The sequence below is a fragment of the Acipenser ruthenus genome, chromosome 2 (assembly GCF_902713425.1).
Source record: "Acipenser ruthenus chromosome 2, fAciRut3.2 maternal haplotype, whole genome shotgun sequence".
Classification (NCBI taxonomy): Eukaryota; Metazoa; Chordata; class Actinopteri; order Acipenseriformes; family Acipenseridae; genus Acipenser; species Acipenser ruthenus.
Genome location: NC_081190.1, coordinates 68925213 through 69069391, shown reverse-complemented (window position 1 = coordinate 69069391; position 144179 = coordinate 68925213). Strand labels below are relative to the sequence as shown.

Genomic DNA, 144179 nt, shown 5'->3' with positions numbered 1-144179 from the left:
GCTGGTGAGTTCTGAGCCTTTTCTATATATAAGTATGTCTTAAGGAGCACTTTAGAATGCTGAGTCATCCTGTATCGATAATGCCATGATGACGCACAGCACAGTTAATATTCTTCTAAAAAAAAGTAAAGCCATTATGAGTATCATTACTTGACTGAAGTATTAAAGCTCCAATTAGTTATGACAGTTCATAGCTGTGGTACATGTAAAGAATATAAATGCATTGCTTTGCTATCATTTAACTTCCTTCAGATTATTAACAAGAGATCCCATATAATCGCAATTTCCACTGTGATTTGTGTTGTCCTTTGTCTGGCACAAATCAGGCAAATGATTTTTGTTTTAAAGACACATGGTGTGCCATTCTAAGATAGCTCACTAAACAGATTCTTATCAGTTTTGGAAGTGACTGATTAATGATAAGACATCTAAAGGAGCAGATTTCACCTACTGGAACCATTTAAAATGTGATATAGCTCCGTTTCTCTGGAGAAACAGAAGGTAGAAATGTCTCTACTGTCACAAAGTGTCTCCCACTTCTACATACACTCAAACACAGTCCACCATACAAACACCCACACCCACCCACACATAGTTACACAAAAAGCCAAACAGGCACACACAAAACCAAATACCCACATTAAACAAAACAACTATGACACCTACTGAAACAAACAGAAAGAAACTGTGACATAAATAAAAATGCCATTCATATTAGCAGAGTTCATATTAGCTTAAAGTCTTATGGATATTTGCTAGCATGTCAACTACAGTGTCGAGCCATCTCCCCCACATCGAGTACTTGCTTTCTATTTAGGGAGTGAGTGTTCTTACTGGGCTCATGTATCTTGACCACAGTCACACAGTGATTGAGTAACTGAGCTGGGATGCAAACCAGCGATCTGCTGGCTCTAGAGCTTTGTTCTAACACCAGGACAAACCAGACAAATAATTTATAAGAAGGAACCTTCTAAGTTTAATATTTTTGTCCCGCACAAAAATAGTCATTTTGCAGATTACCACGCCTTCCCCATGCTTATACTGTGCATTTGCTGTATGACCTTGGCTTTCACCCTGCATTATCAAACATCTTTGCCTGTGCTTTGCCTGTGTTTTATCTGAGCTTTCTGTGTGTAAATACACCAGTGCTATGTTTTTACCATTGTTTACTGCAGTGAAAAGTATATTGTTATTCTTTGTTTAAAAAAAAAAAAAAAAAACATGCTGAAATTGCAAATGTCATTATCACGAGAGATGACTTTGAAAATGTACAGTTTCATGATTCATAGAATTAACATCATAACTACTAAAACTTGTATTCCGTTCTTGTCAAAAAACCATTGTTAGGAAAGAACACTATTCCATGGGGAATGTGAATTTAGTTTATTGTTGGTCTTCACAAGGAGCCTCCTTTCTGCTTGAATCTTCATTGTTTGGCCTATACAAGGGTTTCTACCTGTCCCTGTTTTGAGGTAGGTGTCTCGGCATTTCAGTGTGGCTTCCAGGGATGTAAAATAACCCTGTTTATAACTGTTATTGCTGCCTGATTAGATAAACCAAGATACAATATTTATGAAACAGATGGTCGCTAATAGCAATAATAACAGTGAACTCATTGGATGAACAGATTCTGTAAACATGATAATTAAGTTTGGATGTTCTGTTTTTTTGTGTGACTCAGAGATGCCAATACTACCTGGCATCTGGAATCAAGGGAGAGTTCCTCATATGAGATTTCCAAAAAATTGTATATTTTATTTCATTTCACAGATTTACTTCAAATGGAATAGGAATCAAGTCTGTTACTGTACGAAAGTTTATATGTGTTGGATCATTGGTTCTACTCTTATTGTGAGAACACAGGATTGGCCTGTTTTCTGTAACCTTGACATGGGGGTCAAAGATTTTGTTTGTTTAGTTTACCTGTGTGAAAAATGACCTACTTGACTCCCTCAGGGCTTTCTCAATCATAACTGTTCCTTCCCCAATTAAATATGTATGTGCGACTGAACCATCACAGATCATATATTCATATCATGACAGTTTAATCCTCTGCTGTCACTGAACCTCTAGTGGATTTTCAAACATTTACCAGCAACATGGGTGGTGAGAGGCCACTCCTTAAAAACCACATCAATTATAGTCCTTTAAATCACATTTATTACAAAAATAATACAAAAAACTTCTAATTACATTTTACAAATAGTCAGAGTAAGAAAATAAATGTGATGTGCACACAGATAACAAATGGTTGTCTATGTGATTAAATTCGCCTGTGCACACACATAATTCCCGGACAGCATACACTTGGTGCAATGTGCAGTGAGAAAGCTGATGTCCATCATTTCGTTGATATATTGCGTATTTCAAAGCGCCTGCCTCCCAGGATTCCTGATGAGAAGGTAGCCAGGGCACACAGAAACCTGATTATAAAGTTCATTAAACCAAATCACACCATTTGTCTGTCCTGAGTCTGTAAATAAGCAGGATGGAAGACTGTTCAAAAGTCTCAACGTTAGCATATATACAATTTGATCACTGATATGAAGACATGCCATCTTGTTTAGGGAAGCACATATACAACATCCTATCCTATATTCTATAACAAACTGATTCCAATAAATCTGTTTATGTTAATTAAATATGATATAGTGCCAGCGCTCCAGATATGGTTTTGGGTCTGGGAGTAACTCACCCTCTAATTTGAACATTGAGTGAGTAAAATGTATTTTCAGTCATGAGTAATCTCGATAAATACTGTCTTTAATGGTAACGGGGTAGGCATTAAAACAGAGCCTTCCATTTTAACTGCAATGTTACTCTGAACTACTGTACAACCATGCATGAGTTCTACAAGGTTCTTTATCAGCTCCGCGCATTTTTTTTGAGGTATCACACCGACTCAAATTAATTACGTTAACTATGTTTTTACATTAAATTCTTAAACTCAGTGAACATGTTAAAACTTCAATATAAGATGCACTGATACATAAAATAAGTAAATCCGTTACTAAGTTATAAAACATTTTGTTTAATAATAATATTATAGGTACCTTTTTTTTTTTTTTTTTTTAGCGGTTGCCTCTGACGATGGTTCCAGTGGGATTTGTAGCTGGACTGGGGTGTTTGCACTTCAGCCTGTGTAGCTTCTATTGATGTTTAGTTCGTGAACGATTCGTTCTTTTTAACTACAGTGAATCGGCTCAGAATGGCACTTGAATAGATTAATTTGATTCACATCAAACACAACATATGACATGAGTCGAGTTAAGAGCCCAACAAATTACCGGTACTCTCGAATCTACCAATCATTTTGAAATAAACAACACTTTCGTTATAATTATTATATACATGAGTACCAATAAACCTCTTATCAGACACATTTTAGTTTTTTCCCAGATTTAGCGCAAATGTGTAATATTGTACTTCGTATTATTTTTTGAACTGCATTAATTCATAAGTGTCATCTAGATAACTGAAAAAAACAAGTTGTATTTATTTAAATGTACAGGTCTACTATTTGTCAGATGTGTATGTATTATTTTGAAGTGTGCGTGGTGTGTGCTGAGCGCTGCTAATTTCATATCAGGGTTGTTTTACTTTTTGCCATTCTTGTCTCTTATTCGTCGTAACAGGTAACCGGGTGGGTTTAAATCGTATTGTTGAGAAAGTTATACTCCCAAATCTGTCATGTTGGCTCCAAGTGCTATAGTTTAATACATGTTGCAGACTCGGTGTTGTCGCCACAATGGTGTCGGTTTCATAATCTCGACTACAGAAAAAAAAGTTAGTCAAACACACATACAGTACGTTTACATGACAAAGCGTTTTCCGAAAATGTTTTGTTTTCTAATGTTTTCGGAAAACTGAATCAGAAAACTGATTTTCTTAAAACGTCACTTTTCTGTGTTTACATCGTTAACGATAGAAAGTCTAATTATAATTCAACTGTATACATGGATTGAAGTTTTCGGAAAACGCAGGATATTTTCGCATGCAAAGTACTGTACCCTAAGTACGATTTGAACAGACCAGACATTTTTTCTGCGATAGAAGGGAGACCGATCCAATAACAAGTGCTTTATCGAAGTGTCAGGTCTTAAATTCAAAGATTACTATCCTATACCTCTTTTCAGATTCCGCACAATGTGCAGTCAGTCTTTTCAACAGCTCATCCTGTTCTATATTACCAGTTTCTTTTGCAGACATTATTTTAAATTATCACGTAATTTTAAAGCTGGAAAACATGTGCTGCTTCAGTATGGGCTATTAAAAAAAATACATACGACAAATATTACTTGATCCCTAACTTTGAGGCGTTTAAATTGCGCCCACACTGCAATGCTGAAGCACAATAGTTGTTTTTCGTGAAAAGGTTATTCTGCGTGATTAACTGGAAGAAATAAAAGCTCATTAAATTTGTAAGCAGTACTTCAAACCGTGAAGACTCCCTCTCTTTTTTTTTTTTTTTTTTTTTTACCGGTACAATATCAGGATTAAAACGATTCAGAAACCCATTTGCAACTAGCCAGTAACCAATGGTAACCAACTGTCACAATTTCAAATTAAAGTTTAATAAGGGATCAAAATGAAAAAAAAAAGACTATGATTCATTCCTATAACTGCTGCCCAGAAGCCCCAGGTTCAGAACTCCCCTCCTACCTCTAAGACCTGTTTGTCCTGCTGATTAAATCAAGTTAGTTGGAAGCTCAATTTAAAGAGAAAGGAAAATGACTCAAACCGTGTGTCACCTTTTTAAAACTGCAAAGAGATTGCGGAATGCTACAGAACCTCCAAGGGTATGTTCACTTTTAGGAGTAGATGTAAGTATAGGCGCAGTGCAAATAATTGGGAATGCAAAATTCAAATTGCATTGCAGACAGGCAATTATTGTGCACTGCACCCTGTGTAAGCTTAAGAGCAATGCAAATTACTCAACACGCACAAATAATAATCTGCAGTTATGATAATGAGGGTCTCGATGAGCGCATGAGTCTATTTAGCTGCCGCACTTGCAGCCCAGAGGTGACGGAGTTAGAAGTACAGAGCAGTAGGCACTCTATGACATTTGTGGAGCACGAAAATAAAAACCAAAAAAAAAAAAAAAATTGTCAGAGGAAGGGCAGCAAAGTCCTCTTGGCGCACAGAAAAGAAAATACGTTTTCTGAGAAGGAGCTGAGAGTCCTTACGGGTCAGCATGAAACTGAGTTGTTTTGGAAAAGCCTCTATCAACATCAGTTATGCTAGTTTCATTAGGAAATGATATGTATTGGCCTGCCCTTTTCAGCATGACATCCAGATATGTGTCTAGCACTCTGCAAAAGGTGGATTGGGCTATTCCTCCAGACATTCCAACTGTGGTCTGAAAGGAACCAGAGGCTAAGTAGTGCAGAGAACACAACACTTTCACATGTGCAGGGATAGCGGTCCCTAGATTGACATGGGGGTCTAGCTCATCCCTCAATTCAGCTATTAGGTCTAAAATCAAAACAAAATCCTTACATCACATTATAATGTTTGCTCCCACTTAGTATCCAGATCCCACCCAAGTCCATGCTTTTTTCTTCATTTGAATGTATTTCAATATAATTTTAATGGATTCATGGTGGCAAAGTGCACATTTGATAGCGGCTGCAGAACGCCATGTGAACACCATTCTTCACAAACGCCGCATTTTTAGTGGCTGCTAAAATCAGACTTTACTGCTGCTAAACACGATTTATGGACGCATTATGGGGGTTTTGCATCCGTAAATCGTTGCGCGTATCCTTACATCTACCTCTGCTGTTTTTTTTTTTTTAATTTATTTGGGAGTGCTGTTTTTGTTACACCACAAATATGTCTTTCCAACCGCTTAAGTGACTGATGTGAGAGTGTCACAATGATGGCTCGGGTGGTATGTGCGGGTGACGTCAGACCAGGGAAATTAGCTACGGCGCTCAGTTTTTTTTATTTTTTATTAATTAAACAGAAAATAAAGATTTAAACAAAACACAAAATAAAAGGCACACAGGCCAAAGTAAAAACAAACACAACTAATAAGGACATTAGTCAAACAAGTACCTTTCAATCGGGTAGCATTCGCGCTCTCTATCTTAATACTGTTGTCTTTGTTAATACTGTTGTCTTTGTTAATACTGTTGTCTTTCTTAATACTGTTGTCTTTGTCCTACGCTCTCTAAGCTCTCCTAAAACAATGCGCCCGGAGTAGGTATTGTAGCGACCCGTGTATTGTGTTTGTGTACTGTATTCCCCCTTGTTTCTACTGTCTGTTAATGCCGCTGTACTGTGTTCCTCTCCCCCCTCCGTCTGTATTACCTGTAGCTGCGGGTTCGGGGTCTCTGTGGCTGTGCGAGCTGTCCCTGTCATTGGCTGTTTGTTGTGTGTGCCCATTGGTCCTGGTGTGCGGCTGGGGACCAATGGGATAGCTGTTCGCTCTGGCACTCGATTAGAATAAAGGGGCGGGGCTAATGTATAAAAGGGGGCGTTGCACGCTCATTGTGTCGGTCCAGGGCAAGTGGTTAGAGCAGTGGGATCGAACAGCGATCCCTAATAAATCGGTGAACTTGGAAACGGCGTGTTGTCTTCTTCTATCCTGCACACTACGTGAAACGCTACAGTATTTTATATTCTGTGGCTGGAGCCTTAATTACCCATTAAACAATTACATTATTAAGGCTCCAGCCACATTCCTACGGGCTTTATCGGGACAGGGATTTAACCCCATCCATGCCAGCTACCCAATAATACATAATGATGGACGCTTTCGTCCGCCCGCACACAACACTATCTAATATAATCATAATAATACACATGAAAACATAATCATAAATAAATATACAAGGGGTGCGTACCCCATCACAGAGAGTTATTTATGTTGTTATGTTTCTGTTAATGGAAGCATAATTTTCCTGGATTGCTGTCTGAGTGGGATAATATAATTTATTCTAATAAGAAAAAAGAAAAAATGCAAACATTAAGCTATCCTTCTCTAATAACATGAAGTCATTTAGCTTAAAAGCACATCAGAGAGTGGATGACAGAGTAATATTGAAGGGAGTTGCATGTTATATCCAATATGCCTTCCATTCCGTTATGTAACTGACAATTAGAATTTATAATCAACAACATCTTTATAGCCGTTTCTTTTAATACTTATACTTTCTCATTAAGGGCCCTATTCTAACTTGGTTTACGCGCTGTAAGCCCATCCATCGCATAAGTAGCATGTAAACCAAGTGAGAATAGGGTCCCAAAAGTATATAAAGCTAAATTCATTTAGTAAATTTTGCCTGATATAGTGCAAGCCTGTCTCAGGTTTTAATTTAGCAAAAAAACGCACTTATTGGAAAAGATGTGTTTTTCTTTAAGTCATTTTTTTTCAAAGATTGATCCACCTCTCCCATAATTACAACAAAACAGTAAAAAAAAATCTTCTAATTGTAAATACAAAATCAAATGCAATTTTCACACAAAGTACGGTAAAAAAAAAAAAAAAGTGGTAAGCACTGCAAACAGCTTTACCTTCAAGGGATGAATTGCTAAAGTGATTTTATTAGCTTTGTGTCCTTTAACCTTGAATTAACTTACATATCCATGGACCTGGAGGTAAATTCCATAGGCAATTAACTGAAATTGTTCCATGAATCTTTCCTTTTGTGAACTTCCAAGAAAAACAGGTATAGCACACATAATTATTATTATGTGTTTAATTATATATGCTTCATAGCGATTGGAAGAATGTGACAGGTGAGATATCTAGAATTATTTAATTAGCTGTAAGTAACGACTTTAAGCACTGAAAGCTGGAGTAGTCTAAATGGAAGCCCTAAATGTCCATTAGAGAATTGATGACTTTTTATGAGAAGTTATAAGAACATAAGAAAGTAACAGAAGACGATGCATTCCAATTTAAGGTAACGTTTTGTGTATTGTTTTGCAATACTAGAATGAGTGGTATATAAAAAAAAAAACTTAGTTTCTTAAAGAAAAGTACTGAAAAGTGTTTGTAGCTAACAAAATAATTCCTTAAATCATACCTGTAGGGTACTTCCATTCACTATTTAAGTCTCAAATGTGCAGTTCTGGAATAAACAAATGTTATTGCAAACATGTATTTCCATTTTAAGAAGTAATATCTGGTACTAGATTAAAGAGATTTCAGCTCACATACCTATCATTCAGAATGTCTCTGTTACTGTTTCACTTCCTAGATCAGTTCACCTGAGCAGTGTTTCGAGGTCAAAGCATTTTAGCGGCTGAAAGCACGTAATTCAGTTAGCGAAGCATCTAGTTTGTTAACAGGAAAGAATTTCATTCTTTCACTCTCCAGGTGAAATAACCAACAAAGTCCAAGACAGAAACTTCTTTAACCTTGTTTATTACCAGATATCATGTTTTACAATTAAAATATGTTTACACACAAAAAGCGCATTTGAGGTCTCCTGTACATAGCGTAGTGCACAAGGTAAGATTTAAGAAATAATTGTGTTGACTAGAACCACTTTAAGATCTGATTACAAGTGATTTTTCTAGGAGCTGTCCCACTTTCTTATTTATATTGTATACCGTGTACAGAAGGTGCTTCTATGAGGGCGTGGTGACAGCCCTCTCTGATAGGTGCTTGTGTTTGATTTTAACTCTGCACCACTGCATATTTCATCAGTTCCATCAGCTAATGCAGTGGGTGAAGTGATTGGTAGAGCTGCTCTTCTGATCCAGGGTCGTGCGGCTCGGCTGATGGAACGGTGTGCAGAGAGGAGGAGTCTGGCTCTAAGGCTTGACTGCATTCTGCTGCCTTTCAATTTTTAAGAAGATCTAGGCCTATGTGTGGGCGTGTAGCCTCCTTTCTCCATCTTCATCTACCGTGTCATTCCTCAGAGATCTGCACTTAATCAGAATTGGAATAAAAATCCCAGTTTCATTTTACTGGAGGATTATTGGGATTTAGTTCAGCTTTTTTTCTGCTTTTGATCTCTGACAAACCTAATAACGCTGCTAGCCTCTTGTTTTTAAAGTGCATTTTAAAATGGGAGGGCAACAGGGGAGCAGGTGTCATGAACCCTCAAAAAAAAAAGAAAAAACCTTCAGAAGAGAGAGAACCCTAATGAATATAAGACAACTCTGTAGTTTACTGATTACAAATGCATATACTATACACATTGTATGTCTTGTCCTCCTACATAAATCAATTAGGAAGGCCTGTGTGTTGCATGAAAATGTAATTTACAACAGTGTCCTGGGAGGACTTTAATTTGTCATATAAATGGCATTCCTGAGATGTATTGTATATTTCAATAACCAAGACTTAGTTGAAGGATGTAGATGCTATAACAATTGAGGAACAATTTAAACACCATGCATACATGTCATGATGAATTAATTTGTCCCATCCTGGATGCCCACAGTAGCCCCTACGCCCTATTGACATTGCTATGGCAGGTGTTTCTAACTCTTGGTCTCTTTCTCTTTATTTGGGTGTGTTTGTGGGTGCACTCAATATCAGTTGAATTGTTACAGGGGATAGTACAATATTTCTTTGTCTTTGGGGACCAGTAACCAACCAAATTTTGGTTTCAAGATAACAGTAAAAAAAAAAATCATGTTATGAATTATATGTCATGGCAGTAAAATACATTCAGGTGACATTTTCAAATTCATGGTCATACTAAACAAAAACATTAACATGCAGGTACATTCACTGCAACGCTGTATGAGAAGAGCATTAAGTTCCATAAGTAATTTGGCTTGAATTAGACAGCATTGATATCCCTAAAAAACATTACTTAAACAAAAAATCATTGTGCCAACTCCTTGAAGAGATAAACTACATAAGAAATAAACCGTTGCCTGTTACTTACAAAATGTTGCATAACAACACCATGATTTGGTTCTGGAACCTGCTATTAAATGTCTACCACCATATGGTGCCACACATGTCGCTCTTCAGACAGCACCATCTTGTGATTGTTAGATTAGCCTCTGCCAGTGGCTACCACATCATATTCTGTCCACATCAGGAGCAGTAGTGTGGAGTAGTGATTAGGGATCTGAACTCTTGACCGGAGGGTCGTGGGTTCAATCCCAGGTGGGGGGACACTGCTGCTGTACCCTTGAGCAAGGTACTTTACCTAGATTGCTCCAGTAAAAACCCAACTGTATTAATGGGTAATTGTATGTAAAAATAATGTGTAAAAAATAATGTAATTGTATGTAAAAATAATGTGATATCTTGTAACAAATGTAAGTCGCTCTGGATAAGGGCGTTTGCTAAGAAATGAATAATAATTATTATTATAATAATAATAACATCCTGACTTCGGCTGGGTTTAGAGACTTGAGTGAAGTCCAATCTCATGCACCTGATGTGCCTATGTTAACTCAAGGGCATAGCTTGGAGTCTTTGATCTACTGCAGGAACCTTGCATGTTAGTGATGGGGTCAGTCAGACAGAGGCTCAGAGTATGCCACTGTCCGGTGCTTGTGAACACCTCCAGTCTCCACAGGTATGTCTTGCTCAATACCCAGTGCTCTGCTCGGTACAACCTGGAGAGAACACAGTGCTCAAAGATGGACGGTGACATTAGTGGCACTGTCCACTTATGTCAGACGCATCACAGCATTATAATACATTCAGTAACATGTGCCAAAGGAGGTCCTCGGTACAGACAGTCAAGTCGAATACACATAGCCCGAGATTATGCTACATTAAATTACTTGTTCCAAAGAATGTCCTTAATTGGACTTGTGTTTCTCTAGATAAATGAAAACACCTGCCTCCAGGTGGGGATATGCATCCCTAGTCATGGATAAAAGGCAGCTTAAGATGTTGAATAAACTGTAGGGAGAACAAATTCAAAATTCAGGTTGACGATTGTTGCTGTAATGAGATCATGAAATTCTTGCTGATTTAATAAAGACAAATATGATGTAAAGGGGTGAGGGTTGGAATGCACAGAGTGCACTTTTAAGTCTAATGAAAACTTTTGTTCAGTCAGATGCTGTAATCCGTAGAGGTTTTAAATTGCTTTCTTGCAGAAGCTGTAAACACAGTACTGGCAGGTGTTTACCTGACATGATGTATTAACATGCTTGAGAAGCTTTCATCTTGAAAGGAACCAATGATTTTTGTTCAATGTTCTGTCTGTTGTCAGAACAACTCTCTTGAGTGTTTATACATGCCCATATTGGGCCATATTTTCAAAGCATTCCAATCTTTAATTGACCTGTTTTTTTAAAGAGGTAAAACACCTGTTAATTTTACAAAACTAGAACCAAACATTTATATTTTTTGAGCCCTTTTAAGCCCCCTCAGTGTGTTTTGTTTTTCATTTTGTAACATTAACATGATTTTTCTCTCCTTTCGAAAAATGTTAGTTAATTCAAGAATGGAAGAAACACTTTGAAAATATGGCCTGTTGAGTCTCAATGCTATTTTGATATTCTTTAAGGTTAATCTATCAATAAGCATTCAACATGCCTATCAGGCATACCCTGGTGTAGGAACTGTTGAGTATATTATTTGTTTATTTAGCAGACGCCTTTATCCAAGGCGACTTACAGAGTCTAGGGTGTGTGAACTATGCACCAGCTGCAGAGTCACTTACAATTACGTCTCACCCGAAAGACGGAGCACAAGGAGGTTAAGTGACTTGCTCGGGGTCACACAATGAGTCAGTGGCTGAGGTGGGATTTGAACCGGGGACCTCCTGGTTACAAGCCCTTTTCTTTAACCACTGGACCACACAGCCTCCTATATAGTTGGTCTTGATTAACCAGCCTGCAAAAAAAATAAAAAAACGTACACTAATTTGGCAACTAGTTTGGTCAACTATTTAAGCAGTGCACTGTTAATTTGTGTCTTAAAAATAGTCATCTTTACTCCCTTCTTTACTTCTGAAGTCACTGCACGAAACAGAACATTACAGTTAAAATGATGCTTCCCACCCTCCTCTGGGAGGACTGACAATATACAATATAACACTGCTGACAGGGACATATTTTCTTTATGACAGAAATCATGTAGCTTGATGGCACCACAGAAAACTGCATCTGTTTAGAATCTGAGGCTAGGACCATCTCAAACAGGAGGTAGAGCCAAAGAGCAACCACACAGAACAAACAAACAAACTCTAAAGCAACTAGTACATTCAATTGACTGCCTGACTGTAAATTCTAGTTAGGGCTTTTTATTTTAATTTTTTTAATTTTGAGAAGTGCACAAAATGTGATAATATTTCACTCACCTTTTAGAGTGAAGTGTTTGTTTTGACCAGACAGGGTTCTTTCTTTGAAAAATCATGAAATCTGTCAACAGGGGTTTTTAAACTTCACATAAGTGACAGTGAATTGGAAAGTGGACTAGATCAGAAATTCTCTGACTGTATCAGTTTGGGTCTTTATGATTCGCTTTAAGTAACAAAGCAAGATGCATGTTGAGTGTGCTTATTGACCATATCACATTAAGTAGCAAAGCTGCAACATATTGCACAATTAACAGCTCAAAATAAATGTGTTTCTTGAAGATATATATATATATAGTATAATTAATACATTAGCTAGGCAGAGCGTTGTTTTAATTGGATGCTAACTACCACCCCTTACACAACATTTAAATTAATCAATGAACAACAAAAAAACAGAGTAAAAGGAACAGCAGCACTAAACCACAAGATATAGAACAGAAAATGTAATGTCTTTGATGTTTAATCGTTTGAAAAATGAATGTTTTAAATACAAATTTAAGCTGGCATTCATTCTCACTCCAAAAGACCATTCCCAGGGAGAACATATCAGTTTCAGTCTCAATAGAGAAAAGCTTTACTTATAACAAAAATTATCTTTGGGAAAGTAGTCCACTGAATGATGCATTATGAAACACCCAGGCGAATCGCTTCATGTTCATAAAGAAAACAATGTTAAGAACTTTTTCAGGATTTAAGAATACGCAATAAAAATGTTATAACCCAATATATAACAACATCATATCCCATTATTCAAATATCTCAACATGCAGTACAGAATTGTTTTTACAGTTCCGACAAAACGTAACTAGATTTGCTAATATGTATACATTTAGATGTTTTAAATGTAAGTTTCTATTGGGGGTAGGCAAGCCAAATAAAGCTGTTGCCTAGAGAGGCATGATAAAGGATAGATATATAATAAAGCATGTTAATGTGATATTAATGCAGAGTGTAGAGAAAAATCAGAATGACTGTGAACATATACAGTCAATTTTTGTTAATATGAAATTCAAGGGACCAGCAAAAAAAATTGTATGATCAGTAATTCGTATTATCAGGAGTCTAAGCCAAATCAGAGGTGCACATCATTTAAAAAACTGGAGCTGAACTGTTTTGAAAGTGGATCACCAGAGAGCCTACTAGTGCTAAATTATCAAACCCTGCCCTTAGACATGACTGAATTTGGCCAGCACCATGTAGAACATTCGTAGTATCAGGAAATTTGTCAAATCCGACTTCGTTTTAACAGGAATTGTATTTTATAATGAACCAAAATGAGACTGGCTGGCATGTTGGGAAGGGCATTGATCTTCCTACATTATATATGAAAAGCCTAGACCCATAGCATAAGGAATAAGGCCTAAGGCATGATGTGAATACTGATATAATCTGTTCTGGCTAATTTACCAACTAAGAATATAAATTGTTTGCAGCTAACCTGACCTATCTCCTGCTCTTCACATGTTGAAAAGGCATATTTATTGTTTGTTTCATACAGGGAGGGTCCACTGATGTGCCACATTTTGTTTCCAGATGGATTTTGCTTGTACCCAGCTTTAGAACTGTGTGGGACTGAAGTGAAGGGTGATCACATGACTTGCCCAAGGTCAATCAGTGACTCCTTGCCTCAGCTGCCATAGGAATAGCATCTCCTGGCAGTGTTCAGCCCCCAAAAGCAGACAAGCGGGTGCTGGACTGCGATGCTTTTCTGAGTGAAATAAACATGGAATGTATAATGGAGTCGTATTCTGTACAGGTCTAAATTTAAAGTGAGGCTACAGTGTCCCACAACATGTCTAGATAACCAACAAAATGTAATGCCTGTTTACTGCACTTTACTTTCATAGTTTACAATATTTATACAGTCCTTTTGTTTAAAGTCATACTACAGTATGTTTTTCTGTTAGTTATATCAGGATTTTATAGCATCCTAACTCAAGCAGTTTTAGTTATGGGCAGGGGTGAAATTCTCAACAAGAAAGTGCAGGTACTCATATGTGCAGCCGGGTGTAACCATTAAAAATAATTGAGACAATGTAAGTGACAATGAATAAATAATTTTAAAATGTATACATATTGGTACAATTATGAATACAAAATATAACCAATTCACCATAAACAAAGAAGCTGAAAATACTGAAAGCTTTGTACCCTCTGCATGTATCACTCAGTCACATACTGTAATATAACACTTAAGTTAAACCTTAAATTATAACTATTAAGAAATACTACACAATGCAGTAAAAAAACAACAACTGTGCTAAGAAAAAATGATACAAAAAGATCTAAGTCAAACAATGCACAATAGGGGCTAAAATACCCCTGTCTTAAAAAGTGTTTGGAAAGCGTGACACACATCTGCATCTGTATCCCTGACTCGCCAAATCTGAAGAAGCTTTGTTAATCTTGTTTTTTAATGTTAGTCCCTACTGTCCCACACATCACTTGCCATTTTCGAAAGTTTCCATTCTGGCAAGGAAATCTGTGCAAGGAAAAATGCACTGTGACATTTATGACATGGATTTTTGCCTTCAAATTCATGTGCAGCAATGTTCGTTCCAATATTCAGATAATTTCTCTACCCTTAAGAAAATAATAATTACTATATACCGTAGTTTTCATGTTGCGCTGCTAAAGTCTTCTCTCATTGATTAACCAATGAGTGCTGACACAAAGCGAAATGGGCGGAGATTTGTAACGCATGACAAAATGAAATCTGTTCAGAATGAAAGCTTGTCTAATCAACATGCAGCTAACAGAAACAGAAGCAGTATGAGGAAACAGAATGCAAGCAGCATGAACTGTGCTGAATGAAAGCGCATTTGAGAAACATTACGCTAGTGGACTGTGTGAGTGGATGGAATGCATCTGCGTTGGATGAAAAGCAGATTAAATAAGTCCTGGTACCCAGTACTGGCATTAAAATAAGTCCCGGTACCGCTGAGTACCGGCAGAATTTCACCCCTGGTTAAGGGGGTATCATTTATGAAATATTCAGTTTAAACTCTGGATTTGTCACCTAAGGAAATACAGTGCCCTGAGATGACATGTCTGTGTGCCAGAAAGTGAGATCACTAGATATGGCATCAGATATTTAAATGGCTAAACAACGGATCCACCTGAGATTTATTTTTTAAGTTATTTCGACAGTGAAGTTTTCAGATTTTAAGACTTCAACTGCCAAGCTTATAGTTTAGCGGGCAGGTTTGCTTGTGAAGGATAAGAATATTTGCATTGAGCCTAATTCAATTACCGTACACTTCCTCCTGCCCCCAGGATTAAGCATTTTGGAAAATGAAAAGTTTCTGCAACAAATAATACCATCAATGACGCATTCATCAAAATATGTTCTTTGTTAATTGCACAAACTTATGATTTCCCCATACACTTTTTCCCAGGAATGAAAGTTAGTGAATTGACCCTCTTTGAGCCTGAGGCAGTGAGGTATAACATGAAACAGAGGGATCCACCCACCTTTTTCAGATTTAATTTAGTCTTTCGTTGGACTTGTTAGTAGAGGGATGGAACTAATGGTTATTGTCCGGATGCTGTAGGGACAGATTTAGGTGGCTAGGGCTGAAGGCTCACTGCTTGTCAAGGAACAGAAGAATAAAATAGTGGTGAAGAAGTGTGGAAGCTTGAAATTAGGTTGGAGAAACCTCATGAGCTGTGTGGGTTTTTTTTGTTTGTTTGTTTGACATTTAAAGCAAACATGTCTGTGTTTATGTTGCTGACTTTGTAACACAAAACATACCATTTTATAGCTACTTCAAAATGAGGCCCTTTCTTAAAAACTCCCTGAGCTGTCAGTCAGAGTCAAAAAACGATGTTCCCATAGTTACTGTGCGTGAAAATGCAGTTGGTGTCATACCTTCAGATTCAGAGACTATAAAATAATGAATTGCGTAACACTAAACTTCCCATAACTAAACATTAATCATTTTCTCTAAACTCCTCCAATACATTTTCTCAGCGATACACAAAGCTATCAAGCATATGTATTTCAACATGAATAGGGATCTTTTTTTCTGATTATTCAGATCTTTCAGCCCCCGGTTGGTGGTGCTTGCCTGAGCATACACTGCAGGTTTCTATAGTACTGGGTAAATTCCTGATTAATAAGAAGCCAAAAAGATCCTGATGTGGCATTTACATTCTAATGGCTGTGGGCAAGTAATGTATGTCTAAATCCTGTGTACAAATGGGTTCAGAACATAAGATTGCTGTGTTACACCTGGCATTTTTTTAACCATCCATCTCTGATGTCTCAGAGGCACATTGCTGTTTTTCTAAGGCTCCGACATTGTGAAAGGTGCATCAGTCAAATATTGTGTTTCTCAAATTAGCTTGTGATTACAGGGAATAAATAGCCAAAGTAAGCATGGTATATAAATCATCTGAAAACCAAGAGATCCCATGGCAATGTGAAGTGCCATGTAAATAATATAGAGCCAAACAGAGATACAACATCTAGTTTTTAAACAAGTCTTAGTGCTTGGGGGTGGAGAGGGGGGCTGAGGCACACAGACTTGAACGCTGGCTCTGACTCCTTCAACACAACTGGCCCCACTGCCCAAAAGGAAATACTTGAAACGAAAAACAAGATGTGCCTCCTGGCTGTTCTATGCCTTTACCATGCTTTAACATGGCATTTACTGAGCTTTATTATACTTTACTATGCTTGCTTGTGCTCAACCATTTTAGTTTCTCACTATACTGTGCTTTTAACATTAACTTTTATAGGGAGTGGCTTTCTTAAAAGCTTAAAAAAGCGAAAAACAACAACATTACACACCCGTTACTGTGTTACTGTTGAGTTGGTTTTCACAGTCAGCCCACTTATCCTACCACAATGCAACAAGATTACTTCCTCTATTGCTGGTACAGTAATAGGATCCCAATGAAGCATTACACTTCTGCTCCATGATGTGGGGTCAGGTGGGGTCTGGGAGACAAGTCTCATCCACTCAGCAGCGAGATACCATTGATTCCCATCTGCCGACCAGACGTTTCTGATAAGAGCTCTACATGTGATGGAGTTGCCCTCTAATATATGCCAAGTGTCGTGTGCACGCTGTCCTTTCTGAAGAGCAGAATAAAAGGAAAATTACAGAAAAAGCAATGCAATGGACCTTTCTGTCTATCCCAGCTGAGCGTCAAGGCGAGAAAGTCGGGTTTACCTTTGTTCAATACAAAGAAAAGAAGTCAGCTCCCCTACAGACTTCACATTAGCCAGAGCCTGCTCTTTGTAGTTAAGGAGCTAGTACTGTGCTGCCTGCTTTTAAAATTGCCATCATTACCCCAGCAGAGGGAATTCTTGTTGCATAAAAGTATTATTAACAAAGTTTACATGGACTACCAGCTCTCCCTAATTATCAAGTCTGCTCACACCTGTCTGCAAATTGCACTCTTTATTACAGGGTGTGCACCTAGGGGCTGTACTGTATCTGTACCTTAAATCTCCTTAAAATATTGAACAACTCTGTTACATGAGCTGCAACCCCAGGCTGTCAATGCAGCTTCTTTCCAAGCCCTCCATTTTTAAAACACACATGTTGAATGAGTGGTTTAGCTTTTTTAGGGTGCTGGATGTCGTTTTGTAACATATTTACTAACTAATGAGTGAGTGTGTGTGTTTCTTTTTAGTTACTAAAGTGTGTTGTTGAGAAGCCCTCTGTATGGCAAGTATGGGATGTATTCACAGGACAGTTCTTTAAGAGGTTAAGCAGTTCCTTAACTGAGAATAAAACTGTTATCTAACACAGTTGAAAAGGTTTTTTGTGAACCACTTCTTTACATATATACAGTCAAGATATAATTTGATTTGGACATTTGTCAACGGTGTCAGAATATGATGCCTACATCTCTGAATAGTTGAGATAATCAAAGCTTTATCTTTAAATACATTCACTTGTCACAGCCAGGGTTTATGGATGGGGGGAAGTTATTTGAGCATAAGGTTTGGATAACCTTAATTTTTTGTTCACCTCCCCTTTTCTATAAACATTAGTGTTAGCAATTGTCTGATAGTCAATGTATGGATATATGTTTTGAGGTTCCATGTTTTAAGGCACAATGGGTATCAGCAATGAGAGCTGTACTCGGTTACAACTTATAAAAGTTTACTACAGTATTTTTGCAGTTTTACTATGCTTTTCCCATGGTTATACTATGCATTTACCATAGATTACCCTGGTTTGCCACGTTTATTTAATATGCTTTACCATACTGTACCTCACTATGCTTTTAATACTGTATGCTGCATTATGGTTAGCTATGCACTATATTTATACATTTTATAAGGCACTGTAAAAAAAGGGGGAGGGGGGAGTCAATCAAGAATAAGGTGTGCACAGCTACAGCAGGGGCAACTCTACTGGGGCTAAGCCACCGACTACGCCAGCTCTACAAAAGAGCAACTCAAATTGAATGTTTCTCAATTTTGCCCTAGTTTATTATTATTTTATTTCTTAGCAGGCGCTCTTATCCAGGGCGACTTACAATTTTTTTTACACATTATTTTTTACATACAATTACCCATTTATACAGTTGGGTTTTTACTGGAGCAATCTAGGTAAAAGTACCTTGCTCAAGGGTACAGCAGCAGTGTCCCCTGCCTGGGATTGAACCCATGACCCTCCAGTCCAGAGTCCAGAGCCCTAACCCCTACTCCACACTACTTTAACAGAACAGTTTATTTTATTGTGAAAGAGCAATGCATGAACCACAAGTAAAGCAGACAACAAGCAAAACATTAAGTTGAATGCTTTTATTTATAAGATAAAATATGCTTTTTGCATTTACAACCAGAGATTACATCAAATTTACCCATTTCCAGGGCTTCGTAAAAACAGAGGCATATTAGTTACCATTATTATTATTTATTTCTTAGCTGACGCCCTTATCCAGGGCGAATTACAATTGTTACAAGATATCGCATTATTTTTACATACAATTACCTATTTATACAGTTGGGTTTTTACTGAAGCAATCTAGGTAAAGTACCTTGCTCAAGGGTACAGCAGCAGTGTCCCCATCGGGGATTGAACCCACGACCCTCCGGTCAAGAGTCCAGAACCCTAACCACTACTCCACACTGCTGCACAGATGCACAAATTACAGACACCATTGTTCACAAATCAGCATCACAGGTTGTAAAGCACTGAAGGGCACCCAAGCAGTTACATTGGCGAATTGGAGATGTGATTGAGGACTCGGTCAACGAAACGTATTCAAATCAAAATAAATCGAGCTTCAACTAAACAGGGAACAAAACTTAGCGAGTCCTCAATCTCATCTCCAATGGACTTCAGATATCATGCATTGGACACATATTCCACTGGCTAAATAATCCCATTTTCACAGCTATTAAAGAAAGGAACTGGATTTTCAATTTACAGGATAAACAATCACATTGGTGCCATTCTAGATCTCTAAATTTAGAAGCTACACACCAGTCCAGCTACAAATCCAACTGGAACCACAGTCAGAGGCAACTGCTAAAAAAGGTACCTATAATATTAAACAAACTGTTTTATAAAATATTAATGCATTCCTTATTTAATTTATCTGTATGGCTTTATATTGAAGTTTTAACAGGCTTTGTATTGAAGTTTTATTTTTAAAGTTCACTGAGTTTAAGAATTTAATGTTAAAATATAAGTAACACAATTAATTTGCAGTCAGTGCGATACCTTGAAAAAAAATGCGCTGAGCCGATAAAGAACCTTACAAACACACGTGTGGTTGTACAGTAGTTCAAAGTAACATTGCAGTTAAAATGGAAGGCTCTTTTATAATACCTACCCCATTACCATTAAAGAAAGCACACAGCTCACCCCATTTTACACACAAAGTAGCAGTTTCTCAAAAAAAACCCTACCGCCACTCTTACTTCCCAGCCCAGCATCAATGCTCCATGAGCTGCTTGTTATCCTCCCAGCTCTCTTTTCTCGTTCTTCTTAAATCAAGCTTTATAAAGTATCCAGCTACATACAATTTGACTAATTGCTTAATTACAATGTGATTTCCTTATACACATTCACACATGCTTTAAAAACACACCAATATAAAATAATCGAAGTGCACTAAAAAAAAAGACACATCTTAAATCATTATAAATACAAAATAAAGTGCCATGAAAACTTAACCCTGTTACATATAGACAAGAACCAGCGATGAACACCTTGATAGAAGCAGCATCTGATTACAGATTAGTACATTCTGACCTCCATCAGAGAAATGTCACCTTGTGTGTTTAGGACCTGATCCACTTATTGCCAATTACATTAATGCTCTCTAGTAGTGGATAATTAAGTACCAAGTCAGAAACCACTCACAGGCTATCCCTCGCCAGTTTCTCAGCACTCATAAGCCAATTAAAGCAAGGCAGACACTGCAATACTAATGCTAAATTTTGGTAGGAAACCAAACAAGGTTTATCTAAGATAGCATGGTGGAATATTTAAATATGTTACTGTTAGTATACATTCCGTCATTCCAAAACTCCCAAAGGTTTTTAATGTGGAAGCTGCTAGAGACTGGAAAATGCTGGCAGATGTTGGTCAACGGCTTATTTGTCCACCTCAGATTGCCACCACTAACCTTTGACCAGATATTGTCTTGTGGTCTGGATCAGCACGCCTTGTTCACCTGGTAGAGTTAACAGTGCCATGGGAGGATGCTGTAGATGAGGCGTATGAGAGGAAGAACCTGCGGTGTGCTCAACTAACCGCTGAAGTGGAACAGAGAGGATGGAGAGTCTGGGTTTACCCAGTGGAGGTGGGTTGTCGAGGATTTGTGGCACACTCTACAATCCGGTTTCCCTGGAGCCAGCATTACACTTCAACCATCAACACCAGGCAGATGGACACCTACATCATCATATGGAAGGAAACGCAAATGGATGGATGCTTGGCGAGAGCCGAGTTCAAATCAGCATGAAGTTTTAACATCTACTCTCATGTAATGGAAATCATAACCATGCTTCACTTTGGTGTTTTTACAAACCTTCTAACCTTCAAGGTTACCCGAGCGCAAGGTTTGGATAAAAATAATATAAAAATAATGAACATTTTGCACATTTTGAAAAGTGTTTAGATCAGCCACTGTTAAGATCATTAAAATACATGAAATAGTGATTCCAGCGCTTCCGCACGCCGTTTACATCTGTTTGCAGACCTGAGGGAACAGCAGAATGAAACTTATAGGGTCAGCAATTCCCCCAAGACCCGCCTCCCAGCCACTCAGAGAGAAGGAAAGCCCGCACACCCACTCTCCCCCCTCTCCGTGTCACTGCCATGACTGACAGGCGGATATTGACGGGCTGCTGCGCTCTCCCTGCAGCACTATGAACACATCAGAAGAGTCAGCACAGGTCTCCCCCTGTTACAGGGCATTACCAAATATACTCTCATATTTCTTAAAGTTCCCACAACATCTTTGCTAGCTAAAAAGTGAATTAAATTTGGTCTAAAATAAAACTGATGATGTTTCCAAGAGTGTAAAGGCTAACAGTCATAATTGGTTGATTTTTGTAGGTCTGTTCTTGATCTAAGCTTAAAAAAAAGTCATTATACCTTGACAGTATTATAGACCCTTGTGAAAATGTAAAGCATTTGCGTTTTTCGCATTTTATCATTTGCGTTTTTCACATTTTACCTTTTTAACATTAGCCACATTACATAACCCTCTGCCTCACCTGCGTGTGGGATTCCACACCATAACATGTGCTGGTAATGTTGCACACATAAAGCCTATCAAATATTTACATGAATGTCCATGAGAGTTTGAAGTGAGCACTCACTCACACTTTGCTATCATGAATTTCTCTTGTGGGAAATGTTCAAACTAACCTGTATGTATCTTCGGGAAATCTGCATCAAAACATCCAAAGCAGAGTTTGTTCTAAAAGTTTACTGCAATGTACATCTACTCCATGATATATTCACAATTCCTTCCTGTTTGCTGCACAACTATTTATTCAGGCAGTCAATAGCCTGCAGTAACACAAACTACTGGTTGCCTTTTTGTATTTTGGTGTCCTGGGTGACTGCCATTTCCTGGTCTGATGACCTGCGTGATATACTTGTCTCAGATCATTCTCAAGATTCAGAGGATGTGTATCCAGCCTCATTAACATCAGACAATGCTTCTCTTCAGGAGGTGCTCTTTTCTGATAGGGAACGAACCATCTTGGTTCTCCAAGGTGGCTTTCCATCAGATAGATTTGTTTTTCCTGTTGAACCACCTTTTTTTTTTTTTTTCTCACTGTTTTATGATATTTGTAATCATAATTCTGTTGCTCAAATATATATGACCTGGTAAAGAGTTTTAAAGTTTTTCGAAAAGCCCAGCTCATCTCTAAGTTGCTCAAAAAATCCAAAACAATCAAATTCTTTCAGTTATTCCTGTGTTAGATCCAATAAGTACAACACAGACTAGACAGTATCATATATTGTAGTTTCATCACAGCACTCTGAAGTGTTACTCAAATTACCATGCAGTAAAAACAGCAGAGACTCTATTTTCTTTGATGGGTCAAACTAAACGGTCACTAATGGTGGCTATGAGGATTAACAGAATAATAAGTGCAAGATAACTTAGAAGTTCCAGCAGCTTATGCCAATAGCTGGGCATTCCAAACCAGCTGAAAGCACTTTTCCATAAGAAAATCAATACAGTTCAATATTTGAGCAACAGCACTTGGAATTACTCTTGACTATAAATATCATAAAAAGGTAAGGGAAATGTTGAAACTACACTGCATAGCCAGATTTCAGCTGCAGTGCTAGAGAAACAAGCTATTGAAAATGATGTATCTGAAGGGAATAAAGACAATATCAAATAATTACTAGAAATTATTTTCCAGAAGTTACATTTTTAACACCAACTGTGGAAGCCCTTTTTGATAATACTAGTCATACCTTTTAGGTAGCCCTGTCCAGTGAGCACATTGTTTTTTAGACAGAGTAACCATTACAGCATAATTGCAGCTATATTTTTGGCAGCATTTTGTTAGGAATTAATTATGAATGACAACAGGGATGTGAAGCTGGCCAACCAACTGGCTAAATCATGGCGAAAGGTTTAAGCTTTAGGAGTAAAGGTTGTTCTAAGATAATTAAATATAACTAATAATATAATTATAACTACTAACTTCACATTTCTAAGCTATTAGTTGCCATGGTATTCCTTTCATTATCACAATTATTTATAGAAACGGTTTAATTAAAAATCATCATTTTGCTGTTGTATTATCAGCCTCCCTATGTATCTGAAATTATTTTGTAAAGTTAAACCCTTGGGAGACAGCATTTTGTTTTCAAGGGCCTCATGGAGATAGACACATGAGTCAGTCCAAATTCGCATTTCCAAGCGAGAAAATAAATCTCACTTATGACAGCAATAACAAATCATAAAATGACACTAACTGGCACCTTTTCGCTGATACATAAATACAGTACTAGGAAAAAGTCAATCTCAAACTGGTTTACCAATGTCTTCCTGTACATTTTTGTGAGATTTCTTCTATGTAACAGGATTGTTGTTGGATCTCCATCCCAGGTATATTGGTCTTTATTCACAAAACTGTTTCTGAAGAATGTTTGAGCATTCTCTTAGGTTACACAGTGCTTTGAAATTTTTGAATAAACCAATAAACCCTCTCTAAAACAGTTGAAGGATGTTTCATTAACGGCAAACTTGATTTTCTTAATCAAAATGGGCTTTTAACAAAGCATTCCTTAAAACAGTCCTTAACGTTGTGTGAATATGGTTCTTTATCACTTAACTGGTCCTATTGAAGAAAGTTGGTCTTTATAACACGTTGTTTGGTCACATAGAAAAGTGCAACTAAACAGTATAGAACTGAATAGAGAGATAAAGCACAACAGAATCAAATTACAGGGAGCAAAATAAATTAAAATACATATTAAAACAAGATCATGTATATTAATATGTAATGAATCAATACATAAGATCAAACTGACAGTGACGAGACCTGATTAAAAACACAAATCAGAATCAACCAAAAAAAAGAGAAAATCAACAAAATCGAAGATGGATAACCGATATTTCAGTTTTGTTGCCATGGAGGCAGCTTAGAACTGTTTTCTCTATCTTTCTATTTTTTGTTCCTGAATTTGCTTTGTGGATTTCCCACACCATGGCACTAGCATGCCTCTTAAAAGGAAGAAATAAACGAGTCAGCCGGCAGGATCTATACAGTTCTGTGGGGAACACATATGGTGTAAGAATGAAGAGGAGTATCATTTACATGTATCAACACTTGAGGCTGTGCTCCCTGTTTGAAGTAAATTAGACATATTAGAGGTTTCATTTTCTGATAGCACTGTCAGAAAACACACACACACACACACACACTGTTATCCATCAATGGTGATAGTAATGATTGGATTATATACACACTCTTTGTAGTATCTGATATGGCATCCTCAGAGCCACATTTCATAATCAATGAAATCATGGGAAGACTTGTCATAAAAATGTCATTGTACTGTATATTATAGATATCAGCCCCCCCAACTGACAGTGTGGGAGCTCTGGGAGTTATGTTGGCTATGTGGTGGAATAATCATTGTTCATTCCCATATACAGTACAGCAGTGTCAAAGATGAAAGCCCTGTCTTTTAACCTCTTGAAATTCAGGTAATCACAGTTTAATGCATTCTAACCAATTAAATAAATGTTACAAGTATCTATACTACATACCAGACCAGCACTAACTCCACTCACCCTATTGTATGACAAACTGTTAGTTTGACGATGAAGGCTATATTTGCATCCTGAGCCATTCGAAAAAAAGGCATAATACCACAGTAGTGACGTCAAAAAATGTTAATTCCTCTAGAGGAAAATATACCTTGACCCATTCGACTCCTTGAGACCATCACTTTCAACACAAAATGTCTCGTTTTCAATCACTCGACAACACCCACAGTACCGAAATGTTCACTGATGATCAAAAAATGAGAATACGTTAAAAAAAAAAAAAAAAAAAGATGTACAGCTGGTACATTTGTATCTCAAGGAAACTGGAGAGGAACAGGAAATTAAAACAAGGTAAAGGCAATCATCGAAATAAGCTGACGCACTAACGGATAACGACATAGAACGTCTGTACAGCACTGAAACACTATGTTTAAAAAAACACAACTCTACTATTAAGCCTCGTCTTCTTTAATATTAGCATTACAAGGGTATCCATGTATTCTAAAAAAATAATAGATGGGCCTCTTCGGTGAGTTACAGGAAAACAATTGCATCTCGGGTTTCTGTGACAGTTTATAAATTTATGACGTCACAATTATTTTCCTTTAACTCATTGAAGCCCATCTCTCTCTCTCTCTCTCTCTCTCTCTCTCTCTCTCTCTCTCTCTCTCTCTCTCTCTCTCTCTCTCTCTCTCTCTCTCTCTCTCTCTCTCTCTCTCCAGGATTGGCCAAACTCAGAAGTTTAATAAGAACATCGCTGCTACATTATGCTGTCTAAAATTGCCAGTAACATGAGTAGACCTAATTGGTGCAATGTATTTAAACACACCTCATCTGGTTATCAATTAAATGAGGTACAATTCCACCCATCTATGTAATGTTATAATTAGTTTCATGTTTGGTAAATTAGCCTCTTCTGAAATAGCACCTAGTCATTTTTTGAACGTGACATCTTCTCAGATCATTTATCATACCCTGAAAGTAGTTGTGGGGATTTCACTAGCAGCATCTGTAAATGTTTACTCTCTTTTAACAAGACATGTAAAGTATTCCATATCTATCTATCTATCTATCTATCTATCTATCTATCTATCTATATATCTATCTATCTATCTATCTATCTATCTATATATATTAACATAATGCCCCACTGAGACAGGAAAGAAGGTGTATAATTAGGACAAATAATATAAATTAAACACATCATAAGTACACTTAAAATGCATTTATACTGCAGTCACCATCACACTGGTGAGTTTCTGTTAAATTTGAATGTTCTGTATTGTGTTATTGTATCAGAGCAGAGTACTCTCAGTATGCTGGTATTCGTCACCACAGAAAAACTGGCAACATGTACTGAAAAGGCCCTAGATAGCAATAGCCCTTGTGGACTAGAGTACCCTCTTATGTCTTTTCACAAACTGACCCCCTCTAGGCCTGTTTTGAGGCCCACACTGGTGAAGTGCTGTGGGAAAGCCTGTGTCGCCCCCGCTATGCCTATCTGTGAAAGAATAAGGGACTTCAGGCTTCAAAGCTGTCAGTCCCTTAGCCTGTAGGATGGCTAAAAAGTGAAACTCAATTCATCAACAAACAAGCAAGCAGATTATTAAAACAACTGAATAGAGTGAAATTGAAGGTGTCCATTTATAGTGATTTGTTTCCATTCAGATAGCAGCTGTAAGGGGCTCTGCTATTTTTAACATGGGGAAAGAAGTTTCTGTCCTAAACTACACAGTCATATTGTTGCCAGCTCTTCCTTCTATTTCAAGTTGGACCAGGGTTCTAGTCTCCATGGCGATTTGTTCTCTAACGAAGCAGGATTTATTTACCCTTCAGGCAGGCAAACACACTTACCCCCCTGGCACTTGGTTTACATTTAGAAATACAGTAAGTCTGCTGCAGTACATCACAGCCAGCTGGGTTCAAGTACTCTGTCACTTTAATTTAAGCCAGGGTTCAAGTATAAGCCTTTTATATCTAGGTCGCCAGTTCAAATCTAGCTAAGGTTGGTGCTATTACCTATTACAGTATGTTAGCACCAACTGTTATGCTAAGTAACTAAAGTAAAACATAAAGTGGTTGAGGAAATTACCAGGGTGCAGTCAGCTAGTTTGCTGTTACTAACAAATGTCATTGGCAACTAAAGAACTACACAAAACACCTTCCCAATGAATCCCTTCTAAAGGTTTACCATGGTGCAGGGGACACTGAGTGTATGAGTGAATAAAATCTGAGACAAGGTTTTGATACTAGCACAGGAGACAGCTGTCTCCAAGTATGTGACAAGTTTTATTGGACCATCCTTTTTAAAGGTCCTACGGACAGTGCTGTAATGCAAGCCTTTGTGGAGTATATTTATTAAAACTGTACTTGGTGGGTTAACAGGATTAGCAATCCCAATGAAAGTAAGGAAAGAAAAAGAAAAATAATAATAAAATGTGCACAGTACAAAAAAATATTTCTTTAAAAAGTCTATATAATCTTTTAACAAAATTCTCAAAAAACCTATGTGCTTATATGTGGTAAGCGCTGCATCAGAGGATTGGGCTGGCATTCTGCCAGAGTCATGGGGCACACAGAGATACAGGATCTCAATCTTGTCTGGCAAGAGAAGATTTTGTGCGGTGACAGTGACTGATTAACCACTGGAGGAGGGGGATAAAAGGGAAATGATCACAAATCTTTTACTTCAAACTGGAACAGCTGGTTAATGATGTGGGAAAGGCATTGGGAGGCGATGCCTGCCAACAGAGGGGTGTCGCTGAAACGAAACGAGAAGCTATAATGAAACAGGGGACTGCAGAAGAAAGTGAGACAAATGAAAGTAAACAAACCATGAGAGTGTTATTTATGTGCTGGAAGATGTTTATGACAGGTACGCCGGGACATAACACTTTCAGGGATGTTCTCTCACAATTTGGGGGTTTTGAGATTGTAACACATGTTACTTACCACCAGCTAAACAGAAACATTTTAGTTTAATGGTAGACTATACTGCTCAAAGAACTCATTTTGGAACAGGTTCTTTAGTGGATTGACAGACCAAAGTATTGTGGGAAAGAATGCCAAAAAGACAAAAAACAGATTTCATTTAAATATGTCCTTATTAATTAAAAAAAAGACACATACTTAATATAAGAAAAAAAGATACATTAGATTGCCATAAAAGTTCAATGAATAACATCAAAACAATACAAAACACACTGTCAGGGAACACAGCCAGAGAGACTGAGGAAGACATCAGAAATGTCAAACTATAATCCTAATTTAAAAATACAGACAGATCCTGCTACCCATTTACTTGTCTGTCTTTCTTCTGACTCTCCTGCACCACACAAACAAAAATCCCCCCCCTAGCATGGCCATATCAACAAACTGTAAGCCTATGTATACCCAGGAGTGTGAAGATACTACACTATAATTCTCAGGATTTAGTGGAGGCGTACTTAACAATTTTGAAGATACAGTATCTAGAGAACCAAATGTCCACATGTCACGAAACTTCCTAAGGGCTTTCTTCAATACAAATTATATAATGTATCCTAATTACTGGGTATAAATATGCTGTTTGTCTGTTCATCCCGCTGTCTTTCTGTATCTCATTTTCCAGTTTTGAATATATCTAATAACCACTTGTCTATTAGCGAGGACATTCTTTAGCACAAATTATATAATCCAGTTGAATATGGAAGCTGTCTGACATTCCAGCTACCACCCTTACATTTTTAAATGCTGTGTATCAATAGAACCGCTTATCTAGTTGGGATGAAACCTGAAATGGGCATTCTTTAATTGTTAAGAGTATCAGGTTTTATGGGTAAATGGAGGTACCCAATTCGTCCATTGTTATGTAAATGTTACATTTTTACTTGTACATAATGCGGATATAGGTGCAAAAATAAAGATAACTCAACTGTAAGGGACAGTTTTCAGGTAACTGAATTTCTTACAGTAACAAAACAAAACACTCCTGCACAGCTGCAAACCACGTGATGTGCTGTTTCTCATTGTTGTTTGAGATCAATACATTTTGTTCAGCCACTGAATATATTGTATTAGGAAGGATGCAGACCAAGTGACTATGTTTTATTTTATAGCTTTAAATAAAATGACAGTAGCTCAAACTCATAATGTTTCTCCAAATTGCTGGGTTCCATTTGTCTTCAGGTATGATGGGCTCAATGACTTTGGTAATGGTTCATTATCTATCTTTTGTAAGAACAATTTGATGCACTATGTAATATTCTTGCTTGAGCACTGCAGATAACAGCAGACAGCATTATAAATAATATAAGTAATAGTATTTCCCATTTGTCAATCCCTATTGGTTGTAATACTTTTAAAGCATGCTACTGTAGTTGTTAATTTATCTTTTCCACATACAACCCGAGAGATATGGCTCCCCCTTGTGGCAGAACTTTAGTTTAACTGTGCGTAAGCATAAGCCCTTGTCATAGCAACAGTCTTACATAGCAACAGCATCCTTTAATACTGGAATGTTAATGCAGCCTGTTTCATTTGGAAAAGAGATATTCATTTAAGCTTTTTGGACTAAAAACTGAAACTATAACTGTATAAAAAAACTGTATAAAAAGTATTAATATAAAATTAAACAAGGATGATATATACTGTATACACTGCTGTGCAAAAGTCTTAGACATGTTGCATTTTTCTACTCTGATGCATTATGAGTATCAACAATTTACTCAAAGCCTCCACTAGTGTTTTCTACTATTATAACAACCTTGACTTGCATAATGAAGGAAAAACTTTGAGTGAAATAGCTTGCATCACTTGATTTTCAAGGTGTGGTATCCGAAGCATAATCAACAAGTACAGAGAAACATCATCTGTAATTGACAAACCCAGGACTGGAAGACCCAAAAAGCTGTCTAACAAGGATGAGCAATAGATAATATCCTTAAGGAATAGAAAGAAGACAAGTGTTGAATTGATAACAGAACTGGCAGAAGGCACAGGTGTCGTTGTCCATCAAATCAACAGCCACTCTTGAAATCAGGACTTAAAGGATGTGTTGCAGTAAGAATACCTCTGTTAAGAAAGGGGAACAAGACTAAAAGGCTAAAATATGCACAAGAACACATAAATTGGACTACGGAACAATGGTCAAGGTACTTTGGACTGTTGATGGATGGACAACGACACCTGTGCCTTCTGCCAGTTCTGTTGTCAATTCAACACTTGTCTTCTTTCTGTTCCTTATGGATATTATCTTCAAGTATTGCTCATCCTTGTTAGACAGCTTTTTGGGTCTTCCAGTCCTGGGTGTGTCAATTACAGATGATGTTTCTCTGTTTTAAAGGTATTACTGCAATGTATCAAAACAATTTAACTCAGGACCAGCGTCTTAACCAGAGCTGCCATTCTACCGAGGTCAAACTTAGGTTTCAAGCTCTAGGTGGCAGTATCTATATGACTGCTTGGTATTTACTATTCAACCTCCAAATCCATGTTACGTGGCAAACCAATAGAGAAAATGAAGGAGTCTTTTGTACTTTACCAGAATTTTTAAATTAGCATCAGTATTGAGATGCAAAAAAACAACCAAGGACATGACCTCGGTGTCCTCATAGCTAGTTACGGCCATGTTCAGGACGTTTCAGACAAAAGCCCATCTTCAGCTGTGTGTGCTATGAGCTATGTGTATATATATATATATATATATATATATATATATATATATATATATATATATATATATATATGTAAAAAAAACTTAATTTTCTTCATTTTTGTAGTTATACCTCTGTGAGTGGGTGGTGAAATTCACTGGACACAACACAGTGGATAAAGGTTTGAACACCCCGCAGAGGTGTACTTTATTATTTCTGCTGGCTCACTCGAATACCGTCTGGTCTTCTATCATGGCTGTCTTGCCTGTCTGTCTCTCCTCCTCGCTCCAGGCGCTGGTGTTTTAGTAGGGTCTGGACCGCAGTTTCCGACCAGGGTTCCCGCTGTTATGCTTCCTAAAGGGGCAGACCAGAGGAATAGCTGAGCATTATTTTTATTGGTCGAGCACCCTTCAAGGCCCGTCTCCCAACCACTCAGAGAGAGAGAGAGGGCGAGAGAGCCCTCACCCAACCTCTCCATGTCACTGTCATGATTGACAGGCGGACCCTTCATGGCTCCCAAGCTCCTCCTGCAGGATCATGCATGCATCAGAGAGCCAGCACAGATCTCGCCCTGTTACAACCTCCTTTCAAACCTATAAATGCCCTCTTAATCATGCCAGGTCTGTCAAGCATCTACCCCAGAGGCTAGCTGTAAGACACAATTAGGCTCTAATTGACAGGTGCCAGACGATGGAGAGCCTGCAGCTACTGTATTCAAGTCCTGCTTCCCAGTAAGAGTTGCCTTAGAGCCAAATGAGCATTCTTGAAAAATTGAGTTTGAACAAATAATAATAATAATAATAATAATAATAATAATAATAATAATAATAATAATAATAATAATAATAATAATAATAATAATAGTAAGATGTGCTCTACTTTATATAGTTCACGGAACATCACATACTTATTATTTTGAAGAAAACAAATTAAGACAAATTAAGACCAGAGGGATGAACCATCGAGAAGCATATTAAGTCTTTTACAAATAAAGTGCTTCCTCTTTATTTCACTGCCTGAAATATTGAAAAAAGTAATTTAGTGAAGGGCTGTTGTTTACTGTCAACATGGCCTCACAGTGAATCAACCAAATTAGTCAATAGTTGAAGAGTGAAATATTGAGGCAGCACTGTACATGGCTGTAACCATAGAAATAAAAAATCTTTGGAAACAAAAAATACAGCTTTATTTTTATTTTTTATTTTTTTACGAGAGACCCTGATTAATTGGGGTTGCTGGATGATAGGAAGTAATGCAATTCTGTTCTTATTATACAAAAATATTGTAGAGTTCTTTGATGTTGAATGCATTAACTGCATTTCAAACAAGCTGGATGAGTGATGGAACAAGCTGGGATATATTTGCTTTACCTTACATTGCATCAGATAATAGGGATAGAGTGCCAGAAATGTGACAAGTTTTAAGACCTTTGTAAACACACTGTACCTTAAAAAAGAGCCATATTGTTGTTTAAGATTAGGAGAATGCTTAAGAGCTAAAGTTAATGATGTTAGGTGGGAATTTGAAAACACGGTATGTTGATGACATTTTTCAGTTATTTATACAACTGAAGATGATTTCAGGACTCTGAAGGAGAAATGGAGAATACAAAAACCACAGCACAAATACCTCACCTCACCTCACCTCACCACACCTCACCTCACCACACCTCACCTCACCACACCTCACCTCACCACACCACACCACACCACACCTCACCACACCTCACCACACCACACCACACCTCACCACACCACACCACACCTCACCACACCTCACCTCACCTCACCACACCTCACCTCACCTCACCTCACCACACCACACCACACCTCACCACACCACACCACACCACACCTCACCTCACCACACCTCACCACACCTCACCTCACCTCACCTCACCACACCTCACCTCACCACACCTCACCACACCACACCTCACCACACCACACCTCACCTCACCACACCACACCACACCTCACCACACCTCACCACACCACACCACACCTCACCACACCTCACCTCACCACACCTCACCTCACCTCACCTCACCACACCACACCTCACCTCACCACACCACACCACACCTCACCACACCACACCACACCTCACCTCACCTCACCTCACCACACCATACCTCATAACACCTCACCTCACCTCACCTCACCACACCACACCACACCACACCTCACCTCACCTCATCTCATCTTACCTCACCACACCTCACCACACCTCACCTCACCTCACCTCACCTCACCACACCACACCACACCTCACCTCACCACACCACACCACACCTCACCTCACCTCACCTCACCACACCACACCTCACCTCACCTCACCACACCACACCTCACGTCACCACACCTCACCTCACCTCACCTCACCTCACCACACCACACCACACCTCACCTCACCACACCACACCTCACCACACCACACCACACCTCACCGCACCGCACCTCACCTCACCACACCACACCTCACCTCACCTCACCTCACCTCACCTCACCTCTCCCCTCCCCAAATTCCTCCAACAAAGAAGGATTTCTGGCTCCTTTCAGACATGTGGTCACTCCCCAATTAGCACCAATTATCTAATCGGGGAATGGCCACACCTGTGATTACTGGCAGGCACAGATTTAACACCATCCCTGCCAACCTTACATTGCCACACACCCACTACATTAAGGGCTTTCGCCCTGCCACAGTGCCCCATAAAGATTGATGTATGGAAAGCCCACTGTGTGGGTCCTGGGGAACCAATCATAAATTAATTACACAAAGCCCTTGTCTTAGATCATTCACTATATACTGATTATGTGTTTGTTACAGCTCAATGCTGCAAACACTATTACACTTGTGTAAATGTGGTCGCATGGCAGTGTTTTTCCGTTGCTATGCACTCTTTTGTTTGTTGTCATATAGTGTGGGGTTGTTTGTTTAAACTTTGTATCTCTGCAAAGAGAGTGGGCTGAGGTGACGATGGGTCTACGAAAGGAGGATGAACAAAAGAGAGTGGGCTGAGGAGATGGGTCTACGAAAGGAGGATGAACAAATCAGCAAGAGAAGCATGGTAGATGTTCAGTTCTTCTTATGCTTATAATTAAGGGTCATGTTTTCAAAACGTTTATACAAGACTGAATGAATTCCTATTTTTAAAAGGAGAAAAACATTTTATGAATTCAAGGTCTCTTAAAGAGCCACATGGTAGGGGTATTGATTATCACAGTTATATTAACAAATATGTCCTTCTTGTTCAGATTCACTTTGTATATCACTGTCTGTTTCAGTCAACACACCCTGGCCAGAGCTCTCATTCATGTTCGATCTCTAAGTACAGCTGGTACACAAAAGTGCAACGATTGACATGTCCATGTCCAAATACACGTGTAAGAAATACAACATAGAACACATGTGCTATTTCTTAAATCCACAGGGGCAGAGTGTGGCAGGGGGACAGATTAATGGATATACTCTTGAGTACCTGTTGTACTTACTATAAATAAGACATTGAGGTCACAGGGGTGCGTTAAACTTCAGAGTTCACCAGGATGTGATGACGGAAAGAGAACATGATATGTAAAGTGATTCTAAACAACAACAACAAATGAGTTGCTCTTCAAGTCAAACTTCCAGCTATAGTAGGACATCCCATAAACACAAAACATCCAGAACCTATTAGCCCTTAATTAAAAACACATATGTGCCACACTTCATGACATTGCCACAGAACAGGAGAATGATGCAGATTCTGTAATTTTTTTTTTAATATCCCTCCTTTGTGTGTACATTTCAAGTGACTGAAATGTCACCACAAGACCAATGGTTCAACCCACAAAGAGTTGTAAAAACAATACAAGGAGAATAAAACTGTAATGGTATATGACCCTGCAAGCCAGGCAGTGTTGTACCCATTTGCTTTTTCATAGTTCTCCAAAACACTAACAAACACCACTGTATACTCTCCATAAAGTGATCAACAGTAAATAGGACAGGAAGAGTGGAATGTTACCATTTATCTTAGTTATGTCTGTTGTTACACATCAAGATTCACTGAAGTGTGCTGCTTGCTGAACTAGTTCGACCCCACTTTTGTACATATTACTAGTACTCTGACAATACGAAAGAAAGAAAGCCAACTAATGAAAACTATATTTTTGAGATAGGAGCTTGAAAATGTGCAATAGTCTTTGGTATGTTTCTTCATTATTGTTCCTGCCTTCAGTCAGTGATATTATATTTATAATGCATGGTGACAAAGGGAACTATTGTCTTTTGGAAAACTTCAGTTTAACATTATCAAGCTAGCAATGTACAGGTAGTTTACTAACAAATAAAAGAATAACTTGGCAGTGCAGTGCCAGCTTCGATTTACATAATGAATTCAAATCCAAAGCAAAGAGTGTTTAGCCATCGTAGTTGCGGATGTGAATAAGGCTTGAATTCATTATGTAAATCTAAGCCGGCACTGCAGTGCCAATTCATTTTCCCATTAATTTTGTAAGAGAAATGATTATAATAGGTTATTAAACCATACCATACTAAATTGGTGGGGAACCTGACCTGAATGTAAATTTTAACTTCAAGGAGTTTATGGTATTCGCTAAAGGTTATTTAACTCCTCTGGATCTACCAAAAGATATGTTCCATAAGATTTTACACAGTAAGTTATTATTACCACTACTGTACAACTAAAGTAAGCAGCAATATTAAAAAAAGTTTAAGTAAATACTGACACATTAAGTACTTCTGCCCCGTATAAAAGTATAGTACAAAAACACTTATAGTATACTGCACTACATACTACTACAATGGTAATGGAAAGTACAATGTTATTTTATACAGATTATAACTTGAGATTGTCATACAGTCTGAATCCAGGTAGTACGGTTATTAGCAGTAGTTTCCTAGTACACCACTTGGTCATTCTGTTTTAGCAATATCTTAGTGGTTTATGTAGTTCTTAAGAGGTTAACACTTATTTTTCCAAAGGCCATTAGGAAGCAGTGTGGTCCAGTGGTTAAAGTCCAGGGCTTGTAACCAGAAGGTCATCAAGGAATCCCACCTCTGCCTTTGACTGATTCACTGTGTGACCCTGAGCAAGTCACTTAACCTCCTTGTGCTCCATCCTGCAGATGAGATGTTAAATCAATGTCCTATTGTAAGTGACTCTGCATATAATGCACAGTTCACAGCCTACCTCTGTAAAGCAATTTGTGATGGTGGTCCACTATGAAAGGTGCTATATAAATGTATTTGTTTACAACTGTAAGTCGCCCTGGATAAGGGCATCTGCTAAGAAATAAATAATAATAAAGAATATTATTATGTGCTGAGCAGTAAAAACACTAAAAAAAACTGTAATTTTGCAGTACTTCTGCTAAAAACTTCTGTACTAGTCATTATTTTATATCTATTTATTTTTGAGTCATTTAAAAACATTTCCCTTATAAAATGTTACCTTAGTGCATTTGCCCAGTAATTTTCCGGTTAATAATGCTTTTTCCCCATTCTGTTTCTATATTACTATGCTCCATGCATATCTGTGTATCATCCATAAACAATCAATAGTGTTGAATTTAGATATACAGTACTAAAAGAAACGTTAATTCAACAAGAAACATTTAGACAATCTTTTCAAAACATTGAAAAACACTTTTAGTCGAAACATTTCTCATTGAATTTAAATGTATTTTAGTAAATCTCTGATGTATCGTACTCCATGCTTTTATTGCTAGAGGTTATTTTCAAAGTTTTTTAAGGGATGAATGACATGTATTTATTTATTTATTTTTATTTAGTGTGCCCAATTATTTTACCCAATTTTGTCCCCCATTTGGAATATCCAGCTTCCTCTTTTAGACCTATTAGAAACTTGAGAGCAGATGTCAGCGAGCTACAGACCTCTGGAGGACAACGGCCAGCAGGTGTCTGCTTTTGAGCTCACTGGGTACCTGGCCAGCAGGGTTTGCTGTAGAGCGATGAGGAGAAACAGTCCCTGATGTTTTTGCCTCCCTAGCCCATGGAAGCGTCAGAGCCAATGCGACACTCCCTTCAGAATTCTCAGCGAAGACTACAAAATACGATGGCTCTCACTGATTTAGGCAGAGCTGTAATTTTGGATTTCAATAACTTAGTGAGACCCTCCCAATTGGAACATTCTTAGAAAATTGGCATTACCTGTGTACATGGGTATATTAACTACTACCCATCACCAAAGTACAGATTGAAACCCAAGAAAATCTTTATGAGATACAGGTTGGGGTTGTACCTGGACTCCAACACTCGGTAATACTGAGACAGGGCTTTCCAGGGTGTAACACCCTGGTTGAAATGAAAAGGAAATTGGCTGACCCTGATTGCATGGTAGAACCAGGGAGAAGTTAACTAGTAGAGAGTCTCTAAAAGTGATTCCGATTTACTGAAAGGCCTAAAATAAGAAAAACAAAGAGAGAGCATAGATTGGATAAAGCTAGGGGCCTGTGAATGAGAGAGAATGAATCTGCTTTGCAAATCCACCTCCCGACCTCCTGAGGGCGCTAAGTAAGGTTGGTGATACGTGTGTATGTGTTGGTGTGGGAAATAATAGGTTGGCAGGGCGGGGGTTACATTTCTCCCCGTCAAAACACGTGGGAATGTGGGAATTGAATGAATGATTAAATGATTAATTAAGGCTCCAGCCCCAGGTGTTAGTTAGTAATGATTAGAGTTGATGTTGGTGATAGAAGTGGAGGTATGTGTTCCGTTTTGTTTTGGCCCTTGTGCCGTTTGTTTTCTTAATGTGTTTTGTTTGTGTCCTTTCTGTGTTTATTATTTGCAAATTATAATTAAAGTGTGCATTAGCGTGTTTAAACCTACAGCTTCCTTGTGTCTCCTTCCTGGTAGAAACAGCTTGACAGTGACGCTACCCTGTCACAAGGTTTCATGTGGATAATGTAACATTTATCCTCAACAGTCCTAGGGTAACACTGACTCAATAGCCATCTGGTTGTAGAACTTAATCTGTTGAATTGTCCTATGAAGTATAGTCCACAATGATTCTTCAATCCCCAACTCGATCAACAGCACAGTCCTTGTGGGTCGTCCTCTTCTTTAATTTTTCAACCACAAATGTGGCCTAACAGTCTTTTGGATCCCTTGTGGTCCAGTAGACTTAGACGTGTTCTTCTGAACAGTCCCTTCTAATACCCTATCTCTCAACCTAGCACGCAGTCTCTCAGCTTCTCTCCCCCAAGGTCCTTAGTATCTCAAGGTGTGATCACTTCTTACTCGTATAGCATCTGCAGCAGAGGTTGGCTTTGTGGTTTCCTTCAGTCAAGGAGTGGCACCTTTGGGCAACATGCTCTTTTTGTCTGGGTTTATGTGGTGTTTTTCGAGTGGAATTCCATGTTGCACATTCCATATAAGGTAATAATAATATTGGCTTTTCCTAAATATAGTTTGTTCATGTTAAAGTCCTTAGCTGTATTTCCAAAAGGGAGAAGTAATAATCTTTGTCGTTAGTGAAGTTGCCATTACTGCTGCCAGATTCTTCCTGATTGTTACATGGCCTTTCCTGAGGGCCCCTTTTGCTTGCAGCACACAACTATTAACACCTGTGTTTCAGTAGTCAATGTTGCCCTTGTCTTATTTATATTTTATACAATTAATTAATCAGTTCACAGGGAATATCTCCGACAACATGGGACACCAGCAACCTTCCAGAGGCTCATAGATAAGATTTTACTCCCACACACTCGGTATGATTCGGCTTATTTAGATGATGTAGTCATTCATAGTGAGGACTGGGTGTCACATCTGCGCAAGGTAGAAGCTGTACTAGAGAATCTCAGAAAAGCAGGTCTCACCGCTAATCCAGAGATATGCTTTATTGGGTTGCCAGAGGCTAAATATCTGGGGTATACAGTTGGCGGGAGTGTGGTGAAGCCTCAAATTAACAAAGTCAAGTCCATAAGAAACTGGCCCTGGCCAATTAATAAAAAAAGGTTTGAGCATTTTAGTGTATAGTGTATAATGGGATACTACAGGCATTCTATCCCCGGTTTTCCTTCTCACACTTCTCCCCTGACAGAATTAACTAGAGCTTATAATGAGATGTTACTAGGTTTAAGATATAGCTGTGTCCCACCTCCCAAAGTCAATCTTATAGTTCCCTATTACTGATTAGTGGAGCCTGATACTTTGCATTTCCTTTATGCTATATCCAATCACAACAAACTGGGACAGAGGCACTTCCATTTTGAGTGCAGACACAAGAGGAGCCCCCCAGCTCGGCGTAAGGAAAACCACTGCCTACTCTACACGCCAGATTGTGACAATCTATGCCTGTCTGAGACTCTGGATTCACGGCTAATCAGTACCGGTACCACAACTCATACCATCACTACGGTAGAGAGAACCACTTTAAGTATAGATACAAGTAAAAGTTAGCTAGACCTGACTGCTCGCTACTAAACTAACCTGTTAATAAAAGAGAACTGGATTGGAAAATAAGTCTTTTGTTTATTTTTAGTAAGGACTATTAAGAACATTAACATACCGTACAAGACTTAATAATCTGTGTGGTTACACACTAAAGCCCTAAATATGGTAAAATGTTCTGAAAAATCCGAAAGAGCTTTTACAGATCTGTGCACAATTTTGGGCAGTGATCCTGTGTTAATTGTCCCAGATTTCACAAAAAAGTTTTATTTCACTGATGCATCTGAGGTTGGCTTGGGGGCTGCGATGTCACAATTTGTAGAAGGGAATATCTCAGCAGGAACTTATGTCAGTGTATAAACTATTAATTCCAGGTAAGTATACGTTTTATAATTATTTTTCTAACCCTTTGCATACAGGTTGTTTGGATTGGAACTGACCACCCAGACCCTCCCCAGTGAGTGCACAGGAACCACACAACAAGTAAGTAACATTTGGTTTATATTACAGGGAAATGATACAATTGTAATACTTTTTTTCTCCACAAGACGATTCAGCAACCCCCGCCCCCTCTCCCCCTTTACAACTACCTTGTTGTATAACAATAGGCTCCTTCTTTCCCAGTACAAAAACCACTAAAACTTTCCTATAAAATGTCATTGGAAGGCTACTTGTGATTTCAGGAGAATAATACAAATACAGATGAACACTTAATTTTACAACGCCACAGTCTCGAACAACCTTAATTAAATGAGATAATAGTTCAAGTATAGTCACCTGGGCCTCAAAAGGCCGCAGAATCTCAATAAGAGGGGAGTATCCAGTACTTAATCCAAGTTGCCACACTGTCCCGGTAGAACAGCAATAATAAACAATAAAGCTGGAGGTGACCAGCCCAAGAGCCTCCTAATCCACTTGTCCATCCAACTCTTATTTGGCTCTCTTCAGGCTCGATCCCCCCTCTCCAGCACTGCGACGCAGAATCCTATAATGGAAGAACGAACAGCGCTTAACATCCACACTTCCTCAGTGTCCCTGGTTATCCACTAGTTACACCCTGATCTCGGCCCTGCCTACTTCTATTTTTTCTTCCGACCCAGCCACTGGTACTTAGCTGAAGTATGGTAGGACCTCGCGTCTCAGGTGTGTACAGGGAGCTGGCAGTCCGTCCCTCGGTTGGTGCCTGTTCGCTCCTCCGGGTGGTCGGTCATGGAGGGGAGTGCCTTGAAGAGAAGCAGTAAAACTTCTTATCATTAAAATCAATCAGGTTGTTGGTGGATAGAAATCTTCCTGCCAAGTATATTCACTTCTAAAATGCAGATTTCCAATTTGAATTAAAATACCAACCAGGTTCGGCAAATGTTAACGCTGATATCCTGTCCCGCCTGCCTGAAGAGACTGGGGAATGCCAGGCGATCCAGAGAGAAGCCAACCTTAGGGTAGAAGAGGAAGGAAGTGAGAAAGTGGGAAATGCTGAGGAAGACATTTATTATTATTATTATTTATTTCTTAGCAGACGCCCTTATCCAGGGCGATTTACAATTGTTACAAGATATCACATTATTTTTACATACAATTACCCATTTTACAGTTGGGTTTTTACTGGAGCAATCTAGGTAAAGTACCTTGCTCAAGGGTACAGCAGCAGTGTCCCCACTGGGGATTGAACCCACAACCCTCCGGTCAAGAGTCCAGAGCCCTATCCACTACTCCACACTGCTGCCCAGACATGCCATGTGGACAGTGGCAACAAAAGGATCCGGTGCTAAGGGAGTGTGATGGGGTGCAGCCTATTTTGTGGTGGTTTTGTGTTTTTTGTATTGTTTAGAGTGAGTTTGGGGTGTGGTTCAGTGAGTTTGTGTGAGGAATGTGTGGAATGTGCCTGGGCTAATGAGGTGCGAATTGCCCAATTAGCCCAGGCACCTGTATAAAAGGGAGTGGTTGGGTATGTTAGTTGGTGAGAGTTTGTGAGAGTGAGAAGACCTGTATGATAGAGTGAGTGGTTATTTTTGGTATAGTTTGTTTAGAGCCTGTTTTTGTGTTTGTCTTTTTGGTTGGCCATTGTGCCTTTTGTTTTGTGTATTTTGTTTAATTAAAAGTCTTTTATTTTCCCTGCACATCCTGACTCTGAGTCTCCTTACCCCGGTCAGCCTGTCACAGGGAGGTAGGGGCCCTTCTTGATCAAGGGCCTTTGCTTGACGACAAGGTAAAGAGAGCTGCTTCCTTACCCCTGAAACAGGTGCTACATGAATGGAGCTGGTTGGCAAAGCAAGATGGGGTCCTGGTACGGGAAGGTGCTGCAGTCCAGGTGGAGGAGAGCCACCCCCAGATCTTGGTACCTCTAGGGAAGAGACTGATGGTGTGGCAGAAGTATCATCAGGAGCTACACCATGTTAGTGGAGAGAAGAAGTTGTTGGTTACACGGCGCGGATTATTCTGGCCCAAAATGGAAGCTGACATCAAGAAATGGTCCGCCGAGTGTTCCTGCTGTAGCCTGAGCAAACGTGGGCCTGAAGCTCAAGCACCAATGATGCCCATAGTTACAAGTGCCCCTATGGAGATTGTGACAATTGATTACTTGTCTTTAGGCTGCCCAGGGGATGCGCACCCATACCTATTGGTTCTGGTTGATCTGTTTTCCCGGTTTGCTTGGGCTGTCCTGACCAAAGATCAGACCATCCATACTACTGCAAGGGCCTTGTGGCATACTTTATTCCAGCTGTTTGGATACCCTGAGCGGATTCTTAGCGATAGAGGAGCAACCTTTGAATTGGGACTTGTTCAACAATTGTGCCAAATGTATTGGTGCGTGAAGAGTCAAACCACCCCCTACCATCCACAGGGGAATGGGGCCTGCAAGCGAATTAATCAGACCTTGATCTCCCTGTTGGGTACATTGCAAGCTGATGAGCAACGGCACTGGGAAGACAGGTTGCCAGAGGTAATGCATGCCTACAATAATACAGTACAGAGTGGTACTGGATTGACCCCCTTTTTCATTATGTTTGGCCGTCATGCTCGACTTCCAGTTGATTAGGCTTTAGGAGTGAAGTCACAAATTGAGAAGGGGAACCTGGATCAATGGGTGCAAGGACATCAAGAGACGCTGGCCCGTGCTTATGACCAAGTGGGGAGGCAAACAAAAGTTCATCAAGAAGCAGACAAGCGGCGATATGATCAGAATCGGAATGCTGTCCATCTCTTACCAGGAGAACGGGTCCTGGTCTGCAGTCTCCGGCGTTGTACACAAGGGAATTGGCTGATAGATGGGACAAGCTGCCCTAGGTAGTTGTTGCCCCTTACGTCCTGGACATCCTGTGTACCGCCTCCGCCCAGAAGGGAAGGCTGGACCGGAGCACACCCTTCATAGGAACTATCTTAAGATTTGTACATTTGCTCTGCAAATGCCTGAGTCCGTAAACTGCCCAGATTCCCAGAGTCAGAAGGAGGGGAATGGTTTGGTCAACTGTGGCAAGTACAAGTCTCCTTGCAACCAGGATTAGATGGGAATGGAAGGAGACGGGACCTGCCTTTGCAGGTGGCGGCAGAGGCTGTTTCGAAAAGCTCCAGTAGTCGGATACCTGGAAAGGAGAAATAAATCAACACAAGAAAGGACATTTGATAGCTTCGACAAGCAAAAGTTAAGTACTGTCGCCTGTATTGATGGGATAATAACGGCAGATATATTTATGCTATAGAGAAGTGCAATGTGTCTCTTTTCTGTTTGTTTACCTGTTCTCTAGTGGAAGCTTCTATTTTTTCCTGACTGCTATGGGATCGGTAGTGCCGAAACAAACATTAAATCGGCTGAGTTTTAGATTGTATTTTTGCACATGTAGCCGTGTGATTTAATGATTTAATAAAGTATAATAAAGTGGACTTTTTAAATAGGAATATAATGGTGACTGCTGCTTGGAATGTTTTTTTGTTTCTTTTGCAAAGTGTTTTTTTTTTTTTAGACTTACACCAAGTGACTGAGGGAATGCTTTACGTATTTTTTTTAAGGAGCACTGCTGATTCGCTGACAGAGTCTGTTGGAAGGTGTGGGCGTGGCTTGTGGACTGGCTAGCTAGCCTGGATTATAAATTGCTCTGCTTTCTGAGCTGGAGGATACCGGAGACATGAGGGCTTCTGTGGATTGGCCTGAAGGGGGCAGACTCTGGATATTTGCAAGAGACTTAAGTATCATATTCTAATAGAAAAATCTGAGCGGACTGTGCATGTATTATCTATATATATTTTTTGTCAATTTCTTTTCTATTGTATTATGTTGGGTTTTTGTATATCTGTGCTTTGTTTGTTGTTACCTGAATTATTTGTTTTCTTATTGGTGCCAGCTTAATTGTGATGTTTACTGTAGTAAGTAAAAGAGGGACATTGTGAATGGAATAGCATTTCTCAAATTATATGAGTATTCATACTTACCTCTGTGTTGATTTTGTGTGCTCCTTTGGGTGGTCCATGTGGCAAATCTGTGTGTTAAGAACCTGTAAAGCAAAGTATAGGCAAATGTTATTGGTGAATACTTACCTGTGACATATTCACTGAAGGATTCTTTCCTACACTGTTACTCTGGCAAAAATCTTACATGTAGCATGTAATGAGTTATTCCCCAGCACATATTAATGAGAAAACACTCAATAGCTTTGTTTCAGTTACTGGTTCTGTAAGTTTAAAATATGTTTAAATAGGTTTAACTGTATTAAAATAAGCATGTTTAACACTGGACAATCGCAACTGAAACACAATTGACCTGGATTTGTATATGTGAAATCTCTCTGGAACAAAAACTCCCAGAAATGATTAAGTCTGTTGCATTACCATATTCAGCTGTACAGATGAACTCATATGACAAGTACTGTGCATCACTTGCCTGTTTTTCCAGTTAGTAGATGCACTTATATTTTTACTATTCTTTCCAAAGTGCATCCTTCTAGTAATCAGTAACTGCAATAATCTAGCAATTAGGTTCCTTAAATAACTTATGTAGCAAAATAGCGACATAAGAGAGTAGCAAATAACCAGAAGGGGCTGGTTTCTAACTTGGGTGTAGTCTGTTGACAAAACTCTTTCTGTTATGGTTGAATAATGCTGACTACTTAAACTGTGACGTCTAAATCATGATGTAAAGATTGATTGTGTTGCTAAGATTTGGTCACTGTGGGGACACAAACACCACAACTCTACAGCCCTACACTCAGACTCTCCATTCCCAAGGCATCACAAAACAGCCAGATAAGAGCTACTGTTGCCATTATGCAAAATGTGTGCCATCGACTTGTCTGCGATACTGACAATAGAATAACCTGAGCCCCACAGAAATGATGGGGGACTCATTTAGGACCTATTACTGTGGGTTCATCCCTCTGGGAGTTGATTAGAGCTGAACCCATCAGTGATTTCCTTCTTCCCTGTTTCTCACTCACAGCCTGGTACTGTATGAATTATTCTGTTTTAGTTGACAGTGGGTTCTCTTAGGATTTATTGTAAACTCCAGGCATCTGAGCTCTCACTGCCTGACTACTCCTATTTTTCCAACCCTATGCTCAAGGCTGTTTATGCTGTTTCTTACGTAAAGTCAAGAAAACAAGCAAGTAGTGCAGACAGCCAACGGAAACTTAACTGTTATAGATGTGGGGGGAAAGCGGGCACCTGATTTATGTAATTTTAAAGATGCTGATTTTTTTTTTTCTGTAAAAAAACGTGGCCATATTACAAGAGAGTGTTGTAATAAGAAGAAAGATACAGTGATACAACCTAGGAAGGAAGAATCTATGTACATGGTTGAAGAGGATAGTGAAGTCTACACAATGTTCACTTTCAGAAGTAGACAGCAGAGAGAAAAGTCCATGACAGTAGATATTTTTACAAATGGGCAAGATACTTGTGCTTCAGTATTGATAATTAGTGAATCAACCTACAAGAGAAATTGGTCTATGTGGAGCACACCTACTCTTAGCACTTCTGACATAGATCTTCACACCTATACTAATCTACTTGGTTGGGACTCAGTTAAAACTGAACTGGGCAGAGCTATTTTAGACACAGGTTACATTGTACCAAACACTTTTGGAGAAACATTGTGGCCCCCATAGTCCAGGAGGGCAGTGTATGGATATGTGGGGACTATATGGTTACAGTAAACCGTGCAGCAAAGCATAACCAATCTCCAGGATTGAGGACCAATTAATTTTTTGTTTTTGTTTACTTTCTCTGGTGGATGCTCCTTTGCTCCCTTACCAAAAAGTACTATAGTATATTATAGTACTTTATAGTAATACTATAGTACATCATAGCAGTACTATAGTACTTTATAATACTACTATAGTCCATCATATTTGTACTATAGTACTTTATAGTAATACTACATTACTTTATAGTAATAATATAGTATTTTATAGTAATACTATAGGACATCATAGTAGTACTATAGTATATTGTAGTACATTATAGTAATACTATAGTCATTTATGGTATTTTATAGTAATATTATAGGACATCATAGTAGTATGATAGTATATTTTAGTACTTTATATTAATACTGTATATCATAGCATTTTGTAGTAGTACTTTAAGTACTACCTGTACTTTAATGCAGTTCTTATTACCGACTTATCTGTCAGATCTTTTATCTTTTTACACTCCTACTCGCAACCTCCGCTCTGCTGATCTCAGACTGCTGTGTGTCCCGCCTGTTCGCCTGTGCTCTATGGGCGACAGGGCCTTCTGTTGTTATGCCCCCAAATTATGGAGCTCAATTCCACTAGAGATCAGGGACTCAGCTTCTTTGAGTGTTTTTAAAGCTAATTTAAAGACTTAATTTTTTAGAAAGGCGTTTTTATGATTTTTATGATTGTTTTATTTCCTTGTGCTTTTTTATGTATAATCTTTGTATTTTATTTCTGTACTATTAATTGTGAAGCGCTCTGAGTTGATTGCTTTTAAGGGCGCTATACAAAATAAAGTTGTTTATTATTATTATTATTATTATTATTATTATTATTATTATTATTATTATTATTATTATTATTAAGTGTTTCTGGGTTACCTGCAAACATCTCTGCACCTTCTTCTACCTCATATAAAAATCCTTCACACCCTATAGCAATCTCACGATCACCAACTGCAGCACACTTACTGGTCAGAATTTTTACATGTATGAAGAAACACCTGCACAATTGCTGCTGGAATTGCATTTACAGTCAGGTTTTACCTTGACCAAGGACATCATGTCAACAAATATCCCATTCTCTAACTAACCTGCATGGTTGAGTCTCTAGTGTAGTTCACAGAATGATACAAAGTGTGATTAACAACAAAGGGGGCAAAATATTCACCTATTGTATTTATTAAGATTGTATTGGAAGCATGTTCTCCAGCTAGTCGATGAATGACAGACATACATTGTTAAAACCACTTCCCAGGGGCATGACTTTATGACCTGTGATAGTTGGATCCAATTTAAAATCTGGAAGTATCCTATTGAATGCTCTTAGAACATTCGCAGAGGCTATATACATACACGTTTCTGCTTTCCGAGGTAGACTATTAATAATAAGACATGCACTGCAAATCTGATGAGGGACATACTACATAAGTGAAGAAGTACTCTTTTGTTACCTTCATAATGAAATGCAGACATAAACCATGCTGGACCCCAATCTCTGCAACTATCTGACAGGTGCAAAAGCAGGTGTATATTGAAAGAAACATTTTCTAAGTCATAGAGCATTTCCATTTTTTTAACACATTTTTTAAGAGCATGCTTTACTGACACAATTGTACTGTCTGTCATTTTATCTGCCAATAACTAATGAATAGCATAAACAAGGAGGAACCAATGACACAAACAATGTTTGTGTAGAAACTGTGAAAGCAAGGGGATTGAATAAAAAGTAAAAATGTTCTCCACTCAGATGCTTTCCAAAATGTTCTTTGCTGTAAGGAACGAGGTGTAGGTGTTATTTCAGATGGAAGTTTAATGTTTAATAATATATTGTCTAATTTCCCCATATATCTACCTAAAGAATAAGGTTTTGATGAGCTAGAAGGATCAAACCAAAGATTAACTAACTGCCGTACAACCCCTAGCAAAACACAGTGCATGTGTCCATTCATCCATTATCATTAACTGCTTACTCCTTTACAGGGTTGCGGTGAGCCGGAGCCTAACCCGGCATACACAGGGCGCAAGGCAAGACTACACCCTGGATGGGATGCCAGTCCATCGCAGGGCACCACACACAGGGCAAAAGTGACCAATCAACCTGGACAGCATGTCTTTGGACTGTGGGAAGAAACCGGAGTACCCGGAGAAAACCCACACGAACACGGGGAGAATATGCAAACTCCACACAGACAGTACCATAGGCCAGATTTGAACCTAGGACCCTGGTGCTGTGAGGTAGCAGCGCTAACCACTACGCCACCGTGCCTCCCTACAGTTCATGTAATCAAGAATTATATAAAAGTTTGGAATGAACATCAAACCACTAGGCCCCTTATTCCAACAAAATTTTTTTTTAAAAAAAAGAAACGTCAAAATAATAATAAAAGGTGGATTAACATGTGTTAGCCATATTTAGTCACCCTATTAAAAAAAATAATGCAAGCGTTATTCTTCCACCGTGACCCAGCTCTGCTGCGCCCCGCTGTTGAGTGGCATTCGCCGGCTTGTTTCAAAGTTCTGAACACAATTTTTTATGAAAAATCTATTTTTTTTAGAGTTTTTGTTTTCTTTTTTTGTAATAAACCATTAGGGCAAGCAATACTGTACTGTGTATTGCACAGTAAAATAGTAATTTAATTGTATCCCAGTAATAGTAATTGCAGTACAGTACAACAGTACAGTATTTTTTATAGTAATACTCTAGTACTTTTTTGTAAGGGCTATAACGTGTGCCCGATTTAAATGAACCGTTACAATATCCCCTGCTCCCATCCACTCCATTAATTTGAGACTGTCTGGAGGAGAAACAGCTAAGATACAGATGATGCTGCAAGACAGGCAGTGTGGTCAACTGTATTGCTATTAAAAGAAAACCACATGCAAGAAAGAAGGCTGTGACATTGTGCTTCAAGTTGATTTACTGTTTATCTGCTGAAGTAGAGCCCCCCCAGTGGCTGAGCCTCTCATGCACTTAATGCAATTACAAAAAACATGGCTCAGGAGTATTAACCCTTACACTCAATTTACAACCGACAGGCAGACAAACTGCACAGCCCAGGCAAAGTCCTTATGTTACACTGGTGTCAATGACTGGTAAATTGAAACCCTCTGACTTCAGTGAGAAGCCTAAACTAACCAGTCCATCATTCAGTGAGGAGTTGTCACTGCAAATTCATCACATGTAAAGTATCAGTGAGCAAGTGTCAGCTTAGGAGGTGACTCTCATGACAGAGATGACCTGACTGGTCTACATCGACAGCAGTCAGTACTGGTTTGTCTTCATTTGTTCTTTAATAGTTATTTATACTGGGAATTGTCTAAATGTAATAATATCAGTTTTCAGTGACTTCTGTCACCTGGTATGTGTTTGGCTGCCTGCTTTACAGGTTCACAGTTTGCCCATGTCAATATCAAGCCATCCATGGAGAAAACAATACTCCAGTAAATTTACTTTAATTCTAGCCTTGTTTCCATGGTAATCTGCCCGTGAGACGCAGGAGAGAGAAACCTCTATAGATGCACCCTGAACACGATTCCAAGCCAGTCTTACAGGAAAAAGCAGTGTCGAATAGAAATATTAAGGACAAGCTGAAGCATATTTTTTCCAGTGCATTCCTGTAAAAACATTTCTATGTCTTTCAGTATTTCCAACACACTTTCCCTTGGTTGTTGCATATTCAAATCTACAATGATAATTGTACACAGATTTACAGTTTACCATACTTAAACATACACTGAACAAAAATATAAACACAACATGCAACAATTTCAAAGATTTTACTGAGTTACAGTTCATATAAGGGAATCAGTCAATTGAAATAAATTCATTAGGCCCTAATCTATGGATTTCACATGACTGGGAATACAGATATGCATCTGTTGGTCACAGATACCTTAAAAAAAAAGGTAGGGGCGTGGATCAGAAAACCAGTCAGTATCTGGTGTGACAACCACAAGTTGATGGATATTGGCGGGAACTGGAACACGCTGTCGTACACGTCGATCCAGAGCATCCCAGACATGCTCAATGGGTGACATGTCTGGTGAGTATGCAGGCCATGGAAGAACTGGGACATTTTCAGCTTCCAGGAATTGTGTACAGATCCTTGCGACATGGAGCCGTGCATTATCATGCTGAAACATGAGGTGATGGCGGCGGATGAATGGCACGACAACGGGCCTCAGGATCTCGTCATGGTATCTGTGTGCATTCAAATTGCCATCGATAAAATGCAATTGTGTTTGTTGTCTGTAGCTTATGCCTGCCCATACCATAACCCCACCGCCACCATGGGGCACGCTGTTCACAATGTTGACATCAGCAAACCGCTCGCCCACACGACGCCATACACGCTGTCTGCCATCTGCCCGGTACAGTTGAAACTGGGATTCATCCGTGAAGAGCACACTTCTCCAGCGTGCCAGTGGCCATCGAAGGTGAGCATTTGCCCACTGAAGTCGGTTACGACGCTGAACTGCAGTCAGGTCAAGACCCTGGTGAGGACGACGAGCACGCAGATGAGCTTCCCTGAGACGGTTTCTGACAGTTTGTGCAGAAAGTCTTCGGTTGTGCAAACCCACAGTTTCATCAGCTGTCCGAGTGGCTGGTCTCAGACGATCCCGCAGGTGAAGAAGCCGGATGTGGAGGTCCTGGGCTGGCGTGGTTACACGTGGTCTGCGGTTGTGAGGCCGGTTTGACGTACTGCCAAATTCTCTAAAACGACGTTGGAGGCAGCTTATGGTAGAGAAATGAACATTCAATTCTCTGGCAACAGCTCTGGTGGACATTCCTGCAGTCAGCATGCCAATTGCACGCTCCCTCAAAACTTGAGACATCTGTGGCATTGTGTTGTGTGAGAAAACTGCACATTTTTTAGTGGCCTTTTATTGTTCCCAGCACAAGGTGCACCTGTGTAATGATCATGCTGTTTAATCAGCTTCTTGATATGCCACACCTGTCAAGTGGATGGATTATCTTGGCAAAGGAGAAATGCTCACTAACAGGGATGTGCACAAAATTTGAGAGAAATAAGCTTTTGGTGCATATGGAAAATTTCTGGGATCTTTTATTTCAGCTCATGAAACATAGGACCAACACTTTACATGTTGCGTTTATATTTTTGTTCAGTGTACTCTTTTTATATTGATCATGTTTGCCATTACTAAACTTTGCTTTGCAATGTACTGTAGTCTTTTAAAAGAATAGCATTGTTGAAGCTTTAATTAGTTCTAATGTCAGGAATCCAAGCCATGTTGACCACGCTCTGACCCTGAGGATATGGAACCTAGTTTAAAGCAAAAGCAAAGGTACATTTTCTAAGAGAATTAAAACAGTTGCAATGGCATGAATCTTGCACAAAGCAATTATTGTTCTGAGATGTATTGTTCTAGTTTTATGCCATTGCATTTGCTCTTGCTTTAAAATAGAGATGCATGCTGTGAGTTAAATATGAAGTCGCTATTACCATTTTTTTAGATTTTAAATACCATTTCAATGGCGTTTTTACATTTTGCTGCATTCATGCGGAGCGGCCGGGTTTGGTATTGAGTAATTACTATTGTTCAGCATGGTTAAAATGGTACTACAGCTAACACAAGGCATGAAAAGTCTTTTTCAAAAGGTACATTTAAAGACATTTTTATAGTTTATATTTCACCCACCCTCCCTCAACACCAAACAAGATAAAAAATGTAGCCTGTGATTGGTTCATGAACCTGGGATTGTCAAGTTCATATAGCTTTCTCAAACTATCAGCCAAGCTGCTATCATGACTATTGAGTTAGGAAGGTGTGCTGTGTATCCTCTTCATTGACTTTCTTTACTATGCAAGTCATTACTAAACACTTAGGAAGAGCTGACAATTCCATCATGGATGTATTTGGCAAATTCATATTCTCATTTTGCTGGATAATAATGCCATTTGCATCAGTTGATTTAAGTTAATTGTGTGGGTAAATGCAGAATAATATGACATTTGCTCCCTGTTACTATTCTACTACAGTGTATATACAGAAGTATACAAAAAAAGCTGTTTCAAACATCTCCAGCATTATTCTTACCATTAAAATAATGTTATTCCTGGCACAAATTTGTCTGTCTTTTTGGAATTAGTTGCAGAGAACACAGCTGTCTTGTGATGTTTTCTGGATTCATGTCCATTGTGGATTATTTGGCCACATTTGAAAGCCAACAAGTATTAAAAGTTGGGCACAGTTTGAATTACAGGCCCATTAGAATGCACACAGATAGACTTCCTCACTCCTCCAACAGAGCTATCCATACACCAAGAAACAAGAGCAAGGGAATCATTCAAGCTGCTAATTATTGAAGGGAAAAGCTTAATCTTTTAGTATGGCAAAGAAGTACCCTTCTTTTAGCAGACATTAAGTGCATTATCAATAGATTTATGTGTAAATATGAATTTCAGAAAAAAGTAATGCAGAGCACATGTGAAGGTTGTGCGTGTGACAGCTGGTGTTGCATTATACATATTGTAATGCTCAAGGGACTGTCTTAACTAAAAGAATTTGAGCAATACAGTGATTTGTGCAGGAACTGTTTGATGCAAAAGCTTGTATGAGGTTTCCTTGAATCCTACAGCTAAGGTTTGCGCTGGAATGTTGTGGTTCTCAAAGGAACAGCAGATCTGTATATTTCAAGGTATTTAGGAGCTGAGAGAATGCAAACAATAAAGGGGGTAGTGCCTCTAGGTCATTAACCTGACTGAGTGTGCAATGTTTTAAGGGAAATCAAATGGAAGTTCTCAGAAAATGGCGCAATAACACAAGAATAGGGGGAGAAGGGAGAAAATATGAAAATGCTCAAACAAAACCTGAAAAAACAGAAGGAGGTATTGTAGCTTACTGTGTGTTTTGAATTTTGTGGTTCAAGAAGGCTACGGTGAACTTTTCCTTTAATAATTTGCTCTTTTAAAGAAATTGATAGAAATCTTGAAGCAAAGTTACTGCAGAGGAATGTGCAGCGCTTGGGGGTAGCCTGCCCTACCTGAAAATTGACACTGAAGTGTGAAGCACATTCTTTTTTTTTTTTGCATTCGTTGATCATTTTAAAACGTAAATGAAGAAATTAGACTACATGTTCCAGAGTTCTACACTGTCTGTGGACAAAGATGGCGGTGTCCTCTGCAGGTGTGTGTATTTTTGTACTATTTACAGGCTAAGTGCAAGATACCGGTTCTCAAGGACTTTTAGTTATAATAATAACTTCAGCAGCAAAGCAAGCCACAAACCAAAAGGAAAACGTGCGCTTAACATTGAAGGAATGTTTTCTTACAGTATGGTAAATGATCTGCATCATTGGGGTTATATTCTGGCATTTATTTATATAGGCTATTAAGGTACATACTGTAAGGTACCAGTTACCTGTACTGCTGGTGACCATAGGTGGGAAACACACATACTGGTTTCTTATAGGATACCCAGCATAATAGCTAGCCCAGCTTTCCTTGCAGTGTTCACTGACTATGTACTTTTTTTTCCAGAGATCCTCGTCAGTAGGTTGGTGTGGTAGGACTGGAAATCCATGCCCAAATACATTCCAATGCTAAACTGCTCTGAGCTGTGCCCAGACTCATTGTAAGTTAATAGCTTTTATGTGTTAATATTTTTTTTATAATGCAGAATTATAGAAACGCATTTGATAAATAACCAAACAAAATGTAACAGAAACACAGCTGAATTGAAGACTTCAATGGCTTTCGTATGCCAGTTTCTGTTGCCCTCTTGTGCTTGATTCTGGGACTATTTTTCTTGTGGTGTTCATGCAGTTTCAAATCTCTGTGCTGTATTTTCTAAGCGTTGTCTGCCAATTTGATTTTGTGCAGCAGCCTTGGTAAATTACCACTTTATTGAGCAAGCACTGCTGCATTGATCTCTCTAGTACATGGTGATTGGTCTGTGCTCTTTATTTGTTTTAGTCCTGTGGGACGTATGTGTTATCGAAGTGTGTGGCATTGAGGAGAAACGGGCATTCTTTGAGACATGGTCAAAAAGATGGCATCGCTGAACACAGAGGTTGTAGGAGGTATCGGTACCACATGATCGAAGACAGATATACAGAATGGCACACGCACAGAGCGCTCAAACACCAAACGATTAACATGTGTAACCTGTTCTGAGAGAGTGGGAAGAATGCAGAGACTGCTCTGAGGTAGAGTGACACAGGAATGAAACTTGAGTCCCATCCCATCCCGTGAAAAAATGTTCAATTTAATTTTTGTTCCTTTCTGTCCCACCAGAATTTTTCCCATCCCGTACTGTTCCGTACATATAATATTTTTCACTCCTGTCCCATAGTCTTATCAAAAAATGTCCTGTCCATTCCCGTCCCGTGATATTTAAGAAAAAAAAAGACTGATTTCTTTTAATCTCTTGCTGTATGACATAGCCTACCTTTCAGGCAGGATATTTTTCGGGTTACCCTTTTTTCTTGTGTTTTTCATTCTCATCCTGTTCCCAGTTGAATTTTTAATTTGAATTTCATTCACTACTGCCATATTACCTATTAAAAGAATAACAAGAACCACACAAACCTACTGTAACCGTTTAATTATGCATAATGTGTTGATAAGAGAAAAAAAACCTGGAGGGAGGGCCACAGTCTTCTGAGTTTCACAACAACTGGAATTCCCAATAAGTTTTTTTTTTTAATGGTCTTGAAGTAACCAAGCAAGCAAGTTTGAATTGAATGAGTGGGCTAGTGACATCACTAAATGGGGTCTGTCAATTAAAATGAGTGTCGTTGATACAAGGGTTATAGTGTCTGTCTTGGTAAATATATGGATACCCAGAAGTCTGAGTACGCATTTGATTGGTTCAATTTTACAGCATCTCATATTGATTGGTTTAATATTACAACATATAAAGTTCTTGTAGTTCGTCTGACAAACTAAAGTTTGGTACTGCTCTTCCTGCAGCTTTCAGTCTTGTTCCCAGGCGTTCCCGCAGCCTTCAATTCCGTTTCCATCCATTCCTACAAACATAAAGATAAATGTAATCTCGTACCGTGGGAATCCCTTGGGCCACGCGGGAGTCCCATCCTAATGTTACTCTCTACTCTGAGGGTGTGCTGAGACTAAAGTACTTATGGCATATACATACAAATGGCAATTTTAATAGTTCTGTTAATGTTGAGGTTTTTCAGTATATATTTTTATCGCTGTTGCTCAGTCTAATCTGAAAATTCTGAAGAGTGAGCTGGCAGCCAGTTGAATTGGCCTATAAAGTTTATGAGAGAAAACAATCTTTATTTTATAGGAACAGAACACAGAATCATAGACAATTCCAAACGGCATAAACAAATTAAATGGCATAGCTATATGTCCTAAAAAGATTGTTTCCTTAATGCTAATGCTTTCCCTAGTAATCTGCTATAAAAAGAAACCTTTAAGGACAGTTCAATACTGTAGCATAACACAAATCCTAAATCTATTCTAGGGTGTTGCCTTTTTTCTATGTAGTAACAATTTAACAGCTGCTTCTTATGTACAATAACATTTATATTTCAGCAGGGCATTAAAACAAGTATGGGGAATTGATAGTGGTCCCAGTAGAACCCAGCTTTATCCACATTCCATTTACACCACCAGGCATGCCTGAACAAAGTTAGTTGAGTGTGTCCCACATTTAATGTAGAAGATTTAATATTTGAACACACTAAGCGATTTGTTCTCTAACTGGCTGTGCTGGCACTAGACAGAAAGATCCTGAAGGTACTCTTAAGTCTTTTAAGATTCATTGGCTTGCCTTTGCTTCTTCTTATAACCATAAACTGTGCTCTTCACTGTGTCCCTCCCGCTAATCTTTGTCTCCCCCCCACCCCAGGTCCTCATCAGAAGATGTGTAGAGGCAGCTGTGATGACATCCCTGGCTCTGAATTGCACTATAAACAAAAAGTTGCTGTTCAACAAGAAACATTACTTCTATGCAGATCTGCCCGGGAGTCTAAACACGACTGATATGAGGGGGTTGATACCAGAGAACTGCTTCTTGAAACATAATTGATAGTCCCTGGCGCACACAAAGGATTCTTTGTTAGAAATGAAATGTGTGTCTTTATGGTGATACACAAATCATTTATGTTAAACACTTTTTTTGTGCTGAGGAAGCCTCTAGTTTTAAAGTTCCTCAGTTCGTTCTTCGCTTCTGACATTGAGATTTGGAAAGATGAAAGATAGAATATGGCTTAGGTGGCATGTATTAATCCACATCTACATTCAGTGTGAAATGCTTCCTTACAATATAACTATTTTAATGTCTTTTTGCCTTTCTTGTTTACTTATTTACCCAAGAGCATAGCAGAGTGTAAGTATTATTTAGCATGGTACCCCTTACAGCGTGCACTGCATTAAGCAAGCAGGGGGCAGGTCTAGCACTGTGATGACTGAGCTGCTATGTGGTCCCTTCTTGATGCATCAACTTGCCTGCAGCCCAAACAGCACAGCAGGGGGAAGAGGTGACTTGAGCAATGTGAAATTAAAGCAAGGAGACAGGCCTGCTGTTACAGTACTGGCATTATATTCCATTTACATGGAGATGGTAGTTAAATTAAAAGGTATACAAATAATATCTATAAGGAACAGGGTTTGTTGGCGGAATATTTATACCAGTAATAAGTCACATTGAGTTATGATTCATAACTATTAAAGTAGCTGTGTGGTGCCTTTGTTTTGTATCGCAATACATTTCATGTCAGGAAGAGTCATGATTCATGATTAAAAGTTTCATCCCTATTTAAAGGGTACATAAGGACCTTTTTATTTTATTGTGTTACATGGTCCCATGTGTTGCTACAACTGTTTACGTAAGGTGAGTGTATTATTTATTTATATTTTACTTTTTTTTTTTTACATTTTATTTATTTTATTTTTTTACATTTTGACCACTTTTTAAATTGCATTCCCTGCCTCAAGATGGCTTCACATGTACCCGCATGGACCCCTCAGAACTACATTTCCCATCATCCTCCTGCTCATATATGTAACTGAGATGGATTTACCAGTGAGCAGGAGGATGCTGGGAATTGTATTTCTGAGAGGTCCATGTGTATGCTGACCAGACGTCCCAGTTTTCCATCAAAAGTCCCGGTGTCACGACAGTTTGCTCAAAATCTTTAAAAGGTCCTGGTTTTCAGCCACTTCCTGTAACGCGACACACTCTAATACATTTTGTCAAAATAACGTAAACAACTGCTTTTAGTTTCTGGCACCTGCAGTGAAAACAAAATAAAGTAAATAAAAAAAAGATAGTGGGGAAATCCAGGACAACAAAGTGATTAACACAGGCATGTGTTGCTTATTCCTCAGAATGCCGTGCATTTTCATTTTCGGTTCAATATGAATCTATCATTGTCTGTAATATGGTAATTTCATAGCTGTTCAGTTCTGGCTGGATTTAAGACATGACACCAGGCACTGCAGACAGAGGTTGCAAGCACCCGAATCCACCAGGTTAAATAAACCACTTCAGCAACTTCAATAAGTAGAGCCTGACGCAGTAAAGAAAGAAAGAAAGAAATAATAATAAACTCAATATACAAGTACATGATGCGTGTAACTAACACAGTATGGCTACTTAAACTAATCAGACACAAATTATGCATCCAGGGAGTGTACTGAAATTAGCTAGCTGCTTAAAAAAAAAATACCAAAAGTGAGAGGATGGCTATTTAAATAACCTTTAAACTAGCCTATATGTGTGGGGCCCAGAGACAGACTGCAGTTCAAACAAAAGACTTTTAATAAATAAAAGACACAAAATAAACAGGCACGAGGGCCAAACAAAAAGGTTCTTAAACACAAAGACAATAAACACAAAATAAAACTTACAAAAAAAATAAGGCTTCCAGGCTGAGCTTTGCCTTCACTGGAAAAATGAACAAAACCCACAGCACACAAAGGAAACCACCCTTGCTTCCTCAGCTACCTCTCCCTACTGAGGCGCTGAGGCCTCCTTTTATGTCAGGTGGCTAGGTGTTAATTGATTGATAATTGCACCCACCTGATGCAATAAACCTGGGCAGGGAGGAGAATTTAACCCCATCCCTGCCAATATTTACAAGGGCAGAGCCCTGCTCTGCCACAGTACCCGTTAAGCATGGTAAAAGCATAACAATTTGCAAGATTAAAAAGGTCACATTTGCTAGAGTGCCCACAGAAGCCAACAGCACTGGTTGTTGCGTAGGATGATAGTTATACACCAACACCGCGCTGTAATTTAAAAAGACCATCATTATTTATAACACTATGTAACACAATTTTTGTTCCTGGGTAGTAAGTGTTATTTCCTAATTGCTTATGCCTCAAAAGTATAGAAAATGGCTATTATTCCCCACAAACTTTGCTTTTGTGACCAGGACAGTGATATTTTGAAATTTACCTATTTCCAATGAGAAAACGGGCGAATTTGTGTCTTTTCGTTCACATAAAGTCAGAAAAAAACAACACATGAATCCAAATTAACATGTATTTATACTAAAGTAATACAAAAATGACTACAAAAGATTTAGAAGTGAGTAGTTTTTCGAGATTTACGATTATACTGTAAATCACTTTCACGAATCAGCCCCCAAATGTAGTCTCCCATCATGTTCTCGTTATACCGGCGTTCAAAGTCCAGTATATCCTGGTGGAAGCGCTCGCCTTGCTCCTCCAAGTACGCTCCCACGTTCTCCTTGAATTTATCAAGATGAGCATCAAGGATATGGACTTTGAGGGACATCCTACAGCCCATTGTGCCGTAGTTCTTCACCAGAGTCTCAACCAGCTCCACATAGTTTTCGGCCTTGTGATTGCCCAGGAAGCCACGAACCACTGCGACAAAGCTGTTCCAAGCCGCTTTCTCCTTACTAGTGAGCTTCTTGGGGAATTCATTGCACTCCAGGATCTTCTTTATCTGTGGTCCGACGAAGACACCGGCTTTGACCTTTGCCTCAGACAGCTTAGGGAAGAAGTCTTGAAGGTACTTGAAGGCTGCCGACTCCTTATCTAGAGCTCTGACAAATTGTTTCATAAGGCCCAATTTGATGTGCAGTGGTGGCAACAGCACCTTCCGGGGGTCCACCAGTGGCTCCCACTTGACGTTGTTCCTCCCCACAGAGAACTCGGTCCGCTGTGGCCAGTCCCGCCTGTGGTAGTGCGCCTTGGTGTCCCTGCTGTCCCAAAGGCAAAGATAGCAGGGAAACTTGGTAAAACCGACCCATCAGGAATGCCACCATTTTGAAGGAAATAACACTTACTACCCAGGAACAAAAAAAAAAAAAAATTTGTTACACGGTGTAATTTATAATTGAAACAGTTGCTTCAATGAAACACCATTTTAGCAGCCGATAATCAAACGGTTCTACATTTCCCAAAGCTAATGGGCAATTTAAAAGTGCTTGATTCCAGATGGAAGAAAATCTATATGCTAAAGCAAGATAATCAGGGGGACGTCTCAATGGCTGAAAGCCCTGCGGATTTGAAAGAATAATTGCTGAGCGCATTTTAAATCTGGGAACTGGAGTAGTGGGGTGCTCCAGAAAGAAAGTCTTTTATAAATAATTTTTAAATATTCTTTGGCAGCTCATTAATGCATTTGATAGGGTAGGGGGAAGCACATAGCTGTAATAATGTTGCACTATTTAATCCTTCCCCAACAAGATACTGTTTTCACATATTCTTTACTGATAGGGTCTGAAAAAGAAGTTAATGATTAATAAACCAGCACAGCAAAAATCACCACTGGAATCAAAGTAGCCAGTCCCTAGGGAATCTTCACACACGTGTGCTGCAGAGTGTCCAAACATTACAGTGCATTATAAAAAACGAATCCCTTGATGGATCAGGACCTTGTATGGCACAGCTGTACAGAGCAGTGTTTTATCAGTATTTACAACAGACCATTTTTTAAATCTGGGTTTGGCATCTAATTTCTTCTCTAAAGTTCAAATCAGCATTATTACAAAAAACAGGTTTCTGTCATTTGTCTGACTTGTAGTAAAACTTCAAACTACTATGGAACTGGTGTCTTGTCCCTATCTTCCATTTAAAATATGTGTTTTTATTACAATAAAATTAAAATATTAAAAGATGATTTGCTCTATTTTAATCTGACACCACTGCACATGCTTTGCATGCTGAATACTTTTGCAGGCTTATCCTGGGATTAAATAAAGCCTTCGGTATCTGATACTGAGTGACTGACATAAATATATTGGTTGCCCTAAAGATAACTAATAATATGTTTGTTTCATTTAAATACAATGTTATTTATAAGACATGAGACACGAACGCATCTTCGGCCACTTTCATGAAAAGAGGCCAGATACAAATTAGCAGTCACAGCTCGGAAAGGACAAGACTAGGAGACATTTTGGATAGGATACTGCTGGGTACTTTGTGAAGGTTGTGGTTGAGAATTTTCCCCCTGAGGACAGTGATATCTTATTATCTGTAGTTCCACACTGGTGGTCGTGCACTTTAATAATAATTATGAAACACTGCTTCATATTAATAGAAAGACAAATGATGTCCAAAAATGTAATCTACATTATTGATGACAAAATAATCCTTTGTTCAACCTTGCTCTTTTTAAACTGCATTGAAGCCCCTTGTTTTCTACACATTTTAAGTGGTTTAAAACATGTATTTAACCATAAATTAAAAACAATACTAAAATCGAACATACAGCCGTATTCAGAAACAACTCTTGTTAGTGCTCACTTAAAGAGTAAGAAGCAGGATTCAGAAAAAATACAGCGTTATACGTCTGCTCTAGTGTACTGAGGTTTAAAATCTGTCCTCTAACTCACTGCAGGACAGATCTCACAGGAAGAGCAATTTAAATGTGGGCAATAATCCTTACACTATCAGTGCACTAGAAAAGAGCGTTGAAACAGACTTTAAAGTTATGAGTGTAAAAAGTTGTCCGAATGTTAACAATGAAAAGAAAAATTACAGGTACGCTATTTAAACAGTTGTAGGAACACGTGGGGATGTATAACACTATATTTTTTGTAACCCGGCCACTTGCTCTTTAAGGGTGCCAGATATTCCTACCCCTACTCAGTAATGAAAGCATGAGTCTTCTTTACTTCTTAGTTTTACATTTTAAACTGCGCACATGGATGCTTTTTATGTTTTTAACAAAGTTCCCTTCCATTTCAGGCCAGATGCCACCCAGCAGAGGTTTCCCATTGCAGTGGCTGGGAGCCTCACCTACAACCTCTTGTTAAGACAGAAGTGGAACCAGGTGGTCACTAAAGCTGTTTGAATCAAACAGATGCAGCTGGAGCAGGACAGTGGCAAGAGCCTACACGGTGACACAAGGAGACAGACTTTAATAGACTTGAACCGAGCAGGTACTTACCTCTGATTCCATTGCCTGTCCTTAAGGGCAGGCTCGGCACTGTATGTTTCTACTGTAGATTCGCTTACCCAGTTTTAGAGCTGGATGGGACTGATGCATAAGTCAAGAGTATATCCCTTGTCCTTTCACCCTGTAAATTGGTGGTGTGATGGGGTTTTCAGGGATAGATATAAGGCTCCCATTGCATTGCAGTTTGATCCAATCCTGGTTTTGCTATGAGTTTAGTAAGACACACCTGAGGCTGTTACCCATACACTGTGGCTAATCAAGCTTGTATTAAAACTTGGCATGGGTGAAACTGCTATGCAATAGGAGTCTTATTTCTGTCCCTGGGTTTTAGGCCATCTATCCCTGTTGCTTTTCCATTTTCTCCAACAGCTAGACCCCAAAGCCTTCTTCAGTTTTGCAACCCAGGGGCTACCGTGTCATTTGTTGACGTTGGCTGATCACATGATCCCCATTTAAGCTTGGGTAGCCAGGATATAATGTATGTAACATGTATACGGTTTCTATTGCATAGCAGTTTCACCCTTTACTACAAGCTTTAATAACCACTGTGTATAGGTAACAAACTCAGGTGTGTATTAAAACCACAAATGGATCGAACTGCTATGTAATGGGAGTCTTATTTCCATCCTTGCTGTACATCATAAAAATAAGAGGTTTAATAATGAGAACTAGTATAAATTCTGGAGATGACCAATGGTTAGTGACAATATTTTGAATGGGATTTGAATAGCAGTGAATTACTGCAGCTTGCTTGCAGCAGCTGAACGGACATTTCATTCTGTAGGGAGATGCACTTTCCTGAAGCTTGTCGATTACTGTACAGAACTGAACATGTAGGAAGATGATGCAGCTTATGCTGTAACCTGCCATCATAATTGGGGGGGGGGGGGGCAATACAACAGGAAGTCTTCTAACTGGCTGCAGGTGTTGAGGAGCAATCTTTCTCAGTTGATCTTTTTAAAAAGAACAAACAAAAAAAACTGGGAGGCTTTTCTTAATACTTACATATTGGAAAAATTTGATGTCTGTATATGGGCTGATAACTATGAGACTTGTTTACATCGTACCAGCAGCCTATGACTTGCAAAGAGATTTTCTAGGATATGTTTTGTGACAGGGTAGCTTCACGGCCCAAGCTATTATCGGCAGGAATAGAGACTCACAGACAAGGAAGCTGCAGTTTAAGCACTATAGTGCACATTTAATAAACAAAACAACAAATAAATAGGAACAAACAAACTTGCATGATGAAAAAGGCACAAGGGCCAAAACAAAAGGTTTACACCAAACAATACAATATAGGCTGGGCATTCACCTTCACTATAAAGTTTGCTAAGAGGCACAGAGGCACAGAGGCACAGAGGCCAAAAACACTCACCTATCTCCCTCCAGCCAGCAAAGGATTTCCGGCTCCTTTTATACATGTGGCCACTCCCCAATTAGCACCAAATTACCTAACTGGGGAATGGCCATACCTGTGATTGCTGGCAGGGACAGAATTAATCCCATCCCTGCCAACTTTACATTCCCACACACACATTATTTACAGCAGCAGGGTTTCTGCCCTGCCAAAATGTTATACTTTGGAGGGTCAGCTGAGAGTGGATGCCAATGTTTTTGTACACCAACCTGGGCAGCCACTTGGCGTGAGGACTGAGGTAAAAAACATTAACAGTGCCCGGTTTCTGACCAGAACAATAGGTATGTGCTGGAGTTTGTTCATTCATTCATTTAGTAATTAAAAGATAACATGATGTATATGAAGTAAATTAAGTACTATGATTGCAGGAAAAGACAAATATTTCTTAAGAAATTAAAGAGTAAGTAGCAGGGTTCAAAAAAATGTAGCGTTACACATCCTCATGTGTTGCTACAACTGTTTAAATAATGTACCTGTAATTTTTCTTTTCATTGTTAACATCCTGACAACTTTTTACACATGACTTTTTTTCATTTAGTAGTCGCCAATTGTTTTTTATCATTTTCCCTCCCAATTTGGAATAGGCAATTATTTTTAGGCTCAGCTCACCGCTACCACCCCTGCGCTGACTTGGGAGCGGTGAAGAAAAACACACACTGTCGTCCGAAGCGTGTGCCGTCAGCTTCTTTTTCACACTACAGACTCACCGTGCAGCCACCTAAGAGCTACAGCATTGGAGGTCAACGCAGCTCTGGGCAGCTTACAGGCAAACCCGCAGGTGCCCGGCCAGACTGCTATATAAAGACATGCTTGCCCTGACAATCTCTGCAGCTACAATTGAGTCTCATAAATTGGAAAGCTGTCATAATTCATCGTTGTTTAGGTTATTCTTATGATGCCGAATGCACTTACACTTTAAACAGAAGCCCTCGGGCAACTGTGGACTGGAAATTAACTAGCCCTGCAACCTCATCTTTACTGGATTCACTCAATCACTACAAGTATACTGAGTTTCATTGTGATCTACCATTAACCATGAGTTTTGCTTCTCTTAGAAAGATTTCCCATAAAGTTTGATCCTGTTAAGAATGTCATGGGAGTTTTTTGTCCATTATTCTTCCTAGGCAGGTGTAACTACCATGACTCTTTAGAATATACATCAACCACACCTCTCATTCTTGAACATGCTTACAAAAATATTATTTCAGTAAGCTAACAGCTGGTTTCAGATCTAATCCTGATCTGTGAAACCAACCAAACCTAGAGAAGGTACTAATCCTATATGTAAATGTATGTATTGGAACATTTAAGCAGGATTAAGATCCACTAACACAATAGGGGTCTTTCTTATTTTAATGACTTGAGGTTAAGGACAACACATTCTGTTTCCTAAACTAATACTCCACATTCTTTAGATGATTGCATTGAAGTAGAATAATACAACATGCTGATTAAAATGTGTCTGGAGATGTGTTTTAAACTGTCTGTTCCTCCTAATATATTCAGTTTATTGATAGCAGCTAAGGAAATTATTTTCTGAATATTAGAGGCATCATTTATACTGCAGTTTGGGGGCTGGAGGGGGAGTTTCAGTAAGATGATTGTTTACGGTCCTAACATTGTACCGGTATTGTATTTTGGGAGAGGTCACGGAGATTGCTGTTGCACGCAATACATAATTGATTTGTTTTTCTGTTTGATTCCTGATGCACTACACCCATGAGAGACAGAGGGGCTACAAGACTACAGGTGATTTCTGACACATTTTGGAGCCTGAACTATCACAGCTATCAAACATGATTTATATTCCCCAGATTAATTAGTTAATCTGAAGCACATGTGCATGCTTCTTTCAAAATCTATAACCTTCTTATAATAATGATCCACCCAGAAACGTTTAATCTGGAAAAATAAATCACCTCAAGACTACTTCATGTCGGAGCTCATTTATCATTTGGTAGGCTTGTCAGCGTGTTAGAAAGATGTGACGTGAGTGCCTGTCACAATGCTTGGCAGAGATTTCAAGTGATAAGAGGCTCATATCTGTCTTTCAATGATGCATTCATAGGCCGGGTTTATATTTATATATAATTCACTGTAGTCCCAGTTCATGCTGATCCCTCAGTAGGTGGTGAATATCGACCAAATCAGGGAGAGACTGCCGGAGCTGCCAAGCGTCAGGTGGAGCTGTATGTGATTCTTCCTGAGCACAGCTTTACCTTGGTAGTAAGTACTCCATGGAGCAGTGGACCTCAAACCAAACTCCTGAATAGTCTTGTTGCAATCACATTCTATCTTCCCTTCTCCTTACCCCCATACTGTGGTCATTGAGCCAAAATGTTGCAGCTAAGATCTCAAAGCATCTAATATGTCTTTTAACAACCCTTTTTGTTTCCCATGAAGTGCTGAGCAGGTATAGCAGGCTTATATTGAACATCTGATGGAACAAGTTCAGCAAACTCATGGTCTTCAGTTTGAAAACCACTGCAAAACTAGAAAGGAAAACACTTCAGCAAGCCTTAGCCATCTTGCAATTCCTATGAATGCTTTCCCCAGAGGGCTGAATATTTATGTGCTGTTAGATATGCAGATTTTTAATCCCTCAGGCTCTGGTGTACAGACCCTGATTCTCAACTTTAGGTAATTAAACAGGATAATAAATACTATAAACTCAGAATACAGCAAAAACAAACATTCTTAATTATTGTACTTCGAATTATTAATACTGTGTTTTGTTTAAAAAACAAACAAAAAAAGAGTACGTAAAATCAACTATTTTAATTTGAAAAAAAAAACTATTACTGGTAACTTTTTGATTGTATGAAAGTGACTTGGTATTCTTTTGCAAAACTCACAGTGGTTTAAAGGAAAATGGACAATTATGGTAAAACAGCTTCCAAGGGGAACATGTCCTGTAAAAACATGAAGATAAAGTGCTCTCGGAGAATAACTGAGGCTTTCAAATTTCACTGTGCAGCTATAGCACATTGTTTTTGAGATTTTAGGGCAATTTTGAACACATTCAAAGAATAAGCACCAGGAAAGATACATTTAATAAAAAACATTATACACTGCTGATTGCATGTAAAATTCTATTAGCTAGATGGCATTGTCATAAATAACAGGGAAATTAAGATAAAGGGAGTATTAGTCAGTCCTATTTTAAATGAGAAGGAAGATGATTTCTTTCCTGTTTGCCATGGCTATGGGGCAGTCACCCCGCTTTGGACTTTAGTGCCTGGCATCTGGAAGTTTGACATATAGTACAGCATGATGTACCTTACACTGAGCTTCTTATCATTTATGGGTCTGTGGTGAATGTTTTTTTTTTCTTTAATGCAGTACTTTAAGAACATAAGAACATAAGAAAGTTTACAAACGAGAGGAGGCCATTCAGCCCATCTTGCTCGTTTGGTTGTTAGTAGCTTATTGATCCCAGAATCTCATCAAGCAGCTTCTTGAAGTATACCAGGGTGTCAGCTTCAACAACATTACTGGGGAGTTGGTTCCATACCCTCACAATTCTCTGTGTAAAAAAGTGCCTCATATTTTCTGTTCTGAATGCCCCTTTATCTAATCTCCATTTGTGACCCCTGGTCCTTGTTTCTTTTTTCACGTCAAAAAAGTCCCCTGGGTCGACATTGTCTATACCTTTTAGGATTCTGAATGCTTGAATCAGATCACTGCGTAGTCTTCTTTGTTCAAGACTGAATAGATTCAATTCTTTTAGCCTGTCTGCATACAACATGACTTTTAAACCCGGGATAATTCTGGTTGCTCTTCTTTGCACTCTTTCTAGAGCAGCAATATCCTTTTTGTAACGAGGTGACCAGAACTGAACACAATAATCTAGGTGAGGTCTTACTAATGCATTGTAAAGTTTTAACATTACTTCCCTTGATTCAAATTCAACACTTCTCACAAGATATCCGAGCATCTTGTTGGCCTTTTTTATAGCTTCCCCACATTGTCTAGATGAAGACATTTCTGAGTCAACATAAACTCCTAGGTCTTTTTCATAGTTCCCTTCTTCAATTTCAGTATCGTCCATATTATATTTATAATGCACATTTTTATTGCCTGCGTGCAATACTTTACACTTTTCGCTATTAAATGTAATTTGCCATGTGTCTGCCTAGTTCTGAATGCTGTCTAGATCATTTTGAAAGACCTTTGCTGCTGCAACAGTGTTTGCCACACCTCCTATTTTTGTGTCGTCTGCAAATTTAACAAGTTTGCTTACTATACCACAATCTAAATCATTAATGTAGATTAGGAAGAGCAGAGTACCTAATACCGATCCCTGTGGTACACCACTGGTTACCTCGCTCAATTTTGAGGTTTCTCCTCTAATCAGTACTTTCTGTTTTCTACATGTTAACCACTCCCTAATCCATGTGCATGCATTTCCTTGAATCCCTACTGCGTTCAGTTTGAGGATTAATCTTTTATGCGGGACTTTGTCAAGCTTTACTTGGTTTCAGGACAGTTCCCATTCTTTCAGCAATCCCAAGTACTTCTGTAAAAGGAACATGGTACTACATGAATCACAGGAACATAAGCCAGCCTAGTGGTTCTGCAAGCCACGGTCAAGAATTCCTGTTTGTTTAAGTGAATTGGAAGACTTAGCATAGGAATGTCAAATCTAACAGAGGTGAATTGGGGATGGAGGGGGATTTATATCATGCTGCAAGTTCTGTGCTAGGTCAAGGTAATGAATTCGTGGTGGTCTTGTATACTGTACAAAAGCTAACAGTTTCTATTATATTTGATTCAATGTATAAAGCCTAACTATATATATATATATATATATATATATATATATATATATATATATATATATATATATATATATATATTTATATATATATATATATATATTGTACAGCCCAGAGTGTGCGGTTGGAGGAGGCCTTTTGTGTGGGGACTTTTCATTTGCAACAACTGTATTATATCCAGCAGGCTTGTTTCAGCACATATTTTAGTGTGGTTAGTAAAAGCTCTGAAGAGTACAAGCTGAAAAACACCAACAACCAGCCCTTTGTGATAAGTTATGTAAAATGACATAAATGTGGTTCATGCTGATTCTCTTGGGAGACAAAGACTATAAGGTGTGGCTACACTTATGTGTTTAATATACCGGTGCTGTCAGTGCCAGACAGTATATTAAATGATGATGGTGACTTTGACATTGACTTCTGACCTAATATGGGTGTCATATTGAGGTCATGTGACTTTTTAGGTTTCTGCTGTATAGACAGTACATGTTTGAGTTATTGTTTCAATGTTTGGTACACAGCTGTTTTCAATGAGTTGCACAGTTAAGTTCCATTAAAGGTGTTGTCCAGTTAAGACTAATCTTTTCACTGCCATATCAATGATACAGACCACAGACTTTGAGACAGTTTCTTTGATTCGTGCATATTCAGTAATATTTGAAGTCACAGTATTTGTTGAAGGATAGTGTATATAAACTTTTAAGAAGAGAAAATCGTGATGACCTTGGATGAAGTTTTATGAGATTTTCAAGAGATGTTTTCTCATTATTAAAAAAAAAAAAAAAAAAAAAAAGCACAGTGAAAAAGACGAGTAGATTTGAAAAAGGCCTGTAGTAGTGTGAATATATTCTGGTACTTCATCTTTTGTTAATTGTCCTGTCTGTGTCTCCCACATGACAGAATGAAGATGGCTTGATGGAATATTTTGTGAGCATTTTGCAACAGACCAAGTCAGAGCCCAGAAAGATAATTGGCTGGATTATTAAAAACCTGTCTGGGCTTCTCAAAAAGCACAGCCTGAATGTCAGCCAAAGGTAAAGCTTTTCTAGTCTAGCTTTTGTATGTGTGAGTGAATGCATCCTGGATAAAAACAGTGTATTTGTCCATTCGTAACATTTTTCTTTTGTCTCTGGATAGTGGGTTAGTGAACAGGGGAAGTGTAAAACCTGTACCAGAATTAAGACAAGAAAAGCATTATTTGAATATTTGCATAAAACAGCCATTTTCCGTAAAGCAATTTGAAACATTTGTTGTCAAATATTATCATAATACAGTAGCCTCAGGAAGCAAACAAAGTGTCCTCTTAGCAGAGGTGTTCTCTAAGACAGAGTTGACCACTGCACACAATATGCCAAGGCCAATCAAGATGTGAATCAATATACAAATGTATTTATTACTTACAGGAGGCAGTGTGGTCCAGTGGTTAAAGTCCAGGGCTTGTAACCAGAAGGTCACCGGTTCAAAGCCCAACTCCTCCACTGACTGACTCACTGTGTGACCCTGAGCAAGTCACTTAACCTCCTTGTGCTCCATCCTATTGTAAGTGACTGTGCATATAATGCACAGGTCACAGCCTACCTCTGTAAAGCACTTTGTGATGGTGGTCCACTATGAAAGGCACTATATAAAGATATTGTTATTATGTCATGAAGCACGTGCAGCAACATATGAAATGAATAGAATACGTAAGAGAAAAGCAATAGGCAAGTGTATGTTAATAAACTATAATAATAAACAAACTGGCAAACTAAATTAACAAAACACCAATACATACGGTAAAAATGCAGCAGCGTTTCTAGCAGTAATTATGAATACGAGAATGGGTATTAACACAGCACCACTACACACGTTGAAAAATGCAGCAGATTATTTGTGCGGTGACAAGTTGTTTTTGAAAAGCTTGAATAAACCATTTGAAGTTTGCTGACTATGAACTAGCAGGTTACAAAACAGCGAATCGCTATTGGTGCCAAAACAGTGTTCTTTTAAGTTAAATTCCTGTTCCTTTAGAAGGAGCATTTACAATGGGGAAAATTCAGTTTCACCACAAGGGTGTTCCCTAAGGCGAAGTGTTCTCTTAGGAACTGTTCCTATACACGGAGACTACTTTATATTGGTTTTGTAACCAGGGGTGTCATTTCAGAAAAATTCTGGGGGGAACGTTGAACATTGTCTGTCCCAAATAACACCATGAATGAGAAAAAACAGGCTGCGCTTTGTCAACATCTTTATTCTTAAAATATATATATTTAAAGCACAGCACTGGTTTATAATAAACACGAAAAAAAGTAATGTATTGCATTAATTTTCATTATTATTTATTTCTTAGCAGACGCCCTTATCCAGGGCGATTTACAATTGTTACAAGATATCACATTATTTTTACATACAATTACCCATTTATACAGTTTTTTTTTTTTTTTTTTTTTTTTTTACTGGAGCAATCTAGGTAAAGTACCTTGCTCAAGGGTACAGCAGCAGTGTCACCCACCAGGGATTGAACCCACAACCCTCCGGTCAAGAGTCCAGAGCCCTAACCACTACTCCACACTGCTGCCCTGTATAACATTGCCTACCAAAATGTATCTAATACTATAGTGTACCACCTTAAATATTATTTTCTACTGATCCACTGTGAAAAAGACAACAATGAGTTTATAGAGCAGCTATGCAAACCTGAAAACACACAACACAGCCCTACACATGAGCCTAAATCTGAAAACACACAGCACAACCCTACACATGAGCCTAAATCTGAAAACACACAACACAGCCCTACACATGAGCCTAAATCTGAAAACACACAGCACAACCCTACACATGAGCCTAAATCTGAAAACACACAGCACAGCCCTACACATGAGCCTAAATCTGAAAACACACAGCACAACCCTACACATGAGCCTAAACCTGAAAACACACAGCACAACCCTACACATGAGCCTAAACCTGAAAACACACAGCACAACCCTACACATGAGCCTAAATCTGAAAACACACAGCACAGCACAGCCCTACACATGAGCCTAAACCTGAAAACACACAGCACAGCCCTACACATGAGCCTAAACCTGAAAACACACAGCACAGCCCTACACATGAGCAGGGCCGTGTTAAGCCAATGGGCTACATGGGCTGAAGCCCGGGGCCCCGCCTCCTAGGGGGGCCCCCGCCGTCCCTGTAAAGCAGTGGTCCTCAAAGTGGTGCCCGCTGGCAAATTCAGTGCTGCTCGTTTATGCTGTGCTTGTACGTACTCGACATATTTTTTTCTTTCCTGAAGTACCTCTGCGATACGATCATCCAACTGAAAATCTGCATTTTCTCTGCGGTAGCCCAATCATAAATTAGCTGGGTGGGACATTAACTCTGTCTGTTTCAGTTGCAGGTACTGACAGTAATTTTAACCAATAGGAGAATCAAATATCTGCCAAGTTTACGCAGTTGTCCAATCATAATTAAGCAGAGGCCGTTCACGGTATTCTGCATGAAAATTGAAGGCGAGCGAGTAGCCAATGGGAAAGTGAAAGATCCTACAGCTGTCCAATCATTCGTGAGCAGAGGCGGGCTGTTAATATGCCGGGTAAACACTGAATTTCGCCGACTGTTATTGAGAAAAATAATACATTTCAGTATTTAGAATTGAATTTTCTCTCTCTATATATATTTTTAATTTCACCAGACAAGGGAAACACCGTAGTAGATTTAGTTACAAATCCACTTTCTCTGAATAATTGTACTGGGAGATGAGCGATCTTTAAAAAAGAGTAGTGTTGACAGATTTGACAAATTGACACAAAGCGAGACGCTATCCTCTTATTTTAGTTTATTCATTGTTATCTATGTAAACATGTTATTTAAAAATATTTGCATTGCGTATTTTATATGAATTATTTGAAAAATAAGCGCAGCACACACAATTACTGCCTGAGACTTGGCCTTATCACAGTAAACAAAGAATAACTCCCACTAAAACTCTATATATAACGTTATACTATAAGAACCTATGCAATAGTCAGCGTGCCCGCAAACAGCCAAGTAAGATCAATTTATGCCCGTGCCCAAATTACTTTGAGGACCACTGCTGTAAAGTCAAACTGATAACGGTTGGCAAATAAAAAAAGCACGTACTAAACTAAACAATTTGCCTATTTTTTAAAACATTTTGTGTCCTTTTGGCATGCCGTAGTTATTTGACGAAATAAAAAAAATCTTATGCTAACTCAAATAAGAAAAGCTGAGTAGCGGTGCGAAAAAAAGAAAAATCACTAAACTCAAACTAGCTAAATCCGAGGAGGTTATAAATAGTACCCCAAAACTCACTAAACTCTTTAAAAGTCAGTGTCAGAAGAATGAAAAGTTAGGAAGAGCCACATGAGTCAGAGGAGCAAGCAGAGAGCAGCGAGTCGGTTAGCGCTGAGTGCACAGCCACTACAGCAGAGGAGAAAAACGAGAGCCAGCCATTGAACTGCCAATTTAAGGCGAGAGAAACTTACAAAACAGATAATGCTATTGCTAGCTCTGATACGGCATGTTGGGGTCCGATAACTGAGGAGGTGAGGTCGCACTAGGTGAGCAAGTGTCCCCTTATTTGCCAGTAAGACAGTACTTTTTCCGCCTCAGAGAGAATTTAATGAATTACTGAATTTAATGACTCAATCATTTAACTCTCATGTTCACTGAACATGACCTGCTTCGCCAACTGGACTTCACGGACATTAGTAAGGAATTATTTTTTAAGTTTTAAGGCAAGAAAGCATAAGATCTAGCAATGGTAAGTCAAATGTGTCTTTATACTTTGCAATGTTAAGGAGGCTTGAGAGTAGCGCCGACTACACTATGTTTTTGTCATATCATGCTGTGCTGCCTGAAACATGGTCCCACCGACTACAACTAGCGTTGATTTAATTCGAAACGATGCAATCGGTAATGAGAGCTAGTGGTAGTACCGACTACCATACTATTTTGCATGCCATAGCTACTGTGATGTGAGTGGTAACGCTGTCCACTGTCTATTCGAATGACATTATTGTGTTGGTATTGTATGAGTTTGTGCTAGGGGGGGGGGGGGGTTCTCCAAGGGGGCCCCTGAAATGTCAGTAGCCCTGGGCCCCCAAATACCTTAATACGGGCCTGCACATGAGCCTAAACCTAAAAACACACAGCACAGCCCTACACATGAGCCTAAACCTGAAAACACACAGCACATCACAGCCCTACACATCTCTGCTTAAATCTCGTTTTCAAATCTATGGTGCCTTTTCTTTAGAGCATGTATAAATAATTGTACCTGGGCATAGCAATATTAATAATTTCTTCCACAAGTGAATCCCTCCTTATAATCGCACTGTGTTTAATTTCTTCCGTTTTCCTCCTGCTGTGACAAACATATCCGACATTTCGCTTTGACTCATCATGATGGCAATAATAAATAATATAATGTAATGTGATTCTATGTTGTCGATATAATCACTGGACAACGCTGAACTATTGATCAGCAATTACATCACATCAACCGTCGCCAACTTCATTCCGGATCCAGGTTATATTAGAAAAGATTGATGTTTGAAAAACGTATTTTATTCGTTTGTAAAGAAAACTTCGACCATCTGACATGTGAATATATTACGTCCCTGTTTGTAACAGTTGTGGTTTTTAATCATAACATTGGGGTAGATCACCACTAGGGGGTGACATAACCAGGTTTCATCTGCATTATTAATTTATTACAGCTGAGAGCTCACTTGTTAATTTTGAGGTTACATGTATAATGCTCAGCAGCTGATACGAAAGAATGAGTTAATTAGTTCGAGCTCAATCGTACTCTCTTTCAGTCCCATGTCTATGTCAGAGCTTCTTAACCTTTTTGGAGGCTTTCGTTTCAAATTATTAATTGAGATACTGTAGGAAGTGAAGTGCTTGTGGCAATGCCACCTCTGAGGCCATGAATCAGTACCTGCATTGGTTCACTAGCAAAATTGTATTAAGTGCAGCTCAGTCCTTCTAGAGGACTCATTATGCACCAGACTGCCTCTATGAAAAAAAAATTCCATTGGCAATCCAAGCTTTTCAGTTTTTTGTTTAGAATCACTGACACTATAGACTTTGACAGGTGTTCCAGGAGCTGTGGAAGGGAGCTGGGAGCCAGATTGTCCAGAAACTGGATCTGGCACTGCTCCAGGACCACAGCACACTGGAGCAGATCTGCAGTACTGTCATTAACAGGCCCCAGGATGAGGTGAGAGCAGTGTAAGAGGAGTTTGCTTTTCTTCAACAAGCTTAGACTTCCATCTGGAGGACCCAGGTTTGATTCCATCTCCCTTCAAAAGTGGAGTGATTGTGACAGACTCTGTTCAGTCCCTTTATTGAAGGTTGTCTGGTTACGCAGAAATGCCAGATATTTGTGTTCCTGCAGGGGCAGTGATATGTTGCTGCCAGTGTCTCAATATTCAAGTGTATACAGAGTGCACCTCCTTATCGTTTTGTTCTGCTCACACAATATCAAAGTATGATTTACTTATTTATTTTATTTTGATATTCTTTCATAGTCTGCCACTAGTTATTAAAGTACTAAAATGTTGCTTTTAAGAATGTTTTCTTTTATGAATAAAATCCAGTTTGATATTCATGCAACTGTTGACTTCTGTTAGCTTCTTTAACTGTCTTTTGTGAATATCTTGGTATATATAGGGACCATATTGTGTTCAACTCCTCCTCCAAAACAGTGCCTCTTCTGCTGGGCTAGACATGTTGTCCCCTGTGATATATACTATAGGTTAATGCACAGTGTGTATTATTATATATGTCATCCAGTACAGTCTGGATTCTGCCTGCTCAAACTGTGCGGAATGATTTCTGTTATAATAAGAGACACTCTACACAAGATTAATTGTGGAGTGTTTAATAGGAACTGCTGTAAAACAAAAAACATGCTGGTGTTTTTTAAACTGTAGAACTCTACTGTATGTTCTATGCTGGAGAAGAGAAGATGTACTGGCATTTTGACAAATCCTTAATGGTGTGTGGTTGATTTCTCCTATATGAATTAGGATGTAGACAGATAAGCACTTTGGTCTGGAGGTAAAGGGCAGGGGGAAATGATTTCATTATTGCTCATAATGAAACTTGTTGACTTCATAATTAAAGACACAAATGCACTGGTTCATAATCCATAAAAGATTTTCTGCAGTAGTAAACAGAACAGTTGTTCTTATGTTTGCTCAAAGCTGTGCAGCGATAGTTGTATAATTGTGAAATTCACTTTTTTCTTACCCCTTTGTGAATGACCTACAGGTTAGAGCAATCAGAGGAAGAAACAAGAAGATCCTCAACAAGCTGATTGGGCTGGTTCAGAGAGCTGAAGTGTACAATACTGGAAGAGAAAATCACCAAGCTGCTATTGAGAGGGCACTTTTATCAACTGGCTATAAGCTGCTTAAAATCTGTGGATATTTATGCATTGCCATACATGCTTGTGCGTGTTCTTGTCCGACGTTCTATAATCCTATTCCTAAATAAAGCATATGTTTGTTTTTTAATTCAGCACATATGGGTCTGATTAGATTTTGTTTGTATCCTTTTTTTGTCACAATAAAACATACTGTTTAAAATATATCACAGAAAGTATAAGGGCAGTGTAAAAATCAGAGCTTCATTCTATATATATATAGAGCAGCAGTGTGGAGTAGTGGTTAGGGCTCTGGACTCTTGACCAGAGGGTTGTGGGTTCAATCCCTGGTGGGGACACTGCTGCTGTACCCTTGAGCAAGGTACTTTACCTAGATTGCTCCAGTAAAAAAACAACTGTATAAATGGGTAATTGTATGTAAAAATAATGTGATATTGTAAGTCGCCCTGGATAAGGGCGTCTGCTAAGAAATAAATAATAATAATAATAATAATATATATATATATATAATTAACGATAACAATATTTTAATTTAGCGCCTCCTAACAAATATTTATAATACTTTCTTAGAAAATCGATTTTGCTTAGAACATAGCACATGACTTCTAGGGAATTAGATAGAGTATTAAACAAATAACCATGCTTTCTAGAGGTTATCCCCTGATCCTTCAGAAATGATTTTATTTATAACAGAACTAAACTTATCAAGGGGTGTATCAGGGGTTTAGTCCTTGGTGCATTGTACCAGATTCATCACAAGTGGTTCACAACACATATGTAAAATTCAAAAGTGGGACATCCGTATGTATCTTCACTATAGTAGGGGATAATAATAAGTGGGATCGCCTTAATACACTGAAAACTTTAGACAATAACAATATTCTTAAGCACATTTGTGTTGAGGTGCTGTTTATCGCTCTGGGCAGGTGTAGCTCCATCTGGTGTAATGGAAAATGGCGTGTGTCCAACCATGACACAATCTTCCACTGCAGGAAGACACTGTGTTGCCAATTGCGGCAAAGATGAGCTGCCAAGCATTGATCAAGATGTGGGCTGCTGTGCAGTAGGAGCGAAGCTGTGGCCATCAATAAAAGGGGAGAATAACCAACCCAAACAAATCTTGGTGCTTTATTGCTTGACTTTATTTTTTGACAAAACAGAAAGGATGTTTGTTAGTCTTCCGAACCAGGAAGTAGGATTATTGGCATGAAAATAGACTGTCTCATGTTGGAGGGGTAGTGGTACATTACCGTTATCAGTATTAAATGTAACACAGAGACAATGGGTGATTAGAATGAAGTGTCCATTTTTATGCTCAATGCAAATTAAAATACATATATTTAAGTGAATTAAGTGTTTACATTTTTTGTGTAAAGAATTGTTTGGTGTTGTAACACTCATGTACTATATATTTGACAATATTAAGTACATCCATGTACAATACATCAAGATACTGTTTATACATTGGAGGCAGGATGCAGCAAGGTGTTCACTAATTCTTTAAGTTGTTATTCTCAGTGTTAGCCCCTTTCACACTGGTGCTCCTGGCTACCCGGGTCACCATCCCGTATAGTGTGAAACCTCGTACAGAGGTCGACCCGGACTGCAGCAGGGCTGAAGAAACATCCAGAGACACTGAACAGATGAAAGGGGGGGTCATGTGAACGTTGCTGCTTCTGCGACATTGCGTCCACACGTTGTGTACTTGCTTCTGTCACCCATGTCAACCCTGCTTCTTCAAAAAGCAGTGTGAAATTGCATGGCTGAACCGCATGACACCAGGTCATGACTTAGGTGTTGCATGCCAGTGTGAAAGGGCTTAAGCAGCACATGAAAGGGATTATAACGTTTTACTGCAGTATCCATTAACAAAGTAAATGGGTGTTTGAGCCATACCACAGCTAGTTCAACTGGTGACCACTATTAAGAATGGTACAAAAGGCATAAAGTATTGCCTGTGCAGTATATAAGGCCCAGAACAGTTAACTGTTTTATTTGTATAATTAGAATAAACTATGTGTCGGAAGCAAGTGATGAGGGAAGACGACGGCTGACAAGGACTGACGTCTGAAAGGCTTCACAATCATCAGCCTGCCAAAAACAATGGTAAGGGCCTTTTTAAAAAAAAAAAAAAAAAATATGTGCCATTTTATTTGGATAAGAGTTTTAAATCCTAAAACAATGCCCATCATCAGTTCTGCAGCAATCACATGGACATTTATGGCCTCTTGGGATGTGGTTGACAAGTAAAGATTATAGTTGTGAGATTTATATATACAGTGCTCCCCCTTTATACTGCACAACAGGTTATAAGGCGGTACGGTCATGGCTCCCATTTGCCCCATAATGCCATTACATTAACACTAGTATTCTTGTTATAAGGCGGAACACAAGTGACTAGTGTTATAAAGGTAGGGGGGCATTGTATCTCTCTCTCTCTCTATATATATATATATATAGTTTAATTAAAATATATGTATGCAGGTGGTGTGCTGGTTCTACTAGTTGGCTGGTAAGATGGTAGAAGTCATTAGTTGTGTTACTTGATTAGCTGTTACAGATTTGAATCGCCATGATGTACAAATACATAAACCCTCTGTAATAAAATTGCACTATTTCTGTGTATTGGACACCAGATTCTGATTTTTTGTTTGGTTCAGTTGTTGACTTGTGTAATATTGTACTCTATTGTATCATATTTCGGAAGAAACAAGGACAGTCAATTTTCAAAATATTTTTTTTTTATTGAATAAAATTATTGAATAAAATAAACACCTCATTTGTAAAAGTTCATGAAGCAACCCGGTTGTCGTTTCCACAGCTTAACAATGTGTATAGAAAATGTTTTCCTTTGAAGCTTTCTCAAAAAAGAAGAAGTGCCACGGTCTTGATTCAGTTTAACAAGAGTGGATTTAAGCACAGTATGCTGTGCACAATGATAATTAGATGTAAAACAATTAGTCAGGTAGTTCTGTTCCTTTAAAACACCTCTTAAAATCATGTCATCTTTTCAAATGTTATGGGTCACAAAGGGTGTAAACTGAAAGCATTGGAGGCCAATTTGCTTGCTGACATCAGTGAAAGTCACAGTGCTAGTTTACCCTCCAGTGTGCCTCATTGCCTTCTCTGGGAGAGTCGCCCTTGTAAAAGGCAGCCCTCTCAAGTCTTCATGCCCATCCGGCTTGTGGCTCCTCAGAAAGAATACAGACAAGTGTCACAGGACCAATCTGAACATTTGGGGTGTGCAAAGAAAACAGTGTTTTCTAAAACCATTTAAAAGGTGTTGTCCATTACCATTGATTCCAATGCGATTTATACATGAACAGGCAAGTGTGCAGGGTATCCATGATCTGTACAACCAGATTGGTCTGTTAGAGATATTAAAAAGGACAGATGCCAATAGCACTTGCTTGAGTTTTTGTGTGCGTTTTAAATACAAATAACTTTTGGGGAGTTTGGTTTTCTTTGCACATACATACTGGACACCTAACAAATGTGGAGCAGAGTGTTTATAAGCAACTGAACTGGGCTGGAATGGAACAGTCAGACTTCATATTCCATTGTTAAGCAAGTAATAAAACAAGATTCTTACATGTACACATTTTTCCCCCACATGAATTAATCATTAAACAAAAACAAATGAAAGACCAAAACACTTTACATATTGGATTTATTTATTATTTTTATAATAAAAATTTAAAACATATTTGATGATCTCTATAAAATACTTAAATACCCTTTGCCAACTAAGAAATTAAATATTTTTAGTACAAATCTGTCCTTAATACCACTACATACAACTTGCATATAAACTTTTTTTTTTTTTTTTTTTTTACAATGTACATGTGCAAATAGTACTAAAGTAAGGCTAGCGCATACACTATGAAATCCAAAAGAACGAAAGACAATTTTAAAGCGTTTTTTTTTAAATGAATATATCAGAAATAGAGATGTACCAATTAATAACCAATCTCCTTCAATTAGAGTTAAGGCATTAGCAGTATGTATAACTCAATTCATTCCAGAACATTTTTTCTCACCAGCAGCTGTCAGGTAAACAATAAATAGTGTTGTTTAGTTTACAGTGAGTGATTGTGATACCCCTTATCAATCTTCTTTTTATTGTAGACCTAGACTCCACTCCCCCTCCATCAGGGTTATTGATGTCAAACCCTTACAGTTTCTCATCACCTGGAACCTAGCAACTGGCAAAGATTCTCGATGTGTGGGAGTTATTTTTTATTTTATATTTCTCTACCAGAAAGAGAAACTTTGAGAGGAGGAACCCTAGGCATGGTGTCCCTGCAATGACTCGAATGCATTCCAACAGACCGTTTTGAGTCTCTTCGTGGTAACCTATATAACAAACTACTGTACCAGCAGCCACCTGAAGTTGCAACAAGATGGATTCCAGAGGCCGCCTGTTACACATCTGTAAAGAAATGAGATTTCTGAGGGAGAGTATTTTTGCAGAATGAGTTTTTAAATCCACCCCTCTCCCCACCAATTTCCAGTTCTAACCATCAAATAAAGAAATTCAACTCAAAAAGCATTACACTCAGGAAACGCATTCTTGATCTTACACGGGAATGACAAATCCAGGTGAACAGATTACAGATATCCCAAGAAAAAAGTTCACACCAAAGTCATTGAAGAACAGCTTCCACAATACTACCCACCATCCTGCTGGTATTTGCCCACCATGTTAATTGGAACAGCCCAATTGATTCTGAGACAACTTCTTTAAAAGGGTAAAGTGATTCGAGTCTGCCACTCAGTCATGTAGATCTCCTAGTTGATGGGTATCAGCAGTAGTATAAGGCCACAAAAATAACACCAATGTATCTGAACCCCTGGGCTGTTAGCCACCACATAGACTGTCAATAAATAATGTCTTACTTCTTGACTATTAATTCAAGAAAAACATGGTCACAGAATCCATGCTACATGGACCATCCACAGAAGAGGCAAAAAAATTTAAATACAGAAAATGAATGTAGTCTCTTGGTTTTCAAATGTCAACCAGGCTTTGGATAGTGATTGCACATGATTAACCAAGGTGGTTTTGATCGTAACCAAACCTCCATAAATAAAACCCTATTTAAAGCTAGTGTGTCCACCAAATAATGGACTGTATACTTACAGAACATTTGTTGTATTTTCTCAAAGTCATTATGGCTACTGGGAGCTGACCAACCATTTAAACTTGATCAGGGAATAACCACTGTATTTCTAAACATACCTAATGATATTAAAACACAGTAGCCCTCTCCCCAAATAAACGGGTCACATCCACCAAAGAGGTATCTTCTTTATCAAGTAGAGCCAGGAACAGGAAATATAAAATATATTTTAAAAGTCATTTAAAAAGTGTAAAACTAACAAAAGGTAAAAGAAATAAACTATTCTTCTGTCGGCATGTAGGATACAATTGTGTGTTCCTGTGCAATGGCAGCCAGTTCTTTTAGAAATTCTGTGTAGAGTACAGTTGCAAAAACAACATTCCTCGCCTGGGATGGAATCTTCGGAAGGGGTGGTGCTTTCTTCAGCTTGTTGCTAGGGAGTAGTTGCACCCGGTTTTCTCCGCCATCTTGAACCCACTGCCCGTTCTCTGCACCAAGGGGATCCTGAACCACATCTGCAAGAGTCAGAATGTTAATTTTTCTGAATACAATCAATCATAAGTACTAAAAAGAAAAATAAACCTCCGTAGCAATAGGAGTCATTGTTTTTACAATGTGCACCATTGTTTCTGAATGCGAAATAAAGCTAACCTTTGCTGTCATCTCTCGAGAGGAAGTATTGCTGGGCTTCTGTCACCAGGGCGGGGATGTCTTTCTTGGTAGCAGCAATCTGTTCAATTTGGTTCTTTACAGCCGCAAGCACCTGGGGAATGTAAAACACACACACATTTTATTATATTATATTATAATTATTATTATTTATTTATTTCTTAGCAGACACCCTTATCCAGGTTGACTTACAATTGCTACAAGATATCACATTATTTTTTTACATACAATTACCCATTTATACAGTTGGGGTTTTACTAGATCAATCTAGGTAAAGTACCTTGCTCAAAAGGTACAGCAGCAGTGTCCCCCATCTGGGATTGAACCCACGACCCTCCGGTCAAGAGCCCAGAGCCCTAACTGCTACTCCACACTGCTGCCCTGTAATTTTTATATATATATATATATATATATATATATATATATATATATATATATATATATATATATATATATATATATATATATATATATATATATATATATATATATATATATATAATAATTTGTTTTAAGCATGTCCCAAGCATGCTAGCTTCTTTACAACATTGACTTCTGCTTTCACAGACTCAGATTATAATTAATCTTGGAATACCATTGTAGTCATAGTAACTAGGTGTGTACCAATAAGGATTTTCTGGGCCGATACCGATAACCAATGATGACCCAACCATATCAGCCGATACCAATATAATATTAAGTAATAGTGCAAGTCACTTCAAAATACTGAAGTAAAATTAACCTAAGTTTTTTGTTTGCATTTATAAAACGTGCACACTTATTTTTGCCTTACTGCTTCTAGATACACTTGGAAGCAAAAATCCACACAAATATGAACTTTTAAACTTTTACTTATAAAACAAATGCAGAAAAAATGGGCAAATCAAAACACTTTTGCCTTCAAAATGAACAGGCTTTAAATCTAGATTAAGGTGTTACAATTACAAAATAAAAACAGTGTATACTAGTAGAAACGTTGTCATCACAAAAGCAACAACAACAACACCACCACTAATTGATAGATAGATAGATAGATAGATAAAGCCAATTTAACGTTTTGGTTAAGTAATATATATATATATATATATATATATATAATCGTTCTGTATCCGATTTACATTCTTGCCTCCATCATACACTAGCTTACTCATATATTTAGCGTAAATGAGTGAGTGGAAGGTTTTTCTTAACAAATAGTAGCATTTCAGCTTTTTTCACACATTAGCCTGTTTCTCCTCTTGTCCACAGTATGCAAAGCTGCACTGAACAGCTGTTCACTGTCAACACTACTGCAGGGGGCAGACAGAAACTTCCGTGCAGATTCAGCTAGAATGGGAAAACGACCCTTGTTGGTCTCCCAGTATTTTAGCTTATCTCCACTTCTTTGAAGTGTGGGCTCGCTCAGGTAGCTTTGTTTCTGAAGCATAACACTTATAGCATCAGTTACTACCCCACCGGTACTTTCTTCCAATATCACATCATACATTGAACACAGGTTGTGGCTGGGTTTTGTAGTGCCGTCATCTGCTTCCTTTGGTTTCTTCGAAGCAGGCTCCGTTGAGGTCTGTTCCGTTTCATTCCCCTTGGCTTGCATGTTTTCCAAGTGTGTCACCAGCATTTGGGTAGCCAGCAGCTTTTTGTCATTACCAGTGAAGTACCTGTCCTTGTATCTTGGGTCCTGCAGGGTTGCAACGCAGTAGAGAGGTTCCTTTTCAATTTTCTCAAAGCGTGTTTCCAAGGCTTCCAGCAAAGTGTGTTTCATAGTCTTTATTCCTTGGTCTAAAACTGAAACTTTGCTCAAAGGCCTTTTTAAAGCTAAATGGAAGGGATGACATCAGAAGCAGAGTCCAAGGATGAACTCAGTTCACGAGTTAGTTCTTCAAATGGTGCTAGAACTATCACTATTTTTTCCATCATCCCCCACTGCTGTACTGTGAGAGTTGTGGGGATTTCATGTTCAGCAGCATATGCTCCAAGCGCACGCTTCTGCTCCCAAAGGCTTTGCAGCATGAACTAAGTGCTGTTCCATCTTTTCTGTACATCCTGCTGTAACCTCTTTGAAGGCATTCCGAGCAACGCCTGCACCCTCTGAAGACGAGAATACGCCAACGGAGAGTGTTTAAAGTGCCCAACAATTTTTCGTGACATTGCCAGCAAGTTGGACATGCTGCGCTGTGATAACAGTCCTTTGTTCACAACAAGCTGGAGTGTATGTGCTACATAAGGTAAACTGGACTCTTGCATTGCCTTTGCTATGTTTCTTGCATTATATCCCTGATAACGACATTAACTTTTTCCTTTGGAATTTTCCATGCTGCAAACAGATTATCAAATGCTATTGAAATAGACACAGCTGTAGACCCCTGGGGATTTTTTTCAGTGTCAGTGCAGTCAATTGTACACCTAAAAAAAGACGACAATATGAATAATTGTGGAGCCTGGGTCCATGAAAAAATCCACAGAGTTAGTTGGATGGGAAAATGTAAATGTGCATGTAAAGAATTATATTTGGAACTGTTTTAGGTTACCAATAAGCCCTATAATAATTATAACTAATAGTAGCACATGCTAAACTGTAAAATGCTGCAATCTCACTGTTGGGTAGATTGTCTACAGAAGGTTCCCAGCCCAGAATAAAGAAAATGAGACTCCCACTCTCTAAACTAGGAGCCTGTCCTTGAAAAATATTTTTTCAGCTGCAAGGCTATTCGGTCCAATACTGGATTTTCAAAAATGTTGATGCCTGTTGTGCCCACATCATAAAATCATTTGAAAAACAATCTGACTATTCACATCTCCTAACTGGTCCCAAAGAAAAGTGTTTAAACATTGACAAGAAAATGTCTGGTACACCGTTTAAAAAAAATGTTAGGATTACACAATGATTATTTAAAACCGGAGAACAAAGATATCGTCCACAAAAAGAGAGAGGCCTTATTCACATATTCACTGTAAGGAAGAACATCCTTCCTGCTTTTGATCATCGGTGTATTATTTAATAACAACATAATCTTCATGTTAGATAGCGTCTTTCATTATAAGGATCTTAAAGAAGAAGTCGCAAAAAAAAAAAAAGACCATGCAGCTGCTGGGTGCAAATAAAAACTAACAATAGCCAAACACTTGTGTCCTTTTTAGATACAATACAGTATCACAGATCACTGAAATAAGAAACAAGCAAACAGATAAAAATAAAAAAATCACAAAATGTATGCAATATAATAAATAACAGAATGCTTTATATTATAGCCTAGTAAAACGGGTGTGCATTGTCTTAAACACCGATATGATATTAAATAACTTTCACTATATTATAAGCTTTCACAATTATTTTCAGCAAATGGAGAGATCTTGCTAGGAATGCAGGATCGATGAGGGAGGCAGTTTTGGAAGAAAAAAAACTTAGGTTTACTTTAGAAATGTCTTAACTGACTCAACACGTTATAATGTGATTACATTTTTTCCCAAAAATGTATTCGCCCAAAACTGTTTTCACGTCAATTTCAGTTCATGGTGCCGCTTGTCAATTTCAGTACAAAGACTCCAGTGACTGCCTGTGCTCCAGAGAGCAGACGCACACGCAATACAAGGAAAAGCTGGATAAAATGTTTTGCTTTATCTTTTAATAGTTTGTCTGCAGTTAATTTATCAAAAAAAAAAAATGCTTATGTTATAGTAGCAGGTGCATAATTATTTTCAATGTGGAGTTTAGCACAAAAAATATATATTACCTCATTTACGTAATTATGTATATTTAATATTCACTCGGTAATCCCATTTGTACACGCAGACTACCATTCTACATCTTGTTTTTATTAATATCTCGGTAACTATTAATTATATACAACACCGGGAAATCTGAAATTAAAGCGAGCAGCTTTTCCTCCATTTTATTTTTTTATTTCTTCCTCGCAAAAGGAACCTCCTACTTTCCCCTGATTGGCTGTTGGTAGGTTACGTCACAACGCAGCGCGGCAAAAGTTGAAAATATTTTATCTCTTGCATGCCGCTCTGCGGCGCCGCGTCCCTCTGCCGCTGCGCGTAACCACCTTCATTGAAAACCATTGTTAGTGTCGCGCCGCATCCGGTGTGAACGCCACTTAACACTGCCGTCTATCCATTGTGCAGTTAAACTCAGCATTGACATTGGCAACACATCAGAGCTCCAAATATCTGTCGTAAAGCTCAGTGCTGATACATGATCATCTTCAACCAGTGTCTGTGTTTGTTTTAAAACAACACTGTAGAGCTCAGGAAGTGCAGTCTCATACAAACTTGCTACTGGGCTGTGTGCAACGAGGCTCCAGGCATTCGATGAGACGGTGAAATCCAGTATCTTGTACAACGGAAAATGGCTGATCATCCAAAGCTATAAATTCCATTCCGGTTTGTAATTTCTTTAGCCCTGGCATCCCCACTTCTAAATTTCTGTGATCGTTTAAGTGCTTCATGTAGTGACAGTTGCTTCGGCGCAGCTCTTTCCTCCCCCTCTTTCTTTTCCGTAGTCTTTAAGTAGTTCTTGTATTCAGGGACATGGCGTGTCTCGAGGTGATGGATTAAGTTTGTTGTGTTGAAATCTTTACTGCTGTTGCCACCACGTGAAATATTTGCACCACATAGCTTGCAATCAGCTGTTTTGGAGTTCTTTATGGGCACTTCAAAAAAATTCCAAACTGTAGTCCTTAATTATTATTTATTATTTATTTATTTCTTAGCAGACGCCCTTATCCAGGGCGACATACAATAATTGAGACATACTTACAACTGACGGAGAGTGCACCTCAAACACTATAGCAAATATGTTCTTGTCTCAAGGTTTATATACGTCACCACATAAATATCGGTACCCATTAGGCTATAAATAGCCGATAGCCCATAATGTTATTTCCCCCTTTATTGGTGCCGATCCGATAACCAACCGATGTATCAATGCACCCCTAATAGTAACATTGGATTACCCAAGATTGGTGCTAATTGAGGTTTAATCCAATTCAGTTCTACTGCTTAAAAAAGTGCACTGATGTATCGATGCTGAAGACAAAGATCTTGATCACTTTGATGTACAAACTTACTAATAGTAGCAGTCAGTACCAAGATGCAGCAGTTCATTTATGTTGGTTCCAGGGGTTGTATCTTAAAGGGAGTCGTTACACTACATTGTAGTTGCTTTATTAACATCGGGGCATTATAAAAACACCAGAGTACTGTACGTACACTAAAAAAAAAAAAAAGTTAAAATGATTGCAAAACAAAGCACTGTGATAAAGCATTTGGAAATGTACAAAATAGCATTCCAAAAACAGTTCTTACCGTGCTTTGAGCGTACGGTATGCCAAAGTAATCAGACCATTTCTTTTGTACTGTGCTGTTAACCCGAGACAGAAACAACAGGAAAGGACGCACACAAACTGGCTTTGAAGGTTGGTGAAAACAGCTTGGTTTCAGCTTTTTATGGTTAAACTGGGCAGTTAGGTGAAATAACAGCATGTAAAAAGTGAAACTGAATTCCCCAACACTTTTTCTATTATCTGCAACATAATCCATTGTGTCCTGCCAAGAGCTTAATGTACTGTTTAGACCCATAATAAGAAGTGCATTGATCAGTTTCCACCAGTACCATTCAGTTGGTAGCAGCCTGTGTGAATGGCACGTGCCAAAGGTCTATTGGTTAATAGAGGATATCGTATCTTACAGGATCGGGTATGACAGGTTCTATTGTATCTAAAATTAACTTAAAAAAAAAAAAAAAAAATCCCCTTAATAGAGCAAATGAGAGATAAGAAAACATTCATGGGGTTTCCACGCAAGCTTTTATTTAACTCAAGACGTGACAAATGTCTCATGTCTCATGTAAAATGCCTTTTTGGGTTTCCGTTCGCTCAGTTTATTTTACTCGAATAAACTGGGCTTTTCACCCGACGTCATGCAAATGAATGGGAAAGGTGGAGGCTGATCTGTAAATTAGCTGTGCATAAAGTACTCGTGCTGTTTTTGAAGATTACTAGTGACATTTTGTGAAAACGTAGTTTCCATGCGCAGAGAACTGGTTCACGAGTGAATAAGCTGCTGTAATAAAGCAAAATACCTTGTGCCTGGTTGGGTAATAATGTGTTTTACTGCTCTTGCCCAAATTGTTTTTCAAATGTCATTAGTGGGGTGTCATGTCGTTAGTAGTGAATACTGGTTCAACTAATTTATCTTACAACTCATTAATTAAAAATACTTGGAGGTATAAAATGAAACTGACCAACAGGTATTGCAGATCACCATGGCTGAAAACCGGTGGGGACGTGTATATATATATATATATATATATATATATATATATATATATATATATATATATATATATATATATATATATATATTATATATATATATATATATATATATATATATCCCTTTCATTCAGGCAATACAGCAGGGGATCAGGTGATGCTGCGTGTACTACCCTGGCTTACATTTAGAAACCCTACCCGTCCGAAAACGGACTGAAGTGCAGCATTAGTTTGTTCCCAAAAATGCCACTGCCTGCTGTATCCTGCACAAACTCTTAACAAAATTAGGTTTTTAGGAAAACCCTAGTCACGTCTTTGTAAGTCGCCTTGGATAAAGGTGTCTGCTAAATAAACTAATAATAATAATAATAATAATAATAATAATAATAATAATAATAATAATAATAATAATAATAATAATAAAAACGAGTGATCAGGAGATGATTTATCGGTATGCACTACTATCAAGAGGTATGTGAAAAAAAACAGCGAACGAGGGGTGGGGCGGGGCTGGAGATGCAGTACTGAGTGTCCTGTTGATATGCAGTGCATTTTAAACCTGTTTTACTGTGAAAAACAAAACTTTTAAACAGCGCGTCTGAACTGTGTGTGTGAAAATAAATTGGACCTGATGCGCTGAATAAACGGACCGCAAAGGGTTAATACACACATCACTGTACTGTACTTAAACTTAAGACGCAGGCTATCTTTGAGAAGCACAAAATGGTTCAAAAAGTGTGTCTTAAATTCGAAGGAATATGGTACTCAAAATAAAATAAAAAGATTTGAAAATAGTTATACTGACAAGAGAGAAAATGACTGCTTTACTATTTTAATAATAACAATGCTACTCTCTTTTTATTGTATTTCATGAGGTTAATAAAGGAGTAAACACCAGTGAGATTCATAAAGATTTGGTTGTCTGACAGTCAAGTATTCCACTGGGGCACTGCTTTTGCTTCAGAAAAAAATGTGAAACATGTGAACCACAAATTATTCTAGATTTGCACCTCAACACCAAAAAATACACTTTTCACCCCTCAGTATATGGTGGGTGAAAGTGCACCTAGAACAGCTGCCAACAAACGACACCATGAACTAGGACCTTGGATGCAGAGCCAGCAAGCCTTGATAACCACAGTAAACGGTGCGACTGGCTCATCTGACAGCAGCAGTACCTGGTAGAGGGAGCGAACGCTGGGCTGGAAGACCATGTTGGTGTTGAGGAGGAAGGAGCGCAGCAGTGGCTGTGGATAGGCAGCCAGCCGAGCTATGATCTCAGTGAGCAGCAGGTTGACATGCAAGGAGTTCTCCAGCATGTTCTCCAGCCGTGACAGGAGAACACTGACGAATGGCCCTGGAACACAACACAGTCAGGTCAAGGGATGAAGAGGCAACACTGGACTCTGTCTGCTCCATTAACTTATTTTACTCACTGGGATTTTCACACAGTCACAGGCAGCACAGCCAGTGGAGCCACTCTATTCTAATTAACTTATATGTATATAAAAATAAAATATCGAGAGGAGACACTTTTTGAAGTGCATTACAAGGCTGTAGTTTATTTGAAGAGTTTGTGCGTTAGAATGTTTATTTTTTCTAGCAGACTTCTGATATTAAGATCAACTAAATTAAGAGATCAAAATGATGTGCAGGACTGGGTCTGGACAGTGCTGTGGCTCGGTAGGTAGCAATTTTAACCAATGCGCCAATATAGTTTTACTGTAGATAAAAAACAAAACACTGTTAAAAAAAGGCTTTTCCTGCTGAAGAGAAGTTAAACAAGTTAACATTTATGTTACTAACATTTCACACTTGTCTATTAAATTATGACATAATTTGAGATTATATATTAAAATAAATAAATTAAAAAATCATAAGAGCCCTGTTAAATTATTTATAATTTTTCATTTTGACAAATTTCATTATTACAGATACATAAATAAAATAACTCAAATAGATTTATATCAATAACAGTATAGTTTTTTATTAAACTATATCTGCTTTTTTTTTTACATTGACATTTTACATTACGTGTCATTTCATATTTGCGGTAAACAGGGGGCTCTAATAATCATCATCATAAAATGCTGCATATTTTTACATTATTGAAAGTGTTTACAGTCTTTCAACGCCTATTATCTGAAATTAGAAAAACAAACTAAAGATCTCTTAAACACCCTAAAGTTTAGTTGTCACTTTGTACAAGTAAATAAAAAATATATATAAAAAAAAAAAAAAAAAAAAATCCATTAAAATACTAGGGAACAAAAGTCCAGAAATCTCCTATTACAAATTTTGGTGTGGAGTTCCTAAATTAGTACTTCAATATAATTCCCTTTCTGTGCCCGAAATATAGTAGAACACACTTCTTAGTGCTACTTTGTCAATGTGCTCAAGTAGGTCTTAGCATTGCGCAGGACAATGAACTTCATAAATTGTAAAAGGATCAATATGTAAGGGATAAACAACGACAGGTGTTGAATCTGTAAAAATAATTCACTGTCTTGAGTGCCATTAGGCACCAGAAACTGGATTATTTTCTTACTGATTCAACACCGAGTTGTTTATGCCACTTAGAACATGTATTCCAAATTGAGACTTGTTTGATAATGAGATGTAATGTATTGTTAATTTGGTAATTGGATTTGTTTTTTGCTCTTTTGTTAAGATTAGTTCAAGCAGTTAAAATGTTTGTCTCATATTATGGGAATGTTGTCATGTGCTCCTCCCAGTTTGAGTTTGAAATCCCACTCTTACACAGACAAAAGTGCCTGTTGTAAAGACAGTAGAGAGGATTATGTTTTAGATGTAGAACATGAAACTGACATTAGAAAAATAAATTTTAAAAAAAGGAATGGAGAACCAGGAACGGAAAGTAAAGTTATTGATCATTTTGCCAAACCTAAAACAGGATGAAGACCTAAATATCATTGCCAGCGATCGGTTTTTGAGAAGTACTCCACTTGGGACACTGCAAAATGTAAGTGGGCTGTAAGCTTGTTTGAACAATGGTTAAAACGAAAGATATGCAAAAGCTGAGTTTACATCTAATGTCCGTGTAATTGATAAAAGATTTATTAAGTGATGATGAAATTGCTGATCCTGAACCGGTCTAGAAGAAAAATTGTGGAAGTTAATTTGTAATTATATATATATATTGTTTTACATTACGTTAATATATAATTGTATTACTTCTCTTAACAATGTGAAATGCTAAACTGAAATCGCAAGCCCTTTTCTAAAGTGTTACGTTAGAAATGTGCAATACTATAATGAACTAATTATTCAGACAATGGTTTAGTTGACGAATCAACAGTTTTCTGTGGATTCGTAGCAAACAAAAATTCAAATATTAAATCAACAATATATCTGCTACGCACTCCCCGTCTCTTCAAAGCCACACAACCACTTTTAGTTAGAAAGTGCAAGACATCAGTTTTGATTTAACTTTGACATTGCAGGCCTTTAAAGAGATCTAGGTACTACAACAACAACACCACCAACACACCAGTTCCCAGTCTTGGATTTTCTGTACAGACACCAAAACTATTCAAATCCCAAATATTGGGGTTGTCTTTTTGCATAGTTACTGGTACTTAGTGCTGAAACCTTACCTGTGAACGGTGCTCCCTGAATCCTGGTGCTGGCGCTGACAGAATACACAGCACGGCTTTTGGGCCCAAAGGGAGAAGGCAGCCTATCTGGATCCAGCATGTCATCAGAAAACGCATTGAAATCCACGTCGTCTTCTTCCATGGGAGTGACGGGGTCTACAAAGGCCCTCTCAGCTTCCGCGGGACCCCCAGATTTGGCCCCCAGACCCTTGAGGAGGTCATCATACTGGGAGATGAGGTCATCCCCATCCATGCTCAGGATTCGAAGATTGGAGTTGTGGTCTGGCTCAGAGAGCCTGCGTTCATCATTCAGTTTTCCATTCCTCGATACAGGATGCCCCTCCCTGCTCAGGCTGACAATCTTCTTTTGCTCCACCACCGCTTTGGGGTTTTCTGTTGTGGTCAGACCATTACTGAGGGGCTGCGGTGGCTGCTTCGGGACAGTAGGAGCCTGGGCGTCCTTCTGAGCAATCAGATTATACACCATGACGTCATCCTGAAAGTCTGACTCTTCGATGTAAGATCCCTTTATGAGCATAATGGCGTTCTTCCTCATTTCCTGGATGTGCCTGGGCGGCTCGACAGGTGTTGGCTCTTTGAGACCAGGGTCTCCCTCCGAGAGATCTCCGTCGCCACCCGAGGGCATGCCAGTGTCGTAGCTGTCATCCCACTCAAGCTCTAGCAGGTGGGTCTTCTCCCCCGTGGTCAGGTCAGAGGAAACCTGGCTCCTGCAGGCTCTCTGAGAGGACTCTGCCTGCTTGCCCCCCTCCTCTGCTGGCCCAAGCTGGAGTCGCTCAGGAGGAGGGTTTTCCCCGTCATAAGGGGCAGACCAGACTCGACAGGCTTTGATGCAACGTGTGATGTTGCTGCGGGCGTCATACAGGTAGTGCAAGTAGCTAGCATCCATGCCTTTTTGATACCCCACAATACGGCTATATTCTTGGCTGTCAAGGGCATATTGTTCCTCCTTGGAACCTAAAAACAAGAAAAGACTATTCATTGTTTCAAAACCAAGATTTTGCCTACAGAGGACTGGTTTCCAATATATTTATACCATATACAGTATTATACTTTATAGTAGATTCCTACATCGGGTGAGGTACCCGTGTCTGACCCGCAAAAGCGTGTCGGGTCAGAATGTGAGCTTTTTCGCAGTTTGCGGTTTGAGTCAGGCTCGGGTCTGAATTTGAATCGCCAAAAACATTTTCTGTCCTTTCAGCGTACTCGTCTGTAACCCTTTCTCAAATAATGTATTAGAAGGTAAGTGTACTGGTATTTTCTGCACTAAAGCAGCAGACGACTAGGGAGGAGTCAGCTGTTTAAGTAGTGTTCACGGTTTGCATTGCCGCTTGTTTGATACGTCGCAGGATCCTTTTATCACGTCTGCTTAGTGATATTAAAAATGCCTGTGGACGAGGTGAAACAAAAGATAGCGCAGGGTTTACATCATGTAGAGGTAAATCAGAAGTGTGGAATTATTTTAGAATATGATATGATATGATAATGAACATGTGACTGGATTCTTTGCTTGTAAAATCTGTCATTATGTTTTTGTGTATGACAGCCACAAAACTGGTACATCTCTGCGAAAGCAAAGGTGTAGCTCCCTTTCAACTGGTGGCACAAAAGGAGTAGACAGGTATTTTATAGTAAAGTAAGTAGAGATAGTTAATATGTTACAATGTTAAAATATATGCAGACCACTAGAGAAAGCTACCACGCTGTATAGCCTATTGAATAAACTCAATCTGCGGAGAATGGTAGAGATATCTGGGTGTGAATGTGAAAGCGTGAGGCAACACAGGCAGTAGGTCAAACACTTGCGGGTCGACAAACACTTTGCGGGTTGGGGTCGGGTTGCAGGTCTATTAAAGCGGGTCGGGTCGTGGGTAAGAAGACGGTGCTGCAGCGGGTTGCGGGTTCGGTCGGGTCCGGGAATCGGACCTGTGCAGGACTCTGCTGTGTAGGCTGAAAGCAGGAGACATGGCCCAATCTACATTTCTATACAGATTGCACAACGGCTTGGGCAACTGACTCCAGATGCCAAATTTAACAAGCATAAAATGTGCTGCACAGACCCTTTATGGTTTGTGTTATGAGAATTGTACTTATGGAGTCTATGAAGCAGAATACTGCAAGTGCATGTAGTTTAAATACATTGTGTAGAACAGTAAATCATGTTTTTATAATTTTTTTTATCTTTTTTTTTTTTTTTTTTTTTAATTAGTCGTTGCCAATTATTTTTAAATTATTTTCTCCCAATTTCTCCCACCCCTGCGCTGACTCGGGAGGGCAAAGACGAACACACGCTGTCCTCCGAAGCGTGTGCCGTCAGCCGACCGCTTTTTTTCACACTGTGGACTCACCATGCAGCCATCCAAGAGCTACAGCGTCGGAGGCCAACGCAGCTCTCGGGCAGCTTACAGGCAAGCCCGCAAGCGCCCGGCCAGACTACAGGGGTTGCTGGTGCGCTGTGAGCTGAGGACACCAAGGCCAACCCTCCCCCCCCCCCCCCCGGGTAGCTCTCGGCCAATTGAACGCCGCCCCTTGGAAGCTCCCATCCTCGATCGTCAAAGGAATAGCCTGGACTCGAATTCGCGATGTCCAGACTATAGGGCACATCCTGCACTCCACACGGAGCACCTTTACTGGATGCGCCACTCTGGAGCCCAGATGTTTTTATAATTTAAAGAAAAAAAAACAAAAAAAAAAACACAACTTTTTTTTTTTTTTTTACACGTAATTGATGCTGCTTCCGAGCTTATGAACTTATGATTGTAAAGTGACCCCAGGAGATTGGACGTGCCTCCATGATACATCAACAGTCGCTTGCACAGTTTGCATTCAACTTTTTTTTTTTGGTCGTCTGGGCATTTATCAAAAAAAATCCCAAACAGCAGAGGGGTTGAAAGACATTTCTTTCAATACAGCATACCCTATCGCTTTGCTGTCGAGATGGTGAATGAAGAAATTTGCCTCTGGTTAACATGGGCTGGAGGGGGAGGGACGGACGGTGCTCAGTTTTTTAAATTATTAGTGTTAGCGTATATTTTGTATGTTTCAAACATATTCTACCATAGCAATTCTCTTACACGATCTTGTACACTAGGTATTAAGTACATATTTTACTGAAGCACTACAATCGTACTGCCCCAGTGCTTTGGATACTACACCCTGCTCCATACACGGCAGCAGCACATGTAAAGTTGCTACATATAAAGATTTGGTTGGATTTTAATATAGCAACTTTTGTTTAAGTAATATGCATTATACAAATTAAAAAAATCTAACTTTGTATGTGAGTGACTTTTAATGTGTGATTTACAGTAGTCACACACTGTCAGACGATTTCTGTTAACAGAATTTTTTTTTTTTTTTTTTAAAAACAATCTTTGAATTCCTGGCTCGCAAACGAACCTTCGAACCTTCTAATACTGCCCTACTTTTTATCCATTAGTTCATAAGGCAGTAATTTCCTCCTCTTCTTATTTTCCTTTCCCAGTGTTCTGAGGCAAGGCACTTTTCTCTAATACAGAAAATGTATGAAATGGGTAAAGTAAGAATGAGCATAATTCTATCTATTGTATTTAATCTTAATCTTACTGTGTGTGCATGTATGTATTTATGTATGCATGCATGTAAAATCAGCCAAAATCTCCAATTAAAAAAATAAAATAAAAAAATGGACACTCTGTTCTACAATGGTCCGTTTAATAAAATAAAAAGGTGTACAGAACTAAAAACTCCAGCAGTCCAATCGTTGTGCCAATTCCACCAACTAACATTTCAATATCTGTACCTTTTTTCAGTAATCCATTTCTAGTGAATGCCTACCCTTGGTGTTGGACTGGCACGAATCATTTCCCTGTGACTGGAGGATGCAATTGGCCTGGTGTTTCTGGAGTGCGGAGCTGAGCACAGGGGAGATGCAGCTGGGGGTCAGGGCAAGGATCTTAGCTGCAGACACAGAGTAGCAATCCCTCTCTCTCACCACCCTGCGCTGGCTCAGCATCATGTGATTACAGGGGATCAGGTACCTGGAATAGCAAAGCTGCTTTAATTAGTCATATGGCACTGCAAAGGAAGAGGGTAGGGACTGACCATTCACTGCATTCAATCTGTCATGAGAGCTCAGTGGAGGGAGAAAAGATTACAATGCCGAGCAACCAAAGTTATTATTATTATTAAATTACTTAGCAGACGCTTTTATCCAAAGCAACTTACAAAATATAAAAATGAACTATTAAAATGTTTCTTATAAGAAGGAAAAATAAAATAGAAAAATAATACGTTCTATGTGTTCTCTTATAAACATGTAAAATCTTTGTAACTCGATTAACTAATTCTGCACAATCATGTGAACGGAAAAGAAGGTTGCTTGTCTTTAAACACTGCACTCCTATGTATGGTTCTAGGAAAGATAACTGCAGTCAAAACTGCATGTAGCTATTGTGGAATAAAGATAACAATACATCAATGTGCCCATTTAAATTTTTTTCAGTGCAAGAAAACACAAGCATTGTATTCCTTAACTTAAAAGGCACCTTTATACAATGACACTTTGTGCAGAAAGAGTTAATACTGAACGAAACCGTGTTTTCAGAAGTATGCTATACCTCAAGATGAGCTGTAACATCACATCCTCACAGTGCAAACCAATCAGAGTCCTGAACAAGGAGAGAGACACAGTGCCAAGCTGTAAAAGAAGGAGAACAGCCATGAAAACACAGCCTTGTAGTTATTGTATTCCGAGTTTCAGCTTTCGCAAGAGATTCCTGTTTTGGGATTAATGCATCTGCCCTTCGTTTGACAGCAGATGTGTTCTTGGGAAGGAAGAATTGGAATCTCCTGTTACTTCTGGGAAGAGAGTGAAGCTCTGGTGGAAATGTGCAACCCTTAAGGAGACCCAGAACTGTATTTTTCACCCGCAAACCCTCGCAAAAAGTAAGTTGGCCTGCCGGTCATCCTTTTTGCTTTTACTATGGTAAACTATTGTAAGGCTTCTCCTGCTTGCGCTCCTAACCTGAAAGGGGGTGTTGATGCGGCTGACTAGGGTGTCCAGAATGTGGACGTTCTCATGCTGGTGCAGCAGGATGAAGCAGAGGAAGGTCTGCAGGAGTGCCGGCTCGGTGACAGTGCGCAGGAACAGCTCCAGGTACACTGTGGTGGTCATCACCTCCTCCAGTGTCAGCTGAGAGAGACACACCACCAAGTTAAAACAGTCATGTAGACATGAAGTTACAGTATGGTTATATACTACAGTATCGCTTTTATTATTTCATTGAGTCATCTCGCGCAGTGTTTACATTCAAAAACATTCTAGCTCAATGATCATTTGTTTAAAAAGTGTTCAGTGTTCAGATTTTGTTTTGCAGTCTTGGCTAATATTTTTAAAACGTGCAGTAGTGCCACCATTTGTGGTTGTAAGAGTGTTGTATCTTGCATCCTGTTTGTGATCCTGTTATGCGTGGAACACTCTTAACCATAACCCGGCCGCCACTCACGGTCATTCATTGCCCCTTTAAAATGTCCCAGGACACAGAAAATGGAGTTTAAGGGCAGACGCGCTAATTTTAATAAACCAAAAGAAACCAAAATGAAAACAAAACCTAACTCTGTTTTGGTGCACTGGACAGCCAAGCTGTTAAAACAAAACACCATCCATACAAAACAAAAACACACAGGTTTGTTCAAGTAACACAACAAGGCTTTCACAGCAGCCACCTTATCACTACGATTGAGAACACTTATCAAATCAGGCTCTCCACACAGCAGCCCTGAGCAGACTGACTGCTTTCTTTAAATACCCTGCACCTGGCTCCAATTTACAGTATTAGCCAGGTGCAGGTGTAAACAATAGAATAATAATCAAATAATAAAACAACACATATTTGTAGGCAGGGAGGATATTAACCCCCTCCCTGTTGTGTTACAATATATATCATAAAAACTGTATTATCAGATCATCCTAGTTTCTGGTGGGCTGAGGTTTGCAACACTAAAACTGTGTCTGTTGGCAGTCACACAGAAGTGAAGGACTGGAATGTACGGGAGCAAGGGAGGGATGGTCCCTCCAGGAAGGCAAGGATGGGGAAGTTTACACTGCACCCGCCCGAGCTGTTCCTGCTTGGTGCATAAAAAGTGCGGTCAACACAGCACCTTTCACCAGCAGAAAATATGCAGTAGTAAAAATGAAAAACAACCCTTGTAAAACTAAATTTAGGGCCGAAAACAAAAAAGAAACTCTTCAAAACCACTGACCTTATGAAGAGCCGGTGCCAGCACAGGCACCAGGAAGCCATTATAGATGTAGTTAACCAGCTGGGTTCGGATTGTGGGATGTGCCACCTGGGAGAACACAGGGATGATTAATGACTTCTAAGCACTGTGCTCAGTGCACCACTACCTCTAGAACACCAACACAGCAACAGCTAGAATACCAAGCAAGCAATATAATATGAACAGTACTGATTTCAATTGTATTTTTTTTTTTTTTAATACTGTGAATGTTAGTACGTAACAAGAGAGCATGTGTCTAGATGGGATTTTACTACAAGTATGTTAGCAATTTACAATTGGGGTTATACAGTCTTTTCTGTATGCCACATGTTCATTTTGACAGAAGTAGTACACGGAGAACCACTTATCTATGATGATATTTGAAATGGACACGCTTTAGCACAAGTTTTAAAAAAATACCAAGATCTGGGGGTATATGGCAGCTCTCTGTCCGTCTGTCTGTCCATATGTCACACTTTTTTACATAATTTTTGAGAAGCACTTCATTCAATTGTTATTAAACTTGTTTTGAACATTCTTTAGCACAAGTTATTGAGAAAGCCTGATCCTGGGGGCTACATGGAGGCATAGAGTAGGTCATGGAGACATTCTTTTTCAAAAGGTACCGATAGCTCTTCTGCAGGCAACAAATTTCAAACCTTTGTGCCGATGAACCGCACTGTATTTCTAATGAATGTTTAGGAGTGTTTGGTGGCTACCTCTAGTTGACAGTATATTTCTCACACACTCTTTTTACTTTGTCAGGCCCGCGAGTCTGAGCCATCATACAAAGAGTGCAAGAGAAAGTACAATCTCAAACTTGGACGTAGTCATCAAAAACTCAAACATACAAGTCATAAAATCTAAATAAGACAGACGGAAACCTGATATTAAATGCACTTAATCTGTTTTTGTAGAACAAGTTGTGGTTCAAACATTTAGAATGCTTTGTCATTGACATTCCGAGTGAGAGACCTACATTTGGCAAAATTATAAGTGCCGTTGCTGCTATAGGTTCCAATGAGGACATGACTTCAAATATCTTTTCTGTCTACTAGGAGAGGAGCACACTTCAAATAAATAATGCTTCCTGCTAGGACGTCATAGAGTAACAATAGAATACTTACAAAAAAAGGCAACAAGACTTCTGTCAAAAGATATAATGTGATACTCTCAAACCTATTATATGTACCTCACAAAGCACATTCGAAAATTGATTTCTTTTTCAACCCACAATTCAACAGGAACAAGGTTTTTTCCACTCTGCTAATGAGTTCACAGGAGCCTTAGGGAAGCAGAATTATTGCTGCACTTCTACATGAAGCCAGATTGGAAACCAGTAAGGTGTTCAAGATAATTACACGGCTTATCCAGGAGCCTAAAATACCTTAGGGGGTGTAACAGGGTGATGTTACATACGTGGGTGGTCACTGAATAATACCGTGGCAAACACAGAGCACAGATTTACTTACAACACAGATGACGCAGTATACAGTATGTACTGAAAACAGTATATTTAGAACACAAACGAATAATTTAATGTTTAATCACAATTTCATAAGAAGTTCTCCAGATATCTGCACAAAGTGTGATACAGACAGACAAATATCAGGTGTCTACAGTAAGAATAAAGATACACCAGAGGGTTGTCCCTTCAAGTCCAGGTCTTTGTTGTAACAGTTTTCTAAAATTGTTTATCAAACCTCCAATTCTATAGTAGTTCAAACCTACAGTGTTAAACATGGTGTAATGGAACGGTCCTCTAGGACTGGAATTGCCCTTGTCTGGTATGGTATAGACATTACCTTGTTATAACTAAAAAGCATATCATAATAACATTATAAACCTTGAGACTGAAACAATATGCAATTCATGCAGCGACCAAGAAGAATTTAACAGCAAGTGGTTTTAGATAAACGAGAGCAGCTGCGACTTGAAAGAAGCAGCGATGCAGTTCTGCAATAAAAAGCAGAGTAAGAACAACAAGATTGCTGACTGTGGTGGTTTAGAATTAATAATTATATCCTTTGGTACAATGGTATCAAATGAGCATTTTAAGCTTCTTCGTGCAATCTTTGCCCTGTGCTTTGGCATGTGGTGGATAGATTTACAAGACTTACACAAAATACCTCATTACTAGTGCTGCATGAAACGATTATTCAGATTGAGCTCTCCACAGAAATCAGGTGTTTACATAAGTGAAGGTCATTGGGCTAATTTACCTTTTTAAGTGAAGCAAGTGAAAAAAACAGCTGCTTGGATTTGTGGCGATTGCTCTTTTCTTGGCCGGAATTATAAAACAAGCAATTTTTATAGTCAATTCCAGTTGACAACAAAAAATTCAATTTAATTGCCGTCGCTAAATTTGCCACACGAACACTGGAAAATTTTAAAGATGGAGCCTGTCTGCAGTAAACGTGTTTCAGCAGCTCCTGTAGTAATTGGAATATTTTCTGAAAAGCCGTTGACGTAGATTTACTTGAGTTTGGACCAGAGTGGCTGTGCCGCAGACACAGGCAAAATACTGAGTTTGGAGGTTCTTCAGTTTGTCTTTTACCTCCACTGGTGAGTTCCCAAAAATATTTGCCAATTCCTTATATTCATCTTCTTATTTTATTGCAGTCTTTATATTCTGCACATAAACATTTTCTATCATGAAAGTCTTCCTGCTTGAATGCTGTGGGACACATTCCTTGAATATGTTATTAACGGAATGTGTATTAGAACTATAACTGGGCTAATTAATGAAAACTGCTGGTGTCTTAAGAAACAGGGCAAACTGCTGTGTCTTGAGAAAAAGGGCCCCTTTTTCCTGAACTGATGATGACCAGGGCTGGGGGGGGGTTGCTGTACACCTTAAACCACAGTATCCAAAAGAAACTGCCATGCTACTTGGGTAGCTAAAGATTCAGCGAAGAGGACAGAGCGGAGGGGCGCTGTTGTGTTAATCTTACCAAGGATTAAAGACTTTGTTGCAGCTGTTTGTTGATTCTATTGATAATTGAAAACTTTATTGCCGATTGTGTTAAGTATCTGAAATTGAATCAGAACACTAGTGAGCAACCACGAATTAATCTCATGCGCACGACTTATCTACACAAACGCTGGAGTATCCTGACAAGTTTTGTGGGGATGTAAAAAAGTTGAAAATAAAGGATAAGCCAGGGCTTTTCTGTTACAACTAATTTATTCCTAGCTTGTTTGAAAACCCAAGGTTTTAAAAGGTAACGACAATGAGAGTGACAATGACAACTATAAATGTTTAGCGAAGACAAGAGTAGAGCGTGAATGTTACCAACATCAAACTAATTAGTTTAATTACTAACTTAAATCCCATGCATATCTGTAAACTTTGAATAAAACTGTGCAGAAATAATGCACTTTAAAAGCTCAATTGCGATAATGTCCAGACTAGCTTGACTTGATACTTAATCTGAATTCAGTGTAATATAGCAAAAATGTGCTTCCAGTATGAATTGAAAAACAGATTATAGTATAAAATGATTTAACCTTCAGGAGGTTAAATCTATGTACACAAATGCAACAGGGTAATGCTATATAAAGTTTGAGTAAAAAGGGCATAAGAACATAAAGTTTACAAATGAGAGGAGGCCATTCGGCCCATCTTGTTCGTTTGGTTGTTAGTAGCTTATTGATCCCAGAATCTCATCAAGCAGCTTCTTGAAGGATCCCAGGGTGTCAGCTTCAACAACATTACAGGGGAGTTGGTTCCAGACCCTCACAATTCTCTGTGTAAAAAAGTGCCTCCTATTTTCTGTTCTGAATGCCCCTTTATCTAATCTCCATTTGTGACCCATGGTCATGGCTTATTTTTTCACGTCGAAAAAGTCCCTTGGGTCGACATTGTCAATAGCTTTTAGAATTTTGAATGCTTGAATCAGATCACCGTGTAGTCTTCTTTGTTCAAGACTGAACAGATTCAATTCTTTTAGCCTGTCTGCATATGACATGCCTTTTAAACCTAGAATAATTATCATTGTTCTTCTTTGCACTCTTTCTAGAGCAGCAATATCCTTTTTGTAGCGAGGTGACCAGAACTGAACACAATATTCTAGAGGTCTTACTAATGCATTGTAAAGTTTTAACATTACTTCCCTTGATTTAAATTCAATACTTTTCACTATATATCCGAGCATCTTGTTGGCCTTTTTATAGCTTCCCCACATTGTCTAGACAAATACATTTCTGTGTCAACATAAACTCCTAGCTCTTTTTTTATTGATTCCTTCAATTTCAGTATCTCCCATATGATATTTATAATGCACATTTTTATTGCCTGCGTGCAGTACCTTACACTTTTCTCTATTAAATGTCTTTTGCAATGTGTCTGTCCAGTTTTGAATGCTGTCTAGATCATTTTGAATGATCTTTGCTGCTGCAACAGTGTTTGCCACTCCTCCTATTTTTGCGTCGTCTGCAAATTTAACAAGTTTGCTTACTATACCAGAATCCAAGTCATTAATGTAGATTAGGAATAGCAGAGGTCCTAATACGGATCCCTGTGGTACTCCACTGGTTACCTCACTTTATTTTGAGGTTTCTCCTCTAATCAGTACTTTCTGTTTTCTACATGTTAACCACTCCCTAATCCATGTGCATTCATTTCCTTGAATCCCTACTGCGTTCAGTTTGAGAATTAATCTTTTATGCGGGACTTTGTCAAAAGCTTTCTGGAAATCTAAATAAACCATGTCATATGCTTTGCAGTTATCCATTGTCGATGTTGCATCCTCAAAAAAATCAAGCAGGTTAGTTAGACACGATCTCCCTTTCCTAAAACCATTCTAACTGTCTCCCAGGATACTGTTACCTACCATATAGGCAGTTTGAGTGTAACCTGTAATACCAAAAGTGACGATTAATTTTAATTGGTAATCATTTAAGAGTTAAACCTATTTTAGGATTATCATCACTATATTTCTCTACATTGTAGAAACATATCCTTTATAGAATAATTTTAACACTGGTAGATTCTAAATAAACACACATTAAAAAAAAAAATGAAAGAGAGACAATTAAATTGAGACTAAGATCCACTCGTTTATAACTCTACACTATCTGTAATTAGGAGTGATGAGTAACAATTGAAACAATTGCCAGGATAATGTTGTATATATTAATACTAGATTAGTAAAGTCCATAATTAAAAGGGATGATTTAATATTGTCTTAAGTAATTGGTTTATGTTTAACTAACAAAATAGTTTAATTAAAAATGATTTTGATTCCTACAAAAGGATTAAAATTAAAAAGTAGAAATGAACCTTTTCTGAAGATTATTATAATTGATATTCTGATTAATACAGATAGGTTTAATAAAAGATGCATATGACATTAGTAATATTAGACTCCTACTAATCTGAATAATGAAATATGCATATGTAATATAATATTCTGTAGTAGCATGTTATGAATTCTACAAGGATTACTTGACTATTAAAAGTTGGTGTTTGAGAAAGTAATGAAGCTTTCAGAGCCTTGATGGCTTCAGACATATCTAGATATGGTATTAGAGAAGGTTTAATTGATGCAAAAAAGCAAATTACTTTATTAGAGAAGTAATTAAACTTCCAGGCCTATGACTGTCTATGGCCTATGTAGATCAAAGTCTAAACCATTTTTAAAAATGAGCAGTATTTATTTTGTTTAGATGAAACATAATTTGTACCTGTGGTAAAACACAGTAAGTAAATTGTGCCAAAACTCACCAAGATGCTGAACTAGCAGTGGTTATAGTAGTACGTTTTATGGAATATAATTTTGCAGACATAAGTAGTTATAAGGATAATGTTAAATAAATCTTTGTCGTTGTTTGTGTGAAAAGTCTATAGTATGCAAAACTGACCTGTGAATGCTTTAAATTTTATCTTAGACATATCAGTTAGTTACAGAATATGGTTTGATTATCTTTTGAAAAAGTCAGTTATTCCAAGTACATTTACTAAAATTACACCCCTTTGAAATAATGTCTGGTAGAAAAATGACCTTACCTATATGGTAAGGGGGGGAGGGGGTGTAAAACTGCCTCACCTTTTTGGTTAATTTGCTGGTTGTGAAATCAGAGAATGTCTATCAATTTGAAATACTGTACCAAGATAGCAGTCGTAATCTCTATCCTGGTGTCCAATTTAGGGACGAGAGGTACTAGTCAGGACATTCACTGGCTGTGCCCTAGCAAACCATTTACAGGGACACAGCTGGGATATTGTGTGGTTTGAGGAAAGGTGCTATCTGAAAAATGCAAGGTTAATGTGACAATGCTGAAGCACCAGTGTAAAGAGGAATCACAGTGGCATGCATGAAATCAGACAAAGAAAAACAAACAAATCTATGCTATCTTTCTATATTTCTTCTATCTTTCTATCCTTTTAGGATATACAAACCTTAGTGTGATTTACACATAATGTTAGGGTTAGGATATATATACATACAGTGATCACCCTTTATAATGCTATAGTGGGGAGCCATAGTTACAAGACTGTGCTATTTGTGTTCCGCCTTATAATGAGTAGAAAAGGGCTACTGTAATGGCATTATGGAGCAAATGGGAGCCACGACCCTACTGTGTTATAACCGATTCCACACTATAACACAGCGCGTTAAACGGGTGAGTACTGTATATCTATAAAGCAAATGCTAAGAAATTCATCAAGTTTCATTGAAAAGGGTTAATGTGATTTGAATGTGTTAAATGTGTTTCAATGGGTTCATGATGTCGTTCCTGAACTTCAAAAATAAAGTTCTAAAACGAAAGGGGGGGGGGGGACATATTCTTTGAGTGTTATTAATAACTGAACGTGTATTAGAAACATAACTCGACTTATTAATTAAACTGCTGGGTCTTAAGAAAAAGGGCCCCTTTTTCCTGGCAGGAATACTGAACTGATGATGACCTGGGCTAGGGGGGCACCTGGACTTGGTGAGGCTGAACAGACAGTGAAAAGACCATAAAACTGCAAACACAAGAGGTTTGGTGCAAGGAAGACATAAAATATACATGTCAATAAGTCCCAACTGCAACAACAAGCCGTTGGATGAAAGGAAGCAAACAAAAAAAACAAATCTCAAAGATTTGTAAGTTAAAAGGCAAGGTACACAAGTAACCTCATGAAAGTAGCTACTCAGCACAGTGAAAACAGAAGTATCCAAGCAAAACTAAAACGTTTGGCACTCCACATCGAATGCTAAACACTCTGTCACTCTGCTACGCGAAGCTGCAACTCTGGGATTAAAAACGGACCCAAAGACAGGACTGCCTGAAAACAGACCCAAGAAGAGAAAGCAAGCTGCAAGCGAGTCAACGACCACAAGCGATGAGACTGAGGCCCAGCTGGAGGACTGCCATAAAACTTGGAGACTTATCAGACAAACCAGTCTGGGTCTGCTGTACACCTTAAACCACAGTATCCAAAAGAAACTGTGCCCTGCTACTTGGGTCGCTAAAGATTCAGTAAAGAGGACAGAGTGGACAGGCGCTGTTGTGTTGATCTTGCCAAGGATCTTGCAGCCGTTTGTTGATTCTAAAATCGAGGATTGAAAACTTTGTTGCAGAGTTTGATCCGATTTGGGGATTGAAGACTTTGTTGCTGAGAGGAGAGCCTTTTGTACTGAACACGTCAACAAACTGAGTTTCCAAACCAGCAGACCAAAAAGTCTAAGCTACAAGGAATCTGAGTATAATTTCCAGTTGCATTTTCCTTTCAAGGAACTAAATTAAATTAAATTGTAACACACTCACATAGAATTGATCTGTTAATTATTTTTGCACACTTTGTGTGTGAAATAACTTTTAGTGAAACTTGATTAAGTAACTATAATAAAGTAGGCTTGCTACTATTCGATTTTTATTTTTTTGTCAAATGGACGATTAATATCAACGTTTATTTTTTAAAGAACTTACTGGGTTTTTTTTGTTTGTTTTTGTTTTTCTTTATTTTTTAATTCAAGCACAGCATGGGTGAAATCGACCTTTATGCTCAAACAAAAAAACAGAACAAAACATTAGATAGTAGAACAGAACTAACTTGCACTTATTATTCTGAGCTCCGCCCCTCTCCTGCTTCAGCACAGTTGGACCCAGTCACTGGAGACAAGGCAGACGAGCCCGCTTCATCCTGCCGTGGATACTTACGCTGGTCGATCAGGGTATTGTTCACAATACTCATTAAGTGTTTTCCTCTTGCGCCCCATTTTCAAATTAAACTAGTAACTGTCACCGTATATACCTATAGTAGCAAAACCTTACCTACACCTTAACCCTCTAATTTCAAAGTAGGCGCTTTGAATGACAGGCGCCATTAGCTGGCAAATGAAAGTGCACATTCGCTCGACAGTCATTTAAATGATTGAGAGCATTCTAGCGCAGCTTCAGCCAACGAGATCTGTCAGAACAGGATGAAATGACTGACGGTGAAACTACACTAGCCTATTAAGGCCATACAGCATGTATAAAAACTACACAGACTAGACAGGATTTGTAAATTATTATTTTTGGTAAGAAAAAAAAAAAAAGTGAGTGGTTTTACTGACGTTTATCCTATATACCATTATTTCAGTCAAACTCATATTTTTTGGGAATTCAACGTTTAACGAGCTTTACAAATTAAAATCGAATTCTAGCAAGCCTAACTATAAAGTAATCTAACTCATATTGTTGTATGAATAATTTATTTTAAAAGTAAAACTAGCTATATCCTTAATTTATATAACATTAATAAGCTTAATGCGATATATTGTAAGATTGTCTGCAACATTTCAGTTTACTGTGTGTGTGTGTGTGTGTGTGTGGGTGTGTGGGCGTGTATGTGTTAGCAAGCTACTAGCTACATCACAGCTTGCTCGTGCCTTCAGATAGCTGCTGCTTTGTGTGCGAGGACATAGGCGGCGTCATATTTCAATGGCCTTGATAGCTGCATGGAAGGCAAGGAAGGCACTTGTGTTTTGTGCTTAAAGACCAAGAGATTTACTTTCTGACTACTGTGATTTCTGTTAAATATTTGTATACGTAATAAAATGCTGCTATTGATTAAACATTCCTTGTATCCAGCGTGTGTGTGTGTTCATAGTAAATCCTCGATCTTGTAACATGTCAATTAAATATTTTTAATAAGAGAACTAATCAACCCAGATAAACACTATATGATTGATTATTGAATTGTTCCTACAAACCACTAAAAAATAGTGGGGGTAATATTCCTCCATACCAATGCTCACAAATGACAGAAAGCCACACAGCTAACCTTGTTTGCTTGTACCTTGTATTCAGTCAATCGCCTCTCTACAACACCAGTCTCTCAATTACTTCAAAATCAAGAAGGAATTAATTACACCATCAACAATTAAGAAACATACTTCAAGTATATGAAAAAATTAAAATAAAATAAAATTAAAAACAAATTAAATGCGACATTAAAAAACGCTTTGGGGCATAAATTTGTTTAAAAAAAAAAAAAAAAAAAAAAAAAAGCCTTGAATCTCGGAGCATTCGTTTAGATGCCTCGGAATTCAATTAACAAAACAGGAGGTCTAACAAAAGCATCCTCCTCGAAACAGGAACATGACCCTCACCTGTAGAAAGCTTGATCAGAATAATCGAATAACCGGTTAGTGCAGCACTACTCGTGACTATTTGGTTTTTTTTAGTTGCCTCACACAGGTCCCTATGGTGTAAACAGCAGCCTTTAGAGGTTTTTTTTTGTATTTGTTCTTTATGACTGAGAATTGAGTATAAAATGTTTTCATTTTTCTAAATGCAAGTTGTGTTTATACATGGTCTCAACACCAAGTCATACCATTTTCAGAATTTTCTTTTTTTTTTTTTTTTATTATTTTTCTCCCAATATGGAATCGCCAATTATTTTATTATGCTCAGCTCACCGCTACCACCTCTGCGCTGACTCGGGAGGGCGAAGACGAACACACGCTGTCCCCTGAAGCGTGTGCCGTCAGCCGACCGCTTTTTTTCACACTGCGGGACTCACCATGCAGCCACCCAAGAGCTACAGCATCAGAGGACAACGCAGCTCTCGGGCAGCTTACAGGCAAGCCCGCAGGCGCCCGGCCAGACTACAGGGTCGCTGGTGCGCGGTGAGCCGAGGACACCCTGGCCGACCTAACCCTCACCCCCCCGGGAGGCGCTCGGCCAAATTAGTGCCGCCCCCTGGAACCTCCCGTCCTCGGTCGGCAAAGGAATAGCCTGGACTCTAACTCGCGACGTCCAGACTATAGAGCGCGGAGTGCCTTTACTGGATGCGCCACTCGGGAGCACCCATTTTCAGAATTTTCTAAATATTTTGTGCCATATTGCTTTTTAACAGTTTTATCTCTGCATTAAGTTTCCTAACATTTGATATTTAAAATGTATGCAGAGATAGGTGGGTAGTTCTCACCTGTATGACGGCATTACAGAATTCAAGGGAGTTCATGAACTGCACCAGCGCAGGGACCAGGATCCAGTCTTCTCTCTGCAGGCAGTGCCACTCCTCGCTGTGCACCTCCAGCTTCGCGGGCAGGGAGGAGTACAGGCCACTCAGCCCCGTCGCCAGCACCTAGCAAAGGGATGGGGGCACAAAATCGAGTACCTTAGTACAACAGGGTACAACACAGAACCACCCAGGCTCTCCGATTGGAAACCACCTTATACCTAAACAGCTACATCACCAACTCTACTAGATGCAAAGATAAAAGGAAAATTGTATTTTATTTGTAAATCGAGTCGTTTATGTTCATTCTGGGTTTAGAAAAGCGATCGTCACTGCGTCAAGTATCACTGCTCTCAGGCGAACTGAAGAATGACACTGGCTATGCTAATACTATGCTATCAATTTTTCATTTCCTATCTTAGATTTGTTTTTACCTAACCCACTCTTGCGTTGTCTCGCCAGTATTCCCCAGACCACATTCAAGCGCATCTCTTACACTCAGTGGATCTGTGGCTTGTCATCTCTAGTTTTGTTAAGTGCTTTGTGACATACACCGACAGAAGTCTCTCTAGAAATTAACTGCATTGCCAAGATTAATAATGAATAGTGATTAATGGCATAATGTTGACAAGACCAGTACATTTTACAACATGTCCTATAAGCCCCGGTGAACACACTTGAGTATCACGCTTTTGTGCTGGCAGGAGGATTTAATAATAATAATAATAAAAAAATAAATAAATAAAGTTATCTTTATCAGACAGCTCGGGGACTATCTTCTTCAGTGCCAGTGCTACCCAGATGGCAGAAAGCTTCCCGTTTTCTCCAGCTACATACCTGGTATGTCTAACAAGTTATTAAAGAGCCTATGGACATGGAATTTGACTTTTACCAAAAACATAAAAAATAATATTGACAGGTCTCACTTGAACCTATAAAATCACATTAATTTTATCAAATTATGTTTAAATTGCACTACAATTAATCAAATACCCGGAAATACACAGAGGGCAATTTCCATTTCCTGGTTCAGGGCCAGGAGACTGACGTCACAGAGGGAGACACCCGCAGGCTACCAGCATCTGCCAGTATGGCAGACAGTGAAAGTGAGAGTAGCCTAATTTGATCAGTTTCAGACACCTTTTATGAATGTGAATTATGTAGTGATGGATCTGATGTAGAGAGAGAAAACAGGGATAGTCTCCCGTATCAATTCGAGCCATATGACTCCGAATCAGAAGGGTCAAACTCGGAGAGAGACTCCGACAACACCAACGCGGACGGACCCGTGGGACAGCAGATGACCGCGGAGAATCAGTGTCTTGGCAACGGAATGGTTAATAAAAACCCTTACGTTTAAAATAGATCGATTCTTAAAATATTTCAAATTACCCATAATTGTATAGTTATGTCAGTCCTTTAGCTAGCAATATTAATACATGAATTATTGATGCTAGAAGAATAACCAATACTCCTTGAACGTTTATGAAATATAATTTCAATACCAATGTGTTTTTTTGTTTATTTTTTAAAATAAATGAATGGTTCTTAATACTATATTTCACCGACAGTTTATTGTGGCATTGACAAACTAAAATCTCCGAGCCGGGTTGCTTAGTAACCGGTTTAGAAACAGCCGCACAAACGTCGCCTTGCTTTCATTATCAATCGCACGTTTACTTGGTTGCTTATCAGTTATTAAATAATGGTTGTTCCAACACAGGAACTGTATCACTGCCAACAATTTTAAATCTCGTTTGGGAATACTTGTTAGTCATACATTATGTTTCTTAAAAATGGTTTGGAGGGTGTCATAGGCACTTTAAAGTTCCCTATGCTGGATGAGCACACCTTTGATTTCTTTATGTAAAAGTGGAGCATTGTGCTTCCCTGGTTCTATGGAGAACCCTGGAGTGGAGGTTCTTGGAATTAACAGCACTGAGATATCATACACCAAAGCCACACAAACGGTAAGCACTGACCGGGGCTCCAGTCTGTCCTAACTATTTGACTAATCTTACCGACTGCTTTGCATTCACAGTAGTCCAGCATTTGTATGCTTTTTCTGTAGGGTGTGACACAGAGACCTTTCTGTGTACTGTATTGTTAGGCTAAAACCACTTCCCCTTTCATTACTATTTTTTTTTTATTACTATTGATTTTTACACTTCATGGCATTTGCTAAACATTTTAACAACTTATTTTTTGAGAGAATTTCAATTTTTCAACATGAAACATCAAATGCATTTCCATAAAGCCCTCTTTATATTTGGTTTCTCATTACTGTATATATTTGTATGAATACGAAACAAGCTTTCTATTACCAGATTTATTTATTATTTTTTATTTAAATATCATTTTGATTTTGTATTGATACTGGTCAAAACAAAATATTCTATTCTGGTTCATAAATACATTTTCAACTGCATTTATTTCTTTTTACAACAAAGTCATTACCTTAGTTTTTTTATCTTAATGTTTGCAATTAGCTTCTTTAGCACTCCCACGCTCTACCCTAGAAGCTGCTTTATGAATACAAATTCCTAAACGACTATCAGTATCTATTATCTAATTTGAAACATTTAATATAGCCTCCACCCCTCAAAGTGCATTCATACTGTGAAAGTGTGTGTTGTATGGTAAAATAATGAATCCTGCGGAAATGTTACAGAATGGAAAGCCATTCTGTAACATGTGTGACTGGCCCTCCATCACACAGATTGCCACATGGCCCACAGGGGCTTCGTTTTAACAGTGCTATTTTAAATGCAGCATTTACCACTGTTGACTTCACCATTTACTTTAGAGGACATCATTTGGATTAGTCCCTTTGCCCGCCTTCATTTAATTCCCATCTCTGCCTGACCACAAGTAAACCCATTCAAAATTAAACCATCAGTGCAACAGGATGGAGGCTGGGTGAGAACCAGAGATCTTGTACACCACACAAGAGTTTAACCCAGAGAGAACATAATTACAAATATAGTTACTGAAACTGAAGTAGGTATAAAATCAACAGTACTACCGTTAAATGTCTTTATACATTGTCATTTAAAATATGGAAATAAGACTCTCGTTTCATGCAGTTAAGTAACACGAGGTCCTGCTCCCATCCCTGTATATTATTTGATTGCCACCAATCTTCCAGGACACTTGTATGACGCAGAATTAAAAAATTTAAATTAAATAAAAATAAATAAAAAAATCACAGAATAACCAAAACAACAACATTTTAAAAACTCACAGGACAGAAGTAGGTATTCTCTGCAATGTGCTTGGCGACAACTTGGTTCTCAGCGGAGAGAGACATGATCAAGAGCAGTGCATCACGTGCCTGCTGCCCCACGATGCCCTCACAGTGGATGAAGGGGATGAGCAGGGAGAAGATGAGAAAGTTGGCTGCTCCCTGGTCCTCGCTGGTGTGGAAGAAGAGCTCCAGAATGGAAGGGTCCTTGGCCAAGATGGAGCAAAGCTGGTTGAGCAGGATGACCAGCGCAGCCTCCACGGCGGGGGTGGCTGTCCCCGAGCAAGAGCTGAGCAGCATCATGAGCGGCTTCAGCACAGGCTTGTGGTGCAGCAGGGGCTGCTGGGACTGGACCACCAGCATCTCGTACATCTTGAGCTGCTCGATCTTCATGTCGTCTGTGAATTCACGCCGCAGGCTCCACAGGAACAGCTTCTCCATCACGTTCTCCGTCACAACAAACTCCAGGATGGGGCCCATGGAGCCCACTTGCCCGCTCTCCTCCTCCATCAGCAGTAACAGCATATGCTCCACGTAGTTCTGCACCGCACTTGCTTCGTCACCTGGGATCGGCCCGAAACGCAGGCCCCCGCCACCAACGCCAATACCACCAGTGCTCCGTAGAGGGTCATGCTTCTCCAGGATCTTCAGCACCTGCAGTGAAGAAGTACAGGGGCAAGGCAACAAACACAATTGGGTACAAGCTACATTTCTAAGTTCTGAGAGGTTGTGACTTGAATATGAGCTGTGAAATCTTGGCTGGCAACAATCATTCCAAACAAAAGCCATTGCGAAAGAATACACAAAAGGATTGTAAGAAGGTCCAGATATGACAGGTTCTACTGTATTTAAAACGGTGGCAGTTTTTAGCTTTGCCACTGTCAATAGAGCAGACCTCACAACTCCCTGATTTCCGAAAATAAAAAGTAATAAAACAAATTTATTAAAAGAGAAAGCTACAGTAGGTATTCATTATTTTAACATAGAAACAAGGTAGATTAAACAAATTAAACAAAGGTAAGTGACAAATTATGCCAGACATTTATTTTAAAACTAATAATTGAAAATACTTTTTTTTTTTTTTTAAAGTGTTGTTTTTTTGTTTTTTTTCTTAAAGTATGCTTTTGTGTTTAAGCCCAGGGTGCTTTCAACCTTCATCAAAACGTACAAGCCTTATTATGTTGCAGTTTCAAGCCGTTTTATGAGAGGTGAAAACGAGGACAGATGGCAATAGACGACTGTTAACCACAAAGGGAAATGTTCTCAAACACTAGTTGCACTGCATCCCCCTATAGCCCTTATAACTGTGTTCAAAGGAACATTATGGTCAATGCTATTGAAGCTGGCTGGAGATGTTGTACCTGAGCCCAGTGGTTTTTAAATACAATCATGCATGTTTCTGGATCCACTCCCTTCAGAATCAGGGACCGATTGTCCTTGTTTGCACGGGCAACAAACGAAGCCATCGTATTCACTGGACCTTTCCTAGACCATAGCGGAGGGTTGGTTCAACAGTCAAGTTCTGAGTCAAACTTCAAGGACAACGGCCTGTCAGCGGAAACCTGAGTACAAATCAAATTAAAAAACAAAGTTTCGGTGAGCTTTAGGATACAAGTATGAATACAAAACCAGAAATGTATAAAAATGAAATTTAATTCATTAAAAAAAAGAAAAAAAATTTAAAAAGTGTGCAGCGTTGTTTAACTTAATTATGCCATTTAATTTCTTACCTGTTAAATACTGTATAATATTTTACATGTTTTGTATAATTTAAGTTGCAGTTGCATTTAACTCACAGTTGCCTTAGTTGAAGAGGGGGCAGAAATTGTGCCACGCTAGTGGTCATTTCTAAAACCACCTCTCTTCAGAAATTCACCTTTTAGAAGACTTTCAGAATCAACCCCCAAGGTTTAAAAAGGGTACTCCAGTAAGTAAGCCTGGTAGTAAAGATCTAAGCAGAAACAGGTACACAAAATTGTACTAAATAACAGAATATGTATTTAACAGAAGTATGAAGTGAATTAAAATAAATGTAGTCATTTTCATTATTACCTGTTTATAACAATAGTTGTTCTTAAAGTTACTAGGGCAGCTCTTCTCTTTTTCATATGTATGGGCACCCACTGAATATTAAGCATGATGAAAGTAGGCAATCAACCATAACGAAACGGCATTCTGATGTTGGCATTTTAGTGGCAAAGTAATCAAAATGCCGCTTCAATGACAACGTCATCATCGCTCTTTTCAGGGGGCTGTTGCTGCCAGGACTACATGTGCAAGACTGTTGTGCTATAATGCTGGCATGCGTAGCACAGATAGATAAGCATATATATTGACAATTATAATTTCATCAATCCATTCACCGTTTCAAATCGAAGAATGTACATCCGGACACTTGCTCTGTTTGTGGGGTTCAATATCTTGTTACAGGATATCATTATGGTAGCCCTGGTTGGAGGGTGGAAAGACAGGAAATTTGATAGATTCACTTCAGCAAAAATCTGCGACCAAGAACACACAACTAGGCATTCAGTTCAGGTATAAAAACCAGTACCAGCAGGAACCTTTCCTCTCAGACACCTATAATATAGAGAGGTCTCCCCTTGTGATCCTCAAGAAATCTGTCCTTACAAACCAAAAAAGTGTATCAAGGTTCTGGTGCTTCATAATTTAAGTTTTACTGCGTTATATAGACTGTGTTATTGGGATTCCAAAGTTTTTATAAGCTATCAATAGATAAAGAATTAACCTTTAAGTCATTGAAAGAAAAAATAAGCAAACATGTGTTTATCACTCAGGCAGCCATGCATCCAAGCTTCCAGCCCTGACAAGATCCTTGTTTACATGCAGTACTAATGGTGGCTTTAAAACAGGGCCACTTAGCGAGGAACTGACTTCCATGCAAAAATAGTTCTCATGGTTCCTGTGGATTGGATTGCTTGTTACTGAAATAATTTCTTGAAATGCACTCCCAGAAGATGTGTCTGTTTCTAAAGAGTTGCAACATATCACATGTTTAGGAATACAAAAAGGCAATTAGGTGGGAAAAGCCTGCCTCCCTTTGTTTGTTTTCCTTATCTCCATTTGCCTGCTTTCTCAGACACCTACCCCCTTCCACAATGTATCGTTGCTCCAGACGGACAGTAAATTCATGCCAATTCCCAGAGCATTTATGTATTGCCAGAAAATGTGAAAAAATTCTACATATACAAATAAAAACTACTGTAATGTGAATGACAGTAAGTATATTTAATGTTCAAATTGTTTGAAAACATCTTTGTATAACAAAATCTGTATTTAGGCATTCTATGGGTTTACCTGTATATTATTTATTTATTTATTTTATTTAAATAAGGAACTGGATTCCTTGTATCCTTTAGAATATGAACAATAAGACCTAGTATAAGCATGTAGAATTATGCAGGACAGACATTAGTTTGTTTGCATTCAGCATTTAAATCAGGAGCTATGATTTGAACTATGAAAAAGCAGCAAAATGTAAAACTTGGAAGTATTTGCAGTTGTAGCTGAATACTTAATATTACCCTGAAATGTTTGACTAACTTTCTACTTCCAATTGATTAAAAATACTAATTTATTTGTATGTGTGTGTATACACACATACAGTGCCTTGCAAAAGTATTCAGACCCCTGACCAATTCTCTCATATTACTGAATTACAAATGGTACATTGAAATTTCGTTCTGTTTGATATATTATTTTAAAACACTGAAACTCAAAATCAAATATTGTAAGGTGACAATGGTTTATGTTGGGAAATATTTAAGAAAAATAAAAAACTGAAATATCTTGCTTGCATAAGTATTCAACCCCTGTGCTGTGGAAGCTCCCAGTTTACACCGATGAAAGAAATTGCCCTAACGAGGACACAATTACCTTACCATTGGCCTCCACTTGTGAACCATTAAAGTTGCTGTCACATTTTCTGGATAAAAACCCCACTGTTGAAGGATCATTGGTCAGGCTGTGAATCTGAAGGAAAATGAAGACCAAAGAGCATGCTACAGAAGTTAGAGATAAAGTAATACAAATGCATAGATTAGGGAAAGGGTACAAATTAATATCCAAGTGTTTGGATATCCCAGTGAGCACAGTTGGATCAATAATCAGGAAGTGGGAGCTGCATCACACCACCCAGGCACTGCCAAGAAAAGGCCGTCCCTCAAAACTCAGTGCTCAAACAAGGAGACTTGTGAGAGAAGCCACAGAGAGGCCAACAATCACTTTGAAGGAGCTACAGAGTTCAGTGGCTGGGAGTGGAGTAATGGTGCACCAGTCAACCATATCAAGAGCTATGCATAACACTGGCCTGTATGGGAGGGTGGCAAGAAAGAAGCCGTTACTCAAAAAGTACGTCTGGAGTTTGCCAGAAAGTATGAGAGTGACTCAGCTGCGATGTGGGAAAAGGTTTTGTGGTCAGATGAGACCAAGACAGAGCTTTTTGGCCAAAACTCAAAGCGCTATGTGGGGCGCAAACCTAACACTGCCCATGCCTCAAGACACACCATCCCTACAGTGAAGTATGGTGGTGGCAGCATCATGCTGTGGGGATGCTTCTCATCAGCAGGGACTGGGCATCTTGTTAAAATTGAAGGAAGAATGGATGGAGCAAAATACAGGGAAATACTGCAAGAGAACCTGCTTCAGTCTGCTAAAAAACTGAAGCTTGGGAGGAAATTCACCTTTCAGCAGGACAATGATCCCAAGCACAAGGCCAAAGCAACATTGGAGTGGCTCAAGAACAAAAAGGTGAATGTCCTACAGTGGCCCAGTCAAAGTCCTGATCTCAATCCCACTGAGAATCTGTGGCACTATTTGAAAATTGCGGTCCACAAGCGTCGTCCAACCAACCTGGAGCAAATCTGCCAAGAAGAATGTGCCAAAATCACTCCGACACTGTGTGCAAAGCTGGTACATACTTACCCCAAAAGACTTAAAGCTGTCATTGCAGCAAAAGGTGGCTCTACCAAATATTAATGTGTGGGGGTTGAATACTTATGCAAGCAAGATATTTCAGTTTTTTATTTCTTAAAAATATTTCCCAACATAAAACCAATGTCACCTTACAATAATTGATTTCGAGTTTCAGTGTTTTAAAATAAAATATCAAACAGAACAAAATTTCAATGTACCATTTGTAATTCAGTAATATGAGAGAATTGGTCAGGGGTCTGAATACTTTTGCAAGGCACTGATATATATTATACATTTTATATATATATATATATATATATATATATATATATATATATATATATATATATTAGTAAAATTAAAAATTAAAATTAAAATCCTACCTCACTTGAATCATAGTTGCTCTTGGCAATTAGGAGAAATGTCCACTTTCCAGGAGTGATGCCATCTTCAAAGAGTCTAACCCCATCCAGGGAAGAAGCCACTGTATCAAACAGGAATTTTAGACTTGTGTGAGTATTTAAGAAGCTTGGAAAATGCCATCTTTTCTAAATAAAAGCATCTGACTGTAAAAAGCAGTGCTGCCAACTGGGTGTTTTTGCTGCAAAATTGTTAGAAAATGTTGCTAGACAGGTTGTCTATTTTTGGGTGGTTTTAGCAAAACGCTGCTTGTTTTTTTGTTTTGTTTTTAACATGAAATCTCTGCCATGATTGACACAACATGATTAACATAACACATCCAATCAGAATTAGACTAAGAACAGCACACACACTAATAATAACAAAAATAATAACATTTTTATTTTTATATAGCGCCTTTCATAGTGCACCACCATCACAAAGCGCTTTACAGAGGTAGGCTGTGAACTGTGCATTATATGCAGAGTCACTTACAATAGGACACTGACTTAACATCTCATCCGCAGGATGGAGCACAAGGAGGTTAAGTGACTTGCTCAGGATCACACAGTGAGTCAGTCACTGGCAGAGGTGGGATTTGAACTGGTGACCTTCTGGTTACAAGCCCTGGACTTTAACCACTGGACCACATTGCCTCCACTAGAGGTCTTCACGGGTCCAAATTAAGTCAACCCGAACCGACAATTATTTACCAAACCCAATGTAAAATTCTTGTATTAGACCCGGATCCGACCCGGCCCTGATAAAACAGTGGCACGCTTTTCCTTTCCCCAGCTTAGTATATGCACTGACCAGATACATTATTAAAGCGGACAGTGTTTATTCCACCATGAACCTATACAGAGGACTGTAAAATTAAATACATGTTTGTGTAAAAGATACAAAGATAAATACATTATCTGAAAATCAAATTAACTGAAGTACGATCTTGCAAATGCGTGATTTTATTACAAACTTACACAAGAGCAAATGGAATTGAGATGTAACATGTGTGTTTTGCAAAACTTGTTTTCCTTCTTTGTCCATAATAACAACAAATTATTCCCACACCCTGCATTTTTCTGTGAACTTTCACACACAAATGCCGCTACAGAGCCGCCTCAGAGATGTTTAAAAAATTATTTAAACTACCCATTCATAAAGCATGAAATTGTGCCATCTATGCCGGTATAATACTGTCATAACCCTTTCACACAGCCAAAGGGATCATGCGAGTACAGCTTTAAAATCTCTCAGTCAACAGATCGTTTTCATGGCGTACTTCTGTTGCCATATTTCTCCCCAACCCCAAAAGCATTTATTTGATCCGTGATCATTTGACACTTTTCTTTTCTTCGCTAGTTAGGGTTCCAACAACTTGCCAAATAGAACCAATTTGTTTCGACCAATAAGTTCTAATTGTATTTATTTCTTCTACAGAAAAATTGTCTTTCCTTGTCACACCAGACATTGTAAGCTATTGCAACTGTGCTTTAAAGTCGATTGGAGTGACTGCTTTTTCAAATCACTAAAAGAGATTGCAAGCGATGGTCCTTGCAATGGGTTTTAAGAAATGCTCGCAGTAAGGACCTCAAGGTCCTCACAACCACTCTCTCAATCACAGACTTTTATAAAACGGGCCCCAGGGCCACTTGCAGGCAGGCCAATCTACAGGGGTCGCTGATGCGTGGTGAGCCGAGGACACCCTTGCCGACCTGAGCCCTCCCCACCCCGGGCGGCACTCACTCAGTTCTGCGCCACCCCCTGGGAACTCCCGTCCACGGCGGGCCTGGACCCAAACCGGCGATCTCCAGACTATAGGGCGCATACTGCACAACTGTAATGTACTGTAAACTTCCCTGTGCTAGATTTGTCCTATTTATATAATATATATATATATATATATATATATATATATATATATATATATATATATATATAACTGAAAAAAATATTTAAAGTAGGGACGCATTATTAATATTATTTTCATTCAGCTGTCTGATACCAACTGCATACATTATATATATATATATATATATATTTATATATATATATATATATATATATATATATATATATAATTTATATTACACACACACACTTATTTATTTTTAACAGACTGTTGTGTCTGTTTGCTTTGAGTTTCCTCTGCAGTCCCCCGATCACATTAACTGGATTTGCGCAGGGTCTATACCCCCAAATTCTACTGCACAGTTCAAAGTGCCGCATCTGTTTAGTAGCTGCCACTCCTTAGAATTGTAAAGTTAACAATTCCTTAACTTCTTCCGGTCTCCAATTACTACCTTGTTCTTGATCATCCATTGTATTTGAAAAAAATGAAAGCGTGTAACACCGACGATAAAAATACCCAACAGGTCTGGTATACAGTCACGTGGGAAGTTGACTTTCAATTCACACCCACTATAGCGCTTCACCGATCTCAAAGACATCCAGTTGCACATAGTACACAGCAGTGATAAATTCAGTCCTGGGGCCATGCTTTTAAATGTTATTTGTTATGGTTTCTTTCAGGAAGAAGTATGCAGGTTCTTGTAAAAGTAGTTGTCCTTCATTACAAATGCTAGTTGCAGACATGCACGGATGAAAGGTCGCTGCTATCTACAGGGTATTTGTGTCCCCGAACAAGTGATATTTACTGGCCACATGCCATAAATACATGAACAAACGTTCACTACACTTTATCTGGCAATAACCCTTCTCCTTCCTTGTTTACAATTTTGTATGCAAGCTACCCTCAAATCAATAAATGTTAGTTTAGCCACACAGTATGCACATTCATTCCCAGTCGCGTCAGTACACTCCATAGCCTAACGGTAAATTTTTTTTTTTACAGTTTACTATTATTATTTCACTTCTTCAGATAATGACTCCTCTCATGTAAGGTCTATCTTTTCTTAAAGTTGCTGTTTAAATGCTTGCTGTTCACTTCATCATGGAAAGTCATGGCAAATCTGCCACGCCACTGCCACTGCTTGACGTGCTTTCATTACTTAACTTGCATGCCTGTTCCGCAGTCATTTTTTGAAGACGTGCGATCAGTTTAGACAAAATTTCTTAATAGCATGCAGTTTTAATACCATTGCAGTGATAAATACATTCGCATTATTAAATGACAATCATGAATCGTATCATTGTGAGTGGTGTGACAAAGACGGCTGCAGGGAGGAACTCAGACCAGAGAGAGAGAAACACACAGACAGACGGTGATGATGAGAAACTGAGTGCGATGGTTGCACTCAGCGTTTAATAACAAATAAATAAAAAGGTTTAACAAACAGAACACAAAACAGGACACGGCACTTGAGCCAAAATAAACAGACAAACAAAACGGATTACACAGACAAACACGGTGAGCTTCTTTTACTACTTATTACAATACCCTCCGTCTACTAACCCGTTCTCCACTCACCGAACACCAACCCCCAGTGAGTGAAAACATGCAGCTTTTATGCAGTTGTACCGAGATTCGATTGCTAGTCAATCATTCAATTGGAATCTCGGTACAACTGCACGTGAATTAATTAAAGTGCAATTCCCCGTGCTCACATATTACTTTTTACTTGCACGTGATGTGATGTGCCATCCCCGTGCCTAAATACAAATATACAATTTACACACACGTGAAACACAGACCGCTTATATCCCGTGTACCAATGCCTATACACCAACATTTACACACAACACGTAACATAACATACACAGGGGGGGGCACTTTGCCACATATACCCCCCCTTGTGCAACGCACACATGGCCTCAATGGCCACCTCCCCCCTCAGTCCCAAAGTCCCGGAAGAGGGGGAAGCAAGTTGTTTCTGGGGGTGGCCATGGTGGAATGTCTGGCACCCCCCAATTGTTCGTGGCTGGCAGCTCCCTCTTCCGGGGCTTCAGCCACACTATCTGCTGCCGCGAAAGTGCAGCTGGGGGAGCTGGTCTCCTGACCTCCCCCTCTTTCTTTATGGCCGGCAGCTCCCCTTCATGGAGCTCCGGCCACAGTGTAGCGACCCGAGGCAAAGCAGAGGCCCCGGCGACCCCAGGCGAAGCAGGACCCTCGATGACCTCAGGCGACGGCAGCAGCAGCGGACCCTCGGGAGGTGGAGGCAGAGGCAGCTCCTGCTCCTCTCCCTCGGGTGGTGGAGGCAGAGGCAGCTCCTGCTCCTCTCCCTCGGGTGTTGGTGGAGGCAGAGGCAGCTCCTGCTCCTCTCCCTCGGGTGGTGGAGGCAGAGGCAGCTCCTGCTCCTCTCCCTCGGGTGGTGGTGGAGTCAGAGGCAGCTCCTGCTCCTCTCCCTCGGGTGGTGGTGGAGTCAGAGGCAGCTCCTGCTCCTCTCCCTCGGGTGGTGGTGGTGGAGGCAGAGGCAGCTGCTGCTCCTCCTCCTCTCCCTCGGGTGGTGGTGGTGGAGGCAGAGGCAGCTCCTGCTCCTCTCCCTCAGGTGGTGGAGGCAGAGGCAGCTCCTGCTCCTCTCCCTCGGGTGGTGGTGGAGGCAGAGGCAGCTCCTGCTCCTCTCCCTCGCGTGGTGGTGGAGGCAGAGGCAGCTCCTGCTCCTCTCCCTCGGGTGGTGGTGGTGGAGGCAGAGGCAGCTCCTGCTCCTCTCCCTCGGGTGGTGGTGGTGGAGGCAGAGGCAGCTCCTGCTCCTCTCCCTCAGGTGGTGGAGGCAGAGGCAGCTCCTGCTCCTCTCCCTCGGGTGGTGGTGATGGCGCTGCCGGCTCCTCCGACAGCGGGGGTAGGGCTGGTGGCGCTGCCGGCTCCTCCGACAGCGGGGGTAGAGCTGGTGGCGGGCGTCTCCGCTGGGCTCCCTTCAGCAGCAAAAACAGCGGCTGCTGTGGAGCCTGAGCTTCACGCCCTCGTCCCTCCCAAAAAAAAATAAGGGTTTGGGCCTTCAGCTCCTCCCCTCCGGACACAGGACGCACCGACTCCTCCCTCTCGGGCCGTGGACGCACCGACTCCTCCCTCTCGGGCCGTGGACGCACCGACTCCTCCCTCTCGGGCCGTGGACGCACCGACTCCTCCCTCTCGGGCCGTGGACGCACCGACTCCTCCCTCTCGGGCCGTGGACGCACCGACTCCTCCCTCTTGGGACGTGGACGTTCGGGCTCCTCCCACTCGGGCTGTGGACGTTCGGGCTCCTCCCACTCAGGCGCAGGACGTTCGGGCTCCTCCCACTCAGGCGCAGGACGTTCGGGCTCCTCCCACTCAGGCGCAGGACGTTCGGGCTCCTCCCACTCAGGCGCAGGACGTTCGGGCTCCTCCCACTCAGGCGCAGGACGTTCGGGCTCCTCCTCCCCTGGCTCCTGCTCTGGGCAGTCCTCGTCCTCATGCCCATAAGCAATGCACATGGTGCACCACCTTGGCTCCCTCTGCTTCCTCCTCACTTTTCCCCCTCTCTGCCTCCTTCTGCTCACCTTCCTCCTTTGGGCTGGTTCCTCCTCCTCTTCCTGGAAGGGGCAGACAGCCACCGTGTGCCCATACACCCCGCAGGCAAGGCACCAACCTTGGTCCTCCAACCTGCCGAGGAGATCCTCCAGCTCACTGCAGCCGTCTCTCCAGTTCCAGCCTTCCATTTTTTTTTTTTTTTTTTTTAATTTACTTTTCCACAAAAAAAACTGCGGTTCCCGCTCTGGCCTGAGCCCTGGAGGCGCTGTTGTCCCGGTTCTGACACCACGTGTGACAAAGACGGCTGCAGGGAGGAACTCAGACCAGAGAGAGAGAAACACACAGACAGACGGTGATGATGAGAAACTGAGTGCGATGGTTGCACTCAGCGTTTAATAACAAATAAATAAAAAGGTTTAACAAACAGAACACAAAACAGGACACGGCACTTGAGCCAAAATAAACAGACAAACAAAACGGATTACACAGACAAACACGGTGAGCTTCTTTTACTACTTATTACAATACCCTCCGTCTACTAAACCGTTCTCCACTCACCGAACACCAACCCCCAGTGAGTGAAAACATGCAGCTTTTATGCAGTTGTACCGAGATTCGATTGCTAGTCAATCATTCAATTGGAATCTCGGTACAACTGCACGTGAATTAATTAAAGTGCAATTCCCCGTGCTCACATATTACTTTTTACTTGCACGTGATGTGATGTGCCATCCCCGTGCCTAAATACAAATATACAATTTACACACACGTGAAACACAGACCGCTTATATCCCGTGTACCAATGCCTATACACCAACATTTACACACAACACGTAACATAACATACACAGGGGGGGGCACTTTGCCACAGTGGTTAACCCCCCCACACACACACACCATGAGCACCCTGTAGCCCCCCCTAGATTTTGACATTGCCTTATGTGTGAATGTAACTGAATAACCCTGCTATAGCTGTACATTTGAACTTTAGTGCTAAAGATAACACTGCTTATTGTTTCAGAACAGGCGGCAATGTCAATAATTGTATTCTTAATTTGTTGTATTGTATTAAAATGGTTATACAGAAAGGCACATCAAGACCTGCAGACTATTTGCAGGGGTGTCTAGTTGGCAGGCAGCTTCCATGCAATTAGTCAGCATACAGCCAGCTGAATACAAATACTGCATGACACTAGGAGGAGATTCCGTGAAGCAGAGTGTAGTATTTCACACAAGAAAAAACCTGAGTCACATAAATGCTGTGACCACAAGAGAGTTTATTCTGAGGTTTATTTTGTTTGTTTGTTTTTTATTATTGTTGTTGTTTGTCTTCATCCTTATCCTAATCATTTGGCAGCCAGCCTCTGAGAACACTTCCTGGCTCAGGGTTCTCCAGGTCACAGCAGCCTTGACTTACAAAAGTCATTGCACTGTATCAGAGCCCAAAACAGAGGTAATAGCAGGAGTCTATGAATAGTTTATGGAGATCTCTCTTCAGGCGGTTACCATGCAGCAAGGAAAAAGGTTAATTTGAAGTATAAAATTACAAACTACCTTGTTTTAAAAACAAAAATCATAACAGAAAGGAGCCAGACAACTAAAAGCAGTATATGTATTGCCTGTTTTTTTTTTTTTTTTGCAGTTTTCTAATTCTGTTTTAGTGAACACTTTTACAGAGCTAAAAAGGTTGCGTGTCACAGTGTCAGTGTACAATATCTAGTGAACTTAAAGCCCTAAATTACAGAACACAGTGTAGCATTCAGAACAAACTCATAAACTAACTGGTGGCACGGTATGCATCCCTGCAATATCTTTTCCAGCATAATTAAATTGGATAATTTTATACACATGCACAGGCTCATTTGTTAAGCAGGGTGTGCCGCCAAATACATTCCATACATATCACTATTCCTAGGAGCATGGAATAAACAGGACTTCCTTTTGCCAGAGATAAGTACAGGGCAGGAGACAGCAACAGTGATTATGTTTTTGGGCCTCCGCCCACAAGTCACTGTGAAAATCTGGCAGGACATCCAGTGGAAACATGACACTGCATATCACATTACCAAAAAAAAGGATGTAGTGCTTTAAAAAGGGACAGGAACAAGTGAGGGTAAATACATTAGTTAATGCATAAAATAAATAGACTAAAATTGATGGGAAACAATTGATCATCAGCCTGAAAACACTACTTAAGCCAGGTTTATGGCAGTGTAATCAAGCATTTATACGTGTTCCGTTGTCTAGGAGCCACCTGAGGTACACCGTAAGCTACGAGTGCTGGAACACCTGCTCTGTGGGGAGGTGGATATTTGGAATGAAAAGCACCTCAGTCCACTGCAGGCAGCACTAACGGTAGCCAAAAGACCGTTCTACCCCTCACCACAACAATTCCCACATGGCTCAGGAGACCTGAAAGTTCAGTGGGTGTCCTCCGATCCTACGACCAAGCCAGCTTCCTTTTTCACGCAGGAACTCGAAAGCGGATGTCTGTAAGCTACCGACCTCTGGAGGACAAAGGCCAACCATGCAGGTGTCCGCTCTGTGCACACCGGGCACCTGGCCAACAGGGTTCACTGAAGAGCAAAGAGGAGAAACAGTACCTGCCAGTTTTACCTCCCTAGTGAAGAGCGGCCTACTTCGCAAAGCCAGGACGCGAACCTGAACTGTATGACTCGCCCTGCGCACCATGCGGCTGCGCTTCTACCAGGTGAGCCACTCGGGGATCCAATTTCTTTATAAATATTTTGTAATTTTTAATGTAAAGATTTATTATTTGCTTTACAAGCGGTATACGGACATTGTCATTGGGTAAAGTGTAGTGAAAGATGGATAGGCCCGGAACCTCCGAGACGAACATCAACCAGCGGTTTCAGAGCCTTAGAAATCGCTTTAATTCAGTGGTATCCCCACTGTAACTAATATGTCATTTTAAATGTATTACTAATAGAGTTTTAATTAAATTATACCAAAATCACGTTTAAAATTTACAATGAAAGGAAAACATAATACACGGTTTCAGTATAAGCATTTCGGCGACACAGTATATGTTCCCTTCATTGTAAATAAAACGTGATTTGGTATAATTAACACTTAATAAATTAATCATGGTTGTTGCAGCAATTAAGTATTCTGTAAATATTGCGTCAGTTAAAAAGCACAATAACAAATTTCTCAGGTACAGTACGCCAACACCAATTAAATAGGAAGTTAAAACAATAAGATTACACAGAATTCACCTCTGCATCGTACACAGTGCAACCTACATTATGTCATCTTATGGCTGGGAGAGCTGCGAATCTTACAACCACACCCAACTCTTCTGAAATCTTAAACAATGCTGGGATAGGCCAAGGTGTCGGTTTTCAACATCCATGAAAGAAACTACTAGGATTTGCCATCAACATGCAGCACCATGGTAATCATACATTCTAGAATGAATGAGTTTTTCCAAAATTCTATTACCTGTGCAAAGCAATCAAGGCTCTATGGTACCAAAATAAACCATGGCTTCCATTAATGTACACCAAACTGTACACAATAAGGCTGATATTCTCTCTCAGGGTTCTGGAGACCTTAACACAGATCAAGCTATGACTCTCAAGATTTATATGCGAGCAGAAACCTTTACTAGAACCACAGAGTTTATTTTATGTTCTTCTTTATGATATGACATTTGATTAGATGGATTTCTGTGCTCTCCGAGCCAAAAGCATGTACTCAGCCACGGCAAGATATTTGCATGACATAAGCAGCCATAGCAACTGAATGATGCAAAAGTCATTAATATGTCACTGCTTTATGAAATATTTACAGGTAATGTGACACAGGGCAAGATGACCCTGTTTATTTATAGTCTAGCTCTGCAATTACTTTGCAACAGAACAAAGGCAACATGGAACAAAAGGTTGAGACTTAAGGGCAGAGTGCACTTCAGCTGCAGAAAATAATGTCTGTATTTATTACATTTTTTCCCCCCCCACTGTGTATACATCTACCAATAGGACTGGTATTGAGAGAAGTTAGTATTCAACCACAGTTGACAGCCATAGTTAGAATGAAGTGCATTTTTTTTTTTTTTTAAATGGAGGTCTCGTTACACACCTGTCTGCTATACTGAATGGGATCTACTATCCCGAAACTAACTCCCTGTCACTTCAGAACAGAGCGCAGCTGCGTGTGAGGTGCTTTAGTACAAGTCAAACTAGACTGTTACTTTTTCTTTTTGTTTACTGCATTCCTGAGGGAGGATTAATTTCATTAACAGGTCAGCCTGTAGTACTGGAGGGTACTTTGTTATTTTAAAATCAATACTTATTCAATACCAGTAGACTTAATTAAATAATCCTCAAAACTAAGAATTTGTACACTGCTGTGCTATTATTTGGTATTGTAAAACTATCTGATGGTGCGCAAGACACTGAACCTTCAAATAGTTTGCCAGCAGGTGGGCTGAATTACTCTCTCACCATGTTGATCCATATTGGTTTTGTTCTATTGCCTTGTAAAATTCATTACAGAGCTTGGAATATTGTTTAATAAAATTCCAGCTGGCGGGGAGTTCCCGCTGTCAAGCCTATCACTTTTTTTTCTTTAACTAAAACATTACAGAGAAGCTGCGCAGCAGACCAAATTGCTACCTTACACTGAAGTCAATATCAATAATAAATGACACTAATGAAAGGTCTTAAGGATCCATTATCATAGTATTTTATGAATACGTGTCTATGGCCACTGTTTACCGAGAAAAAATAGCAATGGCAAGAAGAGAAAAAAATAAAAAATAAAGTAAAAAATAAATCAAATGCGGTGTCAACTATATGTACTATTTATTTCGTGAATATACAAAACATGTTATTTGAACTGCTATTTGGCATCCTTTGTTTTGGAGTAAGCAGTGTGGAGTAGACTCTTGACTGGAGGGTCGTGGGTTGAATCCCAGATGGGGGACACTGCTGCTGTACTCTTGAGTACTCTCTACTTTACCTAGATTGTTTACCTAGATTGTTCCAGTAAAAACCCAACTGTATAAATGGGTAATTGTATGTAAAAAATAATGTGATATCTTGTAACAATTGTAAGTTGCCCCGGATAAGGGTGTCTGTTAACACAATAATAGTAATATATTATACGTTTTAGGAGGCTGTGTGGTCCAGTGGTTAAAGAAAAGGACTTGTAACCAGGAGGTCCCCGGTTCAAATCCCACCTCAGCCACTGACTCATTGTGTGACCCTGAGCAAGTCACTTGTGCTCCGTCTTTCGGGCGAGACGTAATTGTAAGTGACTCTGCAGCTGATGCATAGTTCACACACACCCTAGTCTCTGTAAGTCGCCTTGGATAAAGGCGTCTGCTAAATAAACAAATAATAATAAACAAATAATAATAGTAAATTCACTGGGGTAAAGCAAGGCCTACACAACTTATTCTTTAATCCTGGGATATTTTTCTACTTTAACATGTTACATTCGGTAATTCTATGCCAACTCAAACCAGAAAACCTGCATTCTGAGCAATATAATGGCTTGTATTACTTTTGGAAAATGAACAAAAATCCTAACGAATATTCAAATTATGAGCGAATATCCAAACATGTTCGTCCTAGCACTAATTATCACAGTGTTAATGGTGTCTAAAATACAAAAATGAAACCCGTCTAAAACTGATAAGCTATTGAGTTAATTCATCCCAGGTGGCACTGCTAAATGTGACACCAGGCAGACCGTATCCTAGCAACCTGAGCAGCTACTGTACATAACGTAGCTTGGGGGGGGCATTCGAATAAGAATTATAGGTGCATCTACTGACTTTGATTGTGGTGCAACTGCTACTACCTTGAACGGAAACAATGAAGATGATAATTCTGTGACTGCAAGCAAAAATGGAAACATACCACCAAGCTTTGGGATAAATTTGAGCTGCCCAAATTCAAATGCAATTCAAAATACCGAAAAAAGTTATTTCAAGTGATCAGGGAAGACAGGAAACAGCACAGAAAAAGTCAAATTAATCTTACAGGTAACCTCCTACATGGCACAAGGCAGCCCCAGCTCAAAGGAGGAAGCTGGTAGTCAACGAGGTGCAAAAGCAGGAGGAGAGGATGAGGTGTATAAAGGCCATTTCCCAGGCCAAGCAGGGAGAATGGATGAGATGGGAGAGTGTGGAACAACGCAAGATTGGCTGGCAAGACCTATGGTCAATGGAACAGAGCAGGATCAGTTTCCTCATCAGGTCAACATATGATGTTCTCCCATCACCACAGAACCTAAACCTCTGTGTTCATCACCTGCAACATTAAGGCAAATTTTGACAGGATGTAAGGTGGCTCTTAGCCAAGGACGGTTTACTTGGCGCCATGACCAGGTGCTGCAATGTTTGGCCTTAGCATTGGAAGACAAGCGTAACATGACCAAGAAGTTGTCACCTGTTCCATCAAAACATTACACACAAAAGACAACATTCCTCCGCCCAGGAGAGCAACCACCAAGAAAAGGTGTTAAAACCAATCCTCGCCCAGGACAACTGGAAGCTGCTAGAGACTGGAAAATGCTGGCAGATGTTGGTCAACGGCTTATTTTTCCACCTGAGATTGCCACCACTAACCTTCGACCAGATATTGTCTTGTGGTCTGGATCAGCACGCCTTGTTCACCTGGTAGAGTTAACAGTGCCATGGGAGGATGCTGTAGATGAGGCGTATGAGAGGAAGAAACTGCGGTATGCTCAACTAGCCACTGAAGCGGAACAGCGAGGATGGAGAGTTCGGGTTTACCCAGTGGAAGTGGGTTGTCGAGGATTTGTGGCACACTCTACAACCCGGTTTCTCAGAGACGTCGGATTCAGTGGCCAAGAGTTGCGTCGCACAGTGAAGAACTTATCTGAAGCAGCAGAGAGGAGCAGCAACTGGCTGTGGTTGAGACGGAAAGATTCTGGCTGGGGATCTCAAGCACAATAGAAAGAAAGAAAGAAACGCTGATGTACAGGTAAGTAAGCTGGGCTGAGTTGAGTGGGGTACGGAGGGGGGTGATGCTGGGACGCCAGAATCACCGTCAAGCCCTCTTGAGGTGTCGTGGGCTAGTCGACGAAACACTGAGGATGGAAGGTGCCCACTTGAAAACCCCAGAGATGTACCCTACTTAGCTCAATCCAGATGGTTGTCATGCTGATGCGCTGGGGAGGCCGCACTGTGGTTGATCCCCGGAGCCAGCATCGCAGCCGTTGTGTGTGCTGATGCGCCAGGGAGGCAAAAGAAGCTGATCCCTGGAGCCAGCATTACACTTCAGCCATTAACACCAGACAGAAGGATATCTACATCATCATATGGAAGGAAACGTAAATGGATGGAGACACATATGGATCACATTAGTTTACTGTAAAGCTATGTCTTAGTTGGTGCTTATCTTGGCGAGAGCCGAGTTCAAATCAGCATGAAGTTTTAACATCTACTCTCGTGTAATGGAAATTACATTACATTTTTATGAATATGATACAGACTTTTTAAAATTATACATATTAGCAAAATTTAAAAGGTAGGTGGACAACTTAATGGAGTGGGGCAATAGCTACATTACATACAGTTAAAACTGTACCTCTATTTTATGACATGTAGATCATTGTGTATAATTGCATGATGTCACGGGAAGCTAAGAGTGCAGATAACAGACTCCTTTGTTCCTGGAACATTTAAAATTCAGGATTAACCAATGTCGAATGGCACAACCTCCTGGCACAGAGAGATAAGGTTAAATACTGTGATCTGTTTCCACGAGACAATGCCTGATGGAAAGTCGTACAAAGTGAAAAGTACGACATACAGATTGTCTTTTCTAAAGAGTTTAGTGACCGAGATTTACAATTTTATCAGAAGCTGAAACAGAACATAATTTACTCTTGAATACATGCCAATTGTTATTCAAATACAATGGTAGGTCTGCTACCCTAAAGAGGGAGTTTGACGACATGTTGCTCAAATTGTTTTTTTTTGTTTTTTTTTTAAAAGGAATACCATGTATACAAATATTAAAATGTAGTATTTTGCTTTTTGTTTAATGGGTTATTCACAACTCTCTGAATGAAAGTTCCCCTATCGTGCTGATTTTTACCAATTTGCACACCATGGGGTGCCATTTGTGCAAGCTTCTCTTGGTACTAAGTGTATTTGTGGGCTGCAGTACTGTATCATAATGAAGTGGGTTCAAGGATTCAGAGCTTTATTTATACAACATGTTGTTAACTGATTACATCTCTCACTACAGCAGAAAAAAACAAATGCAGCACAATGGGAGCACTGTCTTTCACAACATTTAAGCTTTGAGAAAAGAATAAAAAAAATACAAAAAAGCAGTAGACAAACCAAATATACCACATTTCACAGCTCCATTACACACAACACCACCCTATTAACACAACAGCTATCTAATACAAAAAGATAAGCATGCTATCATCTGTGTTTGACAGCCTATTCAATATAATGACTGCCTCTGCAAGCATATGACATTCACCAAGTGATTTAATCATTCAGAGCAATAATGACTTGCAGAAAACGTGAACCTTTATGTACGGAGTCTGTCGGTTATTTCTATACAGTATTCAGAAATACTCAAAGAAGCTTAACAAATGCAATTAAATTAATCCTTTCTAGAAGTCTGTTTCAATGTCTTCAAATGTATTATGTAGAATTAATGTATATCTAATTAGCAAAAGCTAATAATCCCAGAAAAAAAAGAAAAAAAAACACATTTTGCTCTTTGCAATTTTTTAGATTCATTATAAAATCCAGCATGTATTTAATAATCAAAAAACTGGCACAGAAAGAAGCAGATACTGTGATTAATCAACAGTATGCTTCTCCCATGATCTATTACTTGCTCTTGCTATTTTACCAAAGCATAGCTGCAATTTTCTAAAGATGCCCCGTTTCACTGGAGAGAGGGAGAGGCACATACAGGCAAATCTCCTCTCTCAAGTTTGCATATGGAAGGGTGAAGGGGCTGCAGGTGTTATTCCAGGAGGCTCTTAGAAACCAAATAATTCATTTCAGTGAGCTTTTTCCTGGAGAATTTTTGTAATAAATATGTCTGCGCATAACACTAGGTCCCAGGGGAAAGAACAAGATACCCAATTCAATATCAGGAGATCCCACCCAGGTTTTCAAAATACCACCCAATAAGCATGTAGGGAAAGTAGCATTTTCTGATGTGGATTGGTTTGCCTACACCAGTATCAACAACAGAAAAAACATTAAAATGAAATGAAAGGAACAGATATTCTGTAAAGTTTGCATTCAGAAAATAAACAAACCTACTGACTTAAACATTTAAAATGTGTTGTCAACTTAATGTACTATTTATTTCGGGAAAAAATCAAATCAGCGTTTAACTGGACCTGCTATTTGGCATCCTTTGTTTTGCAGTAAATTCACTGGGATAAAGTAAGTCCTACACAACTTATTCTTTACTCCTGGGATATTTTTCTATTTTAACGTGTTACATATTGTAAGGTCTCGCTGTAAAATAAAGGCACACACACAGGGACCACAGCCACGCCTCCTGCCCCTGCTGCTATGCTGTCTCTACCTGCGTTCCGAGCAATATAATGGCTTTTATTACTTTTTGGAAAAATTAACAAATATCCGAATGAATATTTAAAATATGAGTGAATATCTGAACATGAAAATCCTGTGTTCGTCCCAATACAACATAATCTGCCGTACACAATATATTCTCCATCTCAGAATATAAAAGCAGCTTTTGGTTATGCCATTTAATTACACAGAGCTTCCATTGGAACATATTTCAGATTGGCTTACGGAGGATGTAATAATAAGAAGAAAAAAAATAAATAAAAAGAGGATTATAAGAGTCACAGATTTTGGTTCATAAGCAAATGACTAAAGTAATCTCCTCAACCTTTTCATCTCTGGAATACTAAATGGGCCAATAGAGGGACAGCTCTGGATATTGGATTGCTTGGTCCAAGCTGACAGACACACACCAATTCCCTCGCTGTCTGCACACGCCATCTGTCCCAGCAATGTTTCTTAATACCACAGTCTAAGCCAAGCTAAAGTATTTTCTACCTCCTATCTAACAAGGATCAGAACTCAGTTACATTTCAGGGTCATGAGTGTAACATCCTCTACAGTGCAGCATCCACCAGCCTCACTATATTAATATTTCACAGAACTGCATGAAATGAAACGGTTATATACAACTCATAGAAACCCTGTAAGAAGAATTTATAATCGTCAGGTCTATAAAATTAGTTTTACTGTATAGCAAGAGTAAACCTAATTTCTAACCAATGATCCAAATAATGAGATGCAAAGTATTTGAAAATCACAGGATAAAATTAATCATACCAGTAAACCGAAATAATGCTTCAGGTTAAATTGAATTACAGTGGAACGTCGCATATCCGACCATCACATAATCACTCTGATCAATTACCCGCCTTGCGAAATAAATAAATAAATAAATAAATAAATAAATAAATAAATAAAATATTTAAAAAGTAGGTTACGAGAGTAATGGTATTGGCAGCAAATGCAGCTTCCGCGATGGAAACAGAAAGAAAGTGCTATAGCAATCAGCCTTTTGGTGCGTTCCCCTTTATTATTATTATTATTATTTATTTCTTAGCAGACGCCCTTATCCAGGGCGACTTACAATTGTTACAAGATATCACATTATTTTTACATACAATTACCCATTTATACAGTTGGGTTTTTACTGAAGCAATCTAGGTAAAGTACCTTGCTCAAGGGTACAACAGCAGTGTCCCCCACTGGGGATTGAACCCACAACCCTCCGGTCAAGAGTCCAGAGCCCTAACCACTACTCCACACTGCTGCCCTTTAAGAGAGGCGGGCTGTGTGCGTGTGTCAGTCAGCTGCGTGTAGTAGTGACGTTTCAACACACCAGTCGAGAAAGCTTTTTTTTGTGAGTGCAATGTATTTATATGATGGAGCGCACGCTTGCAGATATTGGCAGCGTGTTGTTGTAGCTATTAAATGCATTTGAATTAAACAAAGCAAGCTTCATAAACGCAATGCTTATCGGCCGTTTGTTTAAAATAGCCGAAGCAATATTTAAACCGAGCTGCTGTCAGTTGTTGGCAATATCAAGAAAAGAGCGCAAAGTACTGTAACAGAGATATTAAGAAAGCAGAACTAGGGAGGCAGGGACTTCTAGAGTTAAGAAAGAAGCCATCAGTTACAGGTTACTGTACATTTACAGTTTTTTTTAAGCACTGTGTGGAGATGGCGTATAGCAAACCGCAGAGCAACACTGTATTGTAGCCTAATTAATCTAATTTACGTTTGCTTACTTTTACAGCAAAAAATGTCCCCATGTTTAAAGCAGTTTGCGTGTTGTTTTTGTTCACTAACCTATTTATGGATGTGTAAATGCTTATTTTCTACAGATGTTCGCAAATCCGACTTTCACATATCCGCCTATAACCGTCCACATGGGGTCAGATACGAGACGTTGTACTGTACTTTGATTTTGGACATTTTATTTACAAGTGAACTGCTCTAGTTTTTACACTTGTGTAGAGTTCATCATTCCATGGCAAATAACAATATAACATTCCCTAATTTAAGTTTATTACATTGTAAAAAAAAATAACATGCACCCCAATTTTTGTTATACATAATACGTAAAAACAGGAAACGCCCAAAGAGCTGATCATTTCAGAATAATCTTTCTATAGGTAGAATCTATTTTTAAAAAGACAGGGATCTATTTCTTGAATAGTGAATAGGATTTGTGATTAGCAGGGCCAGTTCACCTGTTCCTTCACCACCACAGATTAGTATTAAACATGTTCACCTTAAAAGAATACAGTACAAGGATAATGCAACTCATCTATTCAAAGAGATAGCATAACTGCACGTGTCGTGCTCAATCTGTTTAAATCTAGACTCCGGCAAGGGGTGGGGTAAAACAGGCATTTATTTATCTGTCCCAAAACTTGTTAGAGGGTTGCGTACTATATGGGATGACAAGAAGACACTCCAAAGAGTTTATTAAACCACAATCTAAAGGGAATTTAGGACAAGAGTAAGGAAACCTTGGGTCTTGTAACTCCCCTGGGTATGTGGATGACTGATCTTGGAGTGCTTCACAAGTTACACTACCAGCAAAGGGCAGATTCTACAGTATGTCTCTATTTATTGATGTATTATTTAACACACATTCTTCTACCCAATTATAATGCCCAATTCAAATGTAGACTCATCGCTGCATCGCAACGAGGTGGTGGTGGGGGTGCAGTCCCTGCAAATTTACTCCCCTGAACCAACAGGGACACTTTTGGCCAATCCCCCTAGCTTTAAAGGTCTCAATCAAAGTATCAAAACTGAACACAAACTAAGTATAGCCAGGCAACAGGCACAGCTGAGAGTAGTTCCAGCTCACTCAACAGGAAAACGCATAATACTGTAACATGTAAAAAAAAAAAATCAATTTTTTTTTTTTTTTTGTCTTCATAAAATACACAATTCTATTACCGGTATTAACATTCAAGGAAACTCAACTTAGAAAAAGATTAAAAGAAAAAAAGTTTTGTATTTATTTTCTAAACTGCAAAACCTTATTTTTAAAACAAGAAAATTTGCTTCAATTGTCAAGGCTGAAATAAAACTTTCAAATTGCATATAATAAAGCCTGACAACTTGAGATTTCTGCTAAATAATGTAAAGAAGCACCCACAGCAGTCTGATATTATATAATGGGAATTTTTTCCTGGTTTAACAGCATGGCTAGTAATCACCTGAAAGCAGTGGAGGATTACATTAACAATCTGTTTATAAATCTCACGACTGAACCTATGCTTATTGACACCAAGTACAGCTAACACAGGTCATGTGACGCGGACATGTCAATCCCCGTCAGTGTCAATGGAATCAAGCCCTCGGAGACGGGTGGGCCAACAGGGCACTTCCCATGCACTTTTCAAATGGGGACGAGGGGCTGCCCACTCACTTTTGCCTCGCCCTGTGTGATGTGCCGGCCTGAGGGAACTGAGGTTCGCTACAATATTGTAGCAATTTCGGGTAACGCAGGCAGGCGCATCACACGGGGAGAAGTAATCCACACACAGACGGAGTGCGGGCGCGAACCCGGGACCTCTCGCACTAAAGCGTAGCGCCGATACCGCTGTACAAAAGAGACGGCTCCTTTGCAAGGAGCATATATCGGGCTTATGTCTTTTGTGTGTGATTACGTCACCTACCAGCCCTGCAGCTGCCTTCCCCCGTGCACGCTACAGTATGTTAATGGTCAGGGAGGGGTCTTTTGTATTGCTGTCTTCAGATCCATAGTTTTTTTTTTTTTTTTTTTTTTTTTTAAAAGATCATGTGAATAAACTGAGGCCATTGTATTTAGGGCATGAACATGAGTGGCCCAGTGGAAATCCAAAATTAGTTTAAAATCTAGCCGAGGGGATGCAGTGAACAGAGTTCTGGTGGTCTCAGCGCAACTGAGTGAATACAAGTCTAGACTTGTAAAAAAAAAAAAAAAATAAGAAGAGGACTGCCACTAGATTGCACCTGTTAATGCTATTAACTTCCATTGTGACGAAACAATGGCTGCCTTATTTGTCTTCTGTAGTTCTCCGTTACGTGTTGATTCTGTTATTTGCTTCAGCTTTTAAGCACTTTATATTCAGTTACAGGAAAATAACTCTAACAGACATTTTAACAGGTGTTTTAAAATACTTTTCTTTCACTTATGAGAGGTACAAAACTATAAAATGTATTGAATTACATTTTAAGTTCAGTCAGTGTGTATTTTTTTTATGTTTATGCTCAGGCTTCACAAAGAAGATAGCTCGTGAATATAGAACAGTGGTCTGTGTTTCTCTAGTGACACGCCAGAGAGGTTTTTATCAACAGCTTTTTCTAGAGATCCAATCGTACATAAATACTCAGGCTACTAACAATCTCTGGTGTCTGTCTGAAAATTAGGCTTTCAGCTGCTCAGAACGGACCATCTGCCATGTATATTGCACTGAACAGGCAAACTGCTTAGCTCCTGGTGCACAAACGCACATCTACATGAATAGTATTTTCTATTCTTGTCCCTATACAGTACTCAAATCGTACTATAAATACAAAATATGAAAAAAAAGACAACACATTTCCGAACAAGTACGTTTCAATGTATTATTTGTGCAGCCTGCCTGTCTGCAACAGAGACTGTTGCCCTTTCCAAACAGATTCAGAAAGGTGATCCCTGCACTGCATAAACAAATCACCTGGTTACTGCTTGGATAGTAACTAGAGTACACTGCACTCCTCTCTAGCTCTGGTTGCAGTGTCCATAGGAACCAAACACCAGCCATGCTGGAAGGGGAGGCTTGTCCCAGAATTCATGTTAAACTAAACAGGTGAACAAAAACAAAGCATCACAGGTGGAACCGTGTAAGGGAAATGGCACCTCTGATAAACAGACGCCAACAAATAGCATTATTGTAGGACACTCTAAATATAATGCAAGAAAAGAGAGTAATGTGCTTGGCTTGGGGGTAAAAAAAAACAAAAGAATATAAGCTGCAAGTGCAACACCATCGTGACTCTCCATCAGTGCTTCTGAAAGTTAAACAGATAGCACATAAAGGGGGTACAAATTGCATATAGCTGCTGAGACAGGGCAAGGTTAAAGCCAGTCAATTGGAGCCGACAAGGCTGCAAGAGTTATACCAGGTGTACTTGGACAGTATGTGCAACAGCTGCTTCATATCAGAGATACAGAAGCAGTGCAACACAGCACAACAGGAACGTTTTTCCTACAAGCAGTCAGAAGTGACTGTTGACTGAAGGGAGAAGAGGGCAACCTATAGAAGACTGACATCTGACAGGCATCAAAGAGTATGCACAATATTTGTTTATTTAGCAGACGCCTTTATCCAAGGCAACTTACAGAAACTAAGGTGTGTGAACTATGCATCAGCTGCAGAGTCACTTACAACTGCGCCTCACCCGAAAGACGGAGCACAAGGAGGTTAAGTGAATTGTTCAGGGTCACACAAGGAGTCAGTGGCTGAGGTGGGATTTGAACCGGGGACCTTCTGGTTACAAGCCCTTTTCTTTAACCACTACCACACAGCCTCCTCTAGGGAAATGGAAACAATAATCTAATCTAAACTCTGGAAGTGAGCATACTTATGTATACATTTATGAATCTGTAATGCAAGACATTATCCCATATTTGGAAACTTAGTTTAATGACAATATTGCAGATTTACACAATTTCCAAGTGCTACCTGTAAACATATAAAAAACACCCTTTGCTGCTGCTTTACTTTTTATAGAGTACACTTTAACTAAGGTTTCACAGATCCCAGACTACCACTAATCTTGGACTATATAATGCTACCACAAGTAAGGTAGTCCAAGATTAGTGTTAATCAGGGTCTACGAAACCACCCCTTAATGTGCTGGTGTTTACACTGTATACTGCCAGTAAGTGGCATTCATCAGGGAACAGACACTCCTGCAGTTTCAGGATCAGCTTCTCATTTTTAAAGCTTAGTATATTGAAGTTTGAACTTTTACATATCAGTCTTTTGACCGTGGGAAATGTCTATTGTTTAAATCTAATTACATCCTTACAAAATGATCCTACATTTGCTTTAAATAGCAAGTGACGAAATTAACCACTTTGTGTTCCATTACAAAGGGTTCTTGGTTAGGTTACCACAGCCATTAATCAGATCTTTTTAGAAAGGGATAAATGTGGGTTCAATTCCTCTTCTGTACCCTTTAAGCCTGGATTTAACCAATTGGCAAGCCATACAAATACTGATCATTAATACTCCCCTCTCATCACAAAGTTAGGATTATAAAAGGGTCCAAACTTACAGAAGGAGATCATGAGTACATGACGTCAAAGCATACTACAGACTGGCAACTACACGCATAACGTTTCTATACTATTGTTAAAGACACTGGATATGACCAGGACAACCCCACAACCCCCAAGCCACAAGATTACAGAGTTAACCCAATAAAACCATCAAAAACACACAACAGAATCACCCAAGGTTTTCAGGAACATTTATTGCAATGTGTCAACTAATACTAGAAAGTAAAATAAAACATGGCAGATTTGAATTACAGACAGTTTGCTTATGTGCTTCTTCAGGTTTAAAGTTGGCATGGCAGTAAAGTCTGAAACCTTGTTAGTGGCACAAGATTTTTTTTTTTTTTTTTTTTTTTTCTTGGCTGCACGAGGTTAGTGGCTACTGAGCCAGCAATTCAGTTGATTGATGGGACCGCCACATGCTTATCAGCTATATGACCAGCCCCTCCACATAAAACACTGCTGTAAGTACAAAGATGAAACACTGTGCAAGTACAAAGTAATTTTCAATTGTTTTCCACGCTGCAATGATATTCTTGTAAGGCAACGTTCACAAGTCATAAAATCTTTTCCATTTTGGCTTCATTCATACATTTTAAAATCTTGCTTGTGCATCTTGCTGTGTCTTTGAAATCAAGCTTGAACAAGCCCATAAAACCGAACAAGTCACACAATTCCTCCAACTCCAACAATTAAAACAAGGTTTAGCTATAAAAAAAAAAAAAAGGAATCGGAGATCTCAAGTTGATACGACTTCATGTGGTTTATATCCACACACAGCTAAAATTGTGAACAGACCTGGTTTTTTTTTTGTTGTTGTTGTTTTGTTTTTTAAACAAGTTCTTAAATAAACATTTTTACTGATTATAAAATATACCAATACGTGAAAACAAAAATATGGAATGACACCAGGAACTGGATTTAAGGGAAGGAAAAGAAATTAAAAATACAAATCCTGTATTGTCAGAAATCCTGTAATGATACGCTTGAACTCCCCTCTCTGCTGGGTGGCTAAAGCGGCAGGCCCTGATAAGTGTTAAGAAACTAAATGTTTAAGTCTGTTTGCATGTAATCGGCTGATGTACTGATGTGAGACAATTAATGTCGTATTCCACTCTGGGTATAAATGGGACATTTGAGTACATCAAATGGCACATTAATTCTATAAGTTTTTCAACACGTGTTTTGTGTGAGCAACTTGTGTTTTTATCTTAAAAAACACAGCTGTTCGTATTCCCACTGTTTGCTTTTTGCCACAGATAGGTGCGTGATTCATCAAGTTTCACTGTTGTTAACAATACTCTACTCAGATTTGGTGCTGCCTGTCAATCTTTTAAACTGTCTTATTAATAATGCTATTCTTTAAAAGGCACAAGGCGTATTTACCAAATTGTTTGAAGACAGACTGCCATTACATAAACCTGCTAATCTCGGCTCCACTTTATCTGAGGTTTACAGTCTATCTCTCTCTCTCTCACACACACACGCACGGAGCTTGCCCTTTCCCTGGGGATTAGGGCAAACATACAGTCTTTCATTGTGTAACCTAAAGGTACACTTGAACATTCTGCTTGATTTTGTTTCATTTAAAAAATGCTCAGATTAAAAAGGTTACAAACATAAACGGATAAAGTTACATTACAACCATACAAAGTGTTCGTCTATGGGTGAAACAGTAAGTTTAGAAAAAGAGTTCCACACTGTTACCTTTACTCACGCCTCTTCCGTCTAATTTTGAGCAGGTTTCCTTGTAGATTTTTTTTTCAATCAGCAATTAACAAATATCTCCTGTGTTGCAATTTGCATTTGCCTGGCTTCACTTCAGCAGGCAGGTAAAAGGGGTTGTTGTACAGTCCGTGTTTAATATCCTTCAGATAGCGAGAACACAGAGGAATATTTCCTTTTAGAAAATGCTGTAAATCCTCAGATCTTGTGAACTCGTGTTTGTAGTTTTATTCGTAAACCGGTATTCGATATTAAGAATTAAAAATATGTTGTTGATTCCAGAAAATGAGGACCAGCGTGTAACCTGCGTTGCATTTATGTAGGTGAGTTTGTCGCAAGTGCCGCCTTTCGCTCCTCCCTCCGCTGGTTTCAGCTTTCTCGTACCGGGAAGTTGGGATTAGTAGTTTAAAACTTCAAAACTAATATACTTGCCGGCTTTTAAAGATGACATAGCTTGCTAGTATTATGTGTCATTTGAATATAAAAACTCATAACACTTGAAAGATGTGTTCGTGTTTTTTTGTAACCGAACACCAGCAAGGAAAAAACGAATGTAACAAAGTTTTCTGTCAACATGTGATAAAGGTATCCGTCTCTCTCACGGAAAAGCTAATTATTATTGTGTTTAATGATTGTTTATATTACCTCCGTAGACTACTGTAACTATGACATTGCATATTTTCTGACATTTTCTCAAAAGCTTAGGTCAGTTCCTGACCTATGTGGGCTGCAGTGTGCAGCAGGCATACACATTCCATGCTCCAAAAAACATTTGTTCCCATGAATTGCACCTTTCATCACCATTAAAAGTTAAACAGGAAAACGAAGCATTACTGCTGACATGGTGTGAATTAAAGCACATTGTAGAAATTAAACAGTGTAATGTTGGGGGAACACAAAAGTAACTTTAAATACAACTTAAATACTCAGTAGTTTAGGATTAGTACACCTTTGCCTTCAAATGGACATTTAAAACCACCTTAATGGGTACTTATTATTATTTATTTCTTGGTAGACGCCCTTATCCAGGGCGACTTACAATTGTTACAAGATATCAAATTATACAGATATCACATTATTTTTTTACATACAATTACCCATTTATACAGTTGGGTTTTTACTGGAGCAATCCTGGTAAAGTACTTTGCTCAAGGGTACAGCAGCAGTGTCCCCCACCTGGGATTGAACCCACAACCCTCTGGTCAAGAGTCCAGAGCCCTAACCACTACTCCACACTGCTGCCCTAACTTGATGAAAACGGGTAAATCTGATCTGGATAGCTAGCTATACATACACACACAATGGCTAGTTTTTCTGTCAAAATGTTGGCTGCAGATATTATTTCGTAAAAAAAAAAAAACATACAACAAGATTTAAAAAAACAGCAACAGCATTTTAAACACAATAAAACAGCTCTAAAAACATTTTGTTTTTAAATAGTTATTTTTCTGTTTTTGTTTATCAGATGCTATAAACAATAATTGGAATCAGTTCCCATAATGGTTAGCTGCAGCTTTCCACCAAGTGATTTTGAATACCATCTAGTGATTGATGCACTGTGCCAGAAGGATATCAGTGTTCAACAGGTTTCACATATGCTCTCTTACAATGTGTGTTTGGTCCCTCCTCTTTCAAGTCAGCACTCAGCTGATAAGAGGCCTCTGATAAAACCCTATTGAGGTACCATAGGGACATTCAGCAATAGCAATCCAGAGCAGTGGGCAGGAAGAAAATGGAAGAGAGGAGTGGTTCATATAGGGAAGGGCAGTTTTGTGAAGACACTGAAGAAGTTGACATTCCAAGACAACCCTACAGTTAATGTACTATAGTAATAGTGCTGTTGTATCTACTGTGGTATGATTTTTAGTTGTTCATGCTGTTAAACTTTTCATTTGTAATACACTTATCATTGTAAAACAGTTATAGAAAGCTGTGGCTGCTCACCTTATTTCAGACAGTCTTGCATTTCTTAGGTCATTTCACCTGGAGAGTAAAATTAGTGAAATGTCCATCCAGGTCCAAATGGTCCAGGTACATCCACTTTTCCAGAATTATCAACACATAAAACAAATCATAACCTTAAATCACATTTAAGACAATTTAAATAGTATTCTCTATTGAACAGATTTAAGTGTGGATGTTTCCTGAACATGTGTTATTGGACAAATCAACAAAAAGCAAATTATCCCTTCACTTTCTTTCCTGTCATAAACCAACCAGCTATTTCCCTTAGTGACACCATACCAGCTATTTTACCTTACTGACTGACATTCTTTGCAGCCAGTGAAATGCTTTGACCTGTGAAGACACTGCCATGGTGAGTGTGAAAGGGGTAGCAACCATTCCTTTTACCCCTCATTACTAAAAAAAATAAATAAATAAAAAAACCTTCCTCTAAGACTTTATATTCACTTTAAATCAGGTTAGTACAATTTAACCTACAACAACACTGTAGAGTTCCTCCTTGTGCAGCAGGTACTAGGGTCCCACTTGACCTGTGTGTGACAAAGGAAGTTTAAACGTTCAGATGAGCACCACTGCACTTGACAGATTATACTTTGCTAGTGAAAATGAAGTCTATTAAACTAAATAAACAAACAAATTAAGGGACTTACATGAGAGTTTTAAAAAAAGCCTTCGTTATTACCCCTAGCCACAAGTACATAGCATAGTCTTCTCTGAGTATCATGATAAAGCAGCTGTACAGCACATGTCCTGACAGTGAATAGCTGTTTTTCTTGTCATTTGGGAGGCAGGGTCTAGACTTTAGCTATTACTCCCGAACACAGGAGGCCAACTGGTTGATAAGTAGGCCTGTATAAACCGCAGTGATCAGCGGGGTGCTGTTAACACCTGCTTTGCAACGTCCCTCGCAGCTGCCTTCATCTCTTTCAGGCTTTATCGAGAAGACATAACCATATGACTATTTTCCAGTTCAACCCCCTTTTTTAACGATACTGGCCTTTACAAAATGACTACAACCCTCCTGCCCTCATCCCCCAACTATATTTTTATTTAAAAATAGCAACACTCTTATTCGTGGTGGATTTGTAGAGGATTATTACTCTTCCTTCAGTGAAAAATTCACCATCAGATCTAAAATTAAAGAAAGAGAAGTTACGGTTTAATAACACTATACTGTACAGCACATTTGTAGCAGCTGCTGTGTCACACACTGATATTCAGTAGTTTTTCAGAATATTTAATGCTTATTGATTCACTATTCCTTAAAAATGTCCACTTTTAAAGTCAGAATTTCTGAAGTGAGGTGGTTTTGGAAATGACCACTAGTAGTGTGCAAGTAATTTTTGTCCCCTCTGCAACTGTAGCAACTATTTAGTAAATGGAAAATCTCTATGCAGAATCATAGTTTCAGAGGGGACATCCAGTACTTGTCTTTACATTCTTCTTTGTATGGTGATTGTATTATGTGTATTACCAAAATGTTGTTTCTAACCCTGTTTTTTTTTCACACTGTAATTTCCATTTTTCTCTTTCACATTAGCTTGTTTTAACAGCCATCATGCTGAAGCATCAGCCTCTCTTTAAATGTTGTGCACAGTAATTATCTTTTTTTTAGTGTCATTATAACAGGAATGACATAATTAATCCAGATTTACATAATACTGTATGTCTACTAAAATTCTACAGTACATGCTTTTTGCCGTAGTTTAAGTAATTCATTTGCAGTATAATTGAAATGCTTTGCGCAATTCTTATTGCACCATGAACATATCCCCAGGTTTAATAAAGTATAATGACATGACCTACATTTTTAAGTTAACGGACTACTGTATTTCTATTAAAATTGTTAACTAAATAACATGTTTTTGTAGTTTTTTTTTTTAATACCAAGCTTCTGAATTAGTCATACATTTTTGTAGTCAGCTCTTTTATTATAGTAATTGTGCTGTCAATAATCATGGTGATAATTGTTGTTTCAGTTCTGTTGGAAAGAACATATTTCTTGTGCACCTGGAATTGAAGTTTCATTGTTTATTCACTGTTCCTAATGTATACTGGAAGAGTGAGAGAAAAAGTGAAAATGATTTTAAACCAAATTTTTTATATTATTGGACTAGGAAGGACGGTTAGGGCAAATACTGTCTGACAAATATTGAAATGTGATCAACCAGTATAAGCCACAGCTGATTTTTTTAGAGCATTTTATAGTACTCGCCTTGGCTTGCCTCAACCACTTATTCATGGTTATCTGTGCAATCTAGGTATATTCTTACCATATACAGATCTGCAGTTTAAAAAGACCTCAGTGTGTTTCATGTTCGTTTAAAAGCAGGCAGTGGCATCTTGTGGTAAACTACTATAATTACAAACCTTTCGGTGTTTGACAAGATTTTATTACAAGAACTTGGTTGGGTACAACAGGTTGAAAATCAGCATGGTTTAATGGCTTTTGGATCTCTCCCACAAGTTGTGACTTGATGCTTACTATGCTGGTCAAAACCTGGATGCAATTCATTCCATTCTGTGTACCTCACAAATGGAAAATTACAAGCTCATGTTGCCTTGTTCTCTAGAACATCAGAATTGAAATGACATTCCCATTCCACTAATAGATGATAGTGACACAGGGCAGCTGTGGTTTCTCTCAGCATTCTGATGCACTGGAAACTGAAGCCTCAATGTTCATGCCTAATGTCATGTATAGAGTAGGATTGGGAGATAGTGAAAATCATTTGAAACATAATTGTTTCATTACATGCCTCAATGAGAATGTAATTATTAATTCGAAAAATATATTTTTTGTCAGTGATTATAAAGACAATAAAAAGAAAGACACCATATGGTAAGAAATAACAGAACAATTGGAAATTGATGGTTTGTCTATCTCTCTTTATTTCACGACGGGGAGCGCCACTTCTGTAAAATGACGCTTTTTTGTTTTAATAATGTTGACCAATAATAATCACATTCACACACTAACTGAAGATTTTATTAAAACTGAAAATCAATAAAAATGTGTATTAAACTAATATGTGTAGATGTATTGTTTTTGAATCATTTACACGTTAAACCAGATCGCATATAAACATTCACTGTTAAATGTCATGTTTTTAGTGTGTGATGTACCCCCACCTCCCTGCTCTTTATTTCCCACCACTGGTTTGTTTACCTCTGTCTGTGTCTATGTATTTCTTTCCTGCATGTGCGAGTTCTGTGTTTCCCGTGTAATTGGCTATGGTCAGTCTGTCCCCATTGTTTTTTGTTCATCTGTGCCCATTGGTCCCAGTGTGCGGCTGAGGACCAATGGGATGTGTGTCAGCTCTGGTTACCTGATCTGCATAAGGGGCGGCGCTGAAGGTATAAGAAGGCACTATACCCACATTTTGTGTTGTTGTTGGTCACTGTCTTGTAACCTGAGTAGCTGACAGAGCTGTGGTGTCTTGGTGTGAGCGAAAAGCGTGCTATAAAAGCCTTTGAAAGAAACAAGCGTCTCTTGTTTTCTGCCTCCTGCTGAAACGCTACATTGGCATCAAAAACGGGATTGAGGTTGAACCCACGAGCGTCAACCAGGAACAGTTAGGAGACGGGAGATGGACCAGTGGAGCCGCTGCAACCCCAGCCCAGTCCAGACATGGTGGGATGGTGGACTGGAGGACCTGCTCGACGGCTGCATTCGCCTGCGCTACTGCCAGTACCGCCACCTCTGCCAGCGTGGTCACTGCTGGAGTGTCCCGCACCGTTGCCAGGGTGGCCACGGCTGGGTGTGCCCAGCGGCGTTGCCACAGCTAACTACACGTCCAGAGGAGCCAGCATTTCCGCTGTAAAGTCACTCAGGCTTAGGGGGTAGAAAGGGCATTAAATGAGCACCCCCCCCCCCCCCCACCCCACCCCACCCCTGCTCTCGAGTGGCGCATATGGTAAAGGCACTCCGCGTGGAGTGCAGGATGCGCCCTACAACCTGGAGGTCGCCGGTTCCAGTCGAGGCTATTCCTCTGCTGACCATGGACGGGAGCTCCCAGCTCAACTAGACAGTGTGGATAAGCTATAAAAAAGGAAACATAGAATGTTAGT

At 39.1% G+C, this 144179-nt stretch overlaps 2 protein-coding genes and 2 long non-coding RNA genes across 7 annotated transcripts in view; 3 read left to right on the top strand and 1 right to left on the bottom strand.

Annotated features, from left to right (window-relative positions):
- LOC117408940 (uncharacterized) overlaps positions 1-46022 on the top strand; it is a 46143-nt gene extending 121 nt beyond the window's left edge. The window contains exons 1-3 of the long non-coding RNA XR_004545449.3: positions 1-4; positions 39451-39514; positions 43037-46022. The exon at positions 1-4 is cut by the window's left edge and continues 121 nt beyond it. This is a non-coding gene — a long non-coding RNA (uncharacterized LOC117408940). The remainder of the gene's footprint in view (positions 5-39450; positions 39515-43036) is intronic.
- A 6280-nt stretch (positions 46023-52302) lies between these two features.
- LOC131701507 (uncharacterized) lies at positions 52303-55911 on the top strand. The gene is made up of 3 exons (XR_009308840.1): positions 52303-52349; positions 52703-52796; positions 55044-55911. It is a non-coding gene; the product is annotated as an uncharacterized LOC131701507 (long non-coding RNA).
- Positions 55912-70893: 14982 nt separating this feature from the next.
- Positions 70894-74315, top strand: LOC131701506 (glutamyl-tRNA(Gln) amidotransferase subunit B, mitochondrial-like). Its single transcript, XM_058999705.1, has 3 exons — positions 70894-71544; positions 72883-73008; positions 74064-74315. Exons 1-3 carry the CDS (start codon positions 71542-71544, stop codon positions 74286-74288), a joined length of 354 nt encoding a protein of 117 aa, XP_058855688.1. The 5' UTR covers positions 70894-71541; the 3' UTR covers positions 74289-74315.
- Positions 74316-77983: 3668 nt separating this feature from the next.
- Positions 77984-138514, bottom strand: LOC117409292 (FHF complex subunit HOOK-interacting protein 1A-like). Of its 4 annotated transcripts, none has more exons than XM_058999685.1 (14): positions 138126-138514; positions 115148-115248; positions 113732-113822; positions 111191-111391; positions 109830-110483; positions 106553-106711; positions 96127-96213; positions 94889-95056; positions 94482-94561; positions 93700-93902; positions 89866-90840; positions 87427-87605; positions 79953-80064; positions 77984-79816 (listed from the first exon to the last, which is right to left on the bottom strand). In XM_058999685.1, the coding sequence occupies exons 4-14, from the start codon at positions 111293-111295 to the stop codon at positions 79581-79583; spliced, it is 2958 nt and encodes a 985-aa protein (XP_058855668.1). In that variant the 5' UTR covers positions 111296-111391; positions 113732-113822; positions 115148-115248; positions 138126-138514; the 3' UTR covers positions 77984-79580. The 4 variants fall into 4 exon arrangements, with proteins under 4 accessions (XP_058855668.1, XP_058855659.1, XP_033871005.2 ...); XM_058999676.1 differs by lacking the exon at positions 113732-113822 and adding an exon at positions 112193-112277 and having other exon boundaries at positions 138126-138513; XM_034015114.3 differs by lacking the exon at positions 113732-113822 and having other exon boundaries at positions 115153-115248.
- Positions 138515-144179: the final 5665 nt, after the last annotated feature.

Bases quoted from the DNA above. Each gene is read 5' to 3' on its own strand.
- LOC131701506 (XM_058999705.1), top strand. The intron at 73,009-74,063 runs GTGAGAGCAGTG...AATGACCTACAG, and splicing joins TTAACAGGCCCCAGGATGAG to GTTAGAGCAATCAGAGGAAG.
- LOC117409292 (XM_058999685.1), bottom strand. From the start codon at position 111,295: ATGGCTTCGTTTGTTGCCCGTGCAAACAAGGACAATCGGTCCCTGATT. The intron at 110,484-111,190 runs GTACAACATCTC...TCTTCACTGCAG, and splicing joins TTAAAAACCACTGGGCTCAG to GTGCTGAAGATCCTGGAGAA. The intron at 90,841-93,699 runs GTAGGCATTCAC...TCTTGTTTTTAG, and splicing joins GTGCCAGTCCAACACCAAGG to GTTCCAAGGAGGAACAATAT.